Raw genomic sequence first — 144179 nt, 5'->3', positions numbered from 1 at the left:
ATGCTCAAAATTCTCCAAGCCAGGCTTCAGCAATACATGAACCGTGAACTTCCAGATGTTCAATCTGGTTTTAGAAAAGGCAGAGGAAGCAGAGATCAAATTGCCAACATCTGCTGGATCATGGAAAAAGCAAGAGAGTCCCAGAAAAACATCTATTTCTGCTTTATTGACTATGCCAAATTCTTTGATTGTATGGATCACAATAAACTGTGGAAAATTCTGAAAGAGATAGGAATACCAGACCACCTGACCTGCCTCTTGAGAAACCTATTTGCAGGTCAGGAAGCAACAGTTAGAACTGGACATGGAACAACAGACTGGTTCCAAATAGGAAAAGGAGTACGTCAAGGCTGTATATTGTCACCCTGATTATTTAACTTATATGCAGAGTACATCATGAGAAATGCTCGGCTGGAAGAAGCACAAGCTGGAATCAAGATTGCTGGGAGAAATATCAATAACCTCAGATATGCAGATGAAAAAACACCACCCTTATGGCAGAAAGTGAAGAGGAACTAAAAAGCCTCTTGATGAAAGTGAAAGAGGAGAGTGAAAAAGTTGGCTTAAAGCTTAACATTCAGAAAATGAAGATCATGGCATCTGGTCCCATCACTTCATGGGAAATAGATGGGGAAACAGTGGAAACAGTGTCAGACTTTATGTTTTTGGGCTCCAAAATCACTGCAGATGGTGACTGCAGCCATGAATTAAAAGACGCTTACTCCTTGGAAGAAAAGTTATGACCAACCTAGATAGCATGTTGAAAAGCAGAGACATTACTTTGCCAACAAAGGTCCATCTAGTCAGTTCAGTTCAGTTCAGTCACTCAGTCGTGTCCAACTCTTTGCGACCCTGTGAATCACAGCACGCCAGGCCTCCCTGTCCATCACCATCTCCCAGAGTTCACTCAGACTCACGTCCATCGAGTCCGTAATGCCATCCAGCCATCTCATCCTCAGTCGTTCCCTTCTCCTCCTGCCCTCAATCCCTCCCAGCATCAGGGTCTTTTCCAATGAGTCAACTCTTCGCATGAGGTGTCCAAAGTACTGGAGTTTCAGCTTTAGCATCATTCCTTCCAAAGAAATCCCAGGGTTGATCTCCTTCAGAATGGACTGGTTGGATCTCCTTGCAGTTCAAAGGACTCTCAAGAGTCTTCTCCAACACCACAGTTCTAGTCAAGGCTATGGTTTTTCCAGTGGTCATGTATGGTGTGAGAGTTGGACTGTGAAGAAAGCTGAGCGCCGAAGAATTGATGCTTTTGAACTGTGGTGTTGGAGAAGACTCTTGAGAGTCCCTTGGACTGCAAGGACATCCAACCAGTCCATTCTGAAAGAGATCAGCCCTGGGATTTCTTTGGAAGGAATGATGCTAAAGCTGAAACTCCAGTACTTTGGACACCTCATGCGAAGAGTTGACTCACTGGAAAAGACTCTGATGCTGGGAGGGATTGAGGGCAGGAGGAGAAGGGGACGACTGAGAATGAGATGGCTGGATGGCATCAGTGACTCGATGGACGTGAGTTTGAGTGAACTCCAGGAGTTGGTGATGGACAGAGAGGCCTGACGTGCTGCGGTTCGTGGGGTCGCAAAGAGTCGGACACAACAGAGTGACTGAACTGAATTGAATAAGCAGATTTGTTGGCAGAATGGTGGAGTGAATGAATGAATATAACACCAAGCTTCAGCCAGAAAACTGGTCCAGGGCAGCACACTGGAGCCTATGGAGCATGCTCCCTCAGCAGTTAGCTGGCTTGTTCACCCTGTTTGCTTGACTTGGTAAACAGTCTTCCTTGCACCAGCCTGCGCTGTCTCCTCACAGGCTCTCTAATTGCTTTGCATCATAGGAGGTCAAGGTTAGTCACAGCCAGCCATAGGTGACCGGGGCCGGCCCCTGTGGCAGCACACGCCTTAGGGAGTGTCTGAAGTCTGGGGAAAACCGGGCGGGGAGATCAGGGGCGTGGAGACCAGCGCGGGCTTTGAGACGGGAGGCCCAGCACCCGGGCAGGTGCGGGAGGTGGAGCGGGGACGGGGAGGGCCGGTTGGTGGCGGCCTGGCTGAGAGGGAGGGCCCGTCAAACCTGCTGGGTGGCGGCTGCACTCTGCACGCAACAAGGCATCGGACCCGACGGCCCGGAGGCGCTTGGCACAGGTGAGACGCAGGCTGCGGGCGAAGGGCTCGTAGCGCGGGCAAGGAAAGGGGCTCGGTCATGGGAGTCGGGGCGACTCGAGAGGACAGGGAGGCGCTAGAGGGCCAGGGATGGAAAGCTGACCCGGGGCCCCCTCGTGGCTGGCCGATGGCGCACCTGGAAGCTCCCACCTCGCCCCGAATCTATGTCCGATCGCGGGCTGCCCTGGGATGAATATTGCTGCGTCTCCAGCCTGGCGGGGCGACCGTATCGCCCGGGGAGACGAGCTTCCAAGTGTGAAGCCCCAGACTCCGTTCCGCCCCAGGATCGGAAACTCCGGCAGGGACGGCTGCCGTCCCGCCTGGAGACCCGAGCTGTATTGCGTCCGGAGCTCATGGCGCAACCACCACGACCCTCACTGGGCAGTGCCACCCCCACGGGGGCGCCGACCACATCCTCCCTTAGGCCAGGAACCCTGGAGGTTAACAGCAAGAGGCGATTGACAGATACTGTCCCCAGAGCCATTATTTAGCTTCGACGAAGAGGCTAGTGGGCCAAGAGATGTGAGGGGCAGAGTGTGAAGGTTAGCGGTGCTTGGAGAAGTTTTAGGTGTTCCTGTCTGGATCCAGAGGGAGAGTCCCTGGAGACAGGAGCTAACCCTAGACGTGAGAAGGGTTTGTATTGCAGCAACGGGGAAACCAGTCACTTTCTGAAAGAAATCATTTTAAAATTTTAGCCTGGCGCCTGTCTAAAAGTAGCAGAAATGACCCCTTCCTTCACGTTCTCTTCCACCACGGCCCTCTGCGACTGCTGTTTTTCCCGCATCCCTGACCCTTGGCACCGTCACCCCACCCATGGCTCTGCTTGGCTCATAAAGTGACAAATGGATTTTACCTGTATTTTTACATTCACTTTAATAGGTGATATAGCTTATGGTTAAAGGCAATGTGTGCTGTTTTTAACCCGATGTGCAGCACATTCAATACAATCTGGGGTTCGCTCCACGTTGAACACCACTGGGGAGAAAAATACTAGACTGTGAGCTATGGGGCCGACACCTGCTCTTCACGACTGAGAACTTGTCTGCTTGATATGATGTAGTTACCCTCTGTTTCAGAGTCTCTGGGAAAGATGTGGGATTAATATGAGGGCTCTGTTGAATATGGCCCCTTAATTTTACAGGGGGACGGCACCTGACAAAGGCTGAGGAAAAAAGGTGTGGTTTCTGGTTATGCATTATCTGTTCTGGTACTACAGGAGGCAAGCATTCGATTTTCTTTTCAAAGACCTTGGATTTCCTCTCACTTCTTCCATGCACAGTGGAAACAGAATCACCCTGACTTGCTTATTTCACACTCTGCAATTTTCCTTACATTCTATGGGTTCCTCCCTGCCCCTACTGGGGGATGTTGGTTATGATGGGCTAGGTGAAGTTACTGAATTTCACCAGTAACTTTTACTTAAAGTATACAGCCAATATATCCTTGGTAATGTGTATTTCAAAACTGTTGGGATTTGGCCAGGGCTGAGGGAAAAGGGGGATAAAAAGAAAGAAAAACTTCCGCTTTCTTATCTCACCACCAGCTTCAAGGTAACGTTGGCTGCCTTGCTCAATTGGTCAAAGTACAGATGTTACCTATGTAGGTTGTTATCAAAAGATTATCTCTTTCCCTCAAATGCATCTGCTCATTGAAAATGGATAAAGGCAATTTTCCTGTACATAGAGCCACTCCCATAGCCAAAGTTCCTGTTATTGCAAAGCTGTTTATGATTGTAAGAGAACAGACTGCTGTGTCGTCAGCTAATGGCAACATCTGTAGACAAATCTCCAGTCTACACTTGTTTCTATAGACAGGTTTTACAGTAATATCTAGATTATTCACGATACTATACAATATTGAATATGGACAATTATTAGCCAAAGATAAGTGATGTAACTCCCACCTTTTGTTTGAACTCAGCTTCCCTTTTAACCAGCCAGCCTTCTCCCCTGGGGTTAGAAACATAGATGATTTCAGTTTTAGCCATTTTTATCTCCCTTGTCTGTTCACCTACATAAAAATAAAATGGGTTTCAAGGTACACGACAGAAAGAAGAAGGACACTCGAAAGATCTATCCACCTTGTGTGAAGAATTAAACGGCAAACATCAAAGCACGCTCATGTATTCCCCTGGCAGGATTTAGATGTCTAAGCCATTATCCATATCTTCCTGGTATCCAATCATAATGGGGTTTTGCAGAGTACTGGGCACTTTCCTTAATAAGCAGCATTGTGAGGTCAGAGTGTTGTTGTTGCTGTTTAGTCACTAAGTTGTGTCCAACTCTTTTGTGACTTTATGGACTGTAGCCTGCCAGGCTCCTCTATCCATAGGATTTCCCAGGCAAGAATACTGGATTAGGTTGCCATTTCCTTTCCAGGGGATATTCCCCATCCAGGGATTGAACCCACATTTCCTCCATTGGCAGGCGGGTTCTTTACCGCTGAGTCACCAGGGAGGTCAGAGTTACAGCCCTATTTCATAAATGAGGAAACTGAGATGTAAAGACAGTTTCGGTCCCAGGCCTATATGGCAAAGCCAGATCTCAAGCCAGAAATCCCTCTATGACACCACAACTCCTTGTCATGTGTTCTTTGTCACTTAATTTGTTTAATTTAGATTAGGGGAGTGGTTTGTGTTTTGTTTAATATATTCTGACTTGAACTCTTAGAGTCTAAATATAGAAATACTCTTTCGGATACATTTCATAGCCATCTTTGTTCAATGTGATCACAAAATATTTTAGGGCTGAGGATAGCCTTTAAGATTATTAAGACCAATCTTCTTGTTTTCAAAGAAGAAAAGTGGATTCAGGGAAAATTAACCAAACACCCCATGAAGCTTCCCCAAATGTACTTTGCTAATGAATTACAGAGAAAACCTAGGTCTCCCAGTGTCCAGACAGTTGTTATTTCTGACATGTGATCTCCTGAAGATTTCCTACCTACATAAATTGAGTGGTTTATTTCCATTGACTCTGTTGCTTTAGGGTCTGTGACAGCAAACCATAGCCCCTCTGAATCCTGGACTCAGATACCTGTAGATTCTTCTACTTTAACTGTATTCCACACTACATGAGGGAAAGAATCTTGCTTATCAGTCCTATTGTGTTATTCCTATCACATTGCCGAAAGCCCTCAAAAAAAAAAAAGTGTTCAATATACAGTATATCAAACACACTTTTGAATAAGTATGAGATGTCATGAGGACTTTGTGTAGCTACAAGTCACAGAAGACCCTGCTATGGGGGGCTCAGTAAGTAAGGAGTTTGTTCTCAGCACCAGATGTCTGGAGGTACAAAGTCCAGAGCTAGAGTCAGCTCATTCCACTCTTATCATGCTTTCATCCTCACCTGAGGACAGGCAGCTCTTCTGTGCTTAACAGAAAGAAGGGCAGAAGGCGTGTACCGCTTGAGTGTGTCCCTTTTTTATAATATAATAAGTCTCCTTTATATGAACCTTCAATTGTGAAGATGTGAACATGAATTCTATCACCATCAGGTGTGAGGGAAACTGCAGCCTGCCCTCCGTCCTGTTGCTGATGATCCTTCAGCTCAACCATCTCCCCCTCCTCTCCTTCCTCCAGCCAGTAACTCTTCTTGCCTGATCACGCAATACCAGCCCCTGTGTGCCTGCTGTTGTACTGTACTACTGTACCTTTCAAGGTACTGTTCAGTTCCGTTCAGTCACTCAGTCATGTCTGACTCTCTGTGACTCCATGGACTGCAGCATGCCAGGCTTCCCTGTCCATCACCAGCTCCTGGAGCTCATACCAACTCTCGGAGCAGTACCCACTACAAGGTACTGTACTATAGGATTAAAAATATTTTCATTATTTTTGTGTATGTTTTTTATACATTATTTGTGTGAAAAGTATTATAAACCTATTACAGTACAGTACTATACAGCCAATTGTACTGGGTACCTAGGCTAACTTTGTTGGATTTACAAACAAACTGGACTTGCAAACACACTCTCAGGGCTTCCCTGGTGATCCAGTGGTTAAGAATCTGCCTGGCAAGATACCAGTTCGATGCCTGATATGGCAAGATCCCACAAGCCATGGAGCAACGAAGCCCGTGAGCCACAACTCTAGAGCATTTGAGCCATGCTCCACAACAAGAAGTCTGCACACCCCAGCTAGAGGGTCGCCCCTGCTTGCCACAACTAGAGAAAAGCCTGAACGCAGCACTGACGACCCAACGCAGCCAAAAAAAAAAAAGACAAAACAGACTCAGATATATATATGAATATATATATTCATATATAGGGAACTTACTGTAACATTAAGATCTTCCCAGGAAGCTCCACCCAGTAGACCTCTTACATCTCACTGCTATACAAATTACACCACACAACCACCCCAAACTGTAAGGAGCCTGAGAAAACCTAGTGCTTTAGCTGGATGTGTTGCCAATAGAGCAAAATAAGGATCCTGTGACTAAGGAAGAAAGGATATCTGGAAAAGCAAATAGCAGCGTCTGCCACAGTCTGTTTTATGGGTCACTGACTCTGTTTTCTACGTCTGCTGTTGTTTTTCATTTTATTTACTTTTTATTGTTTGGTTAACTAAAAAGCAATAAATAAGGCAGTGGATCTAGGGAACTTTTTGAAATTGTAGGTTCCAAGTCTGGCCCTGAGAAATGCTGATTATTTAGGTCTGGGATGGGTCTCTGAATCTGAACTATAAATGGCACTGCAGGTAATTTGAATGCAGGTGGTCACAGGACTACAACTTGAAAAACACTGAATCTGGAGGAGTTTGGTAAAGGCTGCTTCATTTTATTCCAGCAGCTTTTTGTCTCACTCTTCTTGAGGCTGTCACTTTTTTTTTTAATTCCCCATTTTGGTCAAAACAAATAAAATAGAAAAGATAGGAAAATTAGAATTCGGATCAAGAGATCCAACATCTAAGTGATTAATATAAGTTTCAGAAAGAATAGTAGGAATTATATAACAGAAGAAAACCACCCACAACGGAAAAGTATGATTTTTAGATTGAAAAGATTTTTAAAGTACTGAGAACAATGACCAAAGCGAACAAAAAAAGCCCAACATCAACTTACAACACCCTGAAATATCAGAGCATGAGGATAAATAAAGAGAAGGCCCTACAAACTTATAGTTTTAAAGAATTTGCCTGCTAATGCAGGAGGCACAAGAGATGTGGATTAATCCTTCGGTCAGGAAGATTCCCTGGAGAGGGAAGTGGCAACCCACTCCAATATTCTTGCCTGGAAAATTCCATGGACAGAGGAGTGTGGTGGGCTATAGTTCATGGGGTCGCAGAGTTGGATATGAGCATGCACACACATACACAAAAATCTGTTAAGTTCTACACGTTTTTTATGGAGTCAGTACTAAGCCACCTCTCCTGAAGCAACCACTTTCAATTCTTTTTGCTATGTTTTTCTTATATTTACTATCATATTCCCAAATAACATGCAAATATTGACTTTTTTTCATCCACCATTCTAGATAATATCTGCTGACATTATACCTTGAAGGATGAGGGTTTTTTTAGTTTATTTTTTAATTGGAGGATAATTGCTTTACAGAATTTTGTTGTTTTCTGTCAAACCTCAGCATGAATCAGTCATAGGAAGGATGAAGTTTTAGCTCTCTTAAACCCTCATAATTCTATCTCACATTTGCTTCCCTTTCTTGCATGGTCTCTATATAGTTATATTCTAATATTTTCTGATATAGTAATATTTAGGGTTTACATTTTTATGCCTATGTAAATATTCACAACTCAGACATGTGATAAACCAAGATTTTTTACACCTCCTTTTTTCTCTGCCCATCAGAGTTAGTCATTGCTGCATCTTCTTCAAACGCTTAGGTTTTGAATACGCATTACTATTAAGCTCACCAAAAAGTTCATGTGTGTTTTTCTGTAACATGGAAAAAAACTGAGTGAACTTTTTGATCAACCTGGTACTTCTAGCCTAACCTTTGACAAGGTGGTAAAATCTCAGTAGAGTTAATCAACATCAAGTAAGTAGCCAGTTTGATTTTTTTTTTTCTTGGAAACATCTCTGACTCAGCCAGCCCCGACTCCTTCTCTGAGCTCTTTCTTATCCTGAGAGCTCCTGGTTGGCCCTCCTTCCCGAGTTTCCTCCGGGCTCACCAGCTTACCTTGGAGGTCTGTGATCGCCAATGACTGTGACATCTTTCACAGCTGACATGGCAGGAAACATTCCCTCAGTGTTAACAGAATGAGAACAGGTTTATCCGGAGTTGGCTGAACTCAAGTTTGAGGGAAGCTAAGTGTTTTCAAAACCTGTCTATGGGAAATGGGAGGAAGAGCTTGCCAGAGCAAGAAGGGCCACTAGTGAAGCTGGAGGCTGGGCAGCCATCTTGTTCACTGAGGAAGTGCTGGACAACTTCACTGAAAGTGAAGGGAAGTATGTTAAACTTTTCTTCCCCTGTTGCTTGAAAAATAACCCATCTTTCAAGTCCAGATATCCCCCTTTTACTCTAAGTATGTTGAAGTGGCAACTGGTAACTGGCCCTCTGTTGATGACATCCATAAGTTTCATCTTCCTTCACCATGACTTAACCTGCTCAAATTCTGTTAACGTACGTTCTTTGTGCCCAAAGCACTGTGAGGCCAAACAAACTGAAATGTCAGAGTTTGGGGCAGAGAAAGGTTTATTGCCAGGCCACGTAAGGAGATGAGGTGGCTCAAGTCCCAAAAAGCCCGAAGTCCCCAAAGAGTTTCAGCAAAGCATCTTTAAAGGGCAGGTTGGGCGTGTGGGGGTGGGGGTGTGAGCTGCAGAGTAAAGGTGTACAATTCTCTGACTGGCTGATGGTGAGGCAATAGGGTGATGTCACAGGAGTTAACCTTATCAGTCCTTAGGCTCCAGGAAGTCTTGGTCATCAAGTAGTTAACATCATCCACTTGCTGGAGAAGGGGAGATTTGTACATCTGCGAAACGACTCGGGAAATGTGCATCAAATACTGTTATCTGGGTACTTCAGTTCAGGCTCTCAGTCGTGTCCGACTCTTTGCGACCCCATGGACTGCAGCACACCAGGCTTCCCTGTCCATCACCAAGTCTCAGAGCTTGCTCAACTCATGTCCCATTGAGTTGGTGATGCCATCCAACCATCTCATCATCTGTCATCACCTTATCCTCCTGCCTTCAATCTTTCCCAGCATCAGGGTCTTTTCCAATGAGTCTGTTCGCATCTGATAGCCAAAATATTTCAGATTCAGCTTCAACATCAGTCCTTTCAGTGCATTCATAAAGGAGCTAAAGCAGAGGATATGGGGAAAGGTCCCATAGGGTCCTCAGTTACAGTTCCTTTTCATTTTTTGCTTCACAAATGGATTTTAGAACTAGGAAGGGCCATGGAAATTACCTCTTCTAAACTATACCCATTTAACTGTTGGGAAAAAAAAAATACACACACACAATGTGAGAGTTTCAAGTTAAGTTTTATTTGGGACAAAATGAGGACCACAGGCTGAGAGACAGCATTTCAGATGGCTCTGAGAAACTGCCAGGGAGGAACTGGGATATATAGAATTTTTGCATCTAACGACAGGTAGTTTCCTCTGTGCTCAGGGAATATCTCCTGGAGAAGGAAATGGCAACCCACTTTACTAATCTTGCCTGGAGAATTCCATGGACAGAGGAACCTGGTGGGCTACAGTCCATGGAGTTACAAAAAGTCAGACATGACTGAGTGACTAAGAATTTCACTTTTTCCTTCCACCCTGTTGGAGAGGGAATTGTTCTTGGACTGTTCCTCAGCTGGAACTTGTCCTTTTGTTTTGTGGGGTAAGGTTTATTTGAGTTGGGAGCCAATTCATTGGAACCTGTTCTTTGGGGAACTAGTTTTTGTTGGGATAGGTGGCCTAGTTGGAATTTTTTCATCTGTTTTCCAGGGTAAATTTATTTACCTGAGGTGGAAATTGGTTCATCTGTGCATCAGTACGGGACTTCGTGTTATTTGTGTAAGAATTTGCCTGCATCTTTTGTGTTTTGGTGCTATCAAACTTATAAAAATGGGAAATATTTCATCTATCCTGAAGCAAAACTCTTTGGGGCATATATTAGATACATTAAGATCAGAAGAGCAATGGCCCCTGAATGGCTCACAATTATACAGTCTCACAGTTAGAAGCATTTTGCAAAAGAGAGAAACACTGATAACGAACCAAGGGGCTCCCTCGGTCATGAGGCATCCAATTCTGTTGACTTAAAACACAGTCATAACCTGAAAGTTGAGAGGTACGTTTTATTCAGTGGGAATTTTTAGGACTTCAAGCCTGGGAAACAGCATCCAAGTGACCCTCAAGAGAACTGCTCCAAGGAGTGAGTGAAGAAGCCAGGTTAAATAGAAGCTTGCAACAAAAGTGAGGTAGTCTGAACATCAAAAGTATTCTGTGAATTAAAGAAAACCAGATAGCCCAAGTTAAGGAATTCAGTGCTTTTCTATATATGGGAAGATGTAAGAGTCTGGGCTCACTGAAATTATTCCTTTCATATGCATCTCAGCTAGCTGGGGCTAGTGTCCTGTGTTTTTACACCTGAGTTCCGCCATGCTCACCGTAGGGAGTGGCTGCAGCTGATGGTTATGAGATCCCGCAGGTATTCTCCTCCTTCCTGAATGCCCTGAGGGCTCAGAAGCTTACACTGGAGAGCCAGATTCACTGATGATTGTGAAATTCTTGTTTACTACATGGCAGGAAGTATTCCATTTCTCAATTCTGATTTCCCCTACAGGAGCCTCAGGTAATTTGACAATGGAGAGCTTCAGCTCCAGCTTGGGGAGCTCTGCCTGTGAAGGAAAACTCCCTTTACAAGGCATTTTGGACAAAGGCCACAGGTCTAATGGGACTGGGAAGTCACATTAGTGTGGCTTTCTGGCTGGCTATGTTTTGGTTTATTCTGGTTATTCTGGCAACATGCAGACATCTAGTACTAACTGCTGGAGCTTCTTTTAAGGTGCCCCACCCCACCCCACCCTCACCCACCCCTGCTTCTCATTTCTTTCTCCTCAAACCCTCTGCAAACAGGCAAGTGGCTATGGAAGCAATTGAGGAACTCTGGGCCAGGCTTACTCTCTGGCATGTTCTGAAGGTCCCACAGCCCACTGTGCCCCAGGAGCTACCACCCAGTTGAGTGAGGACTCTTCTCTCCTCTTTCTCCTTTAAGCTGAGCAACAGGACAATTAACACTGTGTGGGCATGGGTCAGGCCTTAAAAGGCATTAGGGCATCTGCTACTTGAAAGCTCTCATGACAGGATAAGGGGGGTCACAGAACAGACCAGGCTACCGGCAGGGTGTCTTCCCCACAGCAAGATTTCCCTGTGCCATCTGGCAGATACTGGTTCAAGTAAAACACTGAGCCCAACCCCCTAGCCACCACTTTCCTGGCAGAACCATAAGGCAGGCTATTCAGCCTGTCTTTCCTCTTACCTTCACCTCTTTACCCTTTGGTGTTAAACAAAGGGGAAACCTAGTCATCCTAGGAGAAACCTGCCTACATCTTTGAGCTGTAAATGTCCCATTTGGTCTTCTCAGGAACCCTCCTCTCCGTTGTCTTTTAAGATGCCAGTTTTAGAGAGGGTAAAGTAATTTAGAAGTTGGCTTGTCCAAGGTAATTAGAAATCCTAAATTGTCTTCCTGCAAAAATTCAGCTGTCTAACCAGGTGAGCTTGACTTGTTCCATGTGGCAGTAACCCAATTTTAATACAACCTCTTTTGTAAACCAATCGATTTTACATTGCTGTACCTGACTCAGGGCTGAAATCTTGAAATAATAAGTGAGGCCTCTCTATTTGTGTGTTTATATGTGGTGATGGAAGTTTATTGAAAACCGAGGTCACTCCCAAGTAAAATAGGTAAGATACTGAAACATTACTGAACACAGGCTTCCTTTTACAGAAACTAAAGATATTTTTGACTATTAATGAATGTTTGGTGCCATCTTGAGATGTTCTCTAAGAAAGCAAATACTTTTAGAAATTATCACTGGTATTTATGCTCACCAATCTACAGAATGCTAATATAAAGGTCAGCTCATGTTTGCTGAAGGAAAGTAGGATGTGTGTTTTCAGTAAAGAAGGCATGTAGAATGGAATTAGATTTTATTAAGTAAAAAGGAAGTCTGACTTAGAGGTGACTCAATTCAGTTCAGTTGCTCAGTCGTGTCTGACACTTTGTGACCCCATGAATTGCAGCACGCCAGGCCTCCCTGTCCATCACCAACTCCTGGAGTTCACTCAGACTCACATCCATCGAGTCAGTGATGCCAGCCAGCCATCTCATCCTCTGTCGTCCCCTTCTCCTCCTGCCCCCAATCCCTCCCAGCATCAGAGTCTTTTCCAATGAGTCAACTCCTTGCATGAGGTGGCCAAAGTACTGGAGTTTCAGCTTTAGCATCATTCCTTCCAAAGAAATCCCAAGGCTGATCTCCTTCAGAATGGACTGGTTGGATGTCCTTGCAGTCCAAGGGACTCTCAAGAGTCTTCTCCAACGCCACAGTTCAAAAGCATCAATTCCTCGGTGCTCAGCCTTCTTCACAGTCCAACTCTCACATCCATAACATGACCACTGGAAAAACCGTAGCCTTGACTATACGGACCTTAGTCAGCAAAATAATGTCTCTGCTTTTCAATATGCTATCTAGTTTGGTCATAACTTTTCTTCCAAGGAGTAAGCATCTTTTAATTTCATGGCTGCAGTCACCATCTGCAGTGATTTTGGAGCCCAAAAACATAAAGTCTTACACTGTTTCCACTCTTTCCCCATTTATTTCCCATGAAGTGATGGGACCAGATGCCATGATCTTCGTTTTCTGAATGTTGAGCTTTAAGCCAACTTTTTCACTCTCCTCTTTCACTTTCATCAAGAGGCTTTTTAGTTCCTCTTCACTTTCTGCCTTAAGGGTGGTGTCATCTGCCTATCTGAGGTGATTGATATTTCTCCCAGCAATCTTGATAGAGGTGAATAAGTTACCTCTAATGATGAGCAAAACAAGTGATGGCTACAGAAAGGTTTGTGGAAAGTGACACTGAGGAAAGAATCCTGCTCATGGTACAAGTTTTCTGATGATGCTGAACTACATTTATAACAAATTTTAAGTTCTTTACTTTTACATGATTTGCTCTGTATTTGCCTTCGAACTCTTTGTTACTTTGGCTAAGTAAATAACTATTGTTTCACAATGACCTTTGACAAAACTTCCCCAGTCAAGTTATAATAAAGTTCTTTTGACCTCTAGCTAACTTTAGGATGCTTCAAAGAGCCCCTGAAAACACCCCAAAGGGAGATATTAAACTAACTGGGTTCACTTAGTATATTAAATTACATGGGAAGTATTGTCAAATGAGTAATACATCTTCTTAGGTTATATAGTGTGGTAAATGGTACAGGGATTCTACATACTATGTGGAATTCTGATATGTCCTGGTAACATATTATCAATCATAATTCTAGTTATCTGAAGGTTGCATGTCACAACAGTAACTGGGTTGCTTTGCCAACTGCACTGTCATCAGGCTTAAACATGAGTTCTTAAGTCTTTTGTTATTATAGACAGTTATGGTTTTGCTGTGATGCCTTTGCAAAAACTTCTGCATAAATACAAGTTTCTGACTTTCTGACCATAGTGCTGAACTGAGTGAGAAATTGAAGAATTCTAATGGGAAACCTAATGGCTTCATAAAGCTGTTAACCAAAAGGATTAGTTACCTAAGATAGGACTGAGTGAACTGGCAAATACTGTCATAATTTTTGTGGTTTCCATCTAAAAATTACTGGTTGAAATCTATATTTTCCAGGTGTAAGAAAAACCTTCTCCTTAAACTAATTATGACTTACAGTAACTTGATAAATTTTACCTTTTGTGAGCAGAACTGAAACATTTACCTTTTTTTCCCCCTAACTGGTTGATCCTGCCAGTAACATATGCTTGTCTCAAAGATTCAGCCATGCGAAAGTATGTGTGGCCAGTACAATGAAACTGCAGACAGCTCATTAGATCAATTATGGTTTCTTTGGTTACTCGATTATTGCGACTGGATTACAGTTAGTTATGCTGATCACTGTTTGAATTTGTTCTTTGCTGTGCACCGTGTCTCCCTATGCACTATGTCACTGTCAATGTTATCAGCTGTATTACTTACATCCTGTCTAACGTGTAAGATTGTTGTTTCTGACAGTAATCAAAGTGTAATCAGGTCTCCGACAAAACGCCTATGGCTAAACATCTTGAGAAAATAGATCATTTTTATAACATAAAATAATTGTGATAGTGTGATTCTAGGTATGGGAAGAAGCAGCAAGGGAAAATGTCTTCTGGATTATAATTAGAATCCAGAGAATCTTTAATTATTGATGGGGCCTGATCCAAAATTTAGCAATGGGCATATCAAGAATTTTTGCTTGAACTGGGATGAGTCTTCCAGCACCATGGGATAAAAATTGATCATGAAACGTCTCCCAAATATTGGTCAAATTCCTAACCAAGAGGGGAAGACCTGAGAAGTGCAATCAGCAGTTGCAGCCCTCCAACATGGGCCAGCAAGCCCCGAGGCAGAATACCTGCCATCTGGCGATCATTAGACTGCGGCTACTCCCTATGGTGAACCCTGAGGAATACAGGACCACAGGCCCCAGATGGCTGACACACTATCAAGGAAATGATTTTAATGAGCCCTGACTCTTGCATCTTCCATACCTAGAAAAGCACAATTCTTTAACTTAAAATGCTGCCTCTTGGGTTTTAAGTTCAATATTTCCAAGTCTATAGGAATAAAGTAGGGACTTTCAAGGGGAACAAAGGAAGACAAGTCTCAACATTTGGGACACTGGCACTGGTGGTGGACACTCTGAAACAAAGATCCATCCAACATAGCAATTAGAAGAGTCATTGCCCCCTTTTCCAAAAGACTTTGGAATGAACTTGGACAGTGGGAAATTGTTTCAGGGAAAAATCAATTCCAACTCCAGGTTGGAACTGTTTATTTGACCCACTTTTCATTGCTTTTGTTATCATAGTCATGCATAATGGCTTGCCTCAGAGAATCCTGCCCCTCTGCCTGTTAAAGGTGCCTTTGTGCAGGACTCTGTCCACCATAGATGGCAGAAAGGGAGAAATTATCACATTCTCTGCCTGAGTCTTACCATTTAGGAGGGATTTGCAAGATTAATGGTCTTTTTACTTTGTTTCCTCACCTCCCCCCATCTCTGATCTATAAAAGAGCCTAGCATCCAAACCCGGATAAGATGGCTATTTTGAGACAATAGTCTGCATCTTCTCAGTCTCCTGGCTCTCCAAATAAAGTCATAGTCCTTGCCTCAACACGTTGTCTCCAATTCATTGGCCTGTTATGTAGTGAGCAGAGCAAGCTTGGACTCGGTAGCAGCAGGAAATATTCCATTTCTTATCAAACAAAGAAATTCTGATCCTGAGAGCTTATGTATCTTACTCAAGATCGTGGAGTAAGTTCACAGCAAAATTTGGACCCAAGTCTTCTGACTCAAAGAGGCTAAAGTTATTTATTAGAGCTTCAGAAATAGTGGGACTTAGCCCACTATTCTGTTTGTTCTTCAGTCCTTAAGACAAGATCCCAGTACCACCTGATTTTCACAACAGTTTGAAGAGACAATCAAGAAACGTCCAGCTCCAATGCCAGCCCTTCTGTGGAGGCTTCTCAAACTCTCTGTTGAGAGTTACTCTATGTCCCCAAGCAATCACTGTCAGTATACCTCATGACGTTCAACTTTTCACAAGTATCTAGTTCCCTGCTAGATTATAGACCCCTTGCTAGTAGGGATCTTTTCTTATGCACCAAGTCTTGTATTTCATACGTGCATGTCAAGAAGAAAAAAAAGGAGAAATGAGATCATCTTTTGTTGCGGAATCAAATGGAGCTGGGAGGTAACTGAGCTCATTTTGTTGTTGTTTTTAGCTGTACTGGTTCTTCACTGTGGCAAATGGGCTTCCCTAGTTATGGCACTTAGGCTCCAGAGCATGCAGGCTCAGCAGTTGAGGTTCACAGGCTTAGTTGCTCATGCATGCAGGATCTTAGTTCCCTTACCAGGGATAGAACCCATGTCCCCTGCACTGGAAGGCAGATTCTTAACCACCAGACCACTAGGGAAGTCCCTAAATTAGCTCTTGTTCATGGTAATTTTGTTCCATATCATAATGAATTCATGCCAGAACAAGGTTCAGACTCATTCTGGTCTTATTCCTTTTGACCATGCTGTTCTAAGAACCCATCTCACAGAGAAAATAACAAAGGTATAGTAACTGTCAAATTCTGAAGACAAGTGATGGACTTCAGAGGTGCTTGAGGTCTCTTAGGCTAGCACAGAGTAGGGATACACCTTGCCTGAAGTTCAGGACTAAGCCACAGTCCCATTAGCCTGTTGGAACTTTCACCACCACACCCTGTGATTCTTCTGCACTCTATTACTTAAGAAGCTCACAGGAGTGGTTAAACAGGGAGCAGTGTGAGCAAAGTGACAGAAAACTCAGTCAGGCATTGTTGGTTCTATTCCAAAGTAAATGCAGACCAGAAATCATGAGTGTTTCTCCAGGGAAGGACAGATTCAGATGCTCTGCGGTAAAATAATATGCTATATTCTTCCCATAACCTATTCCCGACTGACCAAACACATCCCCTGTTCCCATTAAAAAAAAAAAAAAAAAAACACCCAACCACTGCCATCTCCAAGGTGACACGAAGGTTCACAGTGACTTCCCCACCTCTGGCTCAGCCACTCAAAGCAAAGGACAGTAGCCTTGGTTCTAAGAGAGAGGACTAGGTTTCTCCCTCATTGAACGTGGGAATGGGAATTAGAGGACCATGGAAGAGACAAAAGTGACACTTATTACACACTTGTTCTAGTTAGCTCCTAGACATTTTCGGTTCATCCTCACAAGATCCTTGTGAGGTAGATGTTAAGGTCCCTTTTGAGAAGGAGCTGTACTGAGATTCAGTTGAGTTTAGGGGACTCAGCCAAGGTCTTTGACTTTTGAGTAGACTGTTTTTTTCCATTGCCAATAGAGACAATTTCAAGACTTAATGCATCCCCCCCACCCCCGCCCTCACATATGTACCCCATGGAAGAGAGTAACATCTGGTCTTTCTGGTAGAGACAGTAGTGATGGTAGGGCACAGAGGGCGTGCTGGGCAACATCACTCAGCCACAGGGATGCCTGGCTGCAACCGCCTCTCAGCCTTTGTATCCACACTACATGCAATACTTGTTTTTCAAGTAAGCTTCGGTGATACTTCCCTCTGTAACCTTCCTCCTCTTTCCCTCAGGCTGGAGTCCTCCCTTTATTGTCAAAACACTGTGCACTGTATTAAATAGTGAATATATGTGTCACAGTAACTAAATTACCCTTCTTCAGCAGTGTGATGTTACTGCAGGCAAAGCCCTCTCCCGAAGATTGATAAAATCCATTTTCAAGAATAAAGAGGAGACAAGAGCACCAAGACAATTCAATGGGGGAAAGAAGAATCTTTTCAACAAATAGCAGGGATAACTAGATATGCAAAATAATAAAGCAGCCATACCAGGTACCCAGGGGACAGCCAGAAATGCTTAATGAACTGCATGATATACCCTCAAATTATCTTCCATTTTGTTTTCCCTGTTCCTGCAACCACATACCTGTACACGTGTATACAAATACCTGGGATGTTCACTGCTACATAAAATAAGATCGTATTATAAGTGGTCTTTTCCATCTTTCGTGTCTCCGCCAACAGAACCTCATGGAAAGCCTTACAGAAGAACAGGCGTAACACTAATTCATTCTTGACGGTGGTCACATAACATTCCACAGTGAAGACTATTCCATGGTGAAGCAGAGGTCCAGGCTGTAACAGCTGGTAGTCTACGCATCTATATCCTGTCATCACAAATTTGAGGAAATTAGCTTTAATGCTCCCCTTGCTGTGGATGCCAAGTCCTTGATTCTGCTAATTTTGAGAAAGAAAATGAAATTCATTTTTTCTGTTTCTTTTTCTGATCCTCTCACTCACGTCCATATACCCTTTTCCTTCACAATTCCTACTTTCGCCATCTACAATAGAGGCAAAGATTGGATTTGTTTTAAAAGGCACTGTATTGACAGGCAAATGGCGCTATCCCTGGCTTCTCCTTTCCTCTGCACCACTGCCCCGCCTCCTAGGACTCTCCTTTCCTTGCTCCCTACTCTTCCCCACTCTCACCTCCTTTTCTTTTGACAACTTCTACCTGTCAATTACCTTCAATGAAAAAGAAAGAATACAGATTGGGGGAGATGGTTCAAAACTAGGACTCTAAGGAAAGACATGAAATTCCTTTTCCAGTGATCGCCGCATGAAAAGTAGTGAGCTCGATTTCCAGCTTTAATTCAAAGCTACTATCCTTCAAAACATTTAACCCTCCCTTCATACTCCCATTTTATCTCGTGTGATACCAAAAGAGAATAAACATATTAAAAGCAAGGGAATTTGTGGGAAGAAAGTGAAAGTTGCTCAGTCATGTCCACCTTTTTGCCACCCCAAGGACTATCGAGTCCATGGAATTCTCCAGGCCAGAATACTGGAGTGGGTAGCCTTTCCCTCCTCCAGGGGACCTTCCCAACCCAGGGATCAAACCCAGGGATCGAACCCAGGTCTCCTGCATTACAGACAGATTCTTTACCAACTGAGCTATCAGGGAAACCCACCTTTATGGAACCACTTTCTAATGTTTTCTTATCTGTAGCCTTTCCTTAGACTGAAGTATTTTACAGGATTCTGTGTATTCAAGGACCCTCACCCCTTAAGTGTTTACCATTTAATGTTTCAGAATTTTTTTTAAAGCTGGACTTTTCAAGGACTTAGTCTATCTGAATAGTATTGTACAAATTATTACAAGTCTACATTTTTACTGTTCTGTTTGAAATTACTTCATTTCCTCTTTTTCAAGATTGGACCCATCTTATCTCTCTAGACAATCTATAATGTAGCTAACCTAATAACCTATTGGGCTTCCCAGGTGGATCAGTGGTAAAGAATCTGCCTGCAAAACCAATACAGTATGTTAAAGTAAAATAAAGTTTAAAAAAAAAAAATCTGCCTGCCAATCCAGGACACGTGTTCAATCCCAGGCTGGGAAATCCCCTGGAGAAGGACATGGCAACCCACTCCAGCAGTCCTGCCTGGGAAATCAAAGGGACAGAGGAGCCTGGTAGGCTGTAGTCCATGTAGTTGCAAAAAGAGTTGGATGTGACTGGACGACTAAACAACCACCTATTAATCTGTGTTTTTTAAACTTTTTCTTTTTCAAATTCTTTTCCCATTTAGGTTGTTACATAATATTGAGCAGAGGTCCCTATGCTATATACAGTGGGTCTTTGTTGGCAATAACTTACTGATTTGTTAATGAAATTTCCCCTGCTCCTCTCCCCTGTCAAGTCAGGATACTTGGCCTACCTGGTGGTATTATGGAAAAGCTCAGCTAGACTCTCAACAGCAGCATTTATTAAGTACACAGTAAGTTAAAACTGGTTTCTCCAGACAAGGTGCAGGTCCTAGGATCCATTGGTGTGAATTTTTAAACAGGTAGACAGGAAGGGTGAGGCTGGACAAACTGGACGGGCACCACTCAAGCAGACAAGAACTGTCCCCATTTAGGGTTCCGCTTTTCAGAAAAATGGGGAAGGGCAAGGAGGATTTGCAAAGGTGGCTTTCTGCACCCTGATTAGGAAAGCAAAGGAGTGTCACAGGCTTGATCTGGAGAGGGACAGGGTTAAACATTACATGAAAATGGAAATTTTGAAAAATGTTTTCCAGTAGAGGATTAATAAAGAATGAGAAGGGGGCCTTCCGGTTATGGCATAAATAGGCAATTCCTTTCTGCAGCCCCTGGCCCCCTCCCACTCCACAATAAGCATACCACTAGACAAAGTTACCAAAACCACCTATTTCAAGGAACTGGAAATTGGCCAAGGTAGACAATAAATGGTAAAGCTGTGGTGACTGTTAAGGTACTTGTTAAATAAGGTCCTGGAATGTCGCATGGTGAGCCTCAGTTTGACAAACGCCTACAACAGAACTGAAATAGAAAAACTGGTCACCCACAGGACCTGAAAGAGCACATTGTGGGGGGCAGGCTGTGGGCAGAGGGGCAGGACTGCGACACACGCCCTTACTAGGGTCCGCAGATGGACTGCTTCAGGGTTCCCAGGGAAGCCAAACTGGTCAACTCAGACCACAAAGAGCAGGGTTTGGGTACGCTTTGCAGGCTTCTCATCCGAGGGGTACACTGTGGGGAGGGCCCTGGGACGTCAGATTGTTTATCACTGTGACTCAGCAGCTGTTTCAAGAGTGTGCTCACAAGAGGTTAGTGTCAGTTCAAAGCCCCTGCAGGCCACCTGCCACACAAAAGGTGCCGAGGCAGTGATATTATGGAAGAGCTCAGCTAGACTCTCAACAGCAGCATTTATTAAGAAACGATTTAGACCTTCAGGTAAGAATGGTGGGAGACCATGGCCTTTTGGCTACACCCTAATGGGGTCCCCCTCACTCAGTCCACGTGACTTAACTAAGATTTGTGGACCATTTTTTTTTTTAAGCTTTTATTGAATTTGTTACAACACTGTTTCTGTTTTACTTTTTTTGCCACATAGCATATGGGATCCTAGTGCTCTGACCAGGGATCAAACTCCAAGCAAAATATTAACCACTGGTTTGCAAAGGAAGTCCCCCTCAGTCCGTGACTTTTAAATAAGGTGGTGCTGGCCATGAAAACAAGTCACTCGGCTACCTGGACAGACACAGCTCCTGATGGTGATGGGGGCAGGCTAAGAAATGTTTGGCTTCATGGGCTAAACATGGGAATGAATGCTGGGCAGTGAGCAGGGGAAATAAACGCACAGCTTTGCTAGCCTGCGGTCACAGTCCCAGCTGGGTGAGCAGCAGGCCAACCAGGAATTTAACAGGGAAAACCCTAGAAATGAGTTACAGAACAGTTGCGATAAAGCTCTCTGCATATCTCTGGCTGAATGACAGGCTTTGTCATTTTACCAGATTTGAATGACCTTATACTTAGAGTGGTACATAAAAATCCTTCATTTTTCAAAATAGGTGAAAAAACAGTATTTTCAACAGAATGTCTTTACAGTGAGATTTATTATCAATTAACATTCTCACCGTGTCTTTTGCACATTCTTCGGTGGTCTTTTCCTTACTAACGTGTAACAGCTCTGTAGCGGAATATCCATGTCACAGCTCCTGCAGACGTCTTCCTGAACAGTTTGCCTTCTCATTGTTTTATATGTAAGATGCTTATGCAGGTGACTTTCTCTTTTTGAAGTCCCTCTTTTACCCTTATGTTTAGGAAGGCTTTTCTATTCTAAGATCAGGAAGTATTTACCCATCCTCTGTTCCCTCCCTTCTATTTAAAAAAAGAAAAAAAAAAAATTAGCTGCCCCGGATCTTAATTGCAGCACTGATTTTCTAGATGTGGCATGCAAACTCTTAGTTGCACCATGTGGGATCTAGTTCCCTGACCAGGGAAGGAACCTGAGCCCTTGCGTTGGGAGCTCGGCGTCTTTGCCACTGGACCATGAGGGAAGTCCCCCCACCCTTTTATTTTACCCATGCTTTTAAAGCCTTGGACTTCCCTGGTGACTCAGATGATAAATAATTTGCCTGTATTACTGGAGACCCAGGTTTGACCCCAGGTTTGGGAAGATCCCCTGGAGAAGGGAACAGCTACCCACTCCAGTATTTTTGCCTGGGAAATCCCACAGACAGAGGAGCCTGGTGGTCTGTAGTCCATGGGATTGCAGAGTCAGACGTGACTGGGTAACCAACAGTTTCACTTAAAAAAATAAAGCCTCAGAGCAAGTGTATTCTCCTGGGCTTGTTAACTCACTGAATAGATAAGACTTTAGTGACATAACACAGGTTTGTTCTATGAGGAGGGGCTCTTTCTTAATACAGCTTACAACTCAGAAGCCTCAGTCATGGATCGTGTTTCCTACAGAAACAACCATTTATGTCTTCATTCAGCCACCTAACAACTGTTGCCTTACTGTTTAGGTGTCCTGGGACTTGATGGCGAACTTCAAGGGCCATGCGCTCCCCGGGAGCTTCTTCTTGATAGTTGGACTGTGGTGGTCAGTGAAACACCCACTGAAGTACTTTTATCAAAAGGAGAAGAGCAGCCAACTGATCCATCACTACCAGCGTCTCGAGATCATCGAAGCCGCAATCAGAACTTTATTTTCAGTCATCGGTAAGGTTGGGGGTCTTCTGACTCAGGGAATTCTCATCAAACCCAGAACACATAAGCCATCTCATGGCCCCTGTGAAACAAGTGTCTCCACCGGTAGGGGTAACGGAGAATTTTTAGTTGGGTGCTAAATATCCTACCATAGCATCCACTGTGTATCAGGCTTTGGTAGGCTGACGGCTGATAGCACCTTTGCTGTTGGTTGTTTAGTTGCTAAGTTGTGTCTGACTCTTTTGCGACCCCATGGACTGTAGCTGTGTGGCTGCATTCCTATTGCTCTTTGTCCCTCTAAGGAACAACAGAGGCATGTGTCTGCAGATTCCTTGGCAAATACCTTTCACGGAAACAGTGGCATCCGAGGCAGCAACATGGGTCCACAGGGCCTTGGCCACTCCCACCTGTCCCTGGGGGTCACTCGGCCATCTGTTGGTCCTGGAGCGGCTCTCCCCTCCCTGACCTCCATTCTCGTTTCCCTGCAGGGATCCTGGCAGAGCAGTTTGTTCCTGACGGGCCCCACCTCCACCTGTACCACGAGGACCACTGGGTAAAACTCATGAACTGGCAGCACAGCACCATGTACCTGTTCTTCGCAGTCTCGGGCGTCGTGGACATGCTGACCTACCTTATCAGCCACGTTCCCCTGGGGCTGGACAGACTGGTTATGGCTCTGGCCGCCTTCAATGAAGGTAACAAGGTGGTATGGATGGAGATTTAGAGGAACTGGAGCACAAAAGATCAGAAATATTGCGAACTTATTTACCTTCCCCAGAAAATCCCACTCTCTGAACTTGAAAACCCTACACAGGACCTGATCCTGTGCCCTGGATGGTACAAATGAGAGACCCATAAAGCAGTGCAGGGAAGTATGGGATTTTTAGCCGAAGTCAGGTGGTGTCAGTGGTAAAGAACCCGCTGGTTAATGCAGGAGATGCAAGGGACACAGGTTCAATCCCTGGGTCAGGAAGATCCCCTGGAGAAGGGAATGGCAACCCACTCCAGTATTCTTGCCTGGAGAGTCCCATGGACGGAGGAGCCTGGCAGGCTACAGTCCATGGGGTTGCAGAGTTGGACATGACTGAAGCAACTTAGCACACTGGGCACGGGCTCCTCCTGCCTGCCCATGCGGCTCCTCCACACACCATCAGGCAAGGGGGTAACCCTCTGGTTAGGGGAGAAGGGCTCTGCACCTCACCCTGATGCAGCACAGTCACTGTCTGGCTCCATCAGAAGGCCCACCAGCAGCCAGGACACAGTTCCTAGTGTAACTCATGTTAACTGGGAAAGTGCAAGCATGTCGTGATCCAACCCTATCATCTGCTTCTGTACTGCAGGAAGAACTGAATAAAAGGCTGAAAGAGGATAAAACTGAATTTCAGGTATACACATACGACTTGTCACACATCAGCAACACCTCACCGTCCTGTGATGTACCCTACCATCTCGGTGAAGAGATGTTAAGATTCATCCTGTGCTGCTTACACACTTACACACACACATACCCTGCATCAGAGTTGCCCCTGAGCGTTGCGTGAACTGGCTTCCTGAGTGCTGGAGGATCCAGCTTTCACGCAGACATTTCCCAGTGAGGCTGAGGTCAGGAGGGGCTGCTCGGGCCTGACGGTCTCTGCTCCACGCAGGCTTCCTCTTCTATTACCACGTGCAAAACCGGCCGCCGCTGGACCAGCACATCCACTCCCTGCTGCTGTACGCTGTATTCGGAGGCGCCCTCAGCCTCTCCGTGGAAGTAGTCCTTCGGGACAACATCGTGCTGGAACTCTTCCGCACCAGCCTCCTCCTCCTGCAGGCCACCTGGTTCTGGCAGGTAAACCCATGCCCCTCACTTGGTGCGAGCCAGGATGAAGCAGGTGTGCTGAGCAGGCCAGGAGAGGCAGCACTGATGCACCACACAAAGGGGCTCAGGGCCCGCTTCTCTGCCCACCCATGACCTGTGACACCTTAGCCGTCCACGTCCTGCTGACGCATAAACAAGTGAGAGGCTGAGGCTGTCCCTGACCGACCTTCCCAGCAGAGCTACTAATACTGTTATCAGACTCTTGCTAAACTGCTCATCTGCAACGTGGGCCCTGAAACTTTAAGCAAGGCTGCACTGGACCCAGAGCTGAGAGCAATTCCCTGCAGAGGCCACTCAACACAAGCAGAGGGGTGGGGTGTGAGCTGTCTGGGTAACTGCAAACACTCTGGCGGGCTCAGGGGCTTCACGGGCCCAACTAACAGCAAGACTGGCTCCCCTCTTTTAATCCACCAGATTGGGTTCGTGCTGTTCCCGCCTTTTGGAGGCCCTGAATGGGACCAGAACAGCCACGACAACATCATGTTCGTCACCATGTGCTTCTCCTGGCACTTCCTGGCCGCGCTCTGCATCGTGGCCGCCAGCTACTCACTGGTGTACTGGTAGGTCCAAGAGGAGGTGACTCTTGTCAAGTGTGTCCTCCTAACCAACCCTGTCCTGGAAATTTATCACTCCACACTGTTCTTACCTCCAGTGACCACCTCTCCTAACTGAGCAGTGCAAACACCCACCACTTGATGAGGGCCAGGCATACACCTACTTCTGTGCAAGGTACTCTGTGCCTGCACACGAGGGTGATGAAATCTGAGAAGACACAGGACCTGTCTGGTCACAGAGATCCGACAGACCCAGGTTTGGAAGGCAGCTCTGGTGGGTTTTAGGCCAGAGGTTTGACAGGAGCAGCTCTGCATCAGGACTCTGTGCTGGTTCACTTGGAGCCCATCACCTAAGCGCTGGGTGCAGGCACACGTGACCCTCAGGTGAGACGCCACAGCAGCAGGCGTTCACTACGGCACTGGTCTCCAGGTCATGAGAGCAGCTCCGAGTGCCAGGCACTGCCTGTGCCCTGGCACTCTGGTCACACTTAGTGTATAAATCACCTCACTTCACGGCCCCCCTGTGAAGGATGCACGTGATGTTTGTAGCTGGGGAAACCAAGGCTTCGCAAGAGTGGGTAACTGGGTCAAGGTCACCCCAGGAGGAAATGGCAGAGCCCAAGTCTAACCACCACGCACCTGGTCCTACTAGTTCTGTGTCGTCAGAGATGCCTCGTTCTCTCCTGGTTCCTGACTTCCCTACCCAATGCAGAGATGCTTCACCCAGAGAGTTCCACACACATTAAACAGCAGGCAAGCAGGCCGTGGTTCCTTTTAGTTCTACTGCCCAGTCTGTGAGATGATAAGCTGGGGGTGGGGGGAGACCTAGGTCCAGTCTCAGTTGCAACACTAACCTGTAAGTACTACTGATCCTGAGGCCCTTCATCTCCCAGAGTCCTGTCTAAGCGGTCAGAAAGGTAGTATTTGAAAGAGACAGAATGCTCTGAGAGCCGGTGAATGCCTCTGCACCCCTGGGTGAGGCAACTTGGGGGCTCACCCATCTGCCCTTGCTGTCCCCATTACAGCTTCTTGACGCGGGTGAAGAGGCCGGAAGACAGAGAAGTCATTGGGATTCAGAAGCTGAGGTCGGACCACACATACCGGAAGGCCCTCCTGAGTGGCTCAGACGAGGAGTAGGGGCAGCTCCCGGTCAGCAGCGGAGGGTGGCGTGTCCTGAAGGTGCTCGGCCAGCCATCAGCGGGCCAGCTCCCTGCCTCTACCACCGCCCTCACTGTGATCTGCTCCCAGGGTCCCACCATCTCGCTGAACCAACTAAGGTCCGTGTGGATGTGCTATTCTGTCGAGAAAAATGAAGTCAACCTTTATGTGCATCTCAGAATAAGGAAAAATCAGACTGAAAGTTTCAGAACAGGAAGTGACCTCCTGGATGAATTCAAGATACAAATCCGGAAGAATTTACTGTTTTGATAATTTAGCCCCATTTCTCTCAAATGCAGCAGGTACTTTCCTATCAGAAATCAAGTCAATGACAGAACCTTTAGAGAGATAACTCTAATTTTTTTAAGTAAAATAATCCACAAGCTTTGGTATTTTAAGTATTACTTGTTAAGCATTTCCTAACTAATCCTAATACTCCAGAGGACTGCAATCCCACTCACTGTTGATAAACAACGAGTTTGGGCCAAAGTGACTTTGTGTTTAACCAGGAAGCCAGTCTGGTCCAGCTTAGGGCTGAACTCAGATGTTCTTACTCCTCAGAAGTACCTAATGACAGGGTGCTGAGAGAGCTCCATAATGAGGCAGAGAGAAATGTCAGGTCAAGGGAGGCTTTGAATTTAAATATAGCTGAAAGCAAAGGATGAGAATCCTCCAAATCCTGCAAAGAATGTGAATCTTAAATGAGTAACAAACTCTAGATACGCAAGTCTTAGTTCTGGATCTTTTTTTTTAAACTTCCTTCAACAAAAATTTATTAAAGATATACTTTGCAACAGCACAGCAATGGTTGCTAAGGATTATAAAATATGTGTCCAGCATGGAATTCAGCCTAAAGGGAGCGCTATAAGCAGTTCCATGCAGGGTGACTGGTGTCTCCAGGACATGAAGGAGGGGAGAAGGCGGCGGGGTGGGGATGCCCTGTAGAAAAGCACATCCCAGGCAGTGAGAATCCAGGTATGAACTCTTGAGCAAAGAAAACGTGGAGTTAATCAGGCTCTGTAAGAGTGGGTTAGGACATATGTGAAAGGCCATGTGGACTCACAGTGCCACTCATTCGTACAGGATTTCCCAGACCTTGAAATGCACTCAATCTCGTGAGATTCTCACAACTGCCTGCACTGCAAGAACATGGGGCCCTAAACTGAACAGGAGTAGCCTAAGGCCACAAAGTCACTAAGTCCCTAAGCCAGTCCTCAGCAAGACTCAGAGGCCAGCTCCTCTGTCCTGCACTCTCCACTACTGCACACCCACTCAGCAGAGGTCATCTGTGTGAAGCCGGATGCTCTGCGGAAGAAATGCTATACTTATGTGACAGGCAACCAACCTCCCCGGGTGAGCCAGCAGCTCAGGGCTGAAGTCACACCTCAGGGATTAACAACAAGCTACCTGGAGATACTGACAGAATTCTGAGAAAAGAACCCGCGGGTCCCCTTTCAGGATTCACTTTGCTCTGCGTGCTAAGTACGGACCCAAACGTTCACTGGGCAAGTCCTGAATGAAGCAAGTTCTTTACTGGTATTTAATGTAAAACATGTTCTTTCCTCAGGGACTGGAGGTGAGAAGAAACCTAGTCCCAGTCTTCCTTTCACCAGGAGGGGACAAAACACTTTAGGGGACTGCAGCATCTTCTCCAAAGTGAGGGATTGAGGTGTTGAGGGTCAGATGCAAATGTTAAAACTTGTTTTGACACCCCCTGCACAGCACAGGTTGAGACACCTTCATGGAGGTGTGTGTGATGAAGTACAAACCCATCATGATGCCCTGTACCAAATCTAGTCTCAGATACGTGGTCTGCATACTTACGCCAGGCTCTGAACCAAATTCTTCTGGATTTGTTGTCCCCAAACCCCCACGATAGTTCCCATGTCTCTGCAAGACCCCTGAGGTCTGCCCGGAAGCAGCCACAGCCGGTGCCTGTGCTGGCAGTGTCACTGGAGCAGCCTGCGGGGAGGAGAGGCTGCCACCCTGGGGACCCACAGACAGGCTGGGCAGGCAGCACCAGGTCACACATCACCAGGGTTCTGAAAATAACCTGTCTGCTAGGATGTAATGTCTGGGCACCAGGGAGACAGTCAGAGTCAGGTGACTTCAGCAAATAAAGTGGGGTTGAGGGTTAAGGCTGGACACATCATTAAATCATTTGTTAAGTAAATTCAGAAGAGGTTTGTTTTAACCAGCAGCAAATACCAGAGCCAGGATTCCTCAAATTACTGCCTCTTTCTCACCCGGAAACCAGGACCCGGGGTTTCCACGTGCAATGTGCTGCAGGGAGTGACACCGTGTGGACGTGCCCTCCTCCACTCAGCTCAAAGGCTGTTTTCCCTCCCTGCAGGCTCCACCTCTCCCCATCACCAACCTCCTCTCTGCGCCAGCCCTCAACCACCCGTCAAGAGCTCCATCCTGCCCCACCCCTTCACCTCTGCAATCTGTCCCCTAGGTTCAGCCCTCCCGGCTTGGGGTGGCCACCAGGTCTCATCAGGACACGTCACTTCCCCACAAGAAGGCAGCAAAGAGAGCGCTTGACCAACAACCAGAAGACTGCACTAATATCTTGGTTCTTTCTAACCTCAAGACGCAGATCCTCTCAGTTAAAAAAGGATGACCGTGCCTATTTCACAGATCTGCTTTAGGAATCAAACGTCTTTGTGTCCAGTGAACTGCTCTAACTTTCTCTGCACCACTGCAGCTTGCCTGATACTCAATTTCCACCCAGCAACCCCTCCCAAAGACGACATTCCACTTCTCTGCCCTCCAACTCCACTTCCTTACCCTGACCCCATCAAAGAGTGTCACTGAACTTTCATGGGTGAGGGAAACATTCTTAATAACCTGGATACTTTCCTGAGAGACAGGAAAGCCCCATGACTGCAGAAAAGCTTTACCACCCAACGCCCACTCCAATATGAAAGAGGCACATATTGTTGACAACCAGTGCTTTTAATTACATTTTAAAACCACATTCTGAGCTCTGCCTATAGCTCAGTGGAGACTGAGAACCGTGAACAGCCAGGAGCTAATAATAAACCCAGACCCATCTCCTCTGCAGCTGGTGCTGCCTCGTGGCCACATACTCCCCGGGCCCACCACACTCTGGTGCAGAAGCAGCAAAGTTCTACTCAACGGGTCAGGCAGGAAATTTTTTGGACTTGAGGCTGTGCAGTCTCTGTGACAACTACCGAGTTCTGCCTTCTAACTGGAAGCAACCATAGACCATACCTAAGTGAATGGGTGTGGGCTATATTCCAGTACTTTTTTACAAGACCGGGTAGCCAGCCCAAGGAACAAGGTTTGCTGACTCTTGCTCTGGAGCAAAGTAAAACGTACCCTCTCTGAACCACAATAAAGCTTGTGCTGCGAAAGCAGTTATGTGTCCTGGCCTCTGCCTGCTCTGTCCACTGGCTCTGGACATACACGTAGACAGGCTTGACAAGGAGGACAGAGTCAGCGAGTGAAGGGTGGACCACAGGCAAGATCCTGACTGCCCATCTTTAGGCAGAGCTGCCACACTAATTCCACTTCTGGGACCCCATGCCTCACTGCCCACGTTTCTCCCCCAGCTCATGGCCACTCTGTCAGCATGCAGCTATCAAGTCAGCCAATAACTTACTAGCAATCTTGCTGTTCTTTCACTCTGGTCAAAAAATTAAGTAAATCTGCCTGCAATGCAGGAGACTTGGGTTCGATCCCTGGGTCAGGAAGATCCCCTGGAGAAGGAAACGGCAACCCACTCCAGTATTCTTGCCTGGAGAATTCCATGGACAGAGAAGCCTGGGCTTGCTGCAGTCCATAGGACTGCAAAGAGCCGGACACTACTGAAGCAACTTAATATGCGTTTTTGGGGGGTGGGGGCGTGTCTAAGCCCAGGTTTCTACTTGATAGAGGTATACAACAGGTTTCTTCAAAAAATGTTACATAAAAATATCTGGACACAGAACGACAACCCAGACCACCAATCACAGACAAGGCCAGGGTAAACACAACCCCTGCACAGAACGAGTCTCACTCACCATCCACATACCCGTGACATTAGCCCGTCCCCAGTGTCTCCTCTCGGGAGAGCTGGGCTCGTGTGACCACGGTGAGTTCACACACCCCCACCAGAAACACTTCTCCCGGACCAGACAGGACAGAGCTCAGGGGCCCAGGACACCTGGCACAGCCCACTCCCCACGGAGCGCAGCTGGCGTCCCACTGCTGGCCTTCCTCAGACACCCACCCAGCCCGGCGGAGCGGGGCGAGGCAGCCACCGTGCTCCTGCCCTCCCAGCCTGAAGGCCAACTGACGTGGCGTCCAGCCGCCGAATGTCTTCCTCCCTGAGAATCACTGCTGCTCGGGTGCCTGCTTAGGAGACGGGGCCGTGGTCACGACGACGGTGGAGACGGCCTTAGAGGAACCGGAGGCTGTTCCCTGCTGGAGGTGGGATGCGGGGACTGTCTGGATGCGCACCTGTGCACAGAGAGAGAGGCTGGTGGGCAGATGGCCAGTGGCCAGCAGTGAGGATGAGCGCATGGGGAAGGGAGTAGCCTGAGCCTTGTGAGGGCACTGGGCCTCACCTGCGTGGCCTGCCCCTGCTGCTGGAGCTGCTGCAGCTGCTGGGCCGTGAGGAAGCTGACTGGCTTGTTGCCAGCGATGAGCTTCGCGCCCGCCGGCATGGTGGTGAGGATGATGTTGCGGCCCAGCCCCCCGAGGCTGTGGGGGAAGAGACGTGAGGCCAGGCCTGGGCCAGGGGACCCCAGCACTGGACTGACAGGACACGAGCCAGAGATCCCACCCCTTCTTCCAGCTGCCACACTCCCATGCCAGACAAAGGCTCCTGGTGCTCTGGATGAAAAGGCTCTGTGTCTACCTGGTGACCGGCCGGGGTCAGGATGGGCATCAGGAGGTGTGCGCTCCCAGCGAGAAACCCGGCCCCAGGGCAGCTGCCCAGACACCCAGACTCCTGTCTTCACCTTCACTCTCGTCAAGTCAGAGCCACAAAGCCCTGGCCCCAGGGAGGCCCTCACCCTCTGTGCCATCACACCCCAGGGCTTGACTTCGAGGGGAAGCTTCCCTAACAGCACGCCGGTCACCGCGCACTCTACCCAGTGCCTCCTGTCGGTCCCTTGCTCTGTCCTCAGAGCATGCACTACCACCCCATAGACGAGGTTAGTTCACTATTCCTACAGCATGAGCCTGTTGGTAGCACTGACCTCACTTTATCCCCAGCGCCTGAAACAACTTGAGGTGCGTGAGACACTGTCAAGCACAATGAAGGAGCCCAGGAAACCAGCCGCCTTCCACATACCCTCGTGTCCAGGAGCCCCCAGCACTTACTTGGCCCCCAGGTTGCCTTTGATGATGGGGGCTGTGACCACACTCTTGCCCTTCATGGGCTGGCTGATGACAGACAGTGGAACTGTGATCCGTGTAGGCAGCTTACCCTACAGAGAAAAAGAATCAGGTTTATGGAAAGGAGGAGGCAAGGACCACCACGCAGCGTCACCCAGGGGCTGCAGGAGCCAAGGGGTCCTCTGCAGGGCCCAGTGATCCTATAGCTGGGGTCCAGGTGAGGGCTCGTGTGTTCTACCAACGGGTTATCTGTCTGTAAGCCTCCTCCTTCCTGCCGAATCAGAGCAGCCGAGTGCACCTGCCGGCATCAGGATAAAATGTGCGCCCAAGCCACAAGGGAAAGGGTGTGTTCCCTTCAGGGCAGTAGAGGCTGGGCTCCCAGAGGGGAGGCTCTCACTCACCCACGCACCCTGACACTTGGCACATGGCAGCCAGGCGGAAGACCCGAGCTGGGACAGAGGCAATCAGGAGTTATCACGGTTAGGTGCAGAACAGGGGAGCACACAGCAGGGCCCGTTCCTGGGTGCTGTTCCTCCTGGAGATGAGGGAGCAGAGCTGGGGACACTAATACTAAACTCACCCAAGAGAGAAGTGCACCCCACAGTTAAATGTGGGGGAGGAGCGCAAAGGGAGCTGGAGATGCCTGGTGTGTCTGGGACTTCAGGATGGTCAGGGTAGGTCACTACGGCCACCAGTTTCTAGGTTGCCTGGTTTTAACCTTTGGTTGATAAAACTTAACACACGGTAAAATCTTGTGTAAATCTGACTTGAAAAAAATAACTCGAGAGGAGTAATTGACAAGATGCAAAGAAAAGGAATCAATCTTTCCTACAGGTAAGCTGGTTCTACAGCAGCCAGGCACTCGGGAGGAAACCTGTCCCCCGGGCCGGACACTGATCTCCAAATGACTCAACTGTAGCCCCTTAGAAAGCACTGAACGGTGCCAGCAGGCCAGAGGACGCGGCCAGGTGGTGCCCTCAGGGAACTGACTGAGGGCTGCAGGGCTGTGCTAAGAAGCCCGGGGCTGGGGAGACTTCAGAGCAGCACTCACCGACCGAGCATCCCTCTGTGAGCGAGGCAACCAGCTGCCTAGGCACCACCCCTCAACCTGCCTGCCCCACCCGGAGCTCTCCGCTTAGTCACCCCGACTGATGGCCACAAGCTGGATGCCACAGGACACACCTGTGTCAGGACTCGAGAGAAAAGTGGATCAAGTGAGCGCCGCTTCCTCATTGCCTTAATTCTCTGATGTGAGAACCTCAACAAGCATCTCCTTTAAAGCCACGCTGCACTTTAGGGTTGGTTGCCTGGCTTTACTACCGTGTTGGTCCTCCTCTCCCCATCACTCTGGATTTTATCCTAATTGATGAGGTTTTTCTATGCGGCTTACTTAGAGAAGTCAGACTGTGTTCTCTACTGTCCAGATGCAGCCACCATACAGAACACTGCCCCTTACCTATAGGCCAAAGAATAAACACCTGCTCCCCAAAACACACCTGTTGATACAGGAACCTGGATTACGGTAAGGGTAGTGTCTCAAATTAGTTAAGAAAAGACATACTACTCAACGATGCTGAAATAATGTGAAAAATGTAAGATGAGCTTTATAACTCGTGACATTCACAGAAAAACATTTCAAGTGGATTTATCCATTATACTTTTTTTAAACTCTAAAAATATTTTATGAAAATGAGAGCCGACATCTTCATAACCCTGGGCTAAGGCATGAGACGTGAAACCTAGGAACCAGAAAATGCTGATGATCTAATTAGATAAAATGCCTGCAGAGCAAAAAGGCTTCACATGCAAGGTTAAAAAATGACAGACTGAAAAAAAATATTTTCTACACATATAAGAACTATTATGTGGAAAATATAAAGGTTGGTACAAGCTCACACAACATGAAAATACCAGAAAAATACCCCAGAAAAACAATGGCAAATGTCCCATTCACCCCTGGAGAGCCCTCACCAACCTCCCCCAGCAAAGGGATGCCCATCCCCACCAAAGACAAGGAAAAGAGAAACAGAACCTCAGTAAGATGGAGACGTAAAGATTTACAGAACAGGCTCCCAAGTGCTGGTTAAGGGGTAAGGGAAACAGAAGGCTGGCTGATGGAGCGTAAGCTGGTGTGGTCTTTCGCCTAACACAGCGGGAGTGTCAGAACATTTGATGCACACCTCCCCGACCCACTCCAGAAACACTGCCCTGTGTTCACACAACAAACAGGCCCCGTAGCGCCGGGTGTTAACAAAGGACAGTGATCTCACTGAAAGGGCACAGTCTCTGCGTAGAATCTGGAACAACCCCCAAGACATACTTTTAAATGAACAAAGCAAATCACACAACAGTATATAGACTGAGGTTTCTCATAGGGATCTTAAAATTTCGTACATATGTATGGAAATGTTCAGAAAAAGGACTTGGAGGATAAATGGCAAAACACCACTAGTGATGAGCCTCATGAAAGGGGAACCGGAGAGCGGGAAGAGAAAGCTCGTATTTACTCCACGCGCCTCCGCGCGGCTCTACTGTCATGAGAACTACTGCCTGTGCCACACTTTTGTAATGTGTTTCAGAACTAAACAAGCAAGAGTCATATGGTGAATACGCCTGTCCGGGTCAAAAGAGCAGCTAGACTGGGCTTCTAGTCTACACCCCTCAAGTTACTCACAGCCTGGGACGTGGAGACGACCGCGGTGCTGACTGGGACCTGCCGCACGGCGGGGGCTCCGGTCCCGATGCTGATGGGGGCACTGGCCGCCCCAGAAGCCACAGCCACGGTCTTGGACACGGCAGCGTTCACACTGGGCATGGACACGGCCGACGTATGAACAGTTCCGGACCCACCGGCCACTGAGGGCCCTTGCTTGGTGTGAGCTGCAACCGTGATGGTCTGGCCTGCTTTGGGGGGCATCACCCCCAGGCCCTGCACGATGCGAATGGTGGCAGCTGGTTTTGCTTCTGATGAGGCCACTGTGTTTTTCCCCTTCTGGTCGGCCACGCTCACACCGAGCGCTGGCATCAAGCGAAAAGCTGAACTCGAGGCTTCCGCTGGCTTGAGATCAGGAGTCACTTTGACCACAGTGGTCCCTGCTGGAGTGGACGACGGGGCAGTGGCCACACCGGCCTTGGCAGGGCTGTCAGTGGAATGAACGGGGTTGGATGTGACATGGAGGGTTGCCGAGATGCCTTTGCCCGTGGCACCGGCGCCCGTCCCAAAGAGGTCCTGGGTTAGTTTGACTGTGGTGACCTGAGACTTGGCCAGCGTGGCCATCATGTCTGGGGTGATGCGCAGCACCGTCTGGCCCTTGGCGTCCGTGGTGATGGAGGAGGGCGGCAGACGCAGCACGTCCTTGCCCTGGATCCGGAAGTTGGTGGCTGTGAGGGGCACGCTGCTGCCTGTCTGGGGCTTCACGCCAAGCTGCCCAGTGATCGCCACCTGCAGGGGAAGAAGAGCACTGACACAGGTCTTCTCCAGGCTCAAAGGGTTTCAGGGGAAAGCTGGGGAACCTCCAGTACAAGAGACGTGCATTTCACGAACTTTCCTAACTTTTTACTTTGAAAAACGGAGGACGATCACCAAAGTAGAGAACAGCCTAACAAAGTCACGTACCACCAGCTTCAGAAGTCACCACATGGCCAGGAGTATCTATTTTTCCCCACTCTTCAGGGGCCCGGGTGGAGGGAGGGGGGAGTCGGAATATTTTAAAGTAAACCAATAAATACCATTTTGCTTATCAACACACTCGTCCCTGGGTATCCAAGGCTGCTCCAGCCCTTCACATAAAATAGCCCAGGACCAAATTTAAAAGTAACTATCTATTCTTATCTAATAACCACCCGGTAAATATTACAAGACATGCTCACATTTCTCCTACTGTCTCAAAAACACCTAATTATGGCTGAGCCAACCTCCACTTTGAGGCAGCACCAGGCTGGTGCTGAAGGGCGTAAGCCCTGGGACCAGACTTCCTGTGTTTTCACAATGCCTACTTACCTACGGCCAACATCCACATGCAACAGGTGCGACCCTCCTAGCCGAGGAACTGTGTCTAGTGAGCCACCGCCCACCTCTGCTGGACCACTGAGTGTCACAGTGCCGCCCCCACCCTAAAGCGTACCCACCCCTGCCTCACTCTGCATCCCCCTGCAGCCTCAGGTCTCCGCCCTCAGCAAAAGCAAGGCTATCTATCACTGTCTCCCCTACCTTGCCTCACATTCTATTGTAAACCTGTTCCCCAAAATCCATGACCCAGTGTGCCGGTCAAGCTCACTCACTCCCCCTGTCCACTGAGTGCTCACTTCTCAGGCCTCATTTCACACCCTACACATGCCTAATGCTGGAGCTACATGGCTGCTACCCCCTCCCACGTGCCTTCCCTGCTTCTGCTCCTGGCTCCCAGTATCCACGGTGTGCAAGCAGGGGTTTCTTTTTAATTTATATTTCTTTAATTGAAAGATAATTGCTTTATACTATTACGCTGGTTTTTAGCAAATATCAACATGAATCAGCCACAGTTACCTATGTTCTCCTCCACCTAAACACCCTTCCCAGCTCCCTCCCCAGGCAGGAATCTCTTTAAGTGTAAACTAGGTCAAGTCATCCCAGCCCACAGTCTTTCCAGGGTTCCCGTCACACCTAAATTAAAGGCAAAGTCTGACCTGACTTAACTGCTGGCAACCTCGCCTTCTAACACCTTCACACGTGCTCAGGAGCTTCCAGCTGCTTTCCTGTTGTTCCCCACACACTCCTGATGGAGGCCTCTTCACGTGCCATTCCCACGCCTGGGAGGCTGGGCCCAGACAAGCACAGCACAGCGTGCTCTCCAGCTTGGCTCACCTCGCTCATGAGTCCCCTCCCCAGACAGGCCTTCTCTCATCAGCCACCACCTCTGCCCATCACCCTTGACCACCCCCCCGCCCCCGCTGACCAACTGTGACGGCCTTATAGCACCCGACCCAGAGGTATGTGCCTGTCCCCCAGCACTGTGACATGTGACACTACAAGTCTGTGTGATTCACTCCTTGACCCCACACCCTGCACACTGCCCAGCACACAGGAGACACTCAAGAAACCTTCATTTGATGAAGAAATAACTTTGCGTCATCATTAGTGGTTCTGTTTCTTCACAGTAAAATGGGGATAATCCAAGTGGCCACCCCGCAGTGTCATGAGAACAACAGTGCTCAGCATCTGTAGCACATTCAACAGCGCCCAGGCCCTGCTCTCACCAGTCGGTGCAATTCTGCCCAACCAGTCCCTGCAGCTCAACGGCTATCTTCACATACACACCACCATGAAAGCACAGACAGACATGTCCCATTTCTACAAGTAAAAAAGGATATGCCAATAACGCCTGTCCAGCTATTCTACAGGGTTTTCGGTTCAGTTCAGTCGCTCAGTCGTGTCCGACCTTTGCGACCCCATGAATTGCAGCACACCAGGCCTCCCTGTCCATCACCAACTCCCGGAGTTCACTCAAACTCATGTCCATTGAGTCGGTGATACCATTCAGCCATCTCATCCTCTGTCGTCTCCTTCTCCTCCTGCCCTCAGTCCCTCCCAGCATCAGAGTCTTTTCCAACGAGTCAACTCATTGCATGAGATGGCCAAAGTATTGGAGTTTCAGCTTTAGCATCAGTCCTTCCAAAGAACACCCAGGACCGATCTCCTTTAGAATGGACTGGTAGGATCTCCTTGCAGTCCAAGGGACACTCAAGAGTCTTCTCCAACACCACAGTTCAAAAGCATCAATTCTTCGGCACTCAGCCCTCTTCACAGTCCAGCTCTCACATCCATACATGACTACTGGAAAAACCATAGCCTTGACTAGACGGACCTTTGTTGGCAAAGTAATGTCTCTGCTTTTTAATATGCTATCTAGGTTGGTCATAACTTTTCTTCCAAGGAGTAAGCGTCTTTTAATTTCATGGCTGCAATCACCATCTCCAGTGATTTTGGAGCCCAAAAAAATAAAGTCTGACACTGTTTCCACTATTTCCCCATCTATTTCCCATGAAGTGATGGGACCAGATGCCATGATCTTCGTTTTCTGAATGTTGAGCTTTAACCCAACTGTTTCACTCTCCTCTTTCACTTTCATCAAGAGGCTTCTTAGTTTCTCTTCACTTTCTGCCATAAGGGTGGTGTCATCTGCCTATCTGAAGTGATTGGTATTTCTCCCAGCAATCTTGATTCCAGCTTGTGCTTCCTCCAGCCCAGCGTTTCTCATGATGTACTCTGCATAGAAGTTAAATAAGCAGGGTGACAATATTCAGCCTTGACGTACTTCTTTTCCTATTTGGAACCAGTCTGTTGTTCCATGTCCAGTTCTCACTGTTGTTTCCTGACCTGCATACAGGTTTCTCAAGAGGCAGGTCAGGTGGTCTGGTATTCTCATCTCTTTCAGAATTTTCCACAGTTTATTGTGATCCACACAAAGGCTTTGGCATAGTCAATAAAGCAGAAATAGATGTTTTTCTGGAACTCTCTTGCTTTTTCCATGATCCAGCAGATGCTGGCAATTTGATCTCTGGTTCCTCTGCCTATTCTAAAACCAGCTTGAACATCAGGGAGTTCACGGTTCACATATTGCTGAAGCCTGGCTTGGAGAATTTTGAGCATTACTTTACTAGCGTGTGAGATGAGTGTAATTGCGCGGTAGTTTGAGCATTCTTTGGCATTGCCTTTCTTTGGGATTGAAATGAAAACTGACCTTTTCCAGTCCTGTGGCCACTGCTGAGTTTTCCAAATTGCTGGCATATTGAATGCAGCACTTTCACAGCATCATCTTTCAGGATTTGAAATAGCTCAACTGAAATTCCATCACCCCCACTGCCTCTGTTCGTAGTGATGCTTTCTAAGGCCCATTTGACTTCACATTCCAGGATGTCTGGCTCTAGGTGAGTGATCACACCATCATGATTATCTGGGTTGTGAAGATCTTTTTTGCACAGTTCCTCTGTGTGTTCCTGCCACCTCTTCTTAATAGCTTCTGCTTCTGTTCAGTCCACACCATTTCTGTCCTTCATTGAGCTCATCTTTGCATGAAATATTCTCTTAGTATCTCTAATTTTCTTGAAGAGATCTCGTCTTTCCCATTCTATTGTTTTCCTTATTTCTTTGCATTGATCACTAAGGAAGGCTTTCTTATCTCTCCTTGCTATTCTTTGGAACTCCTCATTCCAATGCTTATATCTTTCCTTTTCTCCTTTAATTTTTGCTTCTCTTCTTTTCACAGCTATTTGTAAGGCCTCCCCAGACAGCTATTCTTCTTTTTTGCATTTCTTTTCCATGGGGATGGTCTTGATCCCTGCCTCCTGTACAATGTCAAGAACCTCCGTCCATAGTTCATCAGGCACTCTATCTATTTACAGGGTTTTAGGTTTAAGCAAATCCATGAATAGTTGACTCCAAATCCAAAGACTCAGCTACTAAATCCTGAATTACATGGAAAGAAACAAAAAACCCCTTTCCAGCATCTCCCAAGCTTGCACTGCCCTTACTGGAAACTCACACTTGAATAGAAATGAACTCAGAATCAGAGGTCACAAACCACTTAGGTCTCCCTCTGATTCCGGGCAAAGGACTCAGACCCGCGCAGATAGCCTTCATGTACCTGCTTGATAATGTTCTGTCCCCCGACGTTCTGAAGAACGGCCGCTGTGGGGGTGCTGGGAGCGGAGCCCCCAGGAGAGCTGGTGGTGGGCTTGCTCGTGGGGTTGGCCGCCGCAGGGAGACTTGTCACCGTGAGCCCTGCCGACCCAGGTCCCGGCCGCTGCACAGTGGCCGTTGCTGTCTGCGCTTTGACTGGAACAGCGGCCATGACTGTCTAGTTCCGGGCAGGGGGCCGAGAGTTTTATTAGACAGGAAGCCGCAGACTGGCACCCAGAGAGGCCTCCAGCTGTCACCACCCAAGACGCATTCCCCTAGGAGGGTTTCTAAGCTCACAGTACCGAGCACTCACTACCCCCTGAAAAGGACAGTGTGGAGTTCTGACATGCTGGTAGAGCAGCTGAACTTTCAGAAACACTTTCCTATCTAACATCTCACTTTAGCCATGCAAGGAGAGGGGAAACACCACACCCCTTTACAGCACAGGGGCCCGAGGCAGGAGACCCTCGTCTACAGCTCCACGGTCAGTGGCCTAGAGAAGATCAGAGTCACGACAGAAGAGCCTGACACCAGCACTCACAGGCCTCACTCACATCCCACCTCCATCCACCAGGTTCCTGATGTCACAGCCTGGGGTGCATCACTAAACTTCCCATAGTTCTGACTCCCGACGTGCAAACACAACTCCTAACTCAGTCAATGGGCCCTGAGCATTAACTGAGCTGTTGTGATAAATGCCAGCAGCAGCAGCAGTGACCCAGGTCCTGGGTCCCGACCCGGACTGCCCACCAGGTTCATGAGCCCATGTGGGCAGCCCGCCCCTCTTACCTGTGGCCCACCTTTGGCCTGCGCACCAGTGGCTGGCATGCGGATCTGCGTTCCTGTGGGCATCGGTGGAAGCACCGGGGCTGGCCCTGCTGGCTGTGTCACGGCGGGAAGGCTGGGCGGGGCCACCACCCGCACCTGGGGGAGACCAGCCGAGCCCGAGTGGCTCACGACACGGGCAGCAGCCTGAGAACTCGGTGGGGTCTGGCTGGATGCTGGGGACAGCATGGTTCCCAGCTGCGGCATGGTTGGTGAGGATACGAGAAGAACCCTGCGAGGAGCACCCGGGGAAAGAAGACGCCAACTCAGGACAGCACGCGAAAGGAGCCTGGAGGGAGAAGGCCCGACAGGACGCGGGATGCTCACCCTGACGTAGACTTGGCCGGTTCCGAGACTGTCACGGGGCCGCTCTTGTTCACTGGCGGCAGTGGCGGTGGGGAGATCGGCGTGGCAGGCAGAGCAGGCGTGGTGGGCGTCACGGGCGTGACCGGGGTGGGGGGCATGCTGGAGTCGCTGAGGCTCAGCTGGCTCTGCTCAGACGGGCCGCCGCTCAGGACCTTCACCGGACCCTCCTTGCTGCTGGCCTTCTGCACGCGCAGAGGAGGGAACGCACACGGCGTAAGCCAGACAGCAGGGATGGCTCAGCCCCTCTGCTGCCATCCCACGAGGTCACTCACCACCTTGGACGGGGGCTTGGGCTTCTGCTGGAGGGCTTTCCTGGCTTTGGCCGCAGCTGCTTGGGCTTGGTGGATCCGCTCTGTGGGCAAGAGTGGGCAGCTGAGCTCAGGAAGGAGGGAGGTTTCGCTGAGAGCCAGGGCTCCGTCCCCCTGCACAGTGGCATCCTGAGCGGATGCCAAGGAGCAGGGTGGGGCCGGGACAGAGCATCAGGATGCCCTGGGCTAGCGGGGCACACACCAAACTCCTCCTCGCTGCGGTCCCGATGCAAGTAGATCCATAGCTTGCGCCCGATGTCATACTTCACGCACGGGTCCTTCTCATAGTGCAGCCGGTCCAGGGCGCCACTCACCACCGTGTTCACCTGGGACCCGGGACAAGGGGAGGAAACCACTGGCTCAGATGCCAGAGGAAGCCCGGGGGTGCGGGGCACGGCCCCCACACAGAGCCTACTCCCACTGGCTCACCCGTCACTCCGCAAAACAAGAAACTATGAGACCTGGGGCACGGAGTTGCTCTGAAGACGGTGAGTTGAGGACCCTCAGCAGACGCTGAAGGAAAGCCTTGCCGTCAGTAAGGTCACAGGGCAGCTCTGCTCACCCTTCCCTAGAAAGACTCCTTTCTTTTGGGTTTTTTTTTTTTTGGCCTTGCCGCTAGGCTTGTGGGATCTTAGTTTCCCAACCAGAGACTGAACCCAGGCCCTTGGCCCTGAAAGCTCAGAATCCTAACCACTGGACCGCCAGGAAATTCCTCATCAGTTTTATTAAATTTGTTATTCCAGTCTGTATTCCCTCATGTGGGCTTCCCAGGTGATTCCCGTGGTAAAGAACCTACCTGCCAATGCAGGAGACATAAGACAGGTTCAGGTTCAAACCCTGAGTTGGGAAGATCCCCTGGAGGAGGGCATGGCAACCCACTCCAGTATTCTGGCCTGGAGAATCCCCATGGACAGAGGAGCCTGGCAGGGTATAGTCCATGGGGTCGCAAAGAGTCAGACACGACTGAAGTGTCTTAGCACACACATTCTGTATTCCCTTGTAAGCAACCTTAAACCCCTCAACAAAACACGAGCAGCCCTTCCCCTCACACCTGCGTGCTGGTGACATCGGGCGCCAGGAATTGGGAGTCCTTGAGCAGCTCACAGATCTCCGCCCGCGTGCCCTCCCCATTGGGCAGTCGTGCTGCCGCGTCACGAACTAACACCAGAAACAGCAAAGTGCACAGGTTAGCAGGGTTCCTGGGGGAGCCGCCCTTCAGCTGCTGACCCAGCAGCGGGGGGACACGGCCCTCTGGGGGCGGCTTCCTCCACACCCCTCATACTTTCAGCCCCGGCTGAAGACCCTCAACTTGAGAGTTCACGGGGTCCAGGAGATAATTACAACTTAAACTGAAAACAGCATTTCCTTCCACTGTGAGCCAAGGCTGGCACAATCTTTGCTGACATATGTTGCCAACCACATGCTGGCAGTGCTGTGATGTTGTAACAGAAATCAGATGATTTCTTACCACAGCACAGCTGCTGAGACAACTCAAAGTATCATTTCTACTCTTCACTATGTGGGAATCAGAGGAGTCACAACACCTGTGGCAACGTCACGCCATTTATCATAATAAAGACCTATTTCTGCACCATAAACCTGCTTGTATATTTTTGTAATATGACTGGTTTCTTTCATAACTGTGTATTTTATTTTAGGCATTTAAAAACCTAATCCTGAGAAAGGGGTCCAGTGGTTACCAGACTGCCAACAATTCATGGTACAAAAAAAGTGAAAAATCTCACCTTTAAAAGAATCCCTGTCTGGAGGAAACAAATTCTGGCACCTAAGCTAACTGAACAATTCCTAAAGGAACGTAAACTTGAGCACACAATCCAGAAAGAAGACAAGATTCCCTGAGTCTCTGGGCAGGAGCCCACCCTCCGGGTCCCCACTGCAAAGCTTCCTGGAGCTACACTGACCCTCCCGCCTTTGCTGGTTGGCGTGGGGGGGGGGGGGGGTTGGCGCACCCAGGGACAGGATGGTGACGTAGGCGGGCCGGTCAGAGCGCAGCAGGGAGTGCTCCCGTGCCTTGTTGAGCGAGGTCTCCTTGTCGAACACACCCTTCACAGGCCCCACCACGGACTCGAAGCCGTGCAGGCGGAAGGTGAAGGCCCTGTGGGGCTGGCTGTACCGGTGGCGCTCCTGCCGAGAGAAGGGCCAAAGCGCCTGAGTCCACCAAAGTGCTCTCTCCAGCCGCCCCAAGCAGTGAGGGGTCAGCCTGCAGAGACTGGAGCAAGGAGGAATCAGGCTATTCCAGTAGGACCACCGAGCCGACCACAGTGGGGAAAGGACGACCCCCAAATGCCAGTCGCTAGCAAAGTCATCAAGAAGTCAATGTGTTTTGTTATCTCCAAAAAAATACCATCAAAAGGTTTCCCATTCCCTTCCTCACACCATCTCTGCTCCGGAAAAGCAATCCCAAAGAACAGTGAGGTTAAAAGTGTGACCTGCTTCCAAGCATTCTGGGCTCAAAGCATCTCTCCACCTGGTCTCGCAGACACAAGAGATTTACACTGGGTTCCAGTTTTTTCTCACCTGCTCCTGAAAAACTCGCTTCTCCTCCCCCGTGCTGGGCCGCACCACGTAGTCAGTCCTTCTGGAACACAAAGACCTATGGGTCCATTGCCCTCCACCAGTGCCCAGAACCACCAGGCCCATCACCCCTTCTCCAGCGTCCAGAACCACCAGGCCCATCACCCCTTCTCCAGCGTCCAGAACCACCAGGGTCCATAGCCCCTTCTCCAGCGTCCAGAACCACCAGGGTCCATTGCCCTTTTTCCAGTGTCCAGAACCACCAGGGTCCACTGCCCCTTCTTCAGCGCCCAGAACCACCAGGCCCATTGCCCCTATTCCAGTGTCCAGAACCACCAGGGTCCATCGCCCCGAACCACTGTCCAGAACCACCAGGGTCCATCGCCCCTTCTCCAGCATCCAGAACCACCAGGGTCCATCGCCCCTTCTCCAGCACCCAGAACCACCAGGCCCATCACCCCTTCTCCAGCACCCAGAACCACCAGGGTCCATCGTCCCTTCTTCAGCACCCAGAACCACCAGGGTCCATCCCCCTTTCTCTAGCACCCAGAACTACCAGGTCCATCGCTCCTTCTCCAGCACCCAGAACCACCAGGTCCATCACCCTTTCTCCAGTACCCAGAACCACCAGGGTCCATCGCCCCTTCTCCAGCCACCCAGAACCACCAGGGTCCATCGCCCCTTCTCCAGCACCCAGAACCACCAGGTCCATCACTCCTTCTCCAGCACCCAGAACCACCAGCGTCCATCACCCCTTCTTCAGCACCCAGAACCACCAGCGTCCATCGCCCCTTTTCCAGTACCGCAGAACTACCAGGTCTATCACCCCTTCTCCAGCGTACAGAACTACTGGGTCCATCACCCCTTCTCCAGCACCCAGAACCACCATTCTCCAAGGGAACTGAAGGGAGACTGGGGAAAAGCACACACCTACAGGTGGATCCTGCCACTCAGACTCCTGGGGTGACACTCCTACTCTGGGAGCATGCTGCCCCCCAGGGAGGCTGAGGCAGGCAAGCACCCATGGACCCCATCTCTCTCAAGCTCTCCGGCTCTAATGTACAAGGACGTGTCAGCACCACCAGGGCGGGACTGAGACAAGGGTTTCCTGGGGCACCACCCTCAGTCAGGGTACTGCTATACTCACACCCGAGGAACAGGCGTTGTGGCATCTGAGCTGTCCTCAGTTTCTTGCTGGAGAAAGGAAAACAGTGACAGGTCAATGGACTCCAGAATTCTGTTTAACTCAAGGGTTCTGGAAGCCCAAGACAAGAGAGCTAGTGGTTCTCGACAACATACCATACAGAAGGTTCTCACAGCATACCTTACAGAAGGCCTGGTCTTTGGTTTCCAGCCACAGCTGAAAGAGTGCAGCTAATTCCTTTTCATTATCTTGGGACTGGCCTATTAGAACAAAAAGGCAAAAATAACAACAGTGTGATCTAAAGGCACAAGGTAAGGACCCCATTTCCTCCTCCTCGCTGTACCTATGCCCAAGGAAGAACTTGTCAGGACTCTGGCAATGGTCCTGTGTACAGAACAGCCCTCAGGCCTGGACTTCCACAGGCAGGATGAAACTGGACTGCTGTCTGACAACACTCAGGAAATTAACTTGAAACTGACTTGAAGGGAGTAAAAACCTGACAGGATTATCTTCAAGTGTCTGATGGACATCCCCACAAGCTGTCTAGCCAGCACCTTAACTCCTGATCTTGGTGGCCTCCCTCTACCCCAGCCAATCACTCCCACAGTCACAACTAGATCTTGTCATTCTCCAAAACAGGAATCTTCAAGATGCCTAATCCAGTTTCTCAACCCTGGTAATGTGGGATTACCTGAATTACCTGGAAACTTTTGAAAATGCTGAGGCTCAGGCTCCCCAAAACCAACTAATCAGAACAGGTGTGGGGAAGGCCCAGGCATCAGAATTTTTTAAAGTTTTCCAGGACATTCCTGGCAGGCCAGTGCTTAAGATTCTGTGATTCCAGTGCATGAGGTGCTGGTCTGAAACCCGGTCAGGGAATGAAGATCCCATATGCTACGCAACACGCCAACAAAAATTTTTTTTAAATAAATAACAGCAACAACAAAACACACTTGTAGAAAGCACAGTCCAGATCCACTGTCTCCCTAACTGGAGGGGAGCTGCAGGAGAGGGCCCTGACAGCCAGGACACGCAGCTCTCCACGGTGCACGCAGAGGCCAGCTTTGTGGCTGTCTGCCTACGTCATGTCTCTGGCTGCCCTGCACAGTGCAGGGCTGAGCAGCTGCAGCGGAAGCATCTGACCCACAAGCCCAAGACACTTACTCCCTGGCTGGGTCAGGCCTGCCGCTCCCGGCACCACGCCAGGTGGACCCATGGCCTCAGCGCACCTCTGGCCACAGCCTGCATCACTTTTACAAGAGCATCACCATTTCTTCCATGTCCACAGACCCCCATCTTGATGTTCCTGAGCTGCAGGAACCATGGAGGCTAATGAACACTCCCCATCTCCTGACTGAGACCTCATGGCTTCCTCCCAACTCTGTGGTCATTGCCTCCAGTTTCCCCTCTGCCTCTCCCACCTTGGAGTCTCTCAAGGCTTCATCCCAGGCCCTCTGGCCTCCTCACTGGGCCCATGCCTCTGGCTTCTCTGACCGCACACATGCCCACAGCTCTCCACCATGACTCTCTGGTCTGGACTCTAAACCCACCATCCACTCAACACCTCAAAGGAAGCTCAAGCTGCAGCGTGTCCATAACCACACGCATGCACCTTACCCTCACCAAGCCTGACATCCTCCCCAGTTGCCCATGGCGGACCCTATTCAGCAGTTACAAGTCCAGCACCAGTGACACTTGACACCCTCTTCCTTCACTCACCACAGTCCATAACCACCTTTCTAGCTTTTACCTAAAACTCTCAAGTGTGTCCACTTTCCCTACCCTAGTCCGGATTATCATTCTCTCTTTGCAGGCTGGTGTGTTCCTGAAAGGAAGCTTCCCCACCCCACTCCCTCCATGGGAGCCTCCCCGTCCCACTGCTGGGCTGGTCCCTAGCCACTGTGAAGAACTCTGCTCAAATGACCTTCCCCAGGACAGCTGTCTGCATGCACACCACACCAATGCCTCATTACAAACATCCACCCCTACCAGCACTTTCCCTCACAGAATGTGCACGTTTGCTATTTGAGTACTTGTTCCCCAAACAAGTCTTAAGCTCCACAAGAGGGGAACGCACTGATTACATCACAAACCATTATACCCTCAACGCCTAACACTGCCTGACACCTAGAAAGTGAATCACTGTTGTAAGAAGGAATGAACCTACTGCTTCACAAGCTTCTCTCCATGTTTCTCTTCACAGACCACTAGACAAGAGTGGAAAGAGGTTTGAGTATTTCCACAGGAAATCAACATGAATCTTTCTCTCATCACCAAGTTATTTCAAGTACACGTTACTACAACTTACACAGTAAGTGAGACTTTACAAATTTATAACAAAGGAAGTCTTTCCTGTAGAAACAGCTTACTTGGGGCTGCCTGACACATTATCCTCAACAACAAAGCCCATTTTAGGAAAGAAAAACAATCATGTTACTATAAGTTACACTAAGGGCACAGATATGAATGATACAAACACAGGTGCTAATGTAAGATCCCCCCCCCCGCCCCGCCCAGATTTCGATTTAGCAGCCCCGGGGTGCATCAGGACAGAGGGCGATTTCAGCTTAGCCAAAACCCAATGGGGTTCATGAACTTAGACCATGAGAGGTCCTAAGGGCCTGCAAGGATCCTCTTACTGAGCAAAACAAGGCCTAACACGGCCCTTCTCAACATTCTCGTGGCCTGTGCTACCCGGAAGGCACCAGAAACGTAGGGGAGAAAACGAGAGAAAGAGCACCTCTGTGACAGGTCAGTGGCATGCAGTACTCACCAAGCAGTTTCCACTGCTGGGTTTTCTCCTTGAATTCAACAAACGGAGAGAAGCTGGACGGCACAGCTACAAGAAATGGATGCCCATAAGCAAGCCACACAGGCCAGAGAGTGCTGAACCCAGAACCACTGACTCCCCTGAGCTGGGAGGTCACTTCTGTACGTCAACAGCATATCAGGGCAGCACAGCCCATTGCCGCATGGCGCCAGGCAGTCATGATGGATGTAAGCAGTGAGACTGCATTCTAATAGAATCGGACAAAGGCGGGGGTGGGTGGGAGGGAGGAAGATACTGACCCTATGGAAAAAAGCACCTTACCACGGCTTTCTCCAGCAAGATACTGCAGGGCCGGTAATACCAGTTCTGCCCAGTTGGGGGCCGCAGAGAACCAGCTATTGAGGGAGCTGGCTGGAGAGGACTGCCAGTCTAAAACCCGCTCTTCTAGCTGAGGGAGAAAGTAAAGGCAGGACCTGGTTAGATTTCCATTCTGTTTTAACACACCGGCAATTCTATGATTGTGCTGCAACGAGCCGGCGGGGTCTGTCCCGTGAGCCCAATTCACAAAGCAAATTGGCTGCAGATCTCTGGGGAGAGCCCAGAGTTCTCAAGCCACAGTCTGCTGAAGATTTCTACCACCTGAAACCACAGTGCCCTTGGCTTTTCCTAAACTCTTACCAAAGGAAGACTAGCCTGTCCCTCCAGCAGCAGGATCTCCAGCAGAAGAGAGAAGAAGCTGGAAGATATTTCATTGATTCCAAGGCAAGGCTTGAGGTCTTCAAGAGGCCTAGTAAGGGAAGAAAAAGATAAGGACCATCAAAAAAAAAACAAAAAACCCCCACAACTCTGAGTTGCTGTAGGCCCTCCAAGCCTCTTAGCAGTCACAGAAGAGTTCAGTGAAGGACCACACCACGCACTTTCCCCAGGACCCTGGGACTCAGGGTTCAGAGGAGGCACCAGCACAGGGGTGGCCCTGAGCCATGAACCCCTCTGCTCACTTACTCTTCCTTGATGGCAGGTATGGCCAGTGGGGATGGAGCCTGCGAGAGGGGTGGGAGCCCTTCGGGACCGCTCAGGGGTTCAGCCAGGTCCTCTACCTCTGATTTGATCAATTTTATTTTCTTCTTCCTCCTTTCCTCTTTTTCTTTAACCTTTTTTTTAAGGACAGCCAAGTCATATAGGGCTGGGGGAAAAAAATAACATAAGTCATAAAACTGCAACTTCTACATCAGGAAATGAGGGAGCTTATTTGCTTATTATTTTCCCAAGGCCCACAAGCAAATCAAAGAAAAGCCTCAGTAATAAGACACAGTTTTGTTTTTAAAACCAAACTCAATGAGTGCTTTAAAAAGCCAATGATCTGCTGATCTGATTTAATAACCATTCTCCACCTACAAATCCATAAGAGGCGATAATGAAACAAAGATCATCAGCAAGGAAGAAGCTGTGGCTACATTTCCTTCTGTGCTATGCAGAGGCCTGTATAAGAAGACACCAGTCGGACGATGGCCACCTCTGCAGGAAGTTCTTACCTGCTAGCGAGCCCTTTCTGCCGGCGTTCACTCGAGTCATGATGTCATTCAGAGTCAAGTCCCCTGTCAACAGGTCCGGATGATCCTAGACACGATATTCAGAGATGCGTTATCAAGGCCCCAGAGAGGAGCTACCCACTGCTGGTGATTTTGCCCGTGTACCTAACAGACACAATTAGATGGGAGGTGTGCCTGAAGAAACTGTGTTGAGTTTAAAAAGTACACAGAGAAAAACTACTGCTCTAACAGGGCAGAGAAGAACTTTTCGTGTGTGGCGTTTACAGTTCATGAAGCTCTTGTGCATTCTTTCCGTGTTCTTCCAATAGTATTCTTAAGTGGTGCTATGTTTTACAGACTGACAGTGTGGCTCAGAGGAATGAAGGGATTCAGCCACCACCACTGTGAGTGGAAGACAGAGGCAGAACCTGGATTTAGCTCCCATGGAGACTCTGCCCATCTCACCCCTCTGCCTTAGAAGGACTGCCTTTCCTTCCTCCACTGCACTCTCTGGCTTGCCGTTACCGTGATCTGGTGGAGTGGAGGAGCAGAAACACAAAATGTGGGAGGAGCTGAGGCTCTGCTGCTTGCTAGCCATCAGGCAGAAGACAAGCTCCCTGGCCTCTCTGAGACCTGCTAACTGGACATGATGATTCACGCAGCAGTACTGTCCTAAAGACTAGATGAGACATCACGGTGAGCATGTCTTATGAAGTCAAAGTGTCTGTCTTCTCACATCTCCTCCATGCTGCTCCTGCCCTCTAACAAGTACAAGGAAAGGGGACTGAGGACGTAGTGACTCCCTGTATGGTCAGGACACCTGCTCGGAGATAAGACTGGCAACCTGCCCACTACCCCCTCCAATCTTACTGGTTGGTATTTCCGCTTCTCGTGGTGCTTCTTTAACATTATCTTCAGGTCACTGTCCCCCAGCTCTATTTTATCTGAGAGAAAAGGAATTGAACCACATGGATAGTCCTTATTTCCACAGGGCTCAGACTCACATTTTCCTGGCCACTTCAGTATTCAAAAGTAAGACATCTCTGGGTTTCCCTTCTGACTCGTGTGCTACAAGTACCACAGTTTTAAAACATGAACAGTCACTGACTCAGCTCTGCAGCTCTTCTGTAACCTGGTCAGTAACAATAATCTCTGCACTCAGCTGCTCCTGAATTTCTTCACAGTCTTAATTCCTATCCAATTAAGAATAGTCTCTAATTCCATGGACATGCCAAGAAACTGTTATGCCTGTGGTTACCTCTCTTGTTCCATTATTAAATTGTCCCTCAGTATTGTTATTTTAAGATTCTGCTTTCTTTAGGCCAAAATGCCAGCTGATCAACTCCTAAGGGAAATTTTCAAAGTAAAGGAAGGAATGCTAGCTGGCCTATTTGTAAAAAAAGTAGAGCCAAACAAAAACCTCTCCAAACCTCCTAGGTCTAAAGAACACTGCTCTTTTCCTGGCAGGAAGAAGCCAGTGCTGCTCCCCCCACCGCAGCCCCCCTCAACACCCCTCCACGCCCTGGCACCAGACCAGAGCTCACCTGCGGTTTTCATGTCCGTGGTGGAAAGTGTGGGCACCACCCTCAGGGGCACAGCAGGGCTTGGGGAGCGTGCTGGGGAGCTTGGGAGCCATGAGCTGAGATCTTCAAAAGAAAAGTTTCCTTGTAAATCCAACATAGTCTTGGACCCCGGCAGGGGAGACTGGCCAAGTGGTCGTTTGGGTTCAAGATGGCTAAGCCAACAATCGGGAAGCCAGGTTCTAGCACTCCCTCCGGACCCCTCCCAGTCAGACTGTAGCTCTGAGGTCATGTAAGCAACTTGTCCAGGAGAGACATTCACAGTGGTGGGTCACTGTGGAGGCCAGGTTACTACACCCCTCCTGGGGGGAAGCAGTCCTCTCAAGCAGCCGGCAGAACTAGAGACCCTGTGGTAGGCCCGCGGGCACGTGAGCGCCGAGAGCGCAGTGGTCTATGGTCACAGCCACCCAGCGGGAGAACTCAGGGGCCAAGAACCAGGGGCTCCAAGCTCCACCACCAGCCCAGACAGACCACAGGGCACAGGCATGGCTTCCTCATCGCAGGGCTGGGGGAACGGTGCCCACCAGCTCCAGGTGGATGAGCAGCAGTGGTGGAGACGGACACCAGCCCCGGGGGCCCGAGGACACGCACCCTCCTCGTCGGAGGACAGCGCCGTGTCCCCACACTCCTCCTTCACCTCCCGCAGGACCTTCAGGTAGCGCTGCTGGGTGCGCCACTCCCGCTCCTCGGGTGCGCGCGACGGCCAGGGCCGCTTCTGCCGCGACGGGAAGGCGGGGCCACTCCGCCGAGCCATCTCCAGCAGGTCCTGCAGAGAAGACAGACGGGACGGGGTCCTGGAAGCTTACCCTGGCCGGTCCCCCAAGTCCAGGCTTCCTTCTCTTCTTCAACGAGCTCAGTTCCCTCCCTCCGATCACAAAGATGCTTGTGGATAAATACGTTCAAATAAAAAGAACTTGTACTGATTACGGTGTAAAATCCCAAATCGGAGAGCTACTCAACCGAGAATGAGTACTTATACCAGAGTATTATACTTATACCTAAGTATTTCCACACCGAAACTTACAGGTCCTCTGAGGGCACGACTACCTGACCCCGAGGCCTCTCGCGGCTGGTCCAGACCTGGGGCCACTAAACCTGGCTCCCCTCAGGCAGCCAGACGTGAAACTGAGGACAAGCTGGTTCTCTTGCATGACCCACCATGGAACTGAAAGCCACCTCTCTGGGTAAATAAAGAAGCTACGACATTTCATTGATTCTAAGACGTATCCTTTTTTTCCTCTGTCCTAACATCTCTGAAATTAGGACACGTCTGAAAATGCACCTTAAAAAGGAAGGGTGCACTTGGCTGTGTTGGGGGTAGATGGGCAGTTTCCTTCCTTTCAGTCTTTCCTTGCTGCCCCGTCTGCCCCTTCAGCTCACCAGGTGCGTGTCTGCGCCGCTCCCGGGAGGGGGATCACTTACACTGCGTGAGGCCAGGATCTGCTTCAGCAGCCGGTGGAAGTACTGCTGCTGGGAGCTGAGGTAGCGCTTGTACTGCGACCGGAAACACAGCTGCCGGTACTTGACCACCTCGGGGTTGAAGTGTCCATCTGTAGTAACAGGCACATCCACGTCAGCCACCATCCACGTGGAGAGGGGACAGCTCTGCACTGACCAGGGGACGGTGTTGGGGGAGGGGAGCCTGTGGATGGCGGGGTGGGTGGGGGTGGGGGTGGGGCAGGCGGTGGGGCGACACAGGAAGCACACACGTGACTCAACTCCCTGAGGCTGTGCAGGAAGCAGCCTGGAACAACCGTCAAGAGCGAGAAGAGTCGCCCTAGAGGCGGCGACATAAAATGAGGCCTGATTAGAGCAACCGTGGGAAACGCCGACTAATGAACATGGGTCAGTTTCATGGGTGTGCATTGTATATATTGTTTCTCAACTCTTCTTATGTTTAAAAAATTTCAAGTTTGGGATTGACATAGAAATACTACTACGTGTTAGAATTGGACATGGAACAACACACTGGTTCCAAACAGGAAAAGGAGTGCATCAAGGCTGTATATTGTCACCCTGCTTATTTAACTTATATGCAGAGTACATCATGAGAAACGCTGGACTGGAAGAAACACTAGTTGGAATCGAGATTGCTAGGAGAAATATCAATCACCTCAGATATGCAGATGACACCACCCTTATGCCAGAAAGTGAAGAGAAACTAAAAAGCCTCTTGATGAAAGTGAAAGAGGAGAGTGAAAAAGTTGGCTTAAAGCAGAAAATGAAGATCATGGCAGCCGGTCCCATCACTTCATGGGAAATAGATGGGGAAACAGTGGAAACAGTGTCAGACTATTTTTCTGGGCTCCAAAATCACTGCAGATGGTGACTGCAGGCATGAAATTAAAAGACGCTTACTCCTTGGAAGAAAAGTTATGACCAACCTAGATAGCATATTAAAAAGCAGAGACATTACTTTGCCGACTAAGGTCCGTCTAGTCAAGGCTATGGTTTTTCCAGTAGTCATGTATGGATGTGAGAGTTGGACTGTGAAGAAGGCTGAGTGCCGAAGAATTGATGCTTTTGAACTGTGGTGTTGGAGAAGACTCTTGAGAGTCCCTTGGACTGCAAGGAGATCCAACCAGTCTATTCTGAAGATCAGCCCTGGGATTTCTTTGGAAGGAATGATGCTAAAGCTAAAGCTCCAGTACTTTGGCCACCTCATGCGAGGAGTTGACTCATTGGAAAAGACTTTGATGCTGGGAGGGATTGGGGGTAGGAGGAGAAGGGGACGACAGAGGATGAGATGGCTGGATGGCATCCCTGACTCGATGGACGTGAGTTTGGATGAACTCCAGGAGTTGCTGATGGACAGGGAGGCCTGGCATGCTGCGATTCATGGGGTCGCAAAGAGTCGGACACAACTGAGCGACTGAACTGAACTGAATGTGTAAGATAGATAATGAGAAACTTCTGTGTAGTTTGGGGAACTCTACGGATTTGAAGCAGGAGAATAACACAACCAAGAGCAAAAGAGGAAGATGGTCACCACTGCAGCAGTCCAGGTGAGGGCCGACAGTGGCCTGGTCCCACCTCATCTCCCCACACCCAGGGCAGAGCTGAGGCCCTAGAAGGCCTATAGTCCCTGCTGTGTGGGCCCCATGCCTGGAGGCCTCTTCTTCCACCAGCCTCCCTTCTGCTCCCTCCACCCTGCCCCCACTGGCCTCCACGCTATTTCCCAAGCACACCGTACTTTCCCGAGGCCTTTCTCCTTAGAGTGCCCTCCACCCACCACAATGTTTCCTGTTAAGACCCAAGGTCTTCACAGCTTGCTCCTCAGATCTTCACGCAGCCTCTGTCCAAATGCACCTTATCAGAGAAGCCCTACCCAGCTACCACCCAAGATAGCTCCTCCATGTCACTCCCAGGCCCACTACCCTTAGTCTCTGCAGTGCCTAACACCAAGACACATTTGCTCATCTGGCATCTTGTTTTCCCCCATTAGAATTAAGAGCATGACTACACCTCCAGAACCCTGAAGAAAGCCATCTGTCAGCTGATCAGTTAAGTAGTGGTTAAGTGAGCGGCAGTAGAGCCCTGAGATGTATTTCAAGGGACAAAGACTAGACTTGCTGACAGCCTGGATGCTGGGGCAGGAAGAGGAGCGTGGTACCCAGATCCCTTGCCACGGGCGACTGGTGCCATCACGGGAGCCGCAGTGAGAGAAGTCTGTTTCGGAATATTAGACTTGAGCAGGGTGCCACAATGTGAACTTAAGGAGCCAGATGCAACAGCTAATCTCAGAAAGCGAAAACACGGCATCACAACGTCTGTTTTTATTCGAACCGCCTTTAATGACATTCCGATGTAATCAACAACAGCAAACACTTAGAACAGCACCTGACATGTAACTGTCATCATATAGGGACCGTGAATATATTAACTCACCCCATCTTCACAACCCCCCTTCCCTGCATAAAAAAGATACCACTACATTCTCACATTACAGAAGAGCCTGAGGCGTGGAGAAATTATATAACTTGTCCAAGGTCACACAGCTAAAAGGGGAAACTGAGTCTGAAAACAGGCCATCCAGCTCCAGAGCTCAAGCTCTCAGCCACCACACTGTAATGCTGTCTGGTGTAGAGAAACAGGGAATTTGACTTTTAAGAAAAGAGGCAAGAGTTTAATGCTAATGATGCTGACACACAGGAACTGGACGAAAATTCTACTTCTTTACCTCTGTGCTTCTCTGATGTGACCTTCCTTCAGTCTTCAGCTTCCCCCACTTTTGATAACCACAACAGACAAATGCTCTATTAAAACAGAATTCTGAGTACATCAAACTAAAGAAAACACATTAAAATCAACTGTTTTTAGTATTGTTAATGTGGTCACTGGAATTTTTTTACCTGAACATGTGGCTCATGTAGTGTTTCTATCGACCACGCTGAGCCACAGAACAGCAGAAGAGGCAACTACAGCCTTGGGTGAGGTTGCTAAGAGGGCAAAAGAGCCTGGTAGGTGGTGGATTTTATTTGAAGTGAAGGCAATTGGCAAATATTCTGAAAACTGAAACTCTGAGATGCTCATGCTGGTGGCTGTGTGGAGATGGTGTCTGAAGTAGCTCCAATAAGAGGTCCCAGAGAAGAGTTAGTAGATGGGAGCAGGCAAGTAAGGAGGGAGAGTGGGCCTAATAGCAGGAGCAGAGGCAGCAACAGTGAGTTAATGAGGACTCAGCAGAGAGGGGTATGCTGGAAGGATGTGCAAGGCCCAGGAGGCAGTCGGGAACTGGAGGGCCACAAGTGCAAAGTGGGGAGGTGAAAGTCTCACTTCAGACATCAGACATTATGGTCAAGACATCAGACATTACGGAAGGGTTAAGAAGAGAACTGAAAATCATCTGCTGGTCTGCAAATTGCATTTTCACGGAAAAGAAATATGGACCAGAGGAAAAAATGAGCACTGGAACAAGTGGCAAAATAGGAATGTGAGCCACACAGTACCGTAACAGTGTTAAATTTCACACTGACATTCAGAATTTAAATTCAATACAGTATTTTATATATTTCTGTACTTGATCATTTCTGGTTACCTAAGAGAATGTTGGAGAAGGAAATGGCAACCCACTCCGTACTCTTGCCTGGAGAATCCCATGGACGGAGGAGCCTGGTAAGGCTGTTACAGTCCATGGGGTGGCAAAGAATCGGACATGACTGAGCGACTTCACTCACTCACTCAAGAGAATGTTCCTGCTTTTCGGAGATGAATGCTGAAAAATTAGGAGTTTTCAAGTGGTTCAGGGAAACTAAAAATAGTGGTAATAAGCACAATAAGGACAAGAAAATAAACGGGGCAAAATGTTAATAGTTGGTGAACCCGGTGAGGAGTACGTGGGTGTCAATTTCAGATTCTTGTCACTTTTCTGTAGATTTGAAGTTTAACATTTAGAAAGGTGCTGACAGGTGCAGGGGACAGCCCCCCAAGCACTGCAAGCTATGACGTCTTTCCAGAAGCTTGGAGAAAAGGGAAAATGACAGATGATGATGAAGGGGACAGATGGTTAAGGACTTTTTCAGTGTGAGATCCCTGATCCCATCTACAGACTGAAAAAGAACAAGTACAGCAAATACACACGGTGGAACAACTGCCAAGAAATGAGGTCCCGGAGGAAGCAAAACACGAAAAGAGCAAGAGTGGGGGTCAGCCCTCAACAAAGAAAGGTCCTTCCTCTGAGACAAGTAGGTGAGGGGGCAGCGACCACAGTGAGCTGGAGTGTGGCTACAGGTGGGAAGCTGAGTCCCTGACACATGAGGCTTTCCTCGGAAACAGAAGACCAGGGAGACTGACAAGCACCTGGGCTTAAGAAAAAAAAGGATTCTATTTAAAACATTACCAGGAAAACGAAACCAAAGGTAAGAGAACTGGCAGCAATGCCAACTCGGTCAAGACACATGACCACAACAACCATGGTGGCGCAGCCATCCTCACCAACACTGGAGCTGAAGCACGATGCAGGACAGTGAGCATCACAGAACTCCCACCTTGGCGTTCCTTGTCTGCATCCTCACCAGAACCATCACTCTGATTTGGAAGCAAGCGTCCCAACGTCACAGACAGTCCCTGACACGGCCTCAACCACCAACCAGGCCTACCAGCCCAACTCCCACCTGAGACCCTGGCTTCAGCCACATAAACCCTGGCCAACCAGAGGGGGAAAGCCTCCTTAATAGCCCACCAAAGAAGGGAACACTCATTTGAACCCCTAAGATAATGAGGTATGATATGATAAGCTTTTTCTCTCCAATATTTCTGTAGCTGTCAAACTGTCCAGTTTAGCAGAACTCAAGAGGTGGTGTTTTTCAGGGGCTCCTGCCAAAGCAAAGTCACCCCAGAAAGCAGGAAGGGGAGAAGCACCTTCTGTTCATCTCCATGGGACAAGGAGCAAAGCAAACGGGGACTTCAGAGTACCCCCAAACCCATTCTGGAATCCCCAGTGTAATTATGGATTTAGGAAAGGATTGGTGGGTGCTAAAACCACTGGGGAAAACAAAGGCTTTTTGAAAATAAGATTATCACATGGTCCCTAAATACGACCCTATGGATTGCATATTAATTACAGGGGGAAAAAGGTGCCCTTACAGTCAGTAGGCCCGGCAGACACCACAGAACCAAGTGGTCAGAAGCAAGACTGACATTACATGCCCCCTGTGGGGGTGGGGTTGGGGGGATGAAATTTCCCATTTCCTTTCGTGGCAAAATGTTTAACCCAAATTTATATCCTGAGGAAGCAACATGGTAACTCCCCAGAAAGCAAGACATTTTACAATTCAAGTGTCCTGGGCTTGCCGCAAATGTATTTTGAAAGACAAGGGAAAAAAGGTCCTAGATTCAGGGAGCTGAGAGACAGGAAATCCACACACAGCACACACAAACCATGAGCACAACCTGGATTTAAAAGTTGACCATAAAGGACACTGAACCACTGGGAAAATCTGAACAAGGGCTACTATGCTATTCCTGTTCACTGTGAAGTTTCTTGGGTGTGGTATTAACACTGTGATTATGTGGAAGGATGTCTTTGCTAAGAGACACACTATATGCTGAAGTGCCTGGTGGTAAAGTATTAACTTTTCTGCAGAAAAAAAGTGTGTGGGCATCACACACACATACACATGTGTGATAAACCAAACAGTAAACTGTTTTTAGTGAGTTCTGAAGACTAGTCATAAAGGGTGTCCTCAAGATGCTAATAATGTTTTGCTTCTTAATCTCAGTGGTGGCTACACAGCTGGGTTCATATAACAAATCAATGAGCAACACCTATGATTTATGCTTCCTATTAAGTGAAACTCTTTTATTAAAAAAAAGAACAGCCTAGGCAGCAAAGTGCTTCCGGAAACCACTTAATTGAGTGGACAGTGTCTGCACATAAAAGCACAGTAACGCGAAAGGAGTACACACAGAACGGGGCGTGTTCCCACCCCCATGCCTCTAAAGACAAGACTGTGGGGCTACACACCTCGGAAAAGCTTTTGGGCGATGTGCAGAGGGTTCCCAAAGCGGAAGTTCTCCCCACTGAACAGGGCGAGGATGAGCTGATTCTGCTGCTCCATGCTGTCTTCAGGAAAGAGGGGCAGAAACTGCTGGAGATGCTCACGCTGCGAGTCGCTCAGCACCTCCTGCCACGTTGAGAGGCTGACTACATCAAAGAAGATCTCGGGCTAGGAGAATCAGGAAAAGCAGGAGGAAAGCAAACGAGAAAAAAAAAAACAGTTTTTAAGTTTTCTGCACATAAGTGGTAAAATATACATAACATGAAATCTATCATTCTGTCCATCTTAGGGTGTTGTGCAACCATCAACATCATCCAAGTTTTTATGTTTTTTAAAAAAACTAAAATTTCACTGATCTTTATTCAATTCTGAAATCTTGAGAGATTTGTCAGGAATGCCCTGGCAGGCCAGTGGTTAAGACTTCGTGCTTTCACTGCTGGGGCCCGGGTTCAACCCCCGGTTGGGAAACTAATATACCAAAAGCCGCACAGGACAGCGAAAACAAAACAAAACAAAACTTGAGAGATCAGTAAAGATTACATATAAACCACAACCTTATACCCAGCAGTAAATAATAATCCTCAGGAAAATGAGCTCAGCAGAGAGAATCTCATTTAGAAACCACTTCTGCCAACAGGGGATAGGATGGTGAACATCTCAGTTCAGCTCAAGATGAGGGGCAGAAAAAGCCCACGTGGGAGGCGAGAACTCGAAGAGCTGAGGGCATCTGCTGAGAACCCAAACCAGCAGAACCAGGTCTGTTCTCCACTCACCAGTTATGTACAGGACACATCCTAAGTGCTGTGTGCTAAGATGGACAAGTGCATATACCGCCTGGCGGGAGAGCAATTAAACAAGCTATTGCAATGGAGTGGAAGTTTACCCGTGAGTACACGGGAGAAGCACACCTCCCAGACTTACGGTCTCGGAGAACACCTTTCATACAAAGTGACATCTAAGATGGCAAGGGATAAGAGGAAAATGTGCTGAGGCAGAAGGGTTAAAAACCCAGAGTAATAAAAGATTACTACAAAACAAAAGACAGCAGCGACCTTTAGGGGCAATAGAGAGGGAGAAGAGGAGAGTTAGCATTCAAGTGGGGGCTCCACAGGTGTTTTATTACTGCTTAAACTCCATATATATGTGTGTGTGTATATGTGTGTGCGCTTTATATATTCTTATATGAGACACCTTTCACTTTTTAATTAAAAAAAAAAGTTCAGAGGACTTTCCTGGCGGTCCATCAGCTCCGCCCTAAATAAGACCCGGTTCAACCAAGTAAATAAATAAATAAACAGAAGTCCAGGCAACATCAAGAAGCTCAAGAATAAAGAGGGCAAGGGAAGCAGCAGACAGTAAGACAGGAGCGAGGGACCTAGGAACACGGTGAGTACTTGTCACTTTATCCTAAATGACAAGGACAGACAATAGGGAGACACTGAAGGGTGTAAGCAGGAGAGAACCGAGAAATCAACCACCTGCAGGCGTCTCAGCAGGCAGGCAGCACAGCACCTCCGGCTCCCTAAGACCTCCCCGCACAAACCTACTTCTGCACACCATGTTACTAGTGGCATCTCAGCATCTGGCATAGAGCAGGTACTTAGGTAAAACAAGTGCTTGCTGGCTGCCTGAACAACATACAGAGGTTTACTTGAAAGAGCACGTAAAGAAAACATGGATGGGAAAGACATATACCAAGTTCAGTAGCTATTACTTTGGGAAAGGAGGCAATACAGGCAAAATGGTGGCTTTAATTTTATCTACAGTTTTTAACATATGATGAAAGAAAAACCTGAACCAAATATGACTAAATGAAAGTATCTCCCCAAATCGAATGCATGGATGTTGACCATATGATACTCTATACCTGTCCATATATTTGAACTTTGGCAAAATAAACAAATAAACACATGTTTCAGTGTACCTAGTGCCTTGCACATAATAAGCACTAAATAAATGGTAGCCAATGATGACTGCACAGCTCAACTGTGAAAAGTGGTCAAAAGCACACTATTAATACTACCTCAAGAAATGAACTATTAATTGACTAGAAAGCTGGTTACCTTATGGACAGATAATGTATGCATTCTGTATCGTGATTCACAACTTGGGTAAACATCTAATATAAAAGATACACATAATTCTGTCCTTAAATATAAAACTTCTTGGGACTGCTCTGGCGGTCCAGCAGATAATAAGACTGCTTCCACTGACCAGTGGTGCAGGTTCAATTCCTGCTTGGGGAACTCAAGACTCCGCAGGCTGAGCGGCCAAATAATTAAAAAAAAAAAACCTAGCGAACTGTTGAAAATTGCCTTGTTAGAAACTCCAGTACTTTGGCCACCTCATGCGAAGCGTTGACTCATTGCTGGGAGGGATTGGGGGCAGAAGGAGAAGGGGACGAAAGAGGATGAGATGGCTGGATGGCATCACTGACTCAATGGACGTAAGTCTGAGTGAACTCCTGGAGTTGGTGATGGACAGGGAGGCCTGGCATGCTGCGATTCATGGGGTCGCAGAGAGTCGGACATGACTGAGTGACTGATGCCATATTATCAAGTGAATACGTTATTAAACATGTAGAATGCAGCTTATACTTTCTTCCTTAATCAGAATATTAAACCGATTTACACTTAAAACATCGCTCTGGTTGCAATGTAGAAAATCAGAAAGAAGGGAGCACAAAATCCTGAAAACTTGCACAGTGTAGAAAAGACTGCAGAGAAGAACTCAGAAGGAAACAACGGTGTGGATGTCACTACTCACGTCCTCCAGAAGGTCCTCAGGCAGACTAACCCTGGTGCCCCCCAGGAGGCAGTCCTCCATGATCCGCGAGCCTTGGCCATCCCCACACGGGCCCAGTTCCAAGGGATCCGTCAGCATGTGGTCCAAGGAATCCATTGTTTACGTTCCACAGGTTAAGCTAGACAAATCCGTGCAGTCAGACCATGAGACACAAAGGCAGAAATCCCAGGGATCTGTTGACACAAATATTCCTTCACAAAATATCCAATCCAGAAAATATTCAATCTCTAATTTCTTCTTTTACCTTATCCTTAAACCCTTTTTACCTTATCCTTAAACCCTAACCTCTGCTAAACAGCTCTTCTCCCTCCCTCTCACCATATCCTCATCAGAATTTCACATCTTATCCAGTAGGTCTCCCCCAATACTCAGAGCAGTTCTGCAGCAATTCCCCAGTCAACAGAATTTCTTACACCTTCATTTTACACACAAGCAAAATGAGACTTACAGATTAACCGGCAACTAGACCGAGTCCACCATTTAGGCTTCCCTGAGAGACTAACACTTTCACTACTTTGGGGGCCTCCTTGGTGGCTCAGATGGTAAAGAATTTGCCTGAAATGCAAGATCGACCTAGGTTTTGATACCCAGGTCAGGAAGATCCCCTGGAAAAGAGAATGGCTACCTACACGAGTCTCTTGCTTAGAGAATTCCATGGACGGGAAGAGCCTGGTGGGTTACAGTACACGGGGTCACAAAGAGTCAGACATGACTTAGCGACCAACACCTGAAATCTCTCACACTAATATAGTTTACTTAATATTGTTTTTTAAGCAACTCTTTGTTGTTCCTTCACAAAAGAATTGACTGAAAATCCAGAGACTAGTGAAGTTCAGAAAGTAACACTAAGTTACTTAATGAGGGCCTATTAAGTGCCAGGTCTTTCATGTACCTGATTTAATTCTTATAAGTATGCAAGGTAGGGTTATTACATCTGCACTACAGATACTAAAACTCAGGATCAGAATAGATAAGCAACTTGCCCAATCCCAGAGATAGGACTGAAATTCAGGTGTGCATGACTGCAAATCCATGTTCTTAACATTAAAAGACAGTGGCCAATGCAGCTGGTCCAGCTGATATGTATAACCATGTAAATATAATACTATTTTTCTCCTTCCTGTAATAAATGAACACTGTTGGCTACCTTTAGAAACATGCATACGAAAATTTTTTCAGAGAGCATCTCATAAGGCTGATGGCTGGAATTAGGTGCAAAGCAGAGGCCATAGTTATTAACAACTGGTCCAAGGGGAGGCTGAACTCAGCCACTCTACAAACATTTGCTAAATCCCTTCTCCAACTCTGATTCCTACCAAATGGAAAGGAATAAAAACAGATTTAATAAACACCAAACTCCTAGTCTCATCTCAGCGACTCTGAGCACATCTTACCTAACCAGCTATCAATTTCCTTACCTAAGATGAAGAGGAGCAGGACCTGGTCCTCTGGTCCTCTCTACAGTTATTTCCAATCCTGGAAGCCTGCAGTGAATCATTTCCAGATGGATGCATTTATATAACTTAATGCAGTCATGTAATGACTTCTCATTCTGAAAAACTCTCAAAGGATAAAGAGCAGGCCTGGAATATTACTGTTAAAACAAGCACCTTTCCGCTAATCATTTCAAGTAATCTGGAAGAGATGTCAGATCTACATAATGATACAGTGGAAAGACTCTTGTTCAAAGCAGCTGCGTGGTCCCCAAGGTACTATGTCCTATCATCCTTCAGTACACGATAAAGGACGGCATCTTGAACACTTCTGATGCCTAAACTACTGACACCGGTGAGAAAGCACATGGCATTTGCCTTTAACAAAACTTTAGAAACAAAACAAAAAAAAAAAGTAGATGCAACCGGATGCTCAGAATAAAGCCCTCTTACCAGAACTGGCACCGAAGAGGGTAACAGCTGCAGAGTTTTACCTGACTCTTAGGAGAACAACCTGTTTCTCAAACTGCTCACCAGTTTCTTCAGTTACACTGAACGGATCGCTAAATGTAATCTATCCGAGTGGCAACCTTTGCTCTGCAACTCTTCTTTAGAGAATTTCAAAACACAAAAAAGCAGGCAGCTGCCAAAGGGTCGGGACCCCGGAAGCCAAGGGTTTTTAGGGTTTTTAACTCTTGCGGCGTCCTGCACTGCTTGACCAACCAGGAAGGCCTTTCTCCCCAAGGCCCTTCCTCTGCACCTGGGAGAACATTCCTTCCCGGCCCCTCCCCAACACAGAAGTTAAACCCCAGGCTCTGGCCGCGGCAGCCGCCCGCTTCAAACTGCAAACCCCTCCAGAGCCTCCAGGCCCGGGTCCCGCGCCACCTCCGCGCCCATGGCCCCTCCCCCACACCGCGCTAACCCTAACCCCCACCCACCCAGGCCGCCCGGCTCCCACCGAGCCCGCTCCCCTGCCTCGAGCCCGAGGGAGCAGCGACCCTCGGAAACCCGACCGCTTGTTTCCTTCCCTTCTCCCCACACGACACTTTAACGCTTTCGCCACCCCGGCCCTCCCTCACCTGCGCCGCGGGAGCGGGTCTCGTAACCCGCCGCACCTCTCAGCCCGCGGGCTCCCGGACCGGACGCGCTCGCTCCCGCAAGGCGTCTCGGTGCGCGCACGCTCCGGGGTCGGGCGGCGGAAGGGGCGGGTCTGCGCGGGGCGGGTCTGCGCGGGGCGGGGCCTGGAAGTGCCGGGGGCGTGGCGTTCAGGGCGGGGCCGGAGGTGCCGGGGCGGGGCTCGGAAGGCAAACAGCCTGTAGTGCCGAGAGCCCTCAGAGCTGGACCTTAGAGGGCTGCTGTCTGGCTCGTTGATCGCACTAGACTTACAAGTGTCCGGAGGGCGAACCGGGTGTGGCCAGTCTTTACCTGGCGCGAGCTGAAGCTCCGGAGCACGAGTGAGGGAATGCAGTTTTATTAGCTAACGTTTGCAGAGCGCAATATCCTCCTCCTGGCACCTGAGCACTTTGCATCCAAGAATCTTTGTACCAGCCACGTGGTGCGCTGTTAGCTCCTATTTTGTGATTTCTCAAGTTTCATCGAGAATGCTGATCAGAGCCTGTGCCGCTCCAACTAACCCCGGCGTGGCCCCAGTTCTCTCTCCCATCCCTGGATCCTCGACGTCCGGAAAGAAAGTACACACACATTTAAAATACATTTTAAATCAAACTGGATAGCCTTCTCTCTATTACTATACTTTCTCTCAACTATTCTCGATATTTAAGAACCTAGGCCCCTTTCTTCTAACTCACTAGGTTTTATTTTGAACGGCTTCGAACTTTTTACTACACAGCTACTTCCAATCAGTTGCTCAGGGACCATCGTCTGTTATCTGCATAGAAATATGTCAGACAAGCTGGCAGGCCAAACTAGTGTTCCTCCCTGCTTGGAAAATACTGGTTTCCAAACAAAGCCAGTCTCTGTTCCCTTGTTGACTGCACGCCTGCCTCTTCAGTTCAGTTCAGTTCAGTTGCTCAGTCGTGTCCGACTCTGCAACCCCATGAATCGCAGCATGCCAGGCCTCCCTGTCCATCACCAACTCCCCGAGTTCACTCAGACTCACGTCCATCGAGTCCGTGATGCCATCCAGCCATCTCATCCTCTGTCGTCCCCTTCTCCTCCTGCCCCCAATCCCTCCCATCATCAGTCTTTTCCAATGAGTCAACTCTTCGCATGAGTTGGCCAAAGTACTGGAGTTTCAGCTTCAGCAACATTCCTTCCAAAGAAATCCCAGGACTGATCTCCTTCAGAATGGACTAGTTGGATCTCCTTGCAGTCCAAGGGGCTCTCAAGAGTCTTCTCCAACACCATAGTTCAAAAGCATCAATTCTTCGGTGCTCAGCCTTCTTCACAGTCCAACTCTCACATCCATACATGACCACAGGAAAAACCATAGCCTTGACTAGATGGACCTTAGTCAGCACAGTAATGTCTCTGCTTTACAACATGCTATCTAGGTCATAACTTTTCTTCCAAGGAGTAGACATCTTTTAATTTCATGGCTGCAGTCACCATCTGCAGTGATTTTGGAGCCCCCAAAAATAAAGTCTGACACTGTTTCCACTGTTTCCCCATCTATTTCCCATGAAGTGATGAGACCAGATGCCATGATCTTCGTTTTCTGAATGCTGAGCTTTAAGCTAACTTTTTCACTCTCCTCTTTCACTTTCATCAAGAGGCTCTTTAGTTCCTCTTCACTTTCTGCCATAAGGGTGGTGTCATCTGCATATCTGAGATTATTGATATTTCTCCCAGCAATCTTGATTCCAGCTTGTGCTTCTTCCAGCCCAGTGTTTCTCATGAATTACTCTGCCCCTTAGATTGTTGGGAGGGGTCTGGAATTACACACCACCAAGTAAAAGGGCAGGGGAACAACGTTCCATATTGTCATCCATAAATTCCCAGACATTGTGTCTCTGACCACACCAGGGTAAACTAAAGAGTCAAAACAATGTAAGTTGTACTATTAAAAAAAAAAAAAGTAACTATCAGAAGCTCTTGTATTTTGTACACATACAAACAAGAAGGACGTTTATTAAAAAAAATATTTATTAATTTTTACACCTGCTGAGTAGCACAAGACTATTAACACTATAACTCACTGAATGTACATAAATGTTCACATTTAAATAACAGGGTAGGGTCAACATTTCCAACCTGTGGGTCAGCTTCAGCATCTCATGAAGTGCTTTTTAGCCCTACATGTCTTAAGAGTTTTTGAAAGTATAATTCCAAATCAGAAAACAATTCAAGAAGACCAAAACAATAGATTTTTCCAGAAGAACAGAAAGTTTACATGATGAAATATCTGTTCATGTGGGCACAAACCAAACAGTAAAAATGTAAAATCTGTATGTAACCTACTCCAAAATTTCCACACTGCACTGAAGGCTACAGTGCCAGTGTGTCCTAGGAGAGACCACAGTATAAACAGTGGCAACAAAATTTTTTTTTCAAATTGAGTCTTAGATGGCTTACCATCTGCCATCTCTTCAAATCCAAGTCCTTTTCAAAATCTATTACCTTAAAATAAATGTGAATACCTGATCTTAAAGCAAAGTTGTTTGGCTCAACTGCCACACCTGCATCTCTGGTTGATAATATACAAATTATCAATAGTTCTAGAGTCCTTACTTTCTCCACATAAGGACAAAAAAAAAAAAAAAGAGGAAAAGAACTTCGATGGGAAAGAAACAGAAGTCCTTCCACAATATTTTTTCTCTTCTGTGTATTTTAAAACTTGAAATAGCTGGCATAAAATGAACATTCCATTCAATGATCGTCTTCCATCTTAGTCAACAAGTTATACCTGAGGGGAGGGAGGTACATTGCTGGTTCAAATAAAAAAGGAACCCAACAGGGCCAAAAAACTAAACTGGACCTTTGGGAAAGCCTGATATTCTTTACCTCGCAAATCTTTTGAGGCTGGACACTAGGGCATTTGTAATCATCACAGTGGAGGACTGTGGGGCTCAGGATCTCTACATTGTGACACACAGTCTGTATTTCCTGTTGAAAACATCAGCATTACCTCTTTGTTACCAAAGAAACAGAGTCCATTTTCATTTTCCACACGACTACCTAAGAACTCTCAGGTTCTCTTAGCGCCTAAATTTTCAGGGCTAACTACATGAATGAGGTCTCAATAATAAAGTGCAAAATCTACATATTAGTAAAGTTACTTCAATAGAATTGTTTACTTTTCAGAAAGGTATCTTTACCATAAAGAAGCTACTATACTTCTTAATTTGTAGAGCCAGTTTTTACCCAGAAATGTAAATAAAATAAATTAGTTAACTTCATTTGAAACTGAAGGTCAGTCTTCCTGTTCTGGAATGATAAATTCTACCATTTCCATAATTATTCTAAAAATGTATGTCACAAAAAGTTGTTAAAATACATACTGGTTTCTGCAATGTTTTCTGTGCACAACCGGAATGTACAGTAAAAAGAAGGGAAATACCTTCCCCCACTGAATTCATAGCTACTAAGACTCCCAATCAGGAACAATGATGAGAAAAACTATCACTGAGGCAGAATTTTCTCCTTCTCCCAACTAACAATGTAATATGAAGATTGGGTTTCTTCTAGATCCCTTATAATTGCCCTAACAGACATTATAAATGGTCCCACCTTTAAAAATTTTTCCCCAAGGTGTGAAGTTAGTTATCTTACCAAAAGGCCCAGATGAACTGCAATATATTTAAAGTGTTAGGAAATAAGGAGGACCACCTTTCCATCCAACCTGAAAGAATGTTCATTTTAAGACAGTATTGGAAGGACTAAAATACACTGCACGCTGTGAGGGAGGGTTGCAGGTACGCCTGGGAAGAGCAAGGGCTCGCCTGTTTATCAATGAGTGGTAAACGGATCCTGAAAGGCAGGATGAGGTCTCAGTGCTTCTCACTCTCTGTATAGTTGCTTTAGCCATTTTCCTTGATACTGTCATCTCCAGTATCTCCTTCATACAAGTTCAACCAGAGAATAGGAGGCCAAGCTTTAAGGTGGGAGTTTAAATTCTGCTGACATCAAGCAACCTTTCCTTGTACAGGGAGTCCACAGTTGCGGAGTAAAAAAGTAAGATCTGTCAGAACACGAGGTTCTGACCTAATCTGCTAAGGACCAGGGTCTGTGCAAAGCACTACCAAGAGCCCAAAAGCGCTTTTCCCCAAAATGGCAACTTTTTTAAAAATCAGTAGTAGGAAAAATTTAGATGACAGTTTTTCCTTCAGACAATCATAAGGTTTCATCATTGTAATTTTCATATTCAGTGGGCTCCCTTTGTTAAATTATTGAAAATGCAAACTCACAAGAGGAAGCAGTTCTGACCTAATATGCACCTACAAAATGCCCCTTTGCCTTTGGTGCTGTGGCTTGGGATTAAGAAGCCCAGTGGCCATGGACTTGGCACATCCTTTCTCCACCTTTGGTACAATACAATACATCACTTAATATTTCCACAAAGGAAAAGTAAGGCTTATCCATGTGTTAAAAAACCAGTTCAAGAGCAAGGCAAAGTTTTTCCATCTTGAAATCTGAATGACCTCCATCCCATGGCGGGAACTCCTAGGGTTTGAAGAGTCCACTTGGTAAAGATGATCTTGATAAAATAAGCCCGGGTGAGGATCAAAACTGTGATTTCCAAACTCTTGAGTGAATGATAAATCTTAAAAAGGAGTTGTAAGTGCCAGAAGCTTCCAGACATATGAATAAGAAAAGACATGATGTGACTGCTTGATTCTGGCTTGAGGGTAGGAGTTAGGGTTTAGTGATGTGCACTTCGCTGTTCCCATTCCCGTTGGTGGTGGTTGTGATGATGTACTGGGTGGGCTGTTGGCTGGTGGTCTGGGGGTCCAAGTCACTGTGTGCAGCTGGCTGAACCTGGACTCCTCCAGAGAGAGCAGACGCTTGCTTTTCCTCCAATTCTGATTGACTTTCTGATAACACATAATGACCCTAGAGCAGGAAGAAAAGGATCTTTAGAAATCTGAGGCCAGATGTCGGAGTGAGAGCCATGGTGGGGGCGGAGGAGAGAAGGAATATGCAAAAAAATGTTATAAGGGGAACCCAAATAGGCATCTATGGGGGGAGATGGTTTACCTAAGTCCTTTCGGGGGATGATTCAGCCACGGAAGTAGACTACAAAGATGACTTAAAGGAGGACCTTAGTTGTCCTACCAAATGAGAGTGAGAAACATCAGGTACAGAAATTTGCACCATGATGGTAACCTACCTGGCAAAGGAAATGTGCTCTATATTGTCCCTAAGAATTTAGAAATTCATAAAATAAGCTGACCGTATCAATTAATGTCTAAAGGTGAATACAAAATGGATCAAAGAAGAGATAGTTAAATTATCCTTAAAGAGGCAGAATGACCCCCCCTCCACGTCAAGATCAATGGTTCCCAGAGTTCAGAATTTGAAAGACCCTGCAAAATTAAAGTAAGAATTAATGTTCCCAAATTTTAATTTGCCAAGTGAAATCATTTTTTAAATGCTGCTGTCAAATGAGAGACATTTTACAGCAGAACAGGAAGAACACAGTCTTAGAATAAAGTCCTTTGCACTGAATAAATTTGATTTTATGAAGACATACACTGTCTTAATTTTTCCTCATTGTTCCCTCTGATGATGAAAAACATCTCCATGTCAGCTACCTTAACATTTTTAAAGAAAACATGTGTCTGTCAGAAGGAAGATCGGTCAACTATATAGACTGAAAGAGAAAAAAGGCACAGAGGAAAACTGATAGCAGCCTTTCCAAGGACTGTCCGGAGAGAAAGCCACAGCCAAATATGAATTTGATTTATCTGGAACATATGTTCTGAGTCCATGCTCATCAAAGCAACTCTCTGATCAGCATTTAGTTTCCCGAATGGGTCTTTTTCTAGCTGGAGGGGGCTGGTTCTCAACCAAGGGTCCACGGACACCTAAGTGGTTCATAGGTGGGCTGTAGATAATCTATGGCCAAAACTGTACATTAAATTTGTTTCTGTGTATACTGTTGTTGTTGTTGTTGTTGTTTAGTCGCTCAGTCGTGTCTGACTCTTTTGCGACCCCATGGACTGTAGCCCACCAGGCTCCTCTGTCCATGGGATTTCCCAGGCAAGGATACTGGAATGTGTTGCCATTTCCTTCTCCAGGGGATCTTCCTGACCCAGGGATTGAACTCGAGTCTTCTGCACTGGCAGGCGGATTCTTTACCACTGAGCCACCAGGGAAGCCCCATGTATACTGTGGCAGGGCCTAAAAAGAGTCAGTAAGTCCTTGGACTCACAAAAAAGAGCAAAAATTTCACTCATCATGCCAAGGAGACCATTCCATTTTACATTAGTTACTGTTTCCATGGCAAAAGTGTTACTCCAGAGTTATACAACTCTCCTCAGTCTAGTTAATATGAATTCATGTGTTGAGAAATGGGTGAGCTCTTGGTGTGATTTGGGAAAAAAAAAAAAAAAGCCAGGTTTCTGAGGCCACTAAACTACCCTGTTACACACTGAGGCCTCTTGGGCAGTAATCAGTCTTCCCCTGGGCACATCTCAATATCCCAGGCTAGTTAAGAATATCTTTCTTAATTTAAATTTACACACTCTGTCTTCCAGAGGCAGGACAGAAGAACCCAGTGAGGATAAAAACAAAGGTAGCAGGTGCAATACAACAAAATAATTTGTGGCAGAGAATTCCCTGGCAGTCCAGTCAGTAGGACTCTGTCCTCATAACAGAGGGTATGGATTCCTGGTCAGGGAAGAATTTCATAACACATTCATTATATTATTCTCTCCCTACTTGAGGATCAACAATCATGAAGACTCATATACTTTCTAAGAAACACATGAAAGGATAATCAATTATCTACATATATCTGTATGTATGGGCTTCCCTAGTGGCTCAGTGGTAATAGAATCTCCCTGCCAATGCAGGAGATGCAGGTTCCATCCCTGGATCAGGAGGATCCCCTGGAGAAGGAAATGGCAACCACTCCAGTATGCTTGCCTGGAGAATCCCATGGACAGAGGAGCCAAGCAGGCTACAATCCACGGGGTCACAAAAGAGTCACACATGACTTAGTGACTAAATAACAACACAAGAAATACATATATGGATCCAGAAGGTTCACTGTAGTTATTAATTGAATAGATCTTTCTCGAGTATTTGCTATAGCCCAGCCTCCTGTGCAAGACATTAAGGATAATAAAGACTAGGACCCAGCTTCTGAGGAATTCATTGCCTACTAGGAAAAGATGGTGAACCAATAATTAAAACAAGCTGTGCTATAATACAGTACCACAGATATTATGGGAAAACAGAAGACATACTTCTAATTCAGATAGGAAGAGCCTGGAAGAAGAGTTTGGGAGGAGGGCGGGGGTGGCGCAGCATGGGAAACAGAAAAACCCTCCAAGCAGCACAGCTTACCGGAGTGACCGCCTTCACTTGGCCAGTGGTGACCGGAGTTGCCACACCACTGTCTGTAATCACAAACTGACCTGGGGGAAGTGTCATCATTTGAATCTCTGATGCTGAAAAACAGGAAAGAACCACAGTTCGGTGGTCTCAGATTTCAACACAAGTGGTAAAAACAAATATCTCACCAGTGACCACTTTCCCTCCTGAGTCATTTTCCACGGGTTTGCTTGCTCCCAGAGTCTTATGTTGATGTGATTAGATAACACAAGGAGACAATCCATTATTTTGAAAACTGGTAAATTAAGGAGATGAGCCAAGTATCTAAAGCATCTATCCTGCCGTTCCTGTGCAAATTATACCCCACAATAACCTGACAGTTAATATAAAATTGTTTTCATTATGGAAGTTTCCTAGCCGTAAGTGTATAAAGGATGATAGAACCAATTGACTTCCCTAGTGGTCCAGTGGGTAAGACTCTGCTCTCCCAATTCAGGGGGCCCGGGTTCAATCCCTGGTCAGGGAACAAGGTCCCATATGACGCAATTAAAAGATCTCGTGTGCTCCAGCTAAGACCTGACGCAGCCAAGTACACAAATGTTTATTAAAACAGAAGAAGAATGGGATAGCATCAGAACAGCACATCTCTGCAGTGCCTAATGAAATGGCGGGGTAAAGGAAACAGACAAGCGTCACGTGCCTCCTGATGGAGGTATATATCAACAGCTGTGGCGTGTTTGGGGGGGAAAAAAACCAGAACCTGATCTGATCAAGCCTCTAGATATAACTGCCCATCTATAGGAAATAAAAGAGACAGAGGGAAGCATCTTAAATGACAATACAGGGATGTCAACAGCAAAATCCAGAAGGGAACACAAGTGACCCAGTTTCTTCAACATGTTAACTGCAACTTAGGAGAAAGAAAAAGAACACATATACTAAATGAAACTGAACAGACATGATCGATGGCAATGTATGGCCCTTATTTGGAACCCAATTTGAAAAACCAACTGTTAAAACATTTATGAGACAGTCACAGAAATATGAACCCCGGATATTTGACAGTATTAAACAATTACTGTAATTTATTTTTAGGTGTGATAATGACACTGGAGTTGTGTTTTTTTGTTTTCACTGCCTTGATTTTAGAGATAGATAATAACATTTATGGATGAAATGATATGGGTGATATTATATAGTTGGAGGACTGGGAGAGAATGGCAGTGGATACATATCAAACAAGGATGCCCATGAGCTGGTAAGTGCTGAAGCTAGATAGCTGGTACAGGGGAGTTCATTACTGTTCTGTTTGTGTGTGTGTGTTTCTGTGTTTATATATATGGTTTTGGGGGTTTTTTCCCCCCGCATTGTGCACCTTGTGTGATCTTAGTTCCTCAACCACACCATTCACAGTGAAAGCGCCAAGTCCGAACCACTGGACTGCCAGGGAATTTCCTATTTTTGTATATTTTAAACGTTTTTTTTCCAAATAAGAAATTTCAGATCGTTTCACCAGGCTAGAATGCTAGTTCTTACTATGACTACCATGACTGTCGACATCATTCCACATTCTTCTCACCAGAATGAAACTGAGTGTAAACGTCAGTCTATTTACCAGGATTACTGGGATTCATCATGAGGAGGAGTCCTTCCCTGACACACACTAGGACAGAGTGTAAAGATAAACTAAACAGTTATCTTTTTTCAGTTATTTGAGCCTGTCTCCACACCAAATCTACGTAACACAGCCTAAGATCAATCACAGCAAGATGGACCCCAAAACAAAGTCAGTAGTAAGACAGAGACCAACAGAGCCCCTGCTCTCCTAGCTCCTGCTATGGAGCTCTTGACTGTTACTATTCCTGTTCCTTCCATTCCTCAGTGATAATGGCCTCATGCTTTTCAGCTGACACCCAAAGCTCTGTCCCCACCAAGATTTCTACTTGTTCTGACCTTTGGCAGCCAGTCCAACTGCTTCTGGTAACACTAACCTCAGGGTTTTGAAATCAGCTACTCATATATCTGTCTCCACCTGATGCGAAGAGCCGACTCACTGGAAAAGACCCTGATGCTGGGAAAGATTGAGGGTAGGAAGAGAAGGGGATGACAGAGGATGAGATGGTTGAATGGCATCACCGACTCAATGGACATGAGTTTGAGCAAATTCCGGGAGTTGGTGATGGACAGGGAGGCCTGATATGCTGCAGTCCATGGGGTTGCAAAGAGTCGGACACGACTGAGTGACTGAATAACAATGAGATAACAGTGGGAGAAGGCGATGGCACCCCACTCCAGTACTCTTGCCTGGAGAATCCCATGGACTGAGGAGCCTGGTGGGCTGCAGTCCATGGGGCCGCGAAGAGTCAGACACTACTGAGCGACTTCCCTTTCACTTTTCACTTTCATGCATTGGAGAAGGAAATGGCAACCCACTCCAGTGTTCTTGCCTGGGGAATCCCAGGGACGGAGGAGCCTGGTGGGCTGCCATCTATGGGGTCGCACAGAGTCAGACATGACTGAAGTGACTTAGCAGTAGCAGCAACAGTTTCTTTGAGCCCAAGACTATCTGGTGAGGACGAGCAGCACAGTGTGCTGGTTTAGAGTGTAAACTTGCACCCAAGCTGCCTGGGTTCTAGTCCTCTGTTTAGTAGCTATGCTCCTTGGATGAGTTACTCTGTGTCCAAACTGCCTTATCTATAAAATGCAAGTACTGATACCTTATCTAGGAGGCTGCTGTGGATATTAGATGTGATATAGATTCAGTTTAGAATCCTTCCTGGCACACAGTAAGAGCTTAATGAAACTTGGTTAGCATGATTATTGTGTGGTGTTACTTTGAAAGTCAGTATTCATCTTTTGTACACACAGGGCCTCGCACAGTGATTGATATATACACCTTCAATAAACATGGCTAGAAGAGATGAACCATGACCTCAAATCCTAAATGCAGCTACTGTACTACTTAAACCACCTGCCTACACTTGCTGCAGCAATATTCCTGACTTCTCGGAAAAATGTCATTTTGGGGTGGCCCTGACATCAGATGCTGCCTGAATCGTGAAACTCATCAGAGTACAAGCTCCACAGAGTGTAGAAAATGGCTAATGAACCTTTAATCCAGAAAATCGATGATAAAGCCGATGAAATTCCGCCCTGTAGCTGCAGGTTCCCCACCTGCACCCTGGAGCCCCAGCCTTACTTACAGTAGCCACGGAAGGAATTCCAGGTGTTGGGGAGGTACGTGTGCTGGACCGTGGAGCCCTGGGGAGGCTGCTGGAGGGCCTGGCCCTGTGAGGAGCTACCTGCGACGTGCGAGGGGCTGAGCCCCTGTTGAGACTGCTGTGGGGAGGGACTCAGCGGCTGCCCAGCCACCTGGAGAGAAAGAGAGTGGGATGCGTGAACTGTCAACTCGTTGCTGAAGAAAATAAATCATGCTCATGGGAATTGTAACGCTGAATGCAGAACTGTTAAAATAGTAAATTTTATTCTTGACTGCACCATATTGCATGCGGAATCTTAGTTCCCCGACCTGGGATTGAACTCATGCCTCCTGCAGTGGAAGCGTGGAGTCTTAACCACTTGACCGCCAGGGAAGTCCCTAAAATTAGACCTATTTTAAATAAGAACAGAATTAATGAAAAGCAATCATAACTATGAAATCCTAATTACCTTCAAAAGGATGATTATCTACAAGGGCATCCAAAGACTTAATTGTTAGAAAAGTAAATGAATGGAAGTATAATTATCTTCAATGCATAGGTTTTAAGAAAAAACCTAAGAAGCTCAATGACTTTCCTGTGTCACAAAGCTAACCTGGAACACAAACTGAAGTTGATCCCAGAAGCTGGAATCTCCACTTCTGTGCACTAGATACCCCCCAGTTAGTGGAGATAAACACAGGGACCCATTCTGTCTACAGGATAAACCCCCCACCCCCCACCACCACTGTCTGCCACTCAAGCCGTCCACACTCCAGTTCCAAACTACCTTTCTGGCCTTGTTTCCAAGCACGATTTCCTGTCACTAAGACACCACATCACAATTTATAGACACACCACAATTTCTCACGTCTGTGTCTGTCTCACTCATTCCCCCCGTATCTTTCTCACAATGAGAGCATATTCAGATCATACAACCTCCCCCAGTTACCATGTCAAAATCATACCCTCCTCTAAGACCTAACCACTTCTACATGATTTTCCTTGATGCCCTGCCAAGTACCATCTTTCCCTCCAGTGAGTTCCCCTAACCTAATGCCATGTCCACGTTGTCATCACACGTGGGCAAGAGGCACCCTGTAGGGATGCTGGCTGGCCCTTCTCACGTGAGGCCTCCTGGACTTTGGAAATGGCCCTGTACCCGCTTCCAGGACCCACACATGTCTCTCCTCTGAGCGTGGCCTTCCATAGGGGTCCTGTCTCCCACACAGGGCTCCTCTAACTGTATTCAGGCACCTGAGACCAATGGGATGGCCTAGATTGCCAACTGCAGGGGTGTGGATGGAGCTGAGACATGTGGGCTGAGGTGTCCACACAGTACAGAGGCCCCGTGAGTGCAAGAAGGAGCTTGGGTGAGGAGAAGGGGGCAGCAGGCAGCCTCTGCTTCCCACAGGAAGATAGAACAGCCGCCTCATCCCGACAAGGGACTCTGAGGAGCCTGTCCTGGCCTTCCAGCGTCTGGTTCCTTTGAGAAACTCAGAAGCGTGATGTTAGTGCACCTGAGAAACTCATGGCCCCTTGTGGCAAGCGGCTGCCTGTCTTGGGCTGGGACAAGTCACCAGATACCTAACACTAAAAGGAGGGGAGGGGCAATCAGACAGCAAGCAGCAGAGGCCCCCTCCCCCCCAGAAAATAGGAGGGCAGAGAAAGTGCATGTTTATCCTCCAGATTTCCATAGCAGTTGGAGCCAGGAAAAGTGGGATACAAAAGAGGAAGCAGTTGGAGACCATAAAAAAGGGCTTCCCTGGTAGCTCAGTGGTAAAGAATGTACCTGCCAAGGCAGGAGATGTGGGTTTGACCCCTGGGTTGGGTAGATCCCCTGGAGGAGGGCATGTCAATCCACTACTGGAGAATCCCATGGACCGAGGAGCCTGATGGGCTACCGTCCATGGGGTTGCAAAGAGTCAGACACGACTTAGCAACTAAATGACAACAACAACAATCCTTTTCCCTACTTCCTCCCACCTCCACCTGGCCACTGCCAGTGTCAGCCATGTGTTTGGCAGAAAAACATTTAATTTGTTTTTGTTTTTTTTTTTAATTTCATCTTTACTGTTGTCCAGTGTACACTATTATAGTATAACAGCTAATTTTGCACAAGTCTGTAAATATTATCCCACTGCATGGTGGATACATTTAATTTTTAATTAGCACTATCCACCTTATTTAATATCCATGGTTACTTTGTGTATATTTTCCAATGTGACCATTATGAAAGTACCTCTGTCAGGCAGGAAGATAAAACATATTTATTTAATGGCTGGTGGGTTTGAGTGAAAGCTTTAACCACTCAGGGCAGTGACATGCAGCCTTCCTGTGTGCTCCTGTCCTGGCCCCTGTGACTGTCAGGAGAGAGTGTATGGGCATCCTTTATGGGTCAGGTACCTTCCCTTCGTGCCTGTTTGCTTGTGCACATCTGTTACATCCCTACCAGACTCTAAGCTCCTTGAGGGCAAGATCTAGAAAAGTTTCCTGCAAAGAGTAAGAATTCAATAAATATTTTGCAAGCGAATGTAGCTCTGCTTTTGGAGAAGGAAATGGCAACCCACTCCAGTGTTCTGCTTTCTCAACGAAGGTCTCTATCACAGAAACACAGTAATCCTTCACAATGTCACTGCTCCAAAATTATAGAAACGACCCCTCTCTTGCCGGCCATCATCCAGCCACTGAGGACAGGAGGTCTCCAGGAAATCAGAGGTCAGGCTCCATCCAGACAGGGGAGGCTAAGCACTCAATGGTGTGTCCCTAATGCAGGCATGCTCAGTCACTCAGGGGATCCTGCCAGCCCAGGAATGGAACCTGGATCTCCTGCACTGGCAAGCGGATTCTTTACCAATGAGCCACTGGAGGCAAAGATGACTCTTTAAAGGCCCCCCAAATAAAGATATCACTCCCATAGTCGAGGAGACTAGGTCTGAGATAATGTCTCTCCGCTCTTAGTACATCTCCAGAGTCCCTGAGCCCATGTTATCCTGGGCAGGGGCCAGCGTACCTGGGATGTGGACATAGCAGGGGCAGGGGGCTCGGTGACCTGGATGTGCTGCACCTGGATGGCGTGCTGTGTGTAGGTCTGAGGGTCGTGGAGCTGGGCGACATCCACCGTGGACTGCTGGGACTGGTGTGGGGAAGTGGCCTGTGGGAGGAGAAACCCAGACCTGTGCTGAGTACAGTTCAGAGAAAGCCTTCCAGAGAGAAAGTGCAGCTGAAATCACGTCCCTCAGAAGAGATGGGACTTCAGAGCCAGAGCTCAGTCCCAAGAGCTCACACTGAAGCCAAGCTGGCAAACTTCAGAGGGAAAGACAGCCTTAAAAGTTATGTTTGCTAGCCTAGATATGCATCAGCAGACAAATGGATAAGGAAGTTGTGGTACATATGCACAATGGAAAACTACTCAGCTATAAAAACGTACACTTTTGAGTCAGTTCTAATGAGGTAGGTGAAACTGGAGTCTGTTATATAGAGTGAAGTAAGTCAAAAAGAGAAACACCAATACAGTATATTAACACATATATACGGAATTTAGAAAGATGCGAATAACGATCCTATATGCAAGGCAGCAAAAGAGACACAGATGTAAAGAACAGACTTTTGGACTATGTGGGAGAAGGTCAGGGTGGGGTGATTTGAGAGAATAGAATTGAACCATGTATATTACCATATGTAAAGTAGATGACCAGTGCAAGTTTGATGCGTGAAGGAGGGTTCTCAAAGCTGGGGCTCTGGGACCACCCAGAGGGATGGGGTGGGGAGAGGCGGGAGGGGGGTTCAGGATAGGGAGACACGTGCACATCCATAGCTGATTCGTGTCAATGTGTGGCAAAAAACACCACAATATTGTAAAGTAACTATATCCCGATTAAAATAAATTAATTTTAAAATGATGCTTACCAACCATGAAACAGTAATGTGATTTAACACTGGAAGGGAAATGAGGGAATATAGCTGAATGAGAAGCTATGAGAATCAAAAATCCTTTCCCCTTAAATTTCAGTTAAATGTAATGGCCTACCCTTTATCAGCTAAAAGAGATCAAAGTAGAGAAGTTGCTTTTGGCTTGTTACTCTTGATCACTAGAACAGTAGTTCCTAACCTTATTTGTAGCACAGACATCTGTGAACATGTGTCCAAAGTAGAGACACATTTTCCAAAATAATGTACATATGTATCACAATTTACAGACAACTTCAGATATTCAAAGATTCTTCCAAAGCCTAAAATTAATAACACTGCTATATATTTAAAAAAAAACCCTCCTGTTAAAAAAGAACAGTCAATGACAACTTCCAATTTCCTGCTTTCATACTAGTTTTAAATCTTCAGAGTCCAGTTTATTTCAAAGCAAAATGTTTGTTCATGTGTGCCTTGAGTACAATTTCTCAGCATAATTAAGTGAAACAATAGTTTGGGGAAGATTTTTTCCTTTTAGCTCCTGAATCAGTAAGAATGAGCTACTAATTACCTTGCAGAAGGAACAATTATACCTTACTACTGAGGGACTGATACTCAAAATTCACAATTATTCCTTATAAGCTCCCACTGACAGACATCATTCAATGCTCAGGTAGGGGCTGATCAAACAGGCTCCTCAACAAGTAGTCAACCTGGATGCCCAAGGTAAGGGTTCAGAAGAGGCTCACACTGTCCTGCAGTAGGGCAGGATAATGGTACACACTGTAGCTAGTGTGCTAGCTAGCTGCACATTTTCACTAGTGTCTAGAGAAAACCTCTAGATTGACAGAAATCCCTTACACCACTGAGTCTAGAGCCATCAACAGCAGGGGCTGTACAAATGCCTTTGACTCCAAGCTGACAGGCACAGTGGTGTAGGGCCCAGCTTCAGCTCTGAGCATAGGGTGCTTTAGGGGACCCCCACTGCTCTACTGACTGATGGCAATAGGTATTCATGCATGTAAAGAGAAAGAAGCGCAGGACAGTACCGGAGCCACCTGCACCACTTGAAGCTGTATGTGCTGAGGCTGCTGCAGGCCGGACGTAGACTGTGACACAGGGATGTACTGGATTCTCTGGTAGTCCCCTTGTGGTGTTCGGTAATCCGTCGTTAAGGTCTGGGACAGCTCTGTCATTGCCTGGGTTAGCAGGTCTGTCGTCTAGAAAAATGACAAGAAGCACATTGCTAATAACACTGCTGGTTGTAGCTATTTCAGTTCTCTGAAATCCTACAAAATTTGGTTTGTCTTGGGACTTCCCTGGTCCAGCGTTAAGACTCTGGGTTCCCCATGCAGGGGACATGGGGTTGATCCCTGGTTGGAGACCTAAGATCCCACATATCGCACAGCTCAATCAAAAAAAAAAAATTTTCTTCAGTTTGTCTTACTGGTGGATCAGGGGACTACAGATAAGTCCTAAGCACAGATAGAAAAAAATCCAAAGTTAAGAAGATGTTGGGGGACTTCCTTGGTGGTCAGGTGGCTAGGACTCAGAACTCCCAATGCAGGGGGCCTGGGTTTGATCCCTGGTCAGGGAACAACAGATTCCTCATGCTGCACCTAAGAGTCTACACGTTGCAGATAAAAGATCCTGTGTGTGTTTGGCAGAAACCAACACAACAACGTAAAGCAATTATCCTTCAATTACAAATAAATAAATTTAGAAAAAGATCCTGTGTGGTACAACTAGGATCTGGTGTAGTCAAATAGATAAATAAATATAAAAAAAAAGAAAAAGAAGAAGGTGCTGGAAGATGACCTCTCTATCTCGGTCTATCTGTGTCGGGCAGGGGAGTTACCCCAGAGGTTCTGAGAGTCGGGATGAACAGGCAGGGCTGAGGATTTCCTGCTGTTCCTTTCAGCTTTGGGAAGCACCGACTGGGAGACCCAAGCATAAACATCGTGCCTCGCATTGGACACTGAAGGGTGATGGGCTACATCTCCAGCCAATTAAATGCCAAGAGTCACAAGGCCTCGGCACTGGAGCTGTGACAGGCAGGAAGGATAGGAGAGGTATTTTCCGCTCACACTTACCACCACGGTCTCTCCAGTGGCACTGTCGGTGGTTAGAACAGCTGGCGTTGCACTGATCACAGCTGTGGTCAGAGGTGTGTGTATGGTGTTGGGGAGCTGGGCGTATTCTGGGTGCTTCTTTCGAATGTGTTGTACCATCTTGGTCTGAAAAATGGCAAAAACCAAGAATAATTACTAGAATTGGTTATTTTCAAGCTTTCCCAAATGCAAAGTCTCCAGTGGTTCCTAAAGACTTTCATGTTATGCTTTTTCTTTAAAAAAAAAAAAGTCAGAGCAACACTGCCTCAACCTGCCTTTCCTGAAATGGGACAATGGCATGTATGAAAGGGAAAAAAGAGGTGTATAGCTCCCCTCACCTCCTCCCCCCGCGCCCCGCCCCTGCCACGCTATCAGGTAAGGTTAGGATACCTCACAGCATGACCTCATCCCACCCATACTTGCAGCCAATCGGTGATAAGCCCGCAAGCAAAAGTGACTCGCTTTTCAGGAACCATCATTTAAGTTCTTATATAGTGCTGCTGCAAGCCTGAGCTCATAACCTACGAGCACAGAATATTCAAATCCGAGACCCTCCTCAGACCAAGGGAAAAAGAAACCATTTGAGTGCTTGGGCTCTCAGATGGCGCTAATTCTGGAGACAGTCCTTCCATATTCTCTTCCCGTTCTGTACTGTGGTCCCTGATCACAGAAAACAGCTCCTCTAGCCCCCATCACAGCACCCGGATGAGAAGCTGTCTTAAGTCATGTTTCCCTAAGCCGGGACCTTGGTTCCCAGGCGCTCTGAGCCTGCCACGTACCTTGCTGCTATACTGCTTGGAGCAATGAGGGCAGCAGACGGGCGGGGTGGCTATGGTGCCTGTGAGCTGGGTGTGGGTGCTCAGCATAGGGTCTGGCTCTCCGGGGCCCGCGGGGCGAAGTTTCCGAATGCTTGGGGGAAGCTCAGCCCCAGGATGGTTCTTCAGAATATGGGCTTTTCGCTTGCTGGCACTTTTGTAAACCTGAAAATTCAAAAGTTTTGCCGTGAAAGCAGTATACAGTCCTGCTGTCTTGCTTAAAGTAAACTAACAATTTCACTGCAAGGAAATGAGAAAGAGCAGTCATATAGCCCAAAACAAAAAATATTAACAGACATATTGAAGGATAATGAGGATATAACATACATTAGAATAACATAAGAACATAATATGGGGCTTCCCAGGTGGCTCAGGGGTAAAAGAATCCACCTGTCAATGCAGGAGACGTGGGATCAATTCCTGGGTCAGGAAGATCCCCTGGAAGAAGAAATGGCAACCCACTCCAGTATTCTTGCCTGGAGAATCCCATGGACAGAGGAGCCGGGTGGGTTACAGTCCATGGGGTTGTAAAGAGTTGGACATGACTGAGCAACTGAGCACAGCACACAGGGCAAGAACATAATAGATATGTGAGGCATCTTCCTTGAAGTTATGCATCTAAGATAGAAATAGTAAAAATATCTATACCTTTATCTGAAGTTTAAGAGGTGGATATCAGAATGGGAAAGACTAGAGATCTCTTCAAGAAAATTAGAGATACCAAGGGAACATTTCATGCAAAGATGGGCTCGATAAAGGACAGAAATGGTATGGACCTAACAGAAGCAGAAGATATTAAGAGAAGGTGGCAAGAATACACAGAAGAACTGTACAAAAAAGATCTTCACGACCTGGATAATCACGATGGTGTGATCACTCACCTAGAGCCAGACATACTGGAATGTGAAGTCAAGTGGGCCTTAGAAAGCATCACTATGAACAAAGCTAGTGGAGGTGATGGAATTCCAGTGGAGCTATTTCAAATCCTGAAAGATGGTGCTGTGAAAGTGCTGCATTCAATATGCCAGCAAATTTGGAAAACTCAGCAGTGGCCACAGGACTGCAAAAGGTCAGTTTTCATTCCAATCCCAAAGAAAGGCAATGCCAAAGAATGCTCAAACTACCACACAATTGCACTCATCTCACACGCTAGTAAAGAAATGCTCAAAATTCTCCAAGCCAGCCTTCAGCAATACGTGAACCGTGAACTCCCAGATGTTCAAGCCAGTTTTAGAAAAGGCAGAGGAACCAGAGATCAAATTGCCAACATCCACTGGAAAAAAGCAAGAGAGTTCCAGAAAAACATCTATTTCTGCTTTATTGACTATGCCAAAGCCTTTGACTGTGTGGATCACAATAAACCGTGGAAAATTCTGAGAGAGATGGGAATACCAGATCACCTGACCTGCCTCTTGAGAAATCTGTATGCAGGTCAGGAAGCTACAGTTAGAACTGGACATGGAACAACAGACTGGTTCCAAATAGGAAAAGGAGTCCGTCAAGGCTGTATATTGGCACCCTGCTTATTTAACTTCTATGCAGAGGACATCATGAGAAACGCTGGGCTGGAAGAAACACAAGCTGGAATCAAGATTGCTGGGAGAAATATCAATCACCTCAGATATGCAAATGACACCACTCTTATGGCAGAAAGTGAAGAGGAACTAAAGAGCCTCTTGATGAAAGTGAAAGAGGAGAGTGAAAAAGTTGGGTTAAAGCTCAACATTCAGAAAACGAAGATCATGGCAGCCGGTCCCATCACTTCATGGGAAATAGATGGGGAAACAGTGGAAACAGTGTCAGACTTTATTTTGGGGGGCTCCAAAATCATTGCAGATGGTGATGCAGCCATGAAATTAAAAGATGCTTACTCCTTGGAAGAAAAGTTATGACCAACCTAGATAGCATATTAAAAAGCAGAGACATTACTGTGCCGACTAAGGTCCGTCTAGTCAAGGCTATGGTTTTTCCTGTGGTCATGTATGGATGTGAGAGTTGGGCTGTGAAGAGGGCTGAGCGCCGAAGAATTGATGCTTTTGAACTGTGGTGCTGGAGAAGACTTTTGAGAGTCCCTTGGACTGCAAGAAGATCCAACCAGTCCATTCTGAAGGAGATCAGCCCTGGGATTTCTTTGGAAGGAATGATGCTAAAGCTAAAGCTCCAGTACTTTGGACACCTCATGCAAGGAGTTGACTCATTGGAAAAGACTCTGATGCTGGGAGGGGTTGGGGCCAGGAGGAGAAGGGGACGACAGAGGATGAGATGGCTGGATGGCATCACGGACTCGATGGACGTGAGTCTGAGTGAACTCTGGGAGTTGGTGATGGACAGGAAGGCCTGGCGTGCTGCGATTCATGGGGTCGCAAACAGTCAGACACGACTGAGCGACTGAACTGAACGGAACTGATATAGTCATAGAAAGAACTGCTTCTAAGGCCAGCTCACACTTTCGACTTTCTGAGAAAGCTCTCATGTGATGTATGTAGTTGACTCATACACCGAAGAATCTTCCAAAACAGCAAGTCTAGTAGCAATTAGAACCCACAGTGGTGAATCTGTGCTTTAAAAATGTTTCTTGCTTTTAAGTTGACACTACTTATATATAGCTTACACCTTATACAGCTGACGTTGGATAAGGGAACAATATTACAATGAAACAATAAACGTATATTCTATTCCTGTCTTCTTCCTAACTACTAAAAATCAAGAAACTACGAGTACAAGTAGAGTATTACACCACAAAACTTCTTCCCATCCTACTCAGTCTTCTAGAAACCCAAAATCTACTGTAGGATCATAAGCACTCTCATTTTAGAGCTTATGAATTTAAAACCAATTCATAAACCAAGCTCTTGGCAATAAGCCTCTTCTTCTATAGCAAAAATAATAATAATAATAATAATCACAGAAAGAAGAAACAATAAGAAAAACAAAGTCAACTAACTTTTAAGAAAATAATTTTGGCTTAAAATGAGGGTGCACTTCTAGTCCTTTCTTGTCTAAATGGAAAACTGCTGAGACAGAGAACCATCTGTTAAGAGAAACTTGTGAGATCCTAGTATGTATTTATGTGTGTGTGTCCTCAGTCGTTCAGTTGTGTCCAATTCTGTGCGACCCCATAAACTGTAGTCCTCCAGGCTCCTCTGTCCACGGGATTCTCCTGGCAAGAATACTGGAGTGGGTTGCCATTTCCTTCTCCAGGAATCTTCCCAGCCCAGGGATCGAACCCATGATCGATGGCAGGTGGACTCTACTGTTGAGCCACGTGGGAAGCCCAGTATGAATTTATACACGCAGACAAGCCAGCCCTGAGAGGAGCTCCCACAAAGGTCCGTCCTCCTGTGGACGGTTGCCTTTTACCTTATCACAATACTGACAGAAGTAGTCACGGTTGGGCTTTATGATGGGCAGAGTTAACTCTGGCACCTCTTCTATCTTCATGTCTGGGTGCCTCTTTGATAAGTGATTTACCTAAAAGGAAAAAAAGCAAATGAGAAAAAGAGATCCTATTACAAGCACTGAACAAACACCTCTGATATCGACTGCTGGAAGTTCAAGCTCTCTGAAGCAATGTCCCAAAACGTAAGGCATTCGGCCGGAACCAGCATGGCCCGGTCCCTCTGAGACCAAAGCATTAACATGAGTTGACGGTAATTCAGCAAATTACTGAAGGTGAATTGGGTTGCTGTGGATTCCATTAACAGCCTTTGACTAAAAGAAAAGGAAAATTACACTAGCAGGAATTTCTTTAGTGAATTCTACTGATGGAAGCCTGTCTCTCATTACTTAGGGCCCTAACCTTACTGAGGATGTTGAATAGAATGCAAACGAAGGTTCTGCATTATAAGTAATGGTCCCCGAAAGAGAAATATCAGAAATATCATATGATATCTCTCATATGTAGAATCTATAAAGAAATGACTCAAATGAACTTATTTACAAAACAGAAGCAGACTCACTGACTTAGAGAACGAATTTACAGTTGCCAGAGGGAAAGAATGGGGGGAAGGGGTAGTCAGAGAGTTTGGGATGGACACATACACAGCACTATATTTAAAATGGATCACCAACAAGGACCTGTTGCAGAGCACAGGGAACTCGGCTCAATGTTACATGGCAGCCTGCATGGGAGGGGAGTTTGGGAGAGAATGGATCAATGTATATGTATATAGCTGAATCCCTTTGCTGTCCACCTGAAACTATCACAACATTGTTAATCAACCATACCCAAACATAAACTTGAAAAGTTAAAAAAAATTAAATAACAGTCTCTGACTTTACTGGCAGGTCCTGACAGAAATACATGTTGCAAAAACTGTCATCAGGGCAAAATGAATTGAGAACCAGCTCTCCTGGTGTCTCTGCTAAGCTGGTCCCCATGCCCTGCCTAGATGGAAAGTCCCGTCTGCTGTTGTGTCATATCTGGGACAATCAGAGTGGGCGCCTGGGGGAGAGGACCCCACCAGAGAGGCCAGTTTAGGAACACAGAAGAGAACACGGAGGGGGCGAGGACCCCACCAGGAAGGCTGGTTCAGGAACACAGAAGAGAAGAGGGAAAGAAAACACACATCAAAGACCCAGCATGGCAAAGCAAAGCAAAACTAGCAAGGAAAAGTGATCACAAAGACCTCTTCCAAGAAACACCAGCAACGAACCATGGCAAAGGGGGGCAAGGGAGCCTGGGAAGGAGAGGAGCCCCATGCTGGGAACCGTTTGTCTCCCCATCATGCCCAGCCAGTGAGGAAACCCGGGGACAGGTTGAGCACAGAACCCTGTTTGGGTGTGGGGCAGTGGACACTGACCAGCATGCCCCGCCTCCGGAAGCCCATCATGCAGAGGCGGCACTTGAACGTGAAGCTGTCGTAGTCGGTGGACGTGATGCGGGGCTTGAACGTCTTGGAGCGGCTGCTGCGGTCGGCTTTCTTGGCCTCCCTCTCAGGATTGTGCATCCTCTGCATGTGCTCCCGGAGTTTGTCTTTCCGCTGTTTGCAGAGAATTTTTGAGAAGGCAGCAGGTGGGGGTGGGGACAGAAAAAATTTAATTGAAGAGATTAAAAAGAGAAAATCAGTACAAGTTAGCAGTAACAGGACCCACCAGGCTGCATCCAAGTTGCTAGAAGGTACAAGGACATGGCAACACTGGCTGGCAATCATTCCGTTCACCAGGGAGCAAGTGCATTGCAATGAGCTGGGCTTTAAAATAACCTTTCAGTTTGAAAGCTACACACTGACTTCTGAGAAGAAGGACTTGGCATTTATATAGAAGCAATCAAAGGGCACATGGAATAAATTTGGTATTAAGAACTACAAGATAAATTGATTGTGAATGGTAGGTGATACTGGATTTACAAAGCCATGTATGTACTCAATTCCCACGCTTTTTGTTTTTTTTAAAACAATTCCCACATGTTTTCACACACATCATGGCATTCCTCTAAACCCCGAGTGAATTTAAGTGTTTTTCACCATACGGATTTAGAAGTGTGTAAGCAGTTATACTACCCGCTATGGATGGGGTACATGATCACAGGTCAAGGTCACAGCTTTTAGTCTGATGATGTGATTGAGGGATATGGGTTGATATGAGTCCACAGACAGAAAATTAGGCAGAGCCCATCCTGAATAAAAACAAACTCCAAAAATGCCAGCTCCCTTATCCAGTGAGGCTCTGCTCTCAGACATGTAATTACACTGTTATTGGTCTTATAAAGACTTTGAACCTTTCCACCAGACCAGTTCTTTCCACATTTTGGCTCGAGGATGTTTCTGGAACCCTCTTCATTTTTCAGCACATTTATGTAACAAACATTTCCTGAATGCCCACCGTACTAAGTTCAGAGGTGCATGGCCAAACCAACCTCCACATTGTACCCAGGACTCCTTTTCTAAGTCAGTTTTCCCCTCCTATCCATTTCTGATTCTTTTCCAGTTTCTATGACAAGATGACCTACACTCATATTCTGCAGAGTGTCTCTCAGTGACATTTTTGCAGAAACATCTGGCTTCCCAAGGAAGCTTGTTTTATCATTTTCACAATTACTTGTTTAACTCTTATCTCTGAGTCTCCTGTGGGATTATCCTTTGCTTTCTTCTAAATTCCAGGCATATTCTTATACTTCCTATCTTTTATCTTAATCCCAGAAGTCATTAACATTCCCCAAAGGAGCCTAACCTTCTCAACATCCCATACACTTCCCACTTCCACTGGATGACGTCCTGATGACCTAGGGCTCAATTATCAGACTATTACACTTCACAAATGCTTAAGAAAAAAATCTCTTGATTTGATGGGTAAATATATTGTCCTTTTAGGAATTCCTTGATAGCAGTTTAGTTCTATTCATTATACCCTTGGATTCTTGTAGGAGATGCATTATTACCCTATTTGGAGATATGAATTAATTATTTGGGAAAATTACAGTGAGTTTCCTCTTTAATTTTAGGGCTTCTCTAGTGGCTCACTTAGTAAAGAATCTGCCTGCAATGTAGGAGAACTGGGTTAGATCCCTGGGCTGGAAAGATCCCTGGAGAAGGAAATGGCAACCCACTCTGGTATTCTCGCCTGGAAAATCCCATGGATAGAGGAGCCTGCTGGGCCACAGTCCATGGGGTCACAAAGAGTCGGACATGACTGAGCAACTATCACGTTCAAATCAAACTTGAGACACCAAGTACACCTCAAGTCCGTGCTGTGAACACAGGTGACACACCCTCAAAATGAGCAGGCGTGACAATTTCAATGGCCCGAGACCACGCAGACCGCCCGGTGGTTCCCACCTTAAACTGCTTCCCACACGTGGAGCACAGGAAGTCCTTGCGGTCCGAGTGCCGGAGCATATGCAGACGCAGCTTGTCGGGACGGCAGAAGGCCTTGTCGCACTCCGTACACTGGTAGATCTTTTCCGAGTGGAAGCTGCGCACGTGCTTCTTCACCTGGCAGAGAAGACACGGAAAGTCAGGGAAAATGACAGGAGGCAGCTCGCCAACGCTAGAGGGAGCCAAATGCATTGCCTTGGATTCTCGTCAGCCTGGCCTGGGAGCCAATCAGGTGTTACTGATAACTGGCCTCAGTAACAGCATCCTTTTCATGGTGGCCAGAAAACCTTACCGGCCTCCACCTCCCAGGACTTGAGAGGAGGAAGAAAACGCTTGCTTAGTCCAAGCCCTGATCACATGGGCCACGTTTGCCTCTCTCCCTCTTTAAAAAAAAAAGAAGATTAAAAGTAAGAGTTCCTTTGGATTTAAATGAATCTTGGCAAAAATTAAATATAAGAAGACAGAAAATAATTCTTTCTCATTTTTTGCTGCTTCCAATATGGATAGAAACAATTTAGCCCCTTGCAGTAATAGGTCCTTTTACATCCGTCTATAAAAATCAGGTTCTGAAGAATTAAAGACATGTGTGCACGTGTGTTAAATCTCTCGGTCATGTCCGACTCTTTGGAACCCGCCAGGCTCCTCTGTCCATGGATTTTCCCTGGCAGGAATACTGGAATGGGTTGCCATTCCCTCCTCCAGGGGAGACTCTTGCATCTCCTGCATTGGCAGGTGGATTCTTTACCACTGAAGACATTAATTCAATGATACAGAACACATCACCCATTTATGAGGCAATACAACACCAGCATCTTTTCCCCTTACTTGAGACTTATTCCCTGTACTTTCAGATAACTTAAATAAAAGAATATGGCCTCTGAAGTCTCTCAGTCATAAATATCCAGTGAAGAGTTACGTATGGGACCTAAGTATTGAGCTTTCAAACCATTCCTGTAAGACTTGTCCTTTATTATTTTTGGAGTCTCTTTCACCATTAAATTCTACCCTAATGCAACTTTTCATGGCTAAAAAATAAAAATTAAAAAAAATTTTAAGAAGAAACTTACCTAATTGTTTGTGTAAAGTGAGAAAATTATCAGGACTCTTAATACTAGCAGAACTATGATTATTTCTCAGTTTTCTTTTGGTAATTTAAAAAACAGAGAGGGGGGATGTTTTTATTATTGAACACAGGTCTCCCGCATTGCAGGTGGATTCTTTACCATCTGAGCCACCAGGGAAACTCATTAGATATTTAGACTTACTTATTCATTCACTAGCATATAACACAATTATTGCTTGAAGTCCAGATGAAATCATGAATATTCTGGAATTTATCCTCACCCCATTTGGCTCCAGAATATAACACAGGGGAGGAGGTCAGTGTTTAAAAGCAAAGTATACTGGGACTTCCCTTGTGGTCCAATGGTTAGGAGTCCACACTTCAAAAGCAAGGGGCACAGGTTTGATCCAGGACTGGGAGCTAAGATCCCACATGCTGTACAATAAGGTCTCCCCCCCCACCAAAATCAGTATGTTATATACCAACTTCTCTTTCATTTCCTTCCAAAATGCACCACCTTAGTAGCCTAAGATAGGAAGCCACAGTGATGGGAGGAAAATGTTTCCAGGCAGGAAATGGGAGTCTGTCTTCTACAGGTACTACATATTTTATAAGCAGTGAGTATTGGCAGGGATGAAGAAACACTTTTTTAAAAATAATAATCAGATCTGACTGTTTATTTCCTGTAATATAACTTAAATGCTTAAATGCCAATGTCTTATTTTGACAATTAATGGTCACAATCATCTTCTGCTTATCAAAAGCAGTTTGAAGAGACATCATTCTCCAACTGTGAAGTTGCTGTCAAGAAGGGGGATGAAAGATACAGATGATGGGCCATCTCAATTTTCCAAAAACCGCTGTTTTTCTTTCCTAAAAAACGGCAGTACTCGGGCTTCTCGGCAGTTGGTACTCACCTGGATAAAATCTGGGAACCGTTTCTTACAAGTTGGGCAGCTGAAGTAGCCATCATTGATATGAATGGCCACGTGATCTTTCAACAAATCAAGGCGGTCAAAGGATTCTGGGCAAAAAATGCAAGAGTAAGTCTTCTGGTCCGAGTGGAGCTTCATGTGGCTCTCCAAGGATGCACTGCTGATGAAGCCCTTGTTACAGAGGTCACAGGTCAACGGGCAGTTCCCTTCCCGCCCATGGAAGCGCAAGTGTTGGTCCAGTTTGTCCTTCTCGCGGAAGGCCTTCCCGCACTGCAAGCATTTAAAAGGCCGGAAAGACTTCCGAATAAACAGATGCTGCAGAGCTGCATTCTGAAAGACACACACAAGTGGGATTACTTAGTGAGTAGGCCAAATGTGCAAGCAGCTCACACATTTATAGAAAGAGAGGACGATCTCAGCAATCACAGACTTTCCATAGAATTAAACTAGGATACACTGTTGAAAGAAGATTTTTTTCTGGTAGGGGCCTTAAAAATGAAGCCATCTTCAAAGAAGTTCATCTTGAAAAGACAGACTTTGTGTTTTGTTTTACGCCTATGTGTGTGTGCTTTCTTCTGAAAGGATCTAGGTCACGTTCAAAAACCAAGAGTTGTACAGTAGAAAAAATCCCTGGGTCAAGTAGAATAAAAATTGAAGATTTGGAAGAAATGACTTGGGGTGAGTGACACACGCATGATGAGGTGGGAGCAAGTCAGCCAAATGTTACTTGTTGAAGTCCTTGAGCCAAAGAGTTTGAAGCTTGATTAAGACATTTAGCAAAACTAAAGATAATAAAAAGAACTGAAGCGTAGCAGGGGCTGGAGGAAGGAGGCAGTGGACATGGGATTTCTTTCGAGGATGATGAAAATGTTCCAGGACTAGTGGTGATGGTTGTACCACTTTGGGAGTATTCTAAAAACACTACAAAAGAGTGAATTTTATAGTACATGAATTGCATATCAATTTATGAAAAAGAACTGAAGGAGAACAAAGATACAGATTTACATAGACGTGTTTGCTGCTGAGACAAGACATAAAAGCACGCATCCTAAATGGAATATGTGCCTTAATTATGTCCTACTTAAGAAATGCTCTTCAGTGTAGCTAATTAGTGCCACTGGTTAGAATTCCTCGCTAACTGGGTTAAACTTATTGCTTTGTTCCCTGTCTAGACCAGTCAATTCTGCTCTTTTTCTTTTTTCTCAAAGATTGCACGTCTAATGCTGATTAGGCATCTTGTGAATTCATGCAATTGTTATAAGGAATCCAAGTGAGAGAATATGGATACTTAGTACAAATTCATCACCACCACTGGGAAAACAACTCTCCTCTCTGACAGCAAATCAACAGACTCATCTTTCACACAGAGAATACAGATTCAGTATTTCAGTTCTACTATAATGAAGACTCATTCATAAATTCCTCAAAACACTGGGAGGAAAGCTCTAGACAACTATGAGGGAATAAAATAATTTCTCAAAAAATATATCTGTGAATGGGTATGCTTATGGCTCATATTGCAGGATTCACATGAAATGCAGGAGACATGGGTTTGGTCCCTGGGTTGGGAAGATTCCCTGGAGAAAAGAATGTCTACCCACTCCAGTATTCTTGCCTGGGAAATCCCATGGACAGAAGAGCCTGGCAGGCTACAGTCCATGGAGTCTCAAAGAGGTGGATACAACTGAGTGACTAACACTTTCACTTTCATGCTTGGGTAACTATAAGAGAATAATAATTAAAGGATTAATGGAGATCTTATTGCATTATTTGTGCAATGGAAAACAGTATAATGAACAATGTTGAAACTCTTAAATTTCAAATTACTTATAAGTAGCAACTTCTAAATTTATTGTGAAATAATCTCTTAGAGGGAAAGCAAAATAATTGTCAATTTTTAAACTTATTATTACTGTTAAGAATTTTGAACATAGCTCCTATGTAACAGGAAACATCTTTCTCAAGGCTTCTCTAAAAAGGCTGGGAGAGATATTTCACCTACTCATTTATCTTAAGTAAATATTTAGCAATTCTGTCATCTTCCCAAGCTCACTGGGGTTGCATCATATTTTATTCTCCTTTGAATCTAGATCTCTTTAAAAAGCTGAGTTCATAGAAAGTGTCAATAAAAGTTTGTGAATTAATGAAATGTATCTCATGTGAAAAATCAAAAAGAATGATTTCCAGATCTTTTCTGCAGCATCTGAAGAGGTTGTAAACAAAAAACCTTTTTGAAATCAGCCAGAGAGCTCTCTTTCACTTCATTATACAGCTTAGCAGTCACCTAATCTCTCTACTCTATCTGGAAAGATACTTATTTTACATAAAATAAGTATCTCACTATTCTGGCTACTTTCCAGACTTTAAATATTCCAAGTGAACAAATGCTATCATGAGGTTCAGAGGTTCAAGGTAGAGGGTGCTCAGGAAATCTAATCATCCTTTCCTTTACCCAGATTCAGCCATGTTTCCAAGGGCAGACAGTGCACAGCAACTGATCCTGGTCCCTCAGGGGTTCCACTTCCCCTTGGGCGCCAAATCTGGATCGCAGTTTTATTTTGGTTCATTATGCTTATACGTCTCCTGTCATCTCTGTTTAGTGTGAGTGTCCTCAGACACTGGATCTAAACCCAGCAGCAGCTCCACTTTCTTAGCTCTGTGGACAAACCTTATCTTGACCATCTTTGTGATTTCCATGGAGCCCTGGACACTGTCTACATACAGGAACCAGACTGCCTGTGTGATCAAATAATCCTGCTGGGGCCCCTTCATTACAAGGCAGTGGAAGTGCTGAAACTGCCCGTTCCCTCTCCCCACTTGGAGGCCATCTCTACCGTATCTCCTGCACTGCAGAGCTGTGATTGGTACATATTTTCTAGAAGCTATAATGAGAAAGGGCAGAGGCAGCAAAGATGAACCCCAGAGTTGCCGCTGGCCAACAACTCTGCGCTGGATGGAACATAAGTTGCCAAGATGGTAGAGACGCTAAAATCTGTGACGAGGGATTCTACTCACATTGAAGTGAGTCCTGAGATAACAGATTCTGTGCAGACAAAACCCATAAAATGTTTCTAAAGTCTGATATGGATAGCGAAAGGAACCTAAATTATTGACCAATGTTCATATTATTTTGACCCTGACATGAAAAGGAAATCAATCATGTTTGTTGGCCTTTTAAAAAAAAAAGAACAACTTTCCTCTGGTCTATTTTGTGCCTGGTTTTCAAAACCTCTGTTGGGCTAGTCCTGCCCAGTATCTCACTCTCCACTCTCCCCCGGCTGGCACCCGTGCTCAGGTCAGACCAACGTGTGCAGTGCCCATAACCACATCAAGCACATTCCTGGGTCTTGCCTTTGAAGTTATGGCTGCCCACCTCTGAAATGGTCTCCTTTCTTCCTGTCTGTCTTTCAAGGACCAGTTTAACTCTCATTTCATCTACGAATTATTCCCTGAATCCAGCTGTCTTTAAACCTTTCACTCTTCCAACCTTCTCTAGTAATTATGGGCTCTACCTTTCTCTGAGTCAGGAAGATCCCCTGGAGGAAAGCATGGCAACCAACTTCAGTATTCTTGCTTGGGAAATCCCATGGACAGAGGAGCCTGGCAGGCTTCAGTCCATGGGGTTGCAAGGAGTCAGACAGGACTGAATGACTGAGCATGCATGTATGCACGCACCTTTAAATGTGATACTGAACTGTGACCCAGCTTACATTAGCATTATGTCCCTAATTAGACTGGAAGATCCCAGCAGACAGAACTCCAATGAAAATTCTCCTGTGCACCTCGAAAGTACTGGACATCCAGTCAGAACTCGGTGTCATTTCAGAAGGCATTTCAGAATACTCAGCTGTCTCAGAGCTGGAAGGGACCTTGAAGATTACTTAGTCCTACTCTTCATTTCACGTATGAGCACACTGCAGCCCACAGTTTACTCACTGATTCTTAATAAATTAATAATAAATTAGCATTATTCGTTAACTAATTTGCATTGACTGTAGCAACCAAACTGTAGTTTCCACTAGGATTTAGTAAGTACGGGTTGCAAAGAACAGTAGGTCAGGCAGACACTTAAATAGCATTCTGTTATGTGAGTGAAACACAGGAAACAGACATACCTGCAGCTCCAACTGAGCAGGCAGCATTAGAGGAGAGAAAAATAGTTACATTACCAATGGGGTTGGAAGGCTTCCCTTCAGTGGGTCATTACCAATCTGGATAGAAGAGATGAAAAAATACATAGCCCTGCTTCTTAGAATGTGTGAGAAGGTAAAAAAACAAAACTAGCTCACCGAAGACTGCCAAAAGTCACATGCATGTGGGTTTTGCTTTGATACAAGGAAACTTGTTCCAAAACCAGTGACCCAATTCATTCCAGAACACACGTACAACCACGGCCGCACTATGCTTGCACACCCACACCTCACAACACGTGTGGGCTTTAATTCTTGCCTTCAGAAAATTAAACCTAGGAAGCAAGTCTCCGGACCTAGTAAGAAATCAGAATGGCCAAAGCGAAAAGACAGCAGTTGTGCAAGAGAGAGAGGAGAGCAGACTGGGACTCGTGTAGCACAATGGGTATGAAGTATTCACAGCCCTTTGCTGTTCTGGTCTGTATTTCTGTATGCTCATGTTTGCTTTTGAAATAATATTCATGGAGCTATAAGGTTCACAGGTTTCCATTTCAGGACCCTCATAAAGGCTCTTCAGCCTGACTGCTCAGAATCCCGTCCACAATGCCATACAGAACAAATGTTTAAAGGTATTTTTACATCAAGGCTCAGACAAGACTATTGTTCAAGTTTTGTCTGTGCCTTCTAGCCTGTAGGCAAATAAGACTGAAAGAAACGTAAGCGGGAATGAGCGTTCATCTAGAAACTGCAAAGCCTGGAAAGATACACAAAAAGTCTCTTTCATCCACATGTAAAGGACTAAGAAATGTCTTTAAACAGCTTGCTGCCACAAACATGGATTTAAGTCATTGTTTTCTGGATGTCAATTGTCCACACAGGCATTGAGCCCGCAAAACCACAGAGCTTTCCACCTGTGTCTCCCGCAGGTCTGAATGCACACACAATGCTATCTGTTAAATAAGGACAAAATACCCCTGGCCAGGCAGCCACTGATGGAGGCCCTCAGCCACACGGTCTGAAGTCACAAAGCAGGTTACACAGGAGAGAAGACACTGCCCTACCCCCACACCTGGAGCTCAGCTCCGTGCTCTCCCCATGTCTGGGCCGCATCTGCCAGATCTGCTTGGACTCAGGTCCCTGTGCATTGACAAGACATGGCATCTGCCAGTCTCCCATTGGAAACTGTCAACAACCAAATTCAAAACCCCAAATTGACTTGAGAGCTCTGATCAGGCACAGATTAGCCTGGCTTCAATGTAAATAACTATTACAGCTCAGTGTACTTATTTCTCCAGTTCCAATCTGTGAGTTTTAGGATCCAGGGCGCTATCCTACTCTAACCACCCTAGTCTGGATGTTGCCAAGAGCCAGGCTTCTATGTCACTGCTAAACTGATGGAATCTAGGACCAGCCATGCCAGCCTGCCATGGGACATGGAGGCCCTGAGAAACAGTTCACACTTTCTTCCAAAACAAACAAGGGTTGGAGCAGCGGATGGTGAACAGTATGGTGCCTACAGAGCTGGTCGCCTGCAGGAGAGTCGGCACCCATGCGGTAGGCGGAGGGGCTGGGGGAAGGGGGAGCTGGGCATCCTGCCTACCCGGATGCGCTTGGCACGGCGCATGTCGTCAGCCGTCAGGGTGCTCTGGGCGGGCAGCACACTCTCCTCATGCTGGGGATGCAGGTGCAGCTCATGTGTGTCCGGCTCCTGCTCCAGAGAAGACGGGGCTTCCGAGGGCAGCTGAGGGAGCGGGAGGGTGGGCTGCTCTGGTTGGTCCAGCCCGTTAGGAGTCGCAGCTTCAGCCTCATCGAACTGCTCCTTGGTGGAAAAATGCAACAGGTCCTGAAATCATAAGAACCAGGAGTTATTTCCCTGCCTAGACAGACATCCATGCAAGGACTTAAGAACTGCTGCTTTATGTTTTAAATGATTAGCCTCATAATGCTCAGAAAAGATTATTTTCCTCCTGAGGACATGAATTAGGTAACCATTCACAGGATGGAAAAACCATGACATATTCCTGATCACTTTATGAGGAAAAAGAAGGCCGGACTCTTCTGGAATATCATAATTTCAATTGTCTGAACTAATTAAACAGAGGCCCCCATAATATCTCTGGACAGTTTCAAATCTTTAGGGCTGCAAAGTTGGCCTTCTGTTTTAAGTAACATTTAAAAATACGCTCTTTTGAGTTTTTGTCCAATCAGACTTTAATTAACAGGCAGCGCAGTGCCAACAGGCAGGACTGTCAGCCTCTGAAAGGCATTGTGTTTGAGTCCAGGGACAGTTCTAAGTTCTCTGAGCAGGCGTCCAAGAAGAGTTCCTGCTTTCCCCTCCCCACTTACCTGTGTCCCATCGTCACACTTTTCCCCATTTTCACTGGTTATCTCCAGGCGGATAAATTTGGGAGGACGTCCTGGCCTTCGACCAGGGCCAAACCGCCTCTTGCCTCGGCCCCTTCCTCTGCCTCTTGCTCTGGGGACAAGAGATCGGGTGATAAATAGTCACAGTTACATAATACTCCACAACAAATGTTTCCCTAAGTGATCCGGAGTAACTCCAAATCTTGATTTCCACTCACTTTCTTTCTCTTCCTGATTCTTTTTTCTAATGTAGATGATCATTTTGCCAATACACGCTATCTCAATTTCTCATCTTTCCCTGTCTATATAGCTCAAAGAGACATCTTAAATTATTCAGAATAAAGGGAGCTTTAAAAATTCAAAGTGCTGACACCATTTTGCCACTGGACATTCTGAAAGCTCGAACACATCTCTGCAGTTACGTAAGCAACGCAGACAGGACAGAACACACGAAGCCTGGTGTGTGTCCTAGAGACAAGATTCAGGTCTTTCCCCTTGCTCACTTCATATTCCTTCCATGGAATCTGGCTAGAGTTAAAGATATGTTCTTGCTTTTCTATAATCTTCTGGGAGACCAGAAAGAATTTCTAATTCAGTGGTTCAATAATACATCCAATAAATGCCAAATGAATTTTATCCCCTTTGAAAGGCTTCTAACATACAAAAGTTCCTTAATCAAAGGGATTCAGAAAAGTATGTCACTAAAATCTCCTTTAGAAGACATGCGTGCAAGATGTGTTTAAAATCAATCAGACTGTGCTTTATTCTTCCACTCATGTACTTAACAATTTAATTAAAAATATAGATTTTTTCCAAGGACTTTTAAAAGATCCTTTTTTATGGGAAATTCTGAACCTCAGCAAATATGGCAAATACAAGCCCAGTGTACTCACTACCTCATTTCAATACTTATCAGCTCATGACCAGTTTTATTCTGTCTGAATCCTTACCACTTCTCCCACACACATACCCATTAGAGTATTTTGAAATAAATCCTGGACATCATTTCATCTCATTCATATTCATAAATATTTAAATACATATCTCTAAAACATAAAGATATATAAATATATATAAAATACATATCTCCACAATACTATTATCGCAACTGATAGTTGCTCAATGTTTATTAAATCTAGTCAAAGTTCAGATTTACCTAATTGTCTCAAATTTCTTTTAGCAGTTGGCTAATGAACATTTTATCTGCAGTGTGCCCTGCCTGGTGCTCAGCACTAAAAGATGGGAAGTTATACCCAACAGTTCTTACCCTCAGAAGTCCAGCAGAGGCAGCAGGCGTATAAAGCAAAACTCACAAGAGGGCATAAAAGGAGTTATAACAGAGCCACGCTGGTGTGTTTGGGATGCCCTGGAGGAAGTACAGGACAGAATGCTCGCCGTGCCCTCCACGCACCTCAGCCGCTTGCTTCCAAGGTCACACCTTGCCCTTGTCGTCCTCAGTAGCTGCAGAACCCCAGGACCCTGACGCCACGCCTCGTCCATGCCAACACCGTGTCCTAACTTTCCCGTCCGCCCCTCAGACACCTGAACTCCCGGATCCTGCCCCCTCCCCAGCATCTCCAGTCCTGCAGCCTGTCAGCAGTCTTGTATTCCCTTCACATTTTCCCTCCCTTCCTCCACTCATCACCTCCAAAGCCCATCACTGGACTCACTCCCGCGCACACGCTCTCCCCCCACCCTGCTGCTTCACCACTCTCACTGCGTTGCAGGCGCTTGGTGAGACCTACTCCGTGCCCTCCCTCCACAGACGCCCGCACAGAGAGAGACACTGGGTGAGGACGTGGCCTTGACTCGCGAGAGCCCCCGGTGAGCTCTGGCTGCTGCGGGCCATCACACCGCACTCCCTTGGAGTATTTACTCTCCCACGTTCCTAAAGGCCATTTCACACCACCTTCTCTCTTCTCAAATTCTATAAACGCTGGCAAGCCTACGTCTCTCCCACTGAAACTACCCCAGTCCAAACCACTCTCATTTTTCATCCAAACTGTTGAAATAGTTTCTAACCAGACTCCCTTGTCTTCCCTCTTACTGCAGTATAACCTAAGTGCTGTTTTTACTTTTATCCACAGTGATGTTTGGGCTTCCCAGGTGGTGCTAGTAGTAAAGAATCCACCCGCCAATGCAGGAGACGCAGGTTTGACCCCCGGGTTAGGAAGATCCCCTGGAGAAGGGAATGACAACCCACTCCAGTATTCTTGTCTGGAAAATCCCATGGACAGAGGAGCCTGGGGGGCTACAGTCCACGGGGTCACAAAGAGTCAGACACACTGAAGGGACTGAGCATGCACGCATAGTGATGTTTAGAAATATAATTGACATCATAATATCCCTTGCTCAGCAGCCTCTGAGGACTTCTTATCACACATAGAACGAAATTCAAATCTCCTATCACTACCATCAGGCCTACGTGATCCAGCTGCTGCCCACCCCACCCTGTGGAATTCTCCTTCATTTACCCCTTTTTCTTTTTTTCATAAAGGAATTAAACACAGGAGTTAGTTTGATGAAGGAATCTTACCTTTGAAGAGTTTGAAAATCAGAGGTGTAGGTTATTTCAAAGGTGTATGCTATCTCAAGAATCCCTGTTTCAGAATCTCTAGTTAGGGGAGATGTTTACTAAGGTAGAAAGATCTCCTATTGCTGGGCATTGATTATGCTTGTTCAGGGAAATGTTTACTAAGGTGGAAAGATCTCCTATTGCTAGGTATGCATTATTCTAGAAAAGACACAAGTTGTGATGAGGACCAGGGGGAAGAAAGGAAATGATGCATAAGAAATGTCCTTCAGCAGCCTAACTGGTTATGTCTACACACCCACCCATGTGCATACAGACATACACACAGACCCTCATACATTCATAGATGATACAGAAATGACTTTGGAACTTTAAACACTAAGTTTGTGAAATCTTCCCCCTCATTATACCTGCTGAACACATCCAGTTTCTCATCGTGAGAATTGAGATGCTGCTGCAGCTGTTCAGAGCTTATAAATCGGCGGTTGCATTCATAGCAGGGCCAATTCTTCTCTTGCTCTCGAAGAACTGCAGCCATAGGAGAGAGACCATGGAGGCTGGTGACCAATCAGCCCCAATAAAACTCAAATGCCTGGCACCCCCACCATTCTCACCTCACCGTAGCCCAGTGCTCATAGATACCCAGTGTCTGCTGTTTTGTTATAAAAGCAAAGGCTCAAGATTGACAGAAAGTAGTTTTGGGGATCTGGTTTTCTGATATATTCACATAAGACATCAAAAGAACAACTACCGTTGTGCCACCCTCTCCCACCCCCAGCACACACACAACCTTACCCCACTGGGAAGACAAGGTGTGCTACAATGGGAATGTGTATGCAGATAACCCAGTAATTCAGATCCAAGCTTCATAATCAGAGGGTATAGTGTAAAACAAATAACTGGAAGGTGAATGCTCAATATCATCACTTTAGCAAAAGGTTCACAAGCACGGGTTAAAGCCGAACCCTGTGACCCAGAAATTCCACCCCTAAATGTGCGCCCAACAGAAATATGCACATATGTTCAGTAAAGGACATGTAAGAAGGTTCACAGTGGTACCTTCATATCGGCCAGACACTGGACACCGGAAATGACTTTGTCGAACAAGAAAGACTATCACTGACTTTGGTCCCCTAGGAAATAGCCTCACAACTTTTGGAATTTCCCAAGTAAATGGCACATCTTTGTCATTCCTGGTGATCTGTGACCATACCTGAGTTTATGCTAATGAGAGGGCCCAGATGGGAATGGCTGAGCCTGGAAAACCAACCACCTGAAAACAGGGCTGTGGCTTTGAATGAGGGGGTATAGCCAGGGAGGGGAGCAGGGGCTAGAGAGGAGATCCAGTCATGGGCCAAGGATCCAATTGATCACACCGCTGTGATGATGCCTCGACAAGAACTCTGGACACAGAAGCTCAGGTGAGCCTCCCACGCTGGTGATGACACATTGGGCCTCCAGGGCTGCGACACAGGCGCTTCTCGTTTGGGACCCTCCCAAACTTTGCCCTAAGCGTCTCTTCATTTGGCCGGTCCTGACATGTGTGCTTTATGATAAAATGGCAGTTCTAAGCCCAGCACTTTTCTGACCTCTGTGCACCATTCTAGGGAATTATTAGGACTAAGAGGGTAGTGGAAACTCCCTAAATGCTACTAGTCTAGTTGTTCAGAAGTGCAGGGGGCATTGGATCCCCCTGGCTTGAAGATGGTGCCTAAAGTAGAGACAGTCTAAAGGAGGACTCTGCCCTTGACCTGTGATGTGACCTAACTCCAACTAGTCAGTGTCAGAATTACATAGTTCAACCCAAACTTCTGTGCTGAAAATAGATAAATGAATTGCAATACATTCAATACTGCGGACACCTGATGCAAAGAGCTGACTCATTGGAAAAGACCCTGATGCTGGGAAAGATCAAAGGTAGGAGGAGAAGGGGACGACAGAGGATGAGACGGTTGGATGGCATCACCGACTCAATGGAAATGAGTTTGAGTAAACTCCAGGAGACAGTGAAGGACAGGGAAGCCTGGCGTGCTGCCGTCCATGGGGTCACCAAAAACTGGACATGACTTCGACTGAACAACAACAAGTTCACACAATAGAAAACAAAGTGGCAAAGAAAATGAACAACTTACAATAATACACAACAGTATGGAAAAGTCTCACAAACAAAAGGTTCTCATATACCAGAAGTGTACATGTCATATAATTCCATGTATACAAAGTTCAGTAACAAGCAGATAGTATCTGTGGTGTTGAAGCTGGGAGATAGTTATACTTGGGAGTGAAGAGGAATTAGAAGGTGCTGGGGACTCCTGGAGCTGTGGCCCACTCTTGACCTGGGTCTCTGGGTATCCTCATGCTGTGAAAATTCATCAGGCTGTTATTTATGACTTTGTACTTTTCTGGATGTAGACTGTACTTCAGCGATATTTACTTTCACAACAAAGACAATCCCTGCCTTGCTGTGTTCAGAGACGATTACATCAAGATAAAAATCATCCTCTGATCTAGGTTCTAATTTAATATTTGGACTTTTTATTATATTAAATACTATTTTCTACAGCCCATGAAAGAAATGTAAATATGTCATTGTCATTCGACCCTAGAATTACACAAGGATGTTTAGTTCTAAGAATCCACCTGTAATGCAGGAGATACGGGTTCAATTCCAGGGTTGGGAAGATCCCCTTAGAAGGAAATGGCAACCTACTCCAATATTCTTGCCTGGGAAATCCCATGGACAGAGGAGCCTAACAGGGGGTTGCAAGAGTTGGACATGACTTAGTGACTAAACCACCACCAAAGATGTAAGTAATACATACAATTTACAATCAATACATGAAATTAAAAAAAAAAAATCCAAGTACCTTTCCGCTCTTCCTCAGAAATGTCATGGATTTTCCGGTTCACAAATTCGGCATAGGAAGCAGCATACCACACCTGCAAGAACCAAGCACATCATCAGGGGTGAAGGACATAACAGGATGCACTTCACAGGCTTCAGTTCCTCCTCCTGCTCACAGAAAACAACCCAGGTTTCCTACAGCAAACCAGCAAACTAACAAAAGAAGCCGCACCATGAGGTGACCCCATTGGCACAGACTGTCAGTCAGGAAGTTCACACAGCGAGACACACTGTGTGGGATTCTTTTTTTTCCATGTGCTATACAGTAAGTCCTTGTTGGTTATCCATTTTAAGTGTTTTCTTTATCCTTTTTAAAAAACTGTTTTTGTTATTACAACAACTTCACAACAGATAACATTAGTAGTCTCTTGATCTAATGAAACAGAGCCTCTTCTGATTTTTTATCTGTTTAAACACAGGTTTCCACGCAGCTGTGGTCACTGTGGCTCCACCCTCACACTGCTGGGGTTAACCAGAGCCACCCTGCCCTCCTGAGTCTCTGCCTCCATCCCACCCTGGGGAGGTTGCTTCTGCTTCCTGTCTGGCTCACCCACCCCTCCATCACTCCTAAATAGTGCTGCTTCTGGAAGCTTAGTCCACGTCCAGGGCCTTCTCACTTCTCCCCAAGGCAATCACATCTGTTTGCAGCCAACCCTGTGCTAATGACTCTCAAGTTACCACGTGTATCCCAGATCCTCCTGCTTCTTCCCTCTACCTACATTCTACCACCTGCCTGATGGAGCCGGTCCAGAACTGACTTCTAGACACTCACCTACCTTTCTCATCTCAACTAACACCCCACCTTCCACCCAGTTGCTCAGACTTGAAAACTAAAGGTTGTGTGTGTGTGTGTGTGCGCGCGCACGCGCTCAGTCGTGTCCAACTCTTTGCCACCCATGGACTGTAGCCCACCAGGCTCTGTCCATGGAATTTCCTAGGCAAGAATACTAGAATGGGTTGTCATGTCCTTCTCTAGGTGATCTTCCCAACCCAGGGATCAAACCCAGATCTCTTGCATTGTCAGGCAGATTCTTTACCACTAAGGCACCAGGGAAACTCAAAATTGAAGTGAAGTAACTCCATCTTCAATCAACAGACCTGTCTGTACCCCCAAAATAACTACTTCCTAATTCCTCACCCCCTGGGCCTAATGCCTTTATAAAGGCCTTTGGTAGATCCCAAAGTCATATACTTCTTTTTCTATTTGCGGGATTATAACAAGTGTACAGGGACTTTCCTGGTGGTCCAGTGGTTAAGAATCTGCCTGCCAAGGCAGCAGACATGGGTTTGACCCCTGGTCTGGGAAGATTTCACATGTCTCGGAGCAACTAGGCCCAAACACCACACCAAAGCCTGTAAACCCTAGAGCCCATGTTCTGCAACTAGAAAAAGCCCTCTCACAGCAAAGAAGACCCAGCATAGCCAAATAAATAAATAAAATTTAGAAGCGTGTAGTATAGCCCCAGTGCTGCACCTTGAGCTCCTGCTTGGGCTCCACGTTCTTGATCGTTGTGTAGTACACGTGGTGGCCATACTGATACGCCACCAGGTTCTGCTCCAGGTGGTTCTGGGCCGGACGTACGAACATCATCCAGTTACAGAGGGTCTCGTCCGACAACTCAAACCACAGGTCTTCATGCAAATCCCTGTCCTTCCTGTCCCCTTTATCGAGAGAAACCTGTAACCAGAGTGAAAGTGAAAAGACACATACACACAAAACCTCTAACATCATAGATAGTTGTGTAATAACACGCAAAATACTGTTCTTTAAATTAACCAGATACACTGGTTCTCCCCTTTGTATCTGGAAAGCTACTGGAATTGTGTCTTACCAAATGAAAAAGGGAAACGACGCTTTCTAAAGACCCACTCACAGGATTACCTAGTAATATCTAAAAGTCAGCACACTGTACAGCTTTGGTTGCCATTTCATCATTAACTAACACATCAAAAATGCTATTGATAAGCCAGAAAGTGCAAGCAAAATACACTCCAGTTCATTGTAAGTGGCTTCCTTTGGGGTTTCAACTGCATTCATTTATAACGTGGAGGCTGGTGGCAGATCCTTCTCTCTACAAAGTGATATTCTTTCTTGGACATCTTGAGCTCTCACCAAGAAAATCTCCCCATGACAGCTGCTGATTTCTCAAAAACACACCCCATATATTCTCTCCTCCCATTGTTCTTTCCCGGTTCTCCAGAGTGGCTCTCAAAAAGCAGACAGGAGAGGTTTTCGATCAAAGCAAAAGCATAAAAAGTGAGGAATAGACATCAGTATACACATACTTGAACATTCTGTGAACTATTCTTTAGCAGAAGATTCAACAGGATAGACCTGTTTCAAAGACTGAAAAAGAGGTTTTCCTAAAAACATTATGAGCACTTCACAGATGATATTGGTGTTGTTTAGTCACTAAGTTGTATGACTCTTTGCCACCCCATGAACTGTAGCCCACCTCTGTCCATGGGATGTCCTAGGCAAGAACACTGGAGTGGGTTGTCATTTCCTTCTCCAGAGGATCTGCCCAACCCAGAGATGGAATCTATGTCTTCTGCACTGGCAGGAGGATTCTTTACCACTGAGCCACTAGGGAAGCCCAACAGATGACATGAGTTGATGTAATTCTCTTTGTATTCTAGTCAAAGTTAATATTCAAAAAAAGTTGTCAAGCCTCTATTATAGGCTGAATTGGTTTCCCCCATAATTCATACATTGAAGTTCCAGCCCCCAGTAGCTCAGACTGTGACTGCATTTGGAAGCAAAGCTTTGGAAGAGGTGATGAAGTCATCAGAGCAGGTCCTGTCCTCACAGGACAGGGAGATCAGGGCACACAGAGAAGCACCAGAGGCCCGAGCACACAGGGACGGCCTGGTGCCAAGGCAGCCACCTGCAAGCCAAGGGCCTTGACCCAAGCCAAGCCTGCCTGCACCTTGGCCTTGGACTTCCAGCCTCCTGCAGTGCGACAAAACAAACACATTGTTTAAGCCCCCTGGTCTGTGGTATTTGGTCCTAGGAGCCCTCGAAGACTAGTCCAGCCCCTGAGAATGACAAGAGTTCAGAATTATTCACATAAGGCTTCAGGGTCTGAGGGCTTCCCTGGTGGCTCAGCGGGAAGACTCCGGTGCCAGTGCAGGAGACGCGGGTTCGACCCTGGGTAGGGAAGATCCCCTGGAGAAGAAAATGGCAACCTACTCCAGTATTCTTGCCTGGAAAATCTCATGGACAGAGGAGCCTGGTGGGCTATAGTCCACGGGGTTGCAAAGAGTCAGACAGGACTAAGCGATTGAGCACACCACGGTCTGAAACTGTACCGTCCACGGTTTCTCTCTTATTGGTAAGAGAGAAAATGTCTACATTTAAATCAATCAAGCATAGAAAGAAAAACACAGTGAACAGCTGCTATGAGACTGAATTGAGAGGCTCGGTGGGAAAATGCATGCCCCTTACAAGTCATCAGGACAGGAGGGGACTGGGACAAAGTGTACATTACCTTGAGGTGGATGTAACAGTCCTTCAGCTCCGATTCCCTGACCAGTGGCCCCTCCACGGGGCCAAACTGGGTGCGCTTGGGGATGCGCCTCTTGGAGAACACACCGCCCAGGAATCTGTCAATGTAGAGCACCAGCGGGAGGCTGGCCCGTGCCCGTGTCAGCACCGGCCGGTTGGGGATCGGGTGCAGCGGGCCATGCTTTGGGCACACGGAAGAGTGTGCGTTGTTACACTCCTCGCACCCTGCACGAGAAGGAGAGCCTCTAGGTGACAGGCTCGTGGGAAAGGGTCCTAACCTGGAGAACCCCCAGATCTAAGTTTTTAAGGCCAAATTCAATTAGCTCCTACAACTGCACAACCCATTCCACTGTAACACATGACTCTCCAGAGACTGGGAGAATCAGGCAGAATTAGCTTGTGGCCTGCCAAAAATAATAAGCAGGCTGTGACTTATTTCTCAACGTGGTTGAGTACAGCAAAAACGAACACAGTATCATTGAGCAACTACATTTCAATTTTAAAAAAAGTTTTAAAAAGTTTACAAATCAAATAAAACATGTTTGGAAAGAGGAAAGAAGTGCTTATTAGTTGCTTAAATGTTGCAAAATCAGATGAAACAAATGAGGTAAACTTTATAGTATGTAAATTATAAGTCAATCAACCTGTTTTTTTTTAAACAACCTGACAATATAGTCGGTTTCCTCAAAGGGAGCTGTAGAAACAGTGCTGTTGAATTTGAGATTCCCGTGCATATTGCGTGAAGATAATGCTGAAGTGAATAAATTTAGCATCCCACCCTTCATTCACCCGATGACACAACGAGGCCAGCCCTGATAGGTACGTTCAGCTCATTCTGGGAATGATGGGTTTGCAATCAGCGTCCACATCCACCCACTTTTTCCCAGAATCCCCCATCTGGAGCTAACCGCCCCGCTGCAATGTGAACAGCAGCAGAACAGAGGAAAGAGACTGTGCCCCACAGAGAGCAGACTCCTGACTCTCAACATATCTAGTCAACCAATCACATCTCACCCAACTGGCTGTGGGGTGGCCTGGTTTAGGAAACATGTATTTTCGATTTCTACAACTCTCCAATAATGGATAGCTACCTTGTGTTCCTATTTAGAAGATTAAAGTGACTTCATGTGTATTTGACTAAGGAGTTGCCTTGAAAACTTAAGAATTCAAAGAAAAGCAAAACGAGGAAATTCTCTTTGGGGTATGGAGATGAACACAGACCCCAGGCAAACGGCCTCACCACTACCATGCAGAGGGTCCCGGGAGAGATATGGTGAGACCACAAAGCTCTGCATGGCCTTGTAACTCGAAAGAGGAGATAAGGACTTTGCCATCTATGTGGGACACTGGTAGGCAGCAGCGGTGGCTTGGTGGAAGGAAGCAGGCCCCTCCAAGTAGGCAGAACAGACAGGCAGTAGTGTCGGCTGACTGTGGGCACCAGCAACCGGACCACCTGCATTTGAATCCTGATTCCTGCAACAACTGAGCAGGACCTCTAGAAAGCTGCCGACTTCACAAGCCCATGGAGAGCATTGCTCGAGTTGGGCAGAGCACTAGTGCCCAGGGTATGAGAGGCATCCTTTTACAGCAGGCATTTTTTAAGGTTGGTACGAAGAGAGGTGAAGCAAACATGTGAAAGAAGGAATGGCCGGATCTGCCAGGACTGGACACCATCATGGCCTGGCAGCTGGAGCTCTGAGATCAGAGGCTGAGGCTGGGTCCTGACCCAGCCCCAGCCCCTGTGACACCAGCAGGCCGCCCAGCTTCCTCTGGCAGCCACTCGTGGATATGATCGGAGCTCTAGCAGCAGCCAGCACCTCCCTCCCCGGCCGCCCGAGGACGACAGGAAAGGGCCCTCCCTCCCCGGCTGCCGAGGATGGCGGGAAAGGGCGCCTTCGGAGAGACAGCAGAGTTTGCACTGGGAGCCCTAGCAGAGGGGCCCACCCTGCGCCCGAGAAGCAGCTCCGCTTACACAAGTCGTGGGGGTCGAAGGGCCGAGGAGGGTCAGGTTCCCAGTCGTCCAGGTCAGTGTCCTCACCGTCTTCCTCCTCCTCATCCTCAGAATCCTCATCCTCATCCTCGTCCTCCTCCTCTTTGGCCTCCAGTCTGGCCATGGGGTTCTGCAGCGTCGCCAGAGGGTCCGAGCCATCCACACTCTCAATTGAGGGTAACACCTGGTTGTGCACCGGCAGCGAGGCCTGGACAAGGTTTAATCACAATGTCAGCACAGCCCACGTGGGGTCGGAGGGAACCCGGACACACAAAACACGAGCTTTTAATGGAAGGCACTCCAGTATTCTTGCCTGGGAAACCCCACAAACAGAGGAGCCTGGGGGGCTGCAGTCCATGGGGTCACAAAGGGTCGGACACAACTGAGCAACTAACACACACACACGCACTCTTCTCAGCAGCTCCCTCTGAGGCCGTGCAGAAAGGCCTATCTATGGACAGTAATGAGGAATCTGTTTTCATTTTTGCTGTTTCTGTCTCACATCTGGGCTCCTTTCATGTCAGCAAGAGTTTCAAACCTCACAAGCCCCTGCCAGAGGGCTGAGGACCCTCATATTGACTCCACCCTTCACTTTAAGTCCCACCTCCTCACTCTCTCAGCCTTTCCAAACTTGCTTGAGAGGCCTGCCCTGCATCCCCGGAGACTTCAAATACGAATGTAACAAACCCTTCCACACCCTCCTGGAGCATGTGTGGTACCATCAGCTGCAACATCTTGGTTCTGGGTAGGGCTCTCCTGCCTCTGCAGGTAGCCACACCCTACTGCAGGTAAAGGCCTGACCGGCCTGCAACCATGTGGCTTTAGAACTTTACACGCGGTGCAAGATGCAGGTGGCAAAATTCAGTGGGTATAGGCGCACTTTCACACACTCCAGAGAGGTCAAGGTTTGACTTTGACCTTAAGAAAAGAGATGCCTACTTGGTTCATCATGCTGAAATTATCTTTTGCAAATAAGACACGGTTTATGTCATAGATTAGATTAATGCCACTTTACCCAATATGCTGGAAGAAAATAATGTTGCCTTGAGAGTCCTCACCTGGGGTTATACACCATCCAGGCCCTCTTATGCAAGGGTATTTCTCCTGCCCCATTAGCACCATCAGTCATACTCAAGCTACTTCCCTTGCCTGGATCTTTCCTCCCCTAGAATGCTTGCTCTTCCCTTTAGGCAATCTCCTAAACCCTGTCCTCTTCCACCTCTCCAGGAACCATCTCTGCCCTCTCTCCTGTACATCTGCAGTCACAGAAGTCCACCTGACAATACCATCCAGCCCACCAGGCAGCCCAGATGGTTCCAAAATAGCTCAGGAATGTTACCGGGGGGTCAAGAGCCCCCCGAATTTCCTCTCGAGTTAGACCAAGTAAGTCCACCCCTCCGCCACATGAAGACAGCTCCTCCAGGACTTCCAGACGAAAACCCCTAGGTCATGGACTCATTTCTCATGAAGCAAATCATCCAGATCCCTCAGGATCTTGCTCTGTCCATTCAGCCCTCAGTGGATCCCCACCAGCCTGCACCTGCGCTCACTGAAGACGGCCACTTCCTAGTGCTGCTCCATCAGGACTCTGTAGGTCCCCAAGACCCCTGGGCCTAGCTGTCCCCTCACAGAGTATAAGGAACCCCTATCTTCTGCTTAGGACTTAAACAGTAGATTTTTACTTAAATGGCAATTTATCCCTACAAAATTTCATTGTACCGCCTCTTCCGTTCTTCCAGCCAGGCAAGATCTTTCAGAACCTTGGTTCTCACATCTCACACCTTGGCTGCCCCCCCAGCTTGGTTTCCATGGCCCATTTGCGTGCATCTTCACGTGAGTCCAGCTTGCCACTCCAACTGCACCACAGGGACAGAGATCACAGGCTTTGGAGTCAGATTTGGATTAAACTCCTGGCTCCACTACTCAGCAAGTGAACAAACTTCTTTAAACCTGTGTTTCTTTATCTGTAAAAAGGACATTAGGATTAAATGAAATGATGTGTGCATGAGGCTAGTAGTAGTGTCCAGCATTTAGTAAGTGTTTACTATTAACCATAGATAATTATTATCATAAGTCCTTTAAGGACCGAAGCAACAGCACGTGTTTCCTCTACAGCCCTAACAGGCTGCTGGACATGTGGCAGGTAGGCAGGGGAGGTCAGGTTGCGGAGAGGCGGTTGGCCCTTTGGAAAGGATGTCAGTCCCTCTAGGCATCGAAAGGGACTCTGCCGATCGTCACAGAAAAGTACGTTTTCAGTTGTGCATCTACATCTAAGAACTTCTTAAACTCCATGAAGAAACAGTATTGTGGGCGTTTACAGAATCTGACCTGCTCTGGCAATTAAAGGTCACTGCCCAACATGAGAAACCCTCAGGCTGAAGAAGGCAGATAAGATCAGCTGCCTCAAACAGCACCTGCATGTTTGAACTGTGCACTCACTCAGCCCAGGAGCCCAGACTCATTTGTGATATTCCACCTGCAGCTCAGGGCCTTGTACAAGTGTCGACAGGAGGACACGATTCTGGGCCATGCTCCTGCTTCAGCTTCAATAAAAACAAGAAAATGCCCACTGGGGTGAGGTCTCAACAAGGGAAAAAGAGCAGGGACTTCTGGCCATGAAACTCCGTCTGCCACCCCTCTACAAATTGATGATCAGCGGGGTCCTCACTTGCTCGGCTCCCGCTTGCTATCTCAGAGCGCAGCTCTGGTATCACGCTTAGGTTTGAGCCACTTAAATTCTACGCCAGTGTTAGGGATGAATGTTATCACACACTGAGCAAACCAAAGCATACATCCACCTCCACCCCTCATAAATTCTTCATCTCTTTGCAGAGCTGACCTGAAAGAATAAAATCAGCAATTGAGAGTTACTCCTGTGAAGCTGCGATGTTATTTTTTACCAACTGATGCTACTAGAAAGACTGTGGTCAGGCAAGTTACTGCTGGCTTCTCGCCACTGCTGAAAAGCTGACATTAAAACAGACCAACAACCTCCTCATCCCCAGGCTGCAACTCTCCTCAAAGGCTGTGGCAAGAAAAAGGCTGGAAGGCTTCAGCAGTATCTAGGGCAGGGATTCCCAGCCTCCAGGATCTAATGCCTGATGATCTGAGGTGGATCTGATGCAATAATAAGAGAAATAAAGCACACAGTAAATGGGATGTGCTTGAATCATTCTGAAACCATCCCCCTTCTGGGTCTGTAGAAAAACTGTCTTTTAGGAAACAGGTCCTTGGTGCCAAAAAGGTGGGGGACCATTGAAAGAGAACTGATACTCCACACACAGATAGAACATACACAAGAATCATGAGAGTTACTGTTGAAAACCATGGCTGATCATCAATTTGTAGGTAAGAACTGTGTATATCAGACAGCCTGGACCTTAACACACAGAAGGCATGTGTTACAGATTTGTTTAATTAATAATTCAAATTCAGCTGCCATTCACTGGGTGCCAGGTATACATCTAAGCTCCTTTGAGGCCAAATCGTTTTACCACCAGCTCCTGAGAGACAGAGATGAAATGCACACCCTCATCTGGCCTGGCTTTCCCACTGCCTCACAATGGCCTCTGCAGCGTGGGGTCTGTTCGAGGTGGAGGTAAACAGCACACACACCTTGTGAGCCGAGCGACAAGCTAAAACACCTGCTCCTGAGGCATCAGCCAGGCAGCAGGGCGGGGAGCCGTGGGTGTCAACTCCACTTGGAGGGAAAGAACAGTAACAAGGATAGTGTACGCCCCTGCATGTTGTCACGCACCATAAAACGTGGGAGAGGAAAAGGAATTTGTTAAAGTCATGGTATATTTTCTCCTTCCCACTTAGCATCACTCTCGGTAATTATTTCTGAAACGACATCACGCGCTGCAGGACACAATTTATCTGAGAGGGAACTATGAAACGACGCTGGACGGCGGCAAACACAACAGAATGCTCTGGGTTCCTGCTGAGGCCAATCATGAGGGCAGCATGTGTTCCTCACAGTGTGTGGGGAGTCACACACGCCCTTGCTCAGAAACAAAGCACAGACTGCGCTTCTAGTCTAGGAGCTCCATGCCTTCCTTACGGATGGGGGAATGCATCTGTGAACAAGGCTTCACGTGGATGTCGCTACCGCTAAAGACAACTGGTAACAGGAACCTTTTTGCTAAGGATAAAAGAAAAAAAAAAAAAAAGCGCCTATCATCTATGTTAAATCCGCACTCCAGCTTTCTATGCAGAATTTATCCAGGTCACAGAATAAACTGATGATCACTGAGGTGTTACAGCCGGAAATAAAAATCATGCCGGTTGAAAGGAAACTGCAGTAGAGAGGCAAGGCGGTGGCGACAGCGTCTGTAATGCTGGGCTCACAGAGCTGTGTGAGCACAACTTGTCTTTTGTGCAAAGCATGAAACAGGCAGGTTGTTTCAGGAGATGGGAGGAGATGAAGGGCCCTTTGAGGTGCAAATGGCAACAAAACCTCTAATTAAAACGACACCTTAAAATTAAAACAACAAAATGCCACTTTGCTTATCAGATTGGCACAATTTTATAAAAGAATGCAAATAGCCAGTATGGAAATGGGAGAGCTCATAGATTGTTGGTGGGAATGTAAACTTTTTCAGTATCGGAGATGCAATTTGAAAGCCCTATCAAAATAACTTTCCCATTTATACTTATAAATTTCAAACATATCTCAAACAGAGAGAACAGTGTAATAGATGTTATCCACCAGTCACTCAGCTTCAAAAATTATCAACTTATGGCTCACCTGTCTTCAACAGTTCACCCACCCAATTTCCCCCTCACTGGATTGTTGTGAAGCAAACTTCAAACACTATACACTTTCATCTCTAAGTAGTTCAGTAGATAACTCTTTTTTAAAAAGGACTTTTATATTTATATTTTATTATCATACCTAAAAAACAAAAAATCACTCCTTAATATCATCAAATATCTGGTTATTGTTAGGAGTTCCCCCAACTGTCTCATATTTTTTTCTTTTTTACAATAGGATCCTTCATGTCAGAACCCAAACAAGGTCTGCCTACTGCACCTGACTGATACGTCTCTGAAGTCTCCTTTAATCAGTAAGTTTTCTTTCTCTCTTTTTCTCTGCACTTTGTCTGCTCCTCACAGTGTAGACTGTGCTGACTGCATCCTTGTGACCTTATAACTCGTTCCGCCTTGTTGACTGTGCCTCCTAGTCACTGGCAGTGAAGCCTAGAGACTCGATCAGATTCAGCTTTCCTCTGGGGGGAGGATGAGGAATACCTCCTATGTGGTAAAACACAAGAGGCGGCACACAAGACCAGGAACCCTATAAGGAATGCTCTCTCTTTGTAGTGATGTCAACAGTGTTCAGGGGGGTGAGCTGGTCCATTCACTACAAAGTGCCTCCTCAGCTTTTTCCTGATGACAGGAGATGAGAAATGGTGATGCTCTAAGCCAGTCATCCCCTTTCACTTATTAGCTGGATGCTTCCTTAATGAAATTTCCCTCATCAAGCGAGGATATTCCAGGGGAAAGGCTGGATTTGTGCCCATCACTTACCACTTTTCCCAATAACACTGTGGTCTCCTAGCATCCTGAGAAAGTGACCAAAGAGTATTTCTTTTCCTATCAGTATGAACTTGTGGGTTTTAAATACATGTAATATGTTTCAATCTATCGGAGATATTTTTCCTTTTTAATGGGTCAAATTATACACCCATTTTGGCCTCTTCAGTTACATCTTGAGTTCTTTTCCCAGGACCCTGAAGAGAAATTTTTATCAGAATTTGCTTCCTTTCATTCTGATATGACAGGATGTTTCAGGTAGATGTTTCAGGTACATCTCCAGCCCCAGAGCAAGAATCTGGCATTTTTCTAAGTAGCCCTGATTCCTCTTATTGGGAAGCTATATTTAGACACCACATAGAATCATTGCTGCTGGACTGATGACTACATCCAAATCTTTTCAGTGGACAGAATTAGAAAACCTATTTTTTAAGAGAAAAAATATCCTCAGTTTATACTGATATTCTAATTCAAATTTAGGATTCAAACTTTTTATTTAACTTGTGAGATTTTTATATTTGTATCTTTCTTCACTTTCACAAAAATCTTAGTTCTTAAATAATTTAAAATGTGAATATCTTTAGTCTCTATCATTTCTCTTTGGAGAATTTACTCTAAGGAAATAATCTGATATGACATCTATGAGAGCGTTCGGCACACTAGCAGAAAAGAAAGAAAGGAAGGCAGAAAGAAAAAACCTACATATACAAACAATCGACATTTTAGGAATCAGTGAACTAAGATGGACCGGAATGGGCAAATTTAATTCAGATGACCATTATATCTACTACTGTGGGCAAGAAGAATCCTTTAGCAGAAAAGGAGTAGCTCTCATAGGCAACAAAAGAGTCCAAAATGCAGTACTTGGATACAATCTCAAAAATGACAGAATGATCTCTGTTTGTGTCCAAGGCAAACCATTCAATAGCACAGTAATCCAAGCCTAAGCCCCAATCAGTAATGCTGAAGAAGCTGAAGTTGAACCGTTCTATGATGATGTACAAGACCTTCTAGAATTAACACCCAAAAAAGATGTCCTTTTCATCTTGCATTCCATAGGGGACTGGAATGCAAAAGTAGGAAGTCAAGAGATAACTGGAGTAACAGGCAAATTTGGCCCTGGAGTACGGAATGAAGCAGGGCAAAGGCTAAGAGTTCTCCAAGAGAGTACACTGGTCACAGCAAACACCCTCTTCCAAAAACACAAGAGAAGACTCTACACATGGACATCACCAGATGGTCAATACAGAAATCAGATTGATTATAGTCTTTACAGCCGAAGATGGAGAAGCTCTATACAGTTAGCAAAAACAAGACCAGGAACTGACTGTGGCTCAGATTTGCAATAACTGCTTATTGTAAAATACAGACTTAAATCAAAGAAAGTAGGGAAAACCACTAGACCACTTAGATATGACCTAAATCAAATCCCTTACAATTATGCAGTGGAAGTGACAAATAGATTCAAGGGATTAGATCTGATAGTCAGAGTGCCTGAAGAACTTTGGACAGAGGTTCCTCTACCTGTATAGGAGGCAGTGATCAAGACCATCCCCAAGAAAATAAAATGCAAAAAGGCAAAATGGTTGTCTGAGGAGGCCTTACAAATAGCTGTGAAAAGAAGAGAAGCGAAAAGCAAAGAAGAAAAGGAAAGATATACCCATTTGAATGCAGAGTTCCAAAGAACAGCAAGGAGAGATAAGAAAGCCTTCCTCAGTGATCAGTGCAAAGAAATAGAGGAAAACAATAGAATGGGAAAGACTAGAGATCTCTTCAAGAAAATTAGAGATACCAAGGGAACATTTCATGCAAAGATGGGCACAATAAAGGACTGAAATGCTATGGACCTAACAGAAGAAGAAGATATTAAGAAGAGGTGGCAAGAAAGCACAGAAGAACTATACAAAAAAGATATTCACGACCCAGATAACCATGATGCTGTGATCACTCACCTAGAGCCACATATCCTGGAATGTGAAGTCAAGTGGGCCTTAGGAAGCATCACTATGAACAAAGTCAGTGGAGCTGATGGAATTCCAGTTGAGCTATCTCAAATCCTAAAATGATGATGCTGTCAAAGTGCTACACTCAATATGCCAGCAAATTTGGAAAACTCAGCAGTGGCCACAGGACTGGACAAGGTCAGTTTTCATTCCAATGCCAAAGAAGGGCAATGCCAAAGAATGTTCAAACTACCATACAATTGCATTCATCTCACACACTAGTAAATGCTCTAAATTCTCCAAGCCAAGCTTCAACAGTATGTGAACCATGAACTTCCACATGTTCCAGCTGGGTTTAGAAAAGGCAGAGGAACCACAGATTCAATTGGCAACACTCGTTGGATCACAGAAAAAAAACAAGAGTCCCAGAAAAGCATCTACTTCTGCTTTATTGATTATATCAAAGCCTTTGACTGTGTAGATCACAGCAAACTGTGGAAAATTCTTCAAGAGGTGGGAATACCAGACCACCTGACCTGCCTCCTGAGAAATGTGTATGCAGGTCAAGAAGCAAAAGTTAGAACTGGACATGGAACGACAGACTGGTTCCAAATTTGGAAAGGCTGTATATTGTCACTCTGCTTTTTAACTTACGTGCAGAGTACATCATGTGAAATGCCAGGCTGGATGAAGCACAAGCTGGAATCAAGACTTCCGGGAGAAATATCAATCACCTCAGATATGCAGATGACACCACCCTTATGGCAGAAAGTGAAGAGAAACTAAACAGCCTCTTGATGAAAGTGAAAGAGGAGAGTGAAAAAGCTGGCTTAAAACTCAACATTCAAAAAACGAAGATCACAGCATCTGGCCCCATTAGTTCACAGCAAATAGATGGAGAAACAATGGAAACAGTGACAGACTTTATTTTCTTGGGCTCCAAAATCACTGCAGATGGTAACTGCAGCCATGAAATTAAAAGATGCTTGCTCCTTGGAAGAAAAGCTATGACCAACCTAGACAGCATATGAAAAAGCAGAGACATTACTTTGCCGACAAAGGTCTATCTAGCCAAAGCTATGGTTTTTCCAGTAGTCATGTATGGATGTGAGACTTGGACTGTAAAGAAAGCTGAGTGCCGAAGAATTAATGCTTTTGAACTGTGGTGTTGGAGAAGACTCTTGAGAGTCCCTTGGACTGCAAGGAGATCAAACCAGTCCATCCTAAAGGAAATCAGTCCTGAATGTTCACTGGAAGGACTGATGCTGAAGCTGAAGCTCCAATACTGTGGATACCTGATGCGAAGAACTGATTCATTGGAAAAGACTGATCCTGGAAAATATTGAAGGCAGGAGAACAAGGGGATGACAGAGGATGAGATGGTTGGATGGCACCACCAGCTCAATGGACATGAGCTTGAGCAAGCTCCGGGAGTTGGTGAAGCACAGGGAAGCCTGGCATGCTGCAGTCAATGGGGTCACCAAAAGAAAGACACAATTGAGTGACTAAACTGATACAAACAATAGTTCAAGAATATGAATGATAGTAAATCCCCATAATAGAACACTGTAAAGCCAACAAAAATGATGATACAGCTTTCTAGGATGTTATTAAAAGAAAAAAATATCATCAAGATGAAAGCTACTTTAAAAGAAAAAAAAAATCAAACAAAGTGGTTAAAAATACAATGAACTAGTGAATAAAAACATAAAACCCCAAACAAAATATCAGCAAACCAAATCCAGACATACAAGAAAAGGAGTTTATTATAGAACGAAAGGCTGGCTTAACTTTTGGTGGTGGTTTAGTCACTAAGTTGTGCCTGAGTCTTGAGACCCCAGTGGACTGTAGCCAGCCAGGCTTCACTATCCATGGGATTCTCCAGGCAAGAATACTGGAATGGGTTGCCATTTCCTTCTCCAGGGAATCTTTCTGACCCAGGGATTGAACTGGGGTCTCCTACATTGCAGGCAGATACTTAGGTGGATTCTTTACTGACTGATCCACTAGGGAAGTCTGTGATTTAACTTTTAAATATCAATTAATATAATCTACCCTATTAACAATGAAGAGAAAAATCTCAACAGGTTTAAAAAAAGCGCTTGGTAAAAATCAACATCCATGAATAATAATCAACATCAATCAATAATAAACATTCATTAAAAACCATACAGGGAGCTTTCTTCATCAATGCGTTCTTTTTATAAAAATCCTGCCTGCACAAGAGGACTTCCCTGGTGGTCCAGCCGTTAAGACTCCATGCTTCCACTGAAGGGGGCGAAGGTTCAATCTCTGGTTGGGGAACTAAGATCCCACGTGCCATGTGGTACAGCCCAAGGGAAAAAAAAAAACCCTGGCACTAAACATCATTCTTCATAGTGAAGTAGTGGAAGTTTTCCCTCTACAGTCAGGAAGGAAAATGAGAAACCTACACATCTACCAGCACCAACTCCATTCACTAATGGATTGGAGATCCTAGGCAGCAGAGCAAAGGGGCACAAAAGAAGAAATAAAAACGAAAGGCGTAACCTAGCCAGCAGAGCAACATAACCTAGCCAGCAGAGCAAAGGGGAACAAAAGAAGAAATAAAAACGAAAGACATAAAAGAGCAAACATAACAAAATAGAAACAGTTACAGACGGAGAACAAACAGATGGTTACTAGAGTAGCAGAGGGTGGGGGATGGAAAGAAATAGGTGTGGCAAATTAAGGGACACAGACTCCTAGCTGCAAAATAAATGAGTCATGGGTATGAAACGTGCAGTGTGGGGAATACAGTCAGTACACAGCATCTTTATATGGTGACATGTTATAACTAGACATCATGGAATATATGAAATATATAGAAAAAAATCACTACGTTGTGTAACAGGAACTAAACACACCGCTACCATATGACCCAGCAATCCCAGTCCTGGGCATATACTCTGAGAAAACCACAACTCAAAAAGACATATGTATTTTTTTTATTGCAGCACTATTTACAATAGTCAGGACATGGAAGCAACCTAGACGTCCATCAACAGATGAATGGGTAAAGCAGCTGTGGTATGTGTATACAATGGAATATTGCTGCTGCTGCTGCTAAGTCGCTTCAGTCGTGTCCGACTCTGTGCGACCCCATAGACGGCAGCCCATCAGGCTCCCAGGTCCCTGGGATTCTCCAGGCAAGAACACTGGAGTGGGTTGCCATTTCCTTCTCCAATGCATGAAAGTGAAAAGTGAAAGTGAAGTCGCTCAGTCATGTCTGACTCTTAGCGACCCCATGGACTGTAGCCCACCAGGCTCCTCCGTCCATGGGATCTTCCAGGCAAGAGTACTGGAGTGGGGTGCCATTGCCTTACTCAACCATAAAAAGGAATGAAATTGAATTAGTCGTAGTGATGTGGATGAACCTAGAGCCTCCCATACAGAGTGAAGAAAGTCAGAAACAGGAAAACAAATATCATGTACTAACGCATATATGTGGAGTCTAGAAAAATGCTACTGATGAGCCTATTTGCAGGGCAGGAATAGAGATGCAGACGTAGAGACTGGACTTGCGGACACAGCAGGTAAGGAGAGGGTAGGAAGACCTGAGAGAGTAGCACTGATGTAAATACATCCCTATGTGTAAAACAGACGGCCAGTGGGAACCTACTAGGTTCCCAAGCTGAGCACAGAGAGCTCAGCGTGGTGCTCTGTGATGACCTAGAGGGGTGGGATTGGGGGATGGAGGGAGGCTCAAGAGGGAGGGGATATATTTATACATAGAGCTGATTCGTGTTGTTGTATAGCAGAAACTAATATAACTTTGTCAAGTAACTATATTCTAATTTAAAAAAAAAAAAAAAAAAACCAGACTCATAGAAAAAGAGATCATACTTGTGGTTACCAGAGGTGGTGGGTGCGGGGAAGGGGGAATGGATGAAGGTGGTCAAAACATACAAACTTCCAGCTATAAAATAAGTAAGTCCTAGGAGTGTAATGAATAGCATGATAAATAAAATTAACACTGCTGTGTGTTATACACAAAAGCAGTTAAGAGAGTAAATCCTAAGAGTTCTCATCACCAAAAAAAGGTGTTTTTTTCTCTTTTTTTTTTTAATTTGGAGATGATGGATGTTCAGTAAACTTACTGTGGCAACCGTTTCATGATGCATGTAAGTCAAATCATTATGCTGTACATCTTAAGCTTATAATACATTGCTATATGTCAATTATATCTCAATAAAACCAAAGGGAAAAAAGATATAAGGACTGCAAAGAAGTAAAAATGTCAGTATTCATAGACAACATAATTATTTACCAAGAAAATCAAACTGTAACTTAGAAAATGAAAATTTTAAAAATTATACCAAAATTTAAAAAACCATCAAAAGATACCAAATACCTAACAGTAAATCTATTGAAAGACCTCTACCCATAAGACAATTTTTGAACTTTCATTTAAAACTCAGGGATACTGCTATATATAAAATAGATAACCAACAAGGACCTACTGTGTAGCACAGGGACCTATATTCAATAGCTTATAATAAGATATAATGGAAGAGAATGTAAGAAAAAAAGAATACACATATTTATACATGTATGTGCAACTGAATCACCGTGCTGTACACCTGACACACAACACTGTCAATCAACTATATTTCTATAAAAATGTTAAAAATAAATAGATAAATAAAACTCAGGGATAGAACATATTCATAGATTAGAAGACTTAATATTAAATAAAATGTCAATTTTTCACAAACTGACCCATAGGTACAATGAAATGCCAGTAAGTTTCCCATAGGACTTTGGTGGAAACTTCCAGGTTGATTCTACAATGTATATAGAAAAGCAAGTGAAAGTTGTTGTGAAAGTGAAAGTCGCTCAGTCGTGTCCAACTCTTTGCGACCCCGTGGACTATACAGTCTGTGGAATTCTCCAGGTCAGAATGCTGGAGCAGGTAGTCTTTCCCTTCTCCAGAGGGATCTTCCCAGCCCAGGGATCGATCCCAGTTCTCCCCCACTGTGGGCAGATTCTTTACCAGCTGAGCCACCAGGGAAGCATGGGAAAGCAAAGGGACAAGAAACTCTTGAAGAACTTAGTAGAGGTGGGATCACACTCCCGGATCAGTTGTGGTACACTCATAAAGCTGAACACGATGCAGCTATAAAAACAGAAGGAGAAAAAAAAAGAAAAAAAACAGAAGGAGAAATAACCACAGCCACACCAAACGACATGAACTACATGACTCCCCCAGGCACAATGTTAAACAAGAGAGCAAAACAGAAAGGAAACCATACTAAGGTATTCCATTTATATAAAGTTCAAAACCATGGAAAACCAGTCTAAGGTGTGTAACCTTTGAGGAGAAGGGAAGGAGCAGTGATTAGCAGGAAGCATAAGGATGGCTTTTAGGAGATGGGGTGTGTGTCTATGTGTGTGTATCAACTCTTTTTGACCCCACAGATTGTAGCCCACCGGATTCCTCTGTTCACGGAACTTTCCAGGCAAGAATACTGGAGTGAGTTGCCATTTCCTCCTCCAGGAGATCTTCCTGACCCAGGTATTGAACCTTCATCTCTTGCATCTCCTGCACTGGCAGGCAGATTCTTTACCCTGAGCCAGCTGGGAAGCCTTTAGGAGATCCCTGGGTCGGGAAGATCCTCTGGAGAAGGAAATGGCAACCCACTCCAGTACTCTTGCCTGGAAAATCCCATGGACGGAGGAGTGTGGTAGGCTACAGTCCATGGGGTCACAAAGAGTTGGACAAAACTGAGTGACTTCACTTTCACTTTTTCAATGTTCTGTTATTTAATCTGGGTGTTAGTTACAAAGCATGCTTACTTCATATCATTGCATTACTGCTTATAATTTTTGGTACTTTTCTATGTATATGTTCTAATTTAATCAGAAAGCTTAAAAACACGATAAGGAAATATGAGGGACACACAAAAAAATTACACAAATAAAATGGAAAAGAATAGATATAAAAATGATCAGAGAAATGTTAGGTTCAGAAGGTAAAACCAATATACTCACATTGATATTCCTGGGAAAATGAACACATCAAATGAAACTAAAAAGATCTTCAAAAATCTGATAGATGAAAATGTTCCCAAAATAGAGTCTTCACCTATCTATCAAAAGGACACACCCTGTCCTAGGGAATTCTGATCCATGTGCTGGTGAAGTCACTAGACTTCAAAGAAAAACTTCAAGAATGGAGAAAGACTCAAACAGGCATTAAGATAAAGAAGGAATGAGGACAATAACCAAAATTAGACTCGAGATTTCTACACAAGTAAATGCCAGGAAATAATAGAGCAAAATTCTAAATAGCTGTGGTTACTGAATAGAGCAGAAATGAACTAGTTATAATAATAACACAACTAACCCCAAACAGCTGGGGAGAGAAGCAGAGGAAGGGTCAGTGTGCCGAGTCAGGTCATCACAGCAGGAGGTGAAGCCTGAGGCGCCAGAGACCAAGGCGGGTTAGGCAGACATGAGCAAATCGAGTTTAAAGTATTTGGATTAATAACGGCATTCGGGCACAGTTTTCCCCCGTTTTCCTTTGTCTGTTTTATGTCCGAACGAAGTCTAGAATAATAGTTACCAACTGTAAGTTAATGAGGATGTTTCTGGGCAGAAACATTGTTTGGGTTTTTATGTACTTTCTTTTCTGCGTTGCTTCAACTTTTTTATGAAAAAAAAAAATCATTACTCTAAAAATGAGTAAATGAATTAATTATCTAGGAATACAAAGGCATTTCATTTTGTTTTTCCTCTTCAGATGTAAAATTGAATTAAATCTAGCCATCGTTGGTTTGGTAGAGTCAATAAATATTCACAGAAATGAACATGATTTGTCTTTATCGAGAATATACTTAATTAGTATAAAATTATTAAAATAAAATACCAACTCTGCTACAAAATATTTATGTCTCCCCAAATTTATACATATGCCCAAATCTAATCCCCAGTGTGAAGAAGTTAGGAGGTGGGGCCTCTGAAAGGTGACTGGGTCATGAGGGTGGAGCCCCTATGAATGGGATGAGTGCCCTTCTACAAGACCCCAGAGGGCAGCCTCGCCCTGTCTGCCATGGAGGGCACAGCAAGAAGTCAGCCATCTGTGAATAAGAAGAGGGTTCTCACCAGACAACAAATCTATTGGCACCTTGGTCTTAGACTTCCCAAACTCCAGAACTGTGAGAAATAAATTTCTGTTGTTTATAATCCACCCAGTACATGGTAGGAGCTTCCCAGGTAGCTCAGCAGTAAAGAATCTGCCCGCCAATGCAAGAGACACAGGAGATCCGGAAGGAAACGGCAACCCACTCCAGTATTCATGACTGGGAAATCCTATGGACAGAGGAGCCTGATGGGCTTCAGTCCTCAGGATCGCAAGAACTGGACATGACTGAGCGACTGAACAAAGGCACACATGCTACATATGATGTTTTGTTCTAGCAGCCCCAATGTGCTAAGACAAACTCTCATGCAAGTTGACAGCTCTCACAAAATTGTAGATCACTAGCAATCAGGAATCGGAGAAGGCAATGACACCCCACTCCAGTTCTCTTGCCTGGAAAATCCCATGGACAGAGGAACCTGGTGGGCTGTAGTCCATGGGGTCACAAAGAGTCAGACACGACTGAGCGACTTCACTTTCACTTTTCACTTTCATGCACTGGAGAAGGAAATGGCAACCCACTCCAGTGTTCTTGCCTGGAGAATCCCAGGGATGGGGGAGCCTGGTGGGCTGCCATCTATGGGGTCGCACAGAGTCGGACACGACTGAAGCGACTTAGCAGCAGCAGTAATCAGGAATAAATTCAACCATAAGTGATATGACAAAGACTCCTAATTTTCTCTAGATTCCATAAATAATATTAACCCAACTACTGTTCACTTTTCAAATTTTAAAATATAATTAATTATCCAAGGACTTCCCTGGCAGTCCAGTGACTGGAACTCTGCACTTTGACTGCAGGTGCCACAGGCCCAGTCCCTGATAGAGGAACTAGATTTCATGTGCTGCACAGCATAGTCAAAAACAAAACAGAATAACAGTGTCCCGCTGATTTAAAAATGTAATAATAAAATAAAATGGAAGTATCCAAATCACCTACTAAGACATCTGAAAAGCAGAAGTGCTTACTGATGAGAAAGCTTACTTAATAATCACTCATGACACTCAGTGGTACAGCTGAATAGCAGTCATACTAGCCATCGTGAAAATAAAACTATTTGGAGTCACATTCTTTTTAGGGTAGGACTGACAATTATCAAGCTTTTGCACCTTCTTTATCACTTTCACAACCAGAAGAAAAATAAGGAAGAAGTCCCTCAAAGTCAAGTAGGATATATTAGAAATAGAGGTAAAAGAAAAGAAATGTTTTTAAAGAAAACCAAGAAGAATCTCAATTCTCAGAAACTAAAAGGAAGAAAGTTGCCACTAAGGGTATAGGCAATTTAAGCAGGAATTTTACCCCAATATTTTAAAATAGATCATCATACTAACTCAGAAAAAGACAAATATCATATGATATCACTTATATGTGGAATCTAAAATGTGATACAAATTAATTTATTTACAAAACAGAAGCAGATTCATAGACTTAGAAAACAGACTTATAGTTACCAAAGGGGAAAGAGGGGTAGGTGTAAATAAAAAATGGATAGACGACAAGGTCCTACTATATAGCATACGGAACTATATTCAGAATCCTGTAATAAACCTTAAAGAAAAGAACATTAAAAAAGAATATATATATAATATAAATGTAGATATAACTGAATCACTTTGCTATACACCAGAAACTAACACAACATTACAAATCAAATATAAGTCAATAATCATGAAAAAAAAAAAAAGAACAAGTACTGAAATGTTTCCAAATTTCCACAGACACTTTTGAAACTCAGGATTATTCTTTGGAACTTGAACCAATACCCAATTAATATCCTTATTTTAATTTAATGCTTAAATTTCCCTGACAAATCATTTTTGTATTACCAAAGTATTTCAATACATACTGGTTGGAGTGTGCTAATGTCGCGTTCTGCTTTGTCTTTATTAACAGACATCGAGAATATTCTAAACACATGAGACACAGACTTTCAGAGCATGCGCAGTGCAGAGGTTAGGGGTATTTCAGGAAAGGGTAACTTCATAATATTCTCCAGAAACAACAAGAAGGCAAAAAAGCAACTCATTACCTGCTGAGCTGTAGCATCCTGTTGGACATAAGCTACTTGGCCTGGGTCTGTAAACAGCGTCTAAACAAACAACAACAACAACAAACGCTTATCAATAGATCTTCAGACAGCTTGTCTATGCAGGAAAAATTATCCTACTGCTAAGCACCAATTCCTGAGAGAGTTACTCTCAAATAGCTAGTAATAATCTTTCATTAATAAAGAAGATAAAGACAGTAATCCTGTATTTTGCTAAAGCCTTTCATTTATATGTCTTCAAAGAGATTGTAAAAGCTAACCCTCTTCATTGGCCAACACACTGCATACTTCGTGATTTTACTCTAAAGCAAAGCCTCTCCTGAGATTGAATGTCACGGTTAATTAAAAAGGCATTCCAGGAACAAGGGGGCATGCATTCTCACGTACCACTCTGTCTCAGGGGTAGACTTGCAATTAAATGAAAATGGTTGGAGATACACTGACAAAGAGAAGAATACTGTATACCCAAGGATTACAACTCTTCCCAATAAAAATGCACACTCAGCAGATATAGAAAATAAATAAATAAATTGCATTTAATGTTCCACAGACTCTTTTTTGGATAAAGCCAGTAAGATCATAATTTTCAAGGTTCTTATTATAAACATTATTTGGCTGACAGTCGTGATAACTAAAGAAGGAAAACCTTCAAAATTATTTTAGCCAGGACACCACAAGAAATCTCCAATCCAAAAAAGTATTCTTTCCTCTAAAACTTTTAAATGACTCTAATTTGCCTAAGGCTTTAGCAAATTTATGGTCATAGGAACCATGGTTAAGTGCTGACTCCAGAGAACTGTAAAAGAATTTTAGCGAGCTTCAGATTTCTTATATTTGACGTTTAAAAACTATCATAACTCAGACATTTAGTAACATAGTAATGATTTATAAGTTGAGCACAGGACATTCTTTACATAATCTACGTGTTCTTATTTCAGTACAGCTGGGGGACTAAAACTGAGAAGGGCTATTCCAAAAGTAACATCTGACTATCAGGCAATTTTACCTTTATATAGATTTGAAAGGCATTTATTAGGTGGGTCTCATTTCTTCTTGGGAGTACTTTGGGTCTCCTGATTAAACATTGCATGAGGGCAAATTTTCATTACCAGGATCCTACTACAAAAACTATGGAACTGGGGACTTCACTGGAGGGCCAATGGTTAAGACTTTACCTTCTAATCCAGGGGTACAGGTTCAACTCTGGTTGGGGAACTAAGATCCCACATGCCTCTCAGCCAAAAAACCAAAAGCATAAAAACAGAAGCAATATTGTAACAAATTCAATGAAGACTTTAAAAATGGTCCATGTTAAAAAAAAATTTTTCTTAACAAAAAACAATGGAACTGATTTCTAATATATTTTAAAGTGCTATGTACATTATAAAGTGCTAAAAATACAAAGTAACATTTATATATTAGGGGATATTCCTGTTATGCATTTGGAAACCAACACTGAGAGTCACTAGCAAAAAAAATGAAAGCAGTTATAATTTTACCCTCACTTCTATACAGTCCTAAAAGTCAATAAGTTATTAGTAAATAGCAGTTAACAAGCTAGTGGGATCCCTCACTTACACGTTTAACTGAAATAACGTGCATGTTTCCACTGAGATTCATCTTGATTAAGTTACACAGAAATAAATGCCATGTTTGGCCTGGTTCTTGATACTTAGGAAAAGTAACAGGCTGATAATCTTGTTTATAATAATAATCGATAGACATCAACAGTCAGTGGGGAAAAGACCTCATTCCAGGTTAGTGCTCTAACTCCTTACACTTTATTTAAATAAATAAACGACATCTTCCTCTGCCAAGATGGTTATAAGCTCCTTGAGAGCACACATCTTATCTGCCTATTTCCGGCATCACCCGCCAGCAGCACAGTGACTGGCAGAGCGTAAACCTAAGGGATGAATTAACAGATTAACAAACAAGCCATCAACCATGGTCCCAACGTGCCTGCGCAGCTTCCACGGGATGGATGTAGACCAGTGTGTGCTGAGGACCATCCACGGAAGCGTAGGAGGCACCATCTGCCGTGTACACCACCTGCTGCGGCGGACGGACCTGGTCATCGGTGTAGACGATCTGGGCCACAGTTCCAGCGTCTGGAACAAAATGCACCTGGGGCAAAAAAAACAGCAAGTACGAAGCGATCATCCTTGTGGAACCCACCCTGTAGCACAAAGACGGGCAACTGACCGAGAACACCACACACTTGCATTTCTAAAAGATCCCCATGAAAGGAGAACACAGTGAGCAAATGGATCATCTGTGCTGAGTTAGTGACTTGGCAGAGGGATCCAAGGACCTTCTCATTGATTTTTACTTGATATTAAGCAACCAATTTAAACACCCCTTTGCCTCAAATATCAACTGCAGGTCTCTCTTTTGAGGCGTGCTGAGAAGAAATGTGACAGAAGATTCCTGATGGACAATACTATCAAACTACAAAACACAGATTATTCTGTAAGATGGAAAAATATGTCAAGACTCAAAAGTCAGTTGCTTTCAACATGTCATAAAAATTCTACTTTCTAACGAAGAGTGCCTTTGGGCAAACACATTAAAACAAGGTCACTTGCTTTCATAAAATTCTTTTGTCCTCCGTGGCTGTTCTGTAGGCAAGGGGTGAATGTCTGCTGACTTGGTGAATGTAACAGAACTCTTCTGTGCCAAGTAGGTAAGGACACAAAAAATTCTGAGAATGTACTTTTCAGGGGTTTTGGATAACTATTTCAGTTGTCACCATGGGAAATAATTTTCTGTCTATGAGGAACTAAAGCAGAAACTGATTCTGTAAAGTGCTTTCTGAGCAGTCAGCTTTGGAGGTTTGAGTTCCTGCAGGTTGGCACACAGCCTAGTGTCTGATACTGAAGGTACAAAGCAGATGGTCAAAGTACGCATTTGGGAGAGAAATAATTTATGTGCTAATATTGAAGTCAGGCCCTCTTAGGTCGGAATCTTTGCTCTTACACTGTCTTGGCTTTACACATAATTTTTTATTTCAGTTTTTTCCAGTGGAGAACAGATCCCAAAGATGACATAAGCTAATTCAACCCACAGAAAGAAAACTGGAGACAAGATGCAGTCAAGCACCATGTATATAAAACAAATGTCCACTTTAGCACTAAGTGAGTATTACCCCAGCTTCTACATAAATCTGCTCTGCCCATGAAGATACAGTTTGCACAAGAATTGGGCTTCTGAAATATTTGTGCAGTTTTAAGTGCTGCACTTTTGTGTTTGTTCATTAACATCAAAATCTTTAACTAGTCTCAGTGCTTAAGAAGGAAAAAAAATTTTCTCCTTGAGAGTTATCCAAACTCTTCAACTTGGTCTTCATCACCAAGTACTCGGCGAAACCAGGATTCCTGGATGGGAGAAGAAATATTGCGAGGATGGGATGCAACAGAGGGTGCTGAGCTCTGCTGTCTACTGTCTGGTTACCTACAAATATGGACCTTACTTATTAATGGACTACGTTTTTCTTTATAAACAAAGTACCCCAAAACATATAACTACATGAAAGTAGCAACCAGATAGAACCAAAACAGCATTCTCAATTATTCTGCTGGAAGCTTCTCTGGTAGCTTTTTCTCAGTATTCAGACACAGACTTTTAAATCACATCTGATGACTGATTTTATGTACTGTAACATTAGTTATACTACTTAAATCAAACGTGTATTTTAAGGCTTTAATATAAATTTTCTGATTACTTAGCAACTGAACAACTATGGTTATGTAATTTGATGAAAATGAAATTACGTATACATTATAATGCTTTAAAATGAAGTTTCATACTTTGGTCACATATAAAACGTGGCTCCCTATGACTGCTGACTCTTACCAAAATTCAAATCCATACCAAAAATGCAGAGATTCACTTTTGCTAAGGACAGTCAAAAGATTGTGTAGCTGGTTAGTAGAGCAATATCTGAATAAGTGACTAACCTCCAGAGCTGTTGATTCACTGGGACAACTTTCAATGAGAAGTTTACATTCTGAATTTGAAAAGAAAAGGAAAAGCCACTCACTTTATAGACATACCTTGTACTTCACTACACACAAAAACTCAAAACCCTTTCCTGGATAACATAAAAGAAACCCTGCAGTTTGAAGCTTTCACCATGAAATAAAACGGAGCAGTGAGGAGGATTATGAGAGTAAGCTGGGGGAAAGGCAGAGACGCCCCTGGGTGGTACATAGCTTCCTGAAATCACAGCAACCCATGCAGATGGAGCATTCGAAGTGCTGCCCATTCCTTGAGAACCACGTCCGCCCATCAGCTCCCTCCTTGCCCCACATCACTATACAGGAGCTGCTCTTTCTCTAGCTGTCAGCAAACTCTACCAACTAAAACACCACAGTCAGTGCCCAGCTGGGAGAGCACTTTTCACCTGTGCAGCGTTCTCCTCGTGCTCTGCAGCCGGGGGCCACACGTGTGAGCTTTCATCTTTGGAATCCATCCCCTCCCAGCTGGAGAGCGGCCCGGGCACCTAGAGTTGTGCAGGGTGAAGGACAGTCATCTGTCTCCCACGCACGTGCTCGTCAGGGACAGGAAGGCCTCTCGGCAGCGTGCCTGAGAAAAAGAGAACAGGACCCAAGACTTAAAAAAAAAAAAGCTTTGTAAGAGATAACACACCTGGGCAAAAAAGGTGAAAATGGAGAAATTATATGTAATAATGACACAATGTCCTGCGTGCATGTTCTGCTCTGGGCCCACGTCAGGTGGATGGAGCCTGAGTGCGGTCCCTAGTTCTCCCCAGGAGGAGGGTGACAAGGCCCCAATGTACTAAAGTCAGTCAAGTGCTGGGCTGACACCAAATCTTACTGGTGTCAGTAAGCTCGTCCCTGTTTGCACACCTGTCAAGACACTGACTTCCTATACCACCAACTCAAAATGAAAAGCAGCATAATAAAAGTCACAAAATAAGGGAAAATGGCAGGTGGAGGGAGCCAAATTTTCTGGGCCACAGTTTGGTGAATACAGATACCAACTTTGTTTCTGTGGAGTCAATACAGGAGTGATGAGCTGGCAAAATCAAAGCCTCACTAAACATCAATGGGCACAAAACCTATATCTTGAAATATGACTATTTTCCAAAACAGATGTTGTAATCAATCTTCCCTTTTGATGATGATAAAACACTGATGCTTTAAAGGTCACGTGAGATCTGCTGTTTAACAGGGCAGCCGGGCCTGATACACCTCCTTCTGCTGGCCCAGTAAGTGGCATCATAGACAGGCCAAGGCCAAGCTGCTCAGAACACCACTCAACTAAAGATGAGAAGGACCACTGCCCAGAACCCTGCCAGAACTTTCTCCACTGTGAAATACCCTGAGAAACATTCTGAAGCTACACATGCTCCAGCCTCTGAACCGGAATAAGGCCCGTAGAAGAAAAGAAACTGGGACACACAGCGTCGGGGTGTCTGGGATACAGAATGGCCACGTCCGAACCACCTGGGATCCTCTCGGGAGCCAGGGAGGGGCTCAGCTGCATCACCAGCATCCTCACCCCAACAGAAGCCGCCCCACCACACACACTCGCCCTGCACCCTCCAGAGGATCCTGCAAACAATGCCCCCGTCAACAGCAGGTGACTGTAAGCAAAGGGGCTGTAATGTTCTCTATCTTGTATCTAGACTGGGGTGGTAGATACATGGGGAGATCACATGTCAAAAGCCATCAACCTATTCAGTTAAAAGAGGTGAATTTTATCATGTGTAAATTACACCTACAATGTTGTCTTTTTGTTAAGCATATCTTCCTTACATAGTTGTACTATTTAAGCATACACAAAAAGATAGTGAGGGTGAGTTGTACAGTATGTGAATTAAACTTCAACAAAGTTGTTACATATTTTTTAAAAGGAACAAAAATATTAAGAAACTCAGAGGAATGTCACCAATAATACAAAGAGCTACAGGAAGATAATCACAAAATTGTACAAAAGTAGATAAAATCTGTACAAGAGGCCCCATATTATAAAATCAGAAAATGTTCCACACTGGAAATGTTTAAATTTTTTTTTTAATAATTTCAGATGGAAAAGCAGCAAAAATAGTACAAAGAATTTGTATTTCTTCACTGTTCCCCCAAATGTTAACATTTTACCATGTTTGTTTTATTATTCTCTCTCCATCTCTTTCATCCCCTCTTTCTCTTTTTCATCTTCTTTTTTTAACTTAAACTATTTGAGAGTAAGTTGCAGGCAAAAAACTCCTTTGCTACTAAATTCTTCAGTGCCTATTTCCTAAAAGAAGGATATTTTCTCACAGAACCACAGTACTTCTATCAAAATCAGCATATTAACAGTGCTATTATCTAACTTACAGACCACATTCAGCTTTTGCCAATTGTCTGATTACCGTCCTTTGCAGAGAAGGAAAGCCCTCTTTTTCTGGCCAAGGGTCCACTCCGGCCTCACGCACGGCGTGTCGCTGCCAACATGTCCTGTCAGTTCCCTCCGACCAGGAACAGTCCCCAGTCTTTCCTAGTTCTCCATGACCTTGACATTTTACAAACTCACAGGCCATTTATTTTTCAGAAGGTCCCTTAAATTGAGTTCGTCTGATGTCTCTTCATGGTTAGACTCAGGATACCTATTTTCAACAGGAATTAATACAATAGAAAAAAATTCTATTCTTTCCCCACACAGGAATCAGAGATTTTATTTTTTCAGCTTAGTTGATCAATTGCACAAACAACCAAGCACACACTGGGATGCAGCAAGGATGGAGGCAGGCTTAACTCCCATACTCAGAAAACACACCAGCCCAGAGTGCCTTTCTTATTTGTTTTCATTTCTAGCAAGCTGCCTGTTATTTCTTTTATTTTTAGTTACATACTTTCAATAGGTGGCAAATCCAGTTGGCTCAAAATTCAAAAGGAACAACAAGCTGTACGGTGGACAATCTTGCTACCTAGAATCCCTTACCAGTCTTCAGAACCAATTCATTGTATCGATTTCTTATCTATTCTTCCAAAGATATGTTATACAAGCAATTTATATTGTATAAAAACAAAACTATAAATACTCTCTGCTCCTCCAAACCACAAATGGCATCACAGTATCGATTCTGCACAAAGCAGCATCTCTTTTAAACCTTGTTTATTCCACATAATACTCTCCCTTTGACATTGCTCCAGATCCCTATAGCATTTGTTCCTTCTTCACTAGAGCTTGATCATTTCATCGTATGAACATATCGTAATGTATTTAATGTTATGTTGATAAATGGTTATTTTCAATGTGTGTGATGAGTAAGTTTGGACATGCGTGTTATGTCTTGAATTCTTGTATTTTGAATTCCTAACTGAAGGATGCTATGCAGTCAGTTAAAGTGGCCGTGTGACTATTAAGCAACTGTTACTTTCTAACTCCAGCACTGGGGCTGTCCTCTCCCCGTGCCTGGCACATGAGGGCCTGGGGACACACAGGGAAGTGCTCTGACCTGCACAGGAGGCAGAGTGGCTACAAGCGTGGGCTCTGGACCCAGATTTCGGCAGCAATTCTGTGACTTCAGTGATATTAGGCAGAACATGGATGTGCTCTAAATCACTCTCCTTCTCCTTACAACCAGGATCATAAGGTTATTAAGAGAATGGGAGATAATGCACATAAGATGCTCACTTCACACAATGCCTGCCCCATGAAAAACACTCACCAAGTAGCTTTAAAATAAGGCATTCAATCATATTGCATCTTTCTGTCTAACTGTGTGCCTCCCCATCTCAACGCTGAGTTCCTTCATGTCAAGGAATGTGAGTCGCTCTAGATCTGGCGTGTGGCAGGTCCTTGATCATGTGCACGGATTGGTTGCCAGGGGGAAAAAGAAGAAGACACCTGATTCCTAAGTGGGTATCCACGGATGACTTCTTGGAGAAGATGAAAGTAGAAGGATGAACAGGAACAAAAAGCAGAGAAGGGAAGGGAGGCGAAATTTACTCCAGACTAAAATATCTTTCTTCAGTCTTACCAAGATAAAGAAGTAGACGTTAACAATGACATAAAACACCGGAAACCACATACAGCAAGGATAATGGGGGAGAAAAAAGGAAATAATACTTAGCAGATGGGGTAAAATGACAGAACAGTTCACTGACACATAGGAAAGCCTGCTAGTAAAGTTTAGTACTACAGATGTGAAATGCTGCCCCAAATGGTACTTCCCAATCACTTTCCCTTGTGGCTCAACTGGTAAAGGTTCCACCTGCAATGTGGGAAACCTGGGTTCAATCCCTGGATTGGGAAGATCGCCTGGAGAAGGGAAAGGCTATCCACTCCAGTATTCTAGCCTGGAGAATTCCATGGACTGTATAGCTCATGGGGTCGCAAAGAATCAGACACAACTAAGCGATTTTCACTCACTCACTCACTCATTTTAAAATACTGTTAGCACACAAAGAAGCCCAAGAAGGCGAACTCTTTCATTCAAAAAATGTCTGGAATCTAAAGCACCAATACAGAACACCCAGTTCTTGTTCTTTAGATATACTTACAAGACCTATGGAGTTTCTGTAACTACTGAACTGTTTAAAACTGTGTGATATTCTTCAATTATTTGTTGTTTAATAAACTGTTCAAGAAAACTGAATTCTAGGTATGAGTCTGCTCCTAAGTAAGTCACTTGAAATTCTCTAGCATCAGCACTGTCAACTGTAAAACCAGAGTATAACAGGGTTTCTGGCCTTAAGCTTAGATGGGAAGCAGCAGAGAACAGTAGAAAATCCACAGACTCTGAGTTGAGCACCTGGGCTTCCCCACTAGCTCAGCTGCTCAGCAGTTACATCCCTTGGCCAAATCACGTATGCTCTTGGAGCCTCGATTTCATCCTATGTAAAATGGAAATGATAATGACCTCTTGGTGTTACTGTGAGGGTTACATGACATGTGTAAAACTCCCAGGCATAGATCTAGCACATGGTGGTGCTCAAATATGCCAATTTTCACATTTTCCTGATGAACCATAAGAGCTTCAGAATTTTCAAAACGTTTTATATTTTTTTAACTTAGCAAATTGTCCAGTAACAACCGCCCTGTACCTGGACATCCTTCATAGCAAGGCTTGTCATATTTGATTTCCTTTATTTTTATTTCACAGCACAGTTTATAGAGCTCTGTTGATCTTGATTTATAGGCAATGGGTCAGGGGCAGGAAGGATTCCAGGAAGTACCTTAGCGCTGTCCAACAGGTGGGTGCTGACAGACTCTGTGAGCTGGGAACAGAGTTCTCTGCTCCTCTTCTCAACCTCAAAGAACCTGAGAGCCATAAACTGTAGCTTGTCTAGAGAATGGCCACCCATCATTCTTTCTTTCTTTCACCCACTGTCCAAAATGTCAGAGACTTCATTTCCAGGAAAAGAAGCATTTCTATTCTCTCTAATGATTTTTTTAAGGTGGTAAATTTTATTTTTTTTTAATTTATTTATTTTAAATGGAGGCTAATTACTTTACAATATTGTAGTGGTTTTTGCCATACACTGACATGAATCAGCCATGGGTGTACATGTGTTCCCCATCCTGAACCCCCCTCCCACCTCCCTCCCCATCCCATCACTCAGGGTTATCCCAGTGCACCAGCCCTGAGCACCCTGTCTCATGCATTGAACCTGGACTGGTGATCTGTTTCACATAAGATAATATACATGTTTCAATGCTATTCTCAAAAAATGGGCCAAAGAACTAAACAGACATTTCTCCAAAGAAGACCTACAGATGGCTAACAAACACATGAAAAGATGCTCAACATCACTCATTATCAGAGAAATACAAATCAAAACCACAGTGAGGTACCATCTCACGCTGGTCAGAATGGCTGCAATCCAAAAGTCTGCAAACAATAAATGCTGGAGAGGGTGTGGAGAAAAGGGAACCCTCTTACACTGTTGGTGGGAATGTGAACTAGTACAGCCACGATGGAGAACAGTGTGGAATTCCTTAAAAAACTGGAACTAGAACTGCCATATGACCCAGCAATCCCACTGCTGGGCATACATACCGAGGAAACCAGAATTAAAAGAGACACGTGTACCCCAATGTTCATTGCAGCACTGTTTATAGTAGCCAGGACATGGAAGCAACCTAGATGTCCATCAGCAGACGATTGGATAAGAAAGCCTTGGTACATATACACAATGGAATATTATTCAGCTATTAAAAATAATACATTTGAATCAGTTCTAATGAGGTGGATGAAACTGGAGCCTATTATACAGAGTGAAGTAAGTCAGAAAAACACCAATACAGCATATTAACGCATATATATGGAATTTAGAAAGATGGTGACAATGACCCTATATGCGAGACAGCAAAAGGGACACAGATGTATGGAAGTCTTTTGGACTCTAATGATTTTATGGGCTTCCCTGAAAGCCCACTGGTAAAGAATCCACCTGCAGTGCAGGAGAGCCTCATTAGATTCCTGGGTCGGGAAGATCTGCTGGAGAAGGGATAGGCTACCCACTCCAGTATTCCTGGGCTTCCCTTGTGGCTCAGCTGGTAAAGAATCCACCTGCAATGTGGGAGACCTGGGTTCGATCCCTGGGTTGGTTAGTCAACAAATATTTATTAAATTTATTAATAAGTGTATTAAATTAGTATGTGCCAGGGACTATTCTAGGTCATATATATTAATATACATCATAGGTACTGGTGGGAAAGAATCCACCTGCCAATGCAGGAGACGTAAGAGGTGTGGGTTCAATCTCTGGGCCGGGAAGATCCCCTGGAGGAAGAAATGGCAACCTACTCCAGTATTCTTGCCTGGGAAATCCCATGGACAAAGGAGCCTGGTGGCTACAATCCATGGGGTCACAAAGAGTCAGACAGAACTGAACATACACACATATGAATAAAGAGTGTAACAATATAATTGAAAGTATGAGCCTTAGAATTGGACAAATCTGGGTTCTATGCCCCCAAATCTACTACGTGTTTACCAGGGTACGACAATAGTAAGCCACAGACTGAGTCTCAGTCTCCTCATTGGAAAATCCAAATTATCTGCCTGGCACGGTTGCTGTAAGAGTTCCATCAAGTCTTGAACGTACTTTTTTTTTTCACTTTTGCTCACGTTGCTGAGTGAGGGTTGACTCCACCACACTGGGTTCTGTAGTAACTACCATCCAGATGGCGGGAAGGATGTGGACATACTGCCTGCTCGAGTGTGACCTTGCTCGCTGCCCTTCATTAGTTCTGCCCTCGCTTCACTGAGTCAGTGTATTGTCAGCACTAGACATCCTGAATGGAGCTGCCACTTTAAATGTCTTCAAAAAGATGACACTATAATTTGGCATTAATCCAAGAGGCATATGAACAGCAGCTGGGCATAAATTTGATTAGGGAAGCAAACATCCGTCACTGGAAAAATGACCTTGCCCACCAAATCTACGGTACGTGAATATGAGACAGGGCAGCATGAACGATGCTGCATTGTGCGAAGTTATTACTGAGACACGTGGAAACACAGGCCTGCCACAGGCTGAGTGAAAACACACCAGGATCACAACTCCCAGAATGGGTAGGAGCTGCTTGCAGGAGATTCCTGGTAACAGCAGAAACGCTGCGTCACCAACACTCTTGGTGACACAGAGACAGTAAGACTCTGAGCCAAAAGTGGTTCTCGAGTCAGATTCTGAAAGTGACGATATTTAGGAGTATGTTAAACATTTTACTTATATTTTCCCCTCCACATATGTGCATGAATGATACCAATCCATGCCCAAATGAATCTAAAAGAGCTGTTTCAACAAGTATACGATAAAAATTCTAAGTAGCAGAAAGCCCTTGTATCAGAGTTTAGGTGGCAAGTCTTGTTCCTTTCGTAATGATACATAAAATAATTGTGTTTCTTACCAGCAACATCTTCGGTTCAATACAACATGACAGCATTTGGGATCACAGAGCATGATGATAAATATTCAAAAACTAGTAGTAATTTTTTTCATGCTTTGTGAACATCGAGCATTAAAGGTGAGCAAGAACTCTGCTCCCTTGGAGCTCACAGTCTAGTGGGACGGAAGGGCAGCTGGCTTCCCAACCCACCTGGGACACCTGCATGGTTAAGAGTGACACTGAGGAACAGTAAGGGGGACGAGGAAGGCCAGAGAAACGCCTGCCTTTCCAGCCGGTTCACTGGTAAGGCAGCCTTGAGCCAGATGGAGTGGCCCAGGGGTCCAGCCTCCACCTCATCTCCCCTCCTCATAGTTCCCCTGTTTCCCAGGTGCTGCTCACTCCCTACCACCCACCAGCCTGTTTCCCACCAGCACTGGCCTTTCTGGGCTGAAAGAAGCCAGTTCTCCAGAACCACGTAGGACATGGAATCGAAGACACTCCTGATTCATGACCTGCAGGAAGAGGTGGAAGAAGAGGCCCAGACCCACCTTCAAAGGTAGACAGGCACATTACTGAGCCTCAGAAACACTGAGGCTACAGCAGAGGTTTCTGTGCTGGGGTGGCATGGCTCCCTCCAGACACATCATTCTTTACACGGAGAAGTGTGCTGCATTCTAGACGGTAGGCCTGTGAACCGACTTCTCTGGCTGTAGGCATGCGAACCGACTTCTCTGGCTCATTACAAAGTAACCAGCAGAAATTGCTAACCCTTTCCCTGAATTTTAACAGGAGACATGAGTCATGGAGAGAAGTTAGAGGGAGGCTGACACACTTGCAAAATGGATATAAAAACTGTGGAAAGCAATGGAGGAGGTGGCTTCGCAATCTGGGGAGGGAGGAGTGGGTGCAGTCTGGGGACAGAACAGGAGGGGTCCAGCCCCAGGGTGGGGGCTGCTGTCTTCTCCCTGAGCACCTGGTGCCACCAGCACCACAGTCCAGACACTCAGCAGCCAGCGGTTGGGAAACGTTAAAGAGCAGACACCAAGGGGGCCCGCCAGCTGCCTCTCCTCGTGGCTAGGGCAGAGTGTGCAGGACAGGAAAGATCCCCTGGGGCAGACAGAAAGTGGCTGGGCCCAGAGGCTGTCTGGCCTGGTGCACAAACAATTGCTTATTTTTGTTTGCTTAAAACTTTTTCTTTTAAATTTTGGATCTTCATTCCTCGCACAGTTTTCTCTAGTTCAGAGAGCAGGGGCTGCTGTCTAGCTGTGGTGCTTGGGCTTCTCATTGCAGTGGCTTCTCTTGTTTTGGAGCATGGGCTCCAGGGCATGCAGGCTTCAGTAGCTGTGGATCACAGGCTTTTAGCTGCCCCGACCAGGGACCAGGGATCAAACCCGTATCCCCTGCATTGGCAGGTGGATTCTTGACCAAGGAACCACCAGAGAACTCCCTGCTTGTTGAACATTTCAGCTTTCTCTGAATAAGCAGGGATAGCATCAAAAAAGCATCCTTGAGGAAAACCTATCTGGATATTTGGGGCCAGAACTTGCTTTAGGTTAGTTACACTGGAACAGGATCACAGCCACCGGAACGGCAACTTCAATTTGCTGTACTGACATTAGAGCAGGCTTTGGAGTCAGACAGCCTGACGTCAAGTCATGGACCTGCCACTTGTAGCTTTAGACGGTTTGGTTACTCTCTCTGAGCTTCAGTGTCCTCATCTATAGGATAAAAAGCTGAAGGATGTTAGGCGTGTAGTAGTAGATAAGGGTAACTAATGCCCACAATACAAAACCACCTTTGTGTCAAGAAACAGGAAGGGAATCCTTTGAAGTCATATTTAAGATTAGATCCCACTTGGAAAAGGAAAAGAGTGATTTGCACACTAGGTACAGAGGGGAGGGGAAAAAACCACTTCCATTAAAGCACTAAGTTGTAAAAAAGGGCAAGAAAGATAATGGGGAATCTAATTCTGTGACACAGAATAATAGGATTTCAGAACTAGGAGAGAAACCCCAAACCCATGGTTCTCAGATATGCTCACAATACAGGGCCACAGTGTTCTCTGCTGAGCACCATGAAATATTTACATCTAACATCACAAAACAACATTCCGTAACACTGTATAGCACATTGCACCAGGCATATTCTAAGTATTCTGCATGTGTTGATTCATTTAGTTTTCACAATAACCATGAAGTTGGTACATTATTGTCTCTACTTCATAGGTGAGGGACTGAGAAAGAGAGGAGTTAGGTGACCTGCCCAGGGTCACAGAGCTGGGGAGAGTCCGTATGTGGCAGAGCTGTGATACAAGCCCAGGTACCTGCTTCTGAACCCACGTGGAGGCTCCCACTCCACCCTGCTTCTCAGTCCACAAACTAAGATCACTTGCCCTGTGTTAAGATTCCAGCATAAATGGCTCCATTATATGAGTCATATAAATATCACATCCAATCTTATTTTACAGTTCTTTAAACTATCCAATTAAGCAAGACTAGGTATTCCCGCCAGAGAAGGCAATGGCACCCCACTCCAGTACTCTTGCCTGGAAAATCCCATGGACAGGGGAGCCTGGTAGGCTCCAGTCCATGGGATTGCTAAGAGTCAGACAAGACTTGAGCAGTCGCTCACTTTCACTTTTCACTTTCATGCATTGGAGAAGGAAATGGTAACCCACTCCAGTGTTCTTGCCTGGAGAATCCCAGGGATGGGGGAGCCTGGTGGGCTGCCGTCTATGGGGTCAAACAGAGTCAGACACGACGGAAGTGACTTAGCAGCAGCAGCAGCAGGTATTCCCGCATCTTCCACTAAATTTTTTTGCTCCTTGTTCATTTGTCACCTCCCAGTGCTAAGTTGATTGGCAGTAATAGCAATAAACAGTTAATGAAATTTCATGGGACAAGACAAAATTAAGAAAATTCTTTCCATTGTTTTTACTTAAATGGAGAAAACACATTGGCCCAGCTCTAGAACACTATTGTCTGGGGAGAGGGCAGTTTGGGAACCACTCATCTAGGACATCTTCTGTCTTAGCGCAGCTTCCATCCAGCCAGCCCTCTGGTGCATGACCCTGGTGCAGCCGAGGGAAGACAGCGCACCCTGGCCAAGCTCAGGACGGGCCGGGCTGCCGTGTGCCAGCACCAGCCTCAGGAGTGACACTCATCAGTCCGTTCGGCTGATTTAATGTCATGACACCCAAGAAAGCTGTTTAATCTCACAATTCAGAAGACACAACAGGACATTGTCAGAGCAAGTGCTCTGCTCTGTACACCTGACCATCACCGCGTGACTGAGGTGCTGTAGTAAACGTGCAAGCCACAGGATCAGACGTTCAGTCTGGCAGATGAAGAAGACATGGGACATATATGCATAACGGAATATGACTCAGTCATAAAAGAGAACAAAACGAGGCTATTTGCAGCAACGTAGATGGGCCTGAAAGCTAAGTGAGGTCGGACAGAGAAAGACAAATATGCTATGACATCACTTTCATGGGGAATCTAAATTATGACACAAATGAACATGTCTATAGAAGAGAAACAGACTCACAGACACAGAGAACAGACCTGTGGTTACGGTGGGGCCGGGGAGAGACGGACTGGGAGCTTGGGAGAGCAGACGCAAACTAGCAATATGCAGGATGGATAACAGCAAGGTCCTACTGTATAGCACAGCGAACTGTATCCAATAGTCTTTAATAATCTATAATAGAAAAGATTATGAAAATGTATATAAATATATACATACGCATAGTTGAATCACTTTGCTACATACCAAAAACTAATACAACACTGTAAATCAACTATATTTTAATAAATAAATTCATTATAATTGGAGGTAAAACCTTCTACGATGTTTACTCATTTGTAGTGCAAAGTTGAGATTTTACATTTCATTGATATCTGGAAGAAAGAGGGCTCTTTTTCTTTTCAGTTCGAAAAGCTGAACTTGGTTCTAAATGGTGAACAGGAATCGGTAGAGGAAGTAATGACGGACACATAACAGAATTATACCGATTTCAACACACACTCCCCACTCTTGCTGAAAGGGGGAAGGCCAAATACTCCATCACATAGTTTCTCAATTTTAAAAATTCACAACAAATTACTATTTCCACTGAGAAAAAATGAAAATGAGAAGTGAAAACTATCAGCAACATTCTTGCCTTGCCTGGCAAGGTGCCCCACGCCCAGCAGACACTGTTTATTCAGGCTTCGCCTCAGCCAGACCGGCCTACAGATCACAAAAGACAGGGGGACCACAGACGGAGTGCCAACTGGACCACAGTTCTGGGTCTGGTCAGCCTGAGGTCCCTCCGTCTGTCAGAGCCCAGTTCCATGGGACCACTCTGACCCCAGCTCAAGAGCTCCTGGAAACCTGTAAGTGAGGGCATGGAAGCAGGACTAAAATATCATTGTTTAACTCCACAAGGAAATAGTAATAAAATAAGCACACTTTCAGGGAAAGGAAATATGCCTAATAAACTAAAACGTTTCCAAGAAAGAAAATAATCGGGGAACCAGGCTTTCATAAAACCTTTTCATGAAATTTTTTTCTTTTTATAAAAGAAATTTTTAAAATTATAACAACAAACCTTTGACTAGGTTCCAAATAAAAGAGGGGTTTTTAACTAAGCAGTTATGGATTGGGGATATTTCCATATAAGCAGAGAAGTCTAAGGGTAAAGAAAGGATGAAAAAGGCATCATAATGGGGTCCTCCGGGTATTTCTACCGATGCCATTCACATTTGCTACAAATGCTGGCAATGAAGTAAATAGTGAAATGCACAAGACTACAGAAAAACTCCAGATAAAATTTTATGCCAATGGAAAAACTCCAGAAAAACCTTCAGAAACTGGGTAAGTGAGCGGGAAACAATGGCCGACAAATTTCAGCATAAGTGGCACTTTTCATATTAACGAGACAGAACGACCTGTTACAATCTCAAAACTACTGCAGACAGAATTCCCTGACAGGCCAGGGGTTAGGATTTGGTGCTTCACTGCCAAGGCCAGGGCTCAATCCCTGGTTGGGATCTTTCTAATTTGTTTCTGGACATAAACAAGAATGACACTGTGTAACCAGAAGAGAGCTGAACAGAATTTTCTTTCTTTAAAAAAAAAAAAAAATTAGCAAACACAGCAAGCAAGGAATGAGATGTGCCAGGCAGGTCTGAAATGGTCACCTTGGCCATCTCTGCCTCCTCTCCGTGTGTGTCTCTGTGTTTTCCACTTTGCTACAGAAATCATATTAAATCCCCTACAGAAATTCCTCCTGCCTTTCTTGTGCACAAAAAGGGCTTCAGAGACTATCAACTAAGGGTACTTTTCTTTGAAAGAAGGTTATTTTTTCCAGTCAGGGCTGTGGCACTCCTTTCTTCATGCCTCAAAAGAGGCATGCCAGCAAATCTTTCTTTCTTTGTGTCAGCCCAAGAAATGTGGGCTTTATTTCCTAGTTCAGATAAGAACTTTTCATGCACCAAAAAAACAAAGATTGATCCTCCCACCCCATTTGACAGTTTGTTAGCAATGCATTAGAACCCCATCAAGTCATTCAAAACAACTCCTACTGTACACTTGAAGGAAAGAAAAACCCAGACTAAGGACATGCTGGAGGTCTTAGCCAGACAATTCTACATTCATATCCTTGAGAGTTCAAAAGGAACCAGCGCTCAGTCTGAGTTCTAAAGAACGGTAAACCTTGATGTTTGCTTTTCCTTTTCTACAAAGAAGAGCTGGCTGGCTGGAAAAGCATGAAGGCAGTTTCAAAGAGAAATCTATCAGGAGTCCTCCATTCTTCTCTTACAAGATTTCAGGTGGAAACCTCAAATAGCAGCATATCACAGGCCTACAAAGGTCCATATAGTCAAAGCTACAGTTTTTCCAGAAGTCTTATACAGATGTGAGAGTTGGACCATAAAGAAAGAAGGCTGAGCACCGATGAACTGATGCATTCAAATTGTGATGCCGAGGGACTGCAAGGAAGTCAAACCAGTCAATCCTAAAGGAAATCAACCCTGAATACTCACTGGAAGGACTGATACTGAAGCTGAAACTCCAATACTTTGGCCACCTAACATGAAGAACCAACTCATTGGAAAAGACCCTGATGCTGGGAAAGATTAAAGGCAAAAGAAGAGGATGACAGAGGATGAGATGGTTGGATGGCATCATCGACTCGAAGGACAGGAGTTTAAGCAAACTCCAGGAGATGGCAAAGGACAGGGAAGCCTGGCGTTCATGAGGTCACAAAGAGTCAAACAAGACTTAGCGATCGAACAACAATGACAAACAACAGGCCTAGAGAGAAGCATACACATCAGGAGTGTCCAAACTTGAGGGATGCTCACAAAGTAGATATATGTGGATCAAGGAAGAGAAAGCCACCAGCTCCTGAGTTCTCATGGCACGCTCTCCCAAGGCACCACCACTCCCCCACCATCCTCAGCAGGCTGTGGAAGGGCCCTGCATTCCATCAAGCTGACTCAAAGCTGGTCTGCAGTTTCTGAAGGACCAGAAAACAGAGTCTCCTCCTAGGTTTGACCTTCTGGAAGCGGCAATGAGAATTTCAAGATGTTTCTGAGGGAGCCTCTTCCTTGGTGGGCTCTGAATTCCAATTTTCTTCTTCTCAGCAAAGCAAAACTACCCAAATCCCAGTCTGCTACTCAGCTGCTTAGGGCTTGACTTGTGAGCCTCCCGACCAGCCTGGCCTAGTCAACAAATACCTCAAGGGGAAAACCAGATGTGGGGCAGGGTGCATTAGGCTGCCTCCTTGCCTCTGGGATGCCGGCCCTTCAGTTCTGATAGCTTTGGCAGCCCTTCACCCAGAATGTCTTATCTCTCCAGCCCCCATAAGGCAGCCTAAAGCACTACCTGCCTCTTTGCCTCTCAGCAGCCCTTACCAACCAGCTTCCCAGCCTCCTGGGAATCAGAAAATGCTCCAAAGGGGAGAGCAGGTACAGAGAGTGGGGTATACTTTAATAAGCACCTTTCTACTGGATCTGACCACTCAGGACTGGCTGCCTCAGTAGGAAACTGAGGGCAATCCCAGGAGGATGGGACTGGAAAACATTTTCTCTTTGACCTTGTGACTTTGTTTATCAAAATTTGTGGACACCAGATATGGTAGACACTGGTAAGAAAAAGCACTGTCATGTGAAGTACCTGATATGACAAAGTACAAGCAATCTACACATTGCTTTTATGAGGACTGGAAAAGCAATGAGAAAGCTTTGGAATATAGGCAGCATCTAAAAATATTGTGCTGTTATTAAAATGTGATTCTCCCAACTTTGAAATTAAATATTCCTCCCTCATCCTTCCTGATACACTGTGATGGAGGAAACAACCCCTGTCTAACCCAAGCCAGGCTCTCCACCTGGGCTGGCTGGCATCCAGTCCACTGGTCTCCTCAACGGCTGCACCCAACCCTACCCCTCTCTGCAGCATCATAGCTCCCTCCCTGTTGGAACATTCACATCAGCAAATGTGAACAGTATCTTCTAACTTTACTGTGCACTTTTCTAAACAGCTGTTATATTTCAATTGATTGTTTACATTTAAAAACTTTTCCCTTGAGCCCACCTCCCTGCTCACCTACCCTTCTCTGCTGTTTTTACACGCAATAAAGAGCTGTCTACATCCACCTTCACTTACTTCCTCACCCCACATTCCCTCCCCAGTTGGCCTCTTCTTCTACCTCTCCAGGTTCTCATCTCACTTGACCTCTGCAACATTCACACCCTCCTTAAGCTCTTCTCTCCACCTTCTAACATGGAACTTCCCTGGTTTCCTCCAGCCTCTCTGCCACCTCCTTTACAAGCTCATTCGCTGGCCCGACCCTTAAAGGCTGCACCAGTAAGCCTCTCCTTCTCCTTCCAGCTTTACACCCTCCCAGGGCTCAGGCCAGCCTTCAGGGCTTTTGCAGAGGCTCTGCCAGGATTCGAATGGCCACCTCCTCCTCCTCAATCAGATTTCAAGGTCAGTGTTACCTCCTCCTGTTCCCTGGCCCCATGCTGTTCTCCCATAACACTCTCTAGAGCATGCACCATCAGTTAAGTGATGCATGCATTTTGTGCAGTCTGTGTCCCCTGCCACTTGCCTCGGGGGAATGCAGCTGCCAAAGAGCGCCCTCACCCGATGGGCCAACGCAGTGCCCTCAGCACCCGGAATCCGGCCAGGAGCAGACAGTCACCACTGTTTCTGGGCGAGTCTCCTGCCTCAGAGGAAACTTCTTACTTAACAAAGACCCTCTTAGGATAAATTCCCATAAATAATGCATTACCACTAAAATGATGGTGTATAACTGCTTCCGTGGTAAAGAAGCTAAGTTTATGTATGATATCAATATTTACAACTGAACTTTAATGAGCTGAAAAGAAAAAAACACGGAGGGGAAAAGTAAATTACTCAAGACATTATGTAGTACCATAAACTAGCAAATCTGAACATCGTGAAGGGAATTGAAATCACACCAACTGTAAGATTACCAAGGTACATGGAACTCAGCCACTCCCAACTTACACAAAATTAAAATTAGTCCTAGTAAATGCAAAGCCAAATATGACAGAAAACACTGACCAAATATGGAACTAAAAGAAACTCTCTGAGAAGTCCACTCATTTCAGCCCCCGGTGCAGATCTTGATGTCTGAAGGTATAGTTTCTGAAGTTTCTGCAACCATGAACTGTGTCATGCCCACAATGGCACTAACACATTTGTTCAGATATCACCATCACCACCGCACACAGAGGCGACCACCTCACAGTGGGTAAGTTCAGTTCAGTTCAGTCACTCGGTCGTGTCCGACTCTTTGTGACCCCATGGACTGCAGCATGCCAGGCTTCCCTATCCATCACCAGCTCCCAGAGCTTGCTCATGCCATTGAGTCGGTGATACCATCCAACCATCTCATCCTCTGTCATCCCCTTCTCCTCCTGCCTTCAACATTTCCTAGCACCAGGGTCTTTTCCAAGGAGCCAGTTCTTCACATCAGGTGGCCAAAGTATTGGAACTTCAGCTTCAGCATCAGTCCTTCCAGTGAGTATTCAGGGTTGATTTCCTTTAGGATTCACTGCTTTAATCTCCTTGCAGTCCAAGGGACTCTCGAGAGTCTTCTCCAGCACCACAGT

General features: G+C 45.7%; 3 protein-coding genes across 10 annotated transcripts; 1 reads left to right on the top strand and 2 right to left on the bottom strand.

Annotated features, from left to right (window-relative positions):
- Window positions 1-22236: 22236 nt before the first annotated feature.
- On the top strand, window positions 22237-26032 carry TMEM45B (transmembrane protein 45B). Its single transcript, XM_068979097.1, has 5 exons — window positions 22237-22417; window positions 22894-23100; window positions 24052-24236; window positions 24681-24826; window positions 25846-26032. The coding sequence occupies exons 1-5, from the start codon at window positions 22237-22239 to the stop codon at window positions 25955-25957; spliced, it is 831 nt and encodes a 276-aa protein (XP_068835198.1). The 3' UTR covers window positions 25958-26032.
- Window positions 26033-28968: 2936 nt separating this feature from the next.
- Window positions 28969-61805, bottom strand: NFRKB (nuclear factor related to kappaB binding protein). Its single transcript, XM_068976808.1, has 26 exons — window positions 61761-61805; window positions 60304-60515; window positions 57504-57705; window positions 51464-51591; window positions 50633-50807; window positions 50006-50107; window positions 49332-49405; window positions 48465-48549; window positions 47935-48115; window positions 47611-47719; window positions 47254-47380; window positions 46936-47001; window positions 44343-44422; window positions 44166-44212; window positions 43022-43082; window positions 42454-42628; window positions 41535-41641; window positions 40686-40809; window positions 40448-40527; window positions 40137-40357; window positions 39774-40041; window positions 38950-39162; window positions 34002-34769; window positions 31313-31419; window positions 30553-30688; window positions 28969-30445 (listed from the first exon to the last, which is right to left on the bottom strand). The coding sequence occupies exons 2-26, from the start codon at window positions 60436-60438 to the stop codon at window positions 30320-30322; spliced, it is 3897 nt and encodes a 1298-aa protein (XP_068832909.1). The 5' UTR covers window positions 60439-60515; window positions 61761-61805; the 3' UTR covers window positions 28969-30319.
- Window positions 61806-67578: 5773 nt separating this feature from the next.
- On the bottom strand, window positions 67579-127675 carry PRDM10 (PR/SET domain 10). Of its 8 annotated transcripts, none has more exons than XM_068976145.1 (22): window positions 127607-127675; window positions 125164-125328; window positions 123184-123243; window positions 106493-106718; window positions 104504-104745; window positions 102487-102690; window positions 100975-101047; window positions 98518-98635; window positions 95557-95686; window positions 94811-95053; window positions 93196-93207; window positions 89063-89410; window positions 87044-87199; window positions 85070-85249; window positions 83628-83738; window positions 80232-80432; window positions 79435-79578; window positions 78391-78561; window positions 76446-76586; window positions 73439-73607; window positions 70248-70351; window positions 67579-67787 (listed from the first exon to the last, which is right to left on the bottom strand). In XM_068976145.1, exons 1-22 carry the CDS (start codon window positions 127673-127675, stop codon window positions 67590-67592), a joined length of 3465 nt encoding a protein of 1154 aa, XP_068832246.1. In that variant the 3' UTR covers window positions 67579-67589. The 8 variants fall into 8 exon arrangements, with proteins under 8 accessions (XP_068832246.1, XP_068832248.1, XP_068832250.1 ...); XM_068976147.1 differs by having other exon boundaries at window positions 76485-76586; XM_068976149.1 differs by having other exon boundaries at window positions 106559-106718.
- Between the last annotated feature and the right edge of the window lie 16504 nt (window positions 127676-144179).

Source organism: Capricornis sumatraensis, chromosome 8, assembly GCF_032405125.1.
Source record: "Capricornis sumatraensis isolate serow.1 chromosome 8, serow.2, whole genome shotgun sequence".
NCBI classification, from domain to species: Eukaryota; Metazoa; Chordata; class Mammalia; order Artiodactyla; family Bovidae; genus Capricornis; species Capricornis sumatraensis.
Note: the sequence above shows the minus strand (reverse complement) of the source record. Positions and strands in the feature narration are given on the sequence as shown.

Coding starts and splice junctions, on each gene's coding strand:
- TMEM45B (XM_068979097.1), top strand. CDS start 22,237: ATGGCGAACTTCAAGGGCCATGCGCTCCCCGGGAGCTTCTTCTTGATA. Junction 23,101..24,051: donor TCTGGCCGCCTTCAATGAAG/GTAACAAGGTGG, acceptor TGCTCCACGCAG/GCTTCCTCTTCTATTACCAC. Junction 24,237..24,680: donor AGGCCACCTGGTTCTGGCAG/GTAAACCCATGC, acceptor TTAATCCACCAG/ATTGGGTTCGTGCTGTTCCC.
- PRDM10 (XM_068976145.1), bottom strand. CDS start 127,675: ATGGATTCCAAAGATGAAAGCTCACACGTGTGGCCCCCGGCTGCAGAG. Junction 125,329..127,606: donor ACGAGGAGAACGCTGCACAG/GTGAAAAGTGCT, acceptor TTTTTGCCCCAG/GTGCATTTTGTTCCAGACGC. Junction 123,244..125,163: donor ATCCCGTGGAAGCTGCGCAG/GCACGTTGGGAC, acceptor TTGTTTGTTTAG/ACGCTGTTTACAGACCCAGG.
- NFRKB (XM_068976808.1), bottom strand. CDS start 60,438: ATGGATTCCTTGGACCACATGCTGACGGATCCCTTGGAACTGGGCCCG. Junction 51,592..57,503: donor CGCCCAAAAGCTTTTCCGAG/GTGTGTAGCCCC, acceptor CTGTTACTACAG/ATGGACACTTCAACCCCGAG. Junction 44,213..44,342: donor AAGACCAGGCCTTCTGTAAG/GTATGCTGTGAG, acceptor TCCTTTCTCCAG/CAAGAAACTGAGGACAGCTC.